Source organism: Rutidosis leptorrhynchoides, chromosome 5 (genome assembly GCF_046630445.1).
Source record: "Rutidosis leptorrhynchoides isolate AG116_Rl617_1_P2 chromosome 5, CSIRO_AGI_Rlap_v1, whole genome shotgun sequence".
Taxonomy (NCBI): domain Eukaryota; kingdom Viridiplantae; phylum Streptophyta; class Magnoliopsida; order Asterales; family Asteraceae; genus Rutidosis; species Rutidosis leptorrhynchoides.
In genome coordinates, this window is record NC_092337.1 from 36,384,994 (window position 1) to 36,529,172 (window position 144,179).

A 144,179-nucleotide genomic window follows, 5' to 3' on the forward strand; every position below is an offset into this window, starting at 1 on the left:
AGCACCTACCTGATAATGCTAAAAACGAACATATATTTCATAGCATTATTCCTCAAGAAAGACAAGCTTTTAGTTGCAATTGTTCTATTTACAAGAGATATTCGTTTAAATAATAAAAGGTGAAGACAAAAGACAGATTCGACGAATTGAAGACGCAAACGACCAAAAAGCTCAAAAGAACAAAAGATAATCAAAAAGGTTCCAATTATTGATAAGAAACGTCTCGAAATTACAAGAGTACAAGATTCAAAACGCAAAGTACAAAATATAAAATTGTACGCGAGGACGTTCGAAAATCCGGAACCGGGACCAGAGTCAACTCTTAACGCTCGACGCAACGGACTAAAAATTACAAGTTAACTATGTATATAAATATAATATAATATATAATTAATTATATTAATTATATATATATTATATATATATATTAAAAACCGTCGGCAGAGAAAACTCCAAGGACTGAGCTGTAATTTCTATCTCCGCGACTCGCGGAGTTTGGAGAGGCTTTTGCCGCGAGTCGCGGAGCCCCAAATTTCACTTCTGGCTATAAAGCAAACCGAATTCTGATCAAATTTCATATTCTATTTCAATCTCTCTCTCAATATATACGTAATATATATATATAATTTATATTTTAATTTTAATTTTAATTTTAAATCCTAATAATAAGGGTATGTTAGCGAATGTTGTAAGGGTGTAAGTCGAAATTCTGTCCGTGTAACGCTACGCTATTTTTAATCATTGTAAGTTATGTTCAACCTTTTTACATTAATGTCTCGTAGCTAAGTTATTATTATGCTTATTTAAAACGAAGTAATCATGATGTTGGGCTAATTACTAAAATTGGGTAATTGGGCTTTGTACCATAATTGGGGTTTGGACAAAAGAACGACACTTGTGGAAATTAGACTATGGGCTATTAATGGGCTTTATATTTGTTTAACTAAATGATAGTTTGTAATGTTAATATAAAGATTTACAATTAGGCGTCCCTATAATTTACCATATACACTCAATCGGACACGATGGGCGGGGTATTTATATGTACGAATAATCGTTCATTTAACCGGACACGGGAATGGATTAATAGCCACTAGAATAATTAAAACAGGGGTGAAATTACATTCAAGGGTAATTGGTGTAATTGTTAACAAAGTAGTAAAACCTTGGTTTACACGCAGTCGATAACCTGGTGTATTCATTAAACAAAGTATTAAAACCTTGTTACAATTTGAATCCCCAATTAGTTGGAATATTTAACTTCGGGTATAAGAATAATTTGATGAGGACACTCGCACTTTAAATTTATGACTGATGGACTGTTATGGACAAAAATCAGACGGACATATTAAATAATCCAGGACAAAGGACAATTAACCCATGGGCATAAAACTAAAATCAACACGTCAAACATCATGATTACGGAAGTTTAAATAAGCATAATTCTTTTATTTCATATTTAATTTCCTTTATTTTATATTTAATTGCACTTCTAATTATCGCACTTTTATTTATTGTTATCGTACTTTTTAATTATCGCAATTTTATTTTATCGCATTTTTATTATTCGCAATTTCATTATCGTTATTTACTTTACGCTTTAATTTAAGTCTTGTATTTATTTTATATTTTACATTAGGTTTTAACTGCGACTAAAGTCTTAAAATCGACAAACCGGTCATTAAACGGTAAAAACCCCCCTTTATAATAATAATATTACTTAAATATATATTTGTATTTTTATAAAAGTAAACTAATATAGCATTGAACTTTGTTTAAAGATTTCCCTGTGGAACGAACCGGACTTACTAAAAACTACACTACTGTACGATTAGGTACACTGCCTATAAGTGTTGTAGCAAGGTTTAAGTATATCCATTCTATAAATAAAAAAATATCTTGTGTAAAATTGTATCGTATTTAATAGTATTTTCTGCTAAAATTTAATAGTATTTTATACCCCTTAGCTTTAACATCAAGTATTTTTGGCGCCGCTGCCGGGGAACTCTCTTAAACGCCGGAAGCGCAACGCTAATATAATAAAAAAAAAAAAAAGGATTTTTATCTACTTTTATTAAAATTCGTTTTTGTAAAAATACGTTTTAATTATTCGAAAAATATAAAAAGAAAAACAAAAATATATGTATTTTTAAGATTTTGTTAAATATTTAAGTTTTATAAGTTTCTTTATTTCTATTTTAGTTTATAAAAATATAAGTTTTATTTTAAAATCTTTTATTTATTTTAAAAAAACAGAAAACATAAAATAAAAAAAAAATAAAGAAAAACGCGTAAAAATTGAAAGCTGTCAACAGAATTTCTGAACCCCGCGACTCGCGGGGTTTTCCTCATTAATCACCGCAACTCGCGGAGACCATCTGACACGCGAACAGAAACCCTAAAACTGCATTAATTACGGGTTATTATTATTAATTATAATTATTATTTAAACCTAATTATTATTATTATTATTATTAGTTTTAGTTTTATTTTTACTTTTTATTTATTTATGTATTTAGTATTAATTAGTTTTTATTAAATTGTAAAATTTGTAGTTTTATTAAAAAAATAATATAAAAATAATATTTTTATAAAAATTGTACTTTTTACAACTTTTTGTATATTTTTATATTTTGTACCTTTTTAATCGCTGTAGCGTAATATTTGTATTTTTAGCTCATATTTAATTTTAAACTTAGTTTTTGCTATAGTTATTTTTACTCCTAGATTTTTAGGCTTTGCCGTAGAATTCCTTAAGTGCTTTTTCTTTAGACTAAGATTTAGGTGCTTTAGAATTTTGCGACGCCTTTTTAAGTTTTAGTTTCTTTTTAAGTTATTTCCATTTGGGATTTAGTTTTTCCTGTAAGCTTTAATATTTTTAGACCTTTTACTATGTATCAATTATCATTCCAATTAGTAATTTCAATTTGCGATTATAATTTTAAGTTAGTTGTAGTAATAAGGTTAGGTTAGTTAAGTATTTTTAAGTTTTTATAAGTTTCTTTTATTTTTTCGTCACCTTTTATTTTTCAACCATTTTTCTTTTTCGACCTTTTGCGACGAACTCTTTTTCTCTCTTATTTCTCGCTATTCTAGTTTTAGGACATAGATTTTTATTCTACTTCTTATCTAAATTTCTTAAAATTACGAAAATTTATTTTAAGTGGTTAAATTGATAGACATCAAAATTTTCTGGTTCGTAGTAATAGTTGGATTTGTACGTGGACCGGGTTATTGGAGCCAAACAGTCCTCAATTATATTGAGACCAAACGAATCCTGCCCCTCTGCTGCATCTTTTGGCTATTCGAAACGTGGGCAAAATCAGAAAAGTCTATTGATTGGATAACTTATTATAATTTTTCTTTCCTTTTTAAAAACTAATAGGATATTCTGTGAATGCACCGAGCAAGACGTTCATCACCTTTTGTACGTTCACCACCTGTAACTCGATCAAGACATCGTTTAAAAAATATAACCGCCGTTGATTTTTCTTTAGAATCATCATCCAGTCAACCAAGTACTTCAGTTCAAATTTCCGATAATCCATTTTTTGAACCCAACCTCACAATTGAGAATCCAGAGAATATTCAGGAACGGTTCGTAGATCCTGAACCATTAAACTTTCCTCCGGAACCACCAATCATTCAAACAGAGATTGTTGAGGAACGAACCATTAAATCAGAATCATCTAGTGATACCGATTCAACAAATTCAATTATGGAGAATCTGGAACCTTTAAGTATGGAAGACCGAATGAGAGCTAAACGCACTGGCCAAGGTCACGCAATTACTCATCCAGACATTAATGCGCCAGATTATGAAATCAAAGGACAAATTCTACACATGGTGACTAATCAATGCCAATTTAGTGGTGCACCGAAGGAAGATCCAAATGAACATCTACGTACCTTTAATAGGATCTGCACACTATTTAAAATCCGAGAAGTGGAGGATGAACAGATATATCTCATGTTATTTCCCTGGACTTTAAAGGGAGAATCCAAAGATTGGTTGGAATCGTTACCTGAAGGGGCGATTGATACATGGGATGTTTTAATTGACAAATTTCTTAAACAATTCTTTCCTGCATCTAAAGCCGTAAGACTTCAAGCAGAAATTGTTACGTTCACACAGAAACCAAATGAAACTCTATATGAGGCGTGGACAAGATATGGAAAGTTATTAAGAGGATGTCCGCAACATGGTTTAGACACCTATCAAATAGTACAAATATTCTACCAAGGATGCGACATCACTACAAGAAAAGACATAGATATAGCAGCTGGTGGTTCTATTATGAAGAAAACCGAAACTGATGCTTACAAAATTATTGATAATACTGCTTCCCACTCACATGAGTGGCACCAAGAAAAAGATATCATTAGATCATCTAAAGCAGCTAGAGCCGATTCTAGCCATGACTTAGATTCCATTTTGGCAAAGATAGATGCTTTCGAGAGACGAATGGAAAAGATGACTAAAGATATTCATGCTATACGAATTAGTTGTGAGCAGTGTGGAGGACCACATTTGACAAAAGATTGTCTCAGTATTGAATTAACAATGGAACAAAGAGAGAATATTTCATACATAAACCAAAGGCCTGGAAATAATTATCAGAATAATTATCAACCGCCAAGACCGATTTACAATCAAAACCAGAATTATAACCGAAATATTCCATACAACAACCAACAAGGTCTTAGCAATCAACAAGTATCCAATAATACTTACAATCAGCAAAGACCAAATTTTCAAAACAAACCACCACAACAAACCGATGATAAAAAGCCGAATTTAGAAGATATGATGACAAAGCTAGTTGAAACTCAAACGCAGTTTTTCACATCTCAAAAACAAACCAATGAACAAAATGCTCAAGCATTTAGAAATCAACAAGCTTCTATTCAAAATCTGGAACAAGAAGTAAGTAACCTAGCAAGGTTAATAGGTGAAAGAAAACCGGGAAGTTTACCTAGTGATACAAATGCTAACCCCAGGAATGAAACAGCTAAAGCTATTACCACAAGAAGTGGTACAACACTTAAATCACCTGAAATACCTGTAACTTCTGATGAAACTATTCCTACTCCACAAGAACCACAACCTGATCAAGATAAGGAAAAAGAACCGGTAGTTGAAAAGGTTAATGAAGATAACACAGTTAAGGATAAACCTTATGTTAAACCATACCAACCACCACTTCCTTACCCGAGTAAAATGAAGAAAGAAAAACTTGAAGCCGAGTAATCCAAATTCTTGGATATGTTTAAACAGATAAATGTAAATCTTCCTTTCATTGATGTGATTTCAGGAATGCCTAGATATGCTAAATTCTTGAAAGATCTAATCTCAAATAGAAAGAAAATGGAAGAACTCTCGGCTGTTACTATGAATGCTAATTGTTCAGCAGTGCTGTTGAATAAGATACCAGAAAAACTATCTGATCCAGGAAGTTTCACAATTCCATGTTTTCTGGGTAGTCTTAGTTCAATAGAAGCATTGGCAGACTTAGGTGCTAGTATAAATCTAATGCCGTATTCACTATACGCTAAACTAGACCTTGGAGAATTGAAACCAACAAGAATAAGTATACAACTAGCCGACCGATCAATAAAATATCCTAGAGGGATAATGGAGAACATGCTAGTTAAAGTTGGTACTTTAGTATTTCCAGTAGATTTTGTTGTTTTGGACATGGAAGAAGATTCTCAAGTTCCTCTCATATTAGGAAGACCATTCTTAAACACGGCTAAAGCAATGATAGACGTGTTCGGTAAGAAACTGACCCTAAGTATAGAGGATGAGAGTGTTACCTTTTCAGTTGATAGAGCAATGCAACAACCACAATCTGCAGATGATACATGTTATTATATTTAAACTATAGATGCACATGCAGAATTGTTAGAAGAATTTCCAGAATTACAAGGAACAGGAGAATGTTCTTTAGGAGAAGGTAATGAACCAATTGATGAAGCTGAAATGTTAGCTACACTTATAGCTAATGGATATGAACCAACAACAGAAGAAATTCAAATGCTAAAAGAAGAAGACAGATATCGATATAAATCATCGATAGAAGAACCTCCGAAATTAGAGTTAAAGCCACTTCCAAACCATTTGGAATACGCTTATTTACATGGTGAATCTGAATTACCTGTAATAATATCGTCTTCTCTTACTAAAAATGAGAAATCACAACTCATTTCTGTGTTGAAAGCTCATAAACCAGCCATTGCATGGAAGATTCATGATATTAAAGGAATAAGTCCTTCGTATTGCACACATAAAATCCTTATGGAAGAAGGTCATAAAACGTATGTGCAACGCCAACGAAGACTAAATCCTAATATGCAAGATGTAGTTAAGAAAGAGATTATTAAACTGCTAGATGCAGGTTTGATATATCCAATTTCTGATAGTCCATGGGTAAGCCCAGTTCAATGCGTACCTAAGAAGGGTGGCATGACTGTCATTATAAATGAGAAAAATGAGCTTATTCCTACTAGGACTGTAACAGGATGGCGTGTATGTATTGATTATAGAAAATTAAATGACGCCACCAGAAAAGATCACTTTCCCTTACCTTTCATAGATCAAATGTTGGAAAGATTAGCCGGAAATAGTTACTATTGTTTTCTAGATGGATTTTCCGGATATTTTCAAATTCCAATAGCACCCGAGGATCAAGAGAAAACCACATTCACGTGCCCTTATGGTACTTTTGCTTACAAAAGAATGCCATTTGGACTTTGCAACGCCCCTGCAACCTTTCAAAGGTGCATGATGGCGATTTTTCATGACATGATAGAAGAATGCATGGAAGTATTCATGGATGACTTTTCAGTCTTCGGTGATACATTTAAATCATGTCTAGTTAATCTGGAACGAATGCTAATTAGATGCGAAAAATCAAATCTAGTACTTAATTGGGAGAAATGCCATTTCATGGTTAAAGAAGGCATCGTTCTTGGACATAAAATTTCAAAAGAAGGAATCGAAGTGGATAGAGCTAAAGTAGATGTAATTGCTAAACTTCCACATCCCACCAATGTTAGAGGAGTTAGGAGTTTTCTAGGGCATGCCGGTTTTTACCGACGTTTCATAAAAGATTTTTCAAAAATTGCCACTCCTATGAATAAACTCCTAGAAAAGGATGCTCCATTCATCTTTTCAGATGAGTGTATCAAATCTTTTAATATTCTTAAAGAGAAACTCACTAATGCACCGATCATGATAACACCAAATTGGAATCTATCATTTGAACTAATGTGCGATGCAAGTGATTTTGCAATGGGAGCCGTTTTAGAACAAAGGATTGAAAAACGATTTCAACCTATATATTATGCTAGTAAGACATTACAAGGAGCACAAACGAAATATACAACTACTGAAAAAGAACTCCTTGCTATTGTCTTTGCTTTTGACAAATTTCGATCATATCTCGTTCTAGCAAAAACGGTGGTCTATACCGACCATTCTGCTCTTAGATACCTATTTTCAAAACAAGATGCTAAACCAAGATTAATCCGTTGGATCTTACTCTTATAAGAGTTTGATATTGAAATCAGAGATAAAAGAGGAGCAGAAAATCTAGCCGCTGATCATCTTTCTCGTCTTGAAAATCCCGAATTAGAAGTTCTAAATGAATCAGCCATACAAGACAACTTTCCTGATGAATATCTATTGAAGATAGATTATAAAGAAATTCCATGGTTTGCAGACTATGCAAACTACTTAGTTTGTGGATTCCTTGAAAAAGGATTATCGTACCAAAGACGAAAGAAATTCTTCAGTGATATAAAACACTATTTCTGGGAAGATCCACATCTGTTTAAAAGTTGTCCCGATGGAATAATACGCCGATGTGTATTTGAAGATGAAGCTAGTAAAATATTAAACCATTGTCACACAGGACCAACAGGAGGGCATTATGGGCCTCAACTAACAGCAAGAAAAGTTTATGAAGCTGGATTCTATTGGCCTACAATTTACAAAGACGCACACCTTCTTTGCAAATCCTGTGATGCATGTCAAAGGGCCGGAAAAATAAGTCAACGTGATGAAATGCCACAAAATGTCATCCAAGTATGTGAAGTATTTGACATTTGGGGTATTGACTTTATGGGTCCATTTCCAAAATCTCATAATAATCTATATATACTCGTAGCCATTGATTATGTATCTAAATGGGCGGAAGCACAAGCTCTCCCAACTAACGATGCACAAGTTGTAGTCAACTTTTTAAAACATCTTTTTGCAAGGTTTGGAACACCGAAAGCTTTAATAAGTGATCGGGGAACTCATTTCTGTAATAATCAACTTGAGAAAGTTCTTAAAAGATATGGAGTAACTCATAAAATCTCCACCGCATATCATCCACAAACAAGTGGACAAGTTGAAAATACCAACCGAGCTTTAAAACGTATTCTAGAGAAAACCGTAGGATCAAATTCGAAGGAATGGTCCATTAAATTGGAGGATGCACTCTGGGCTTTTAGAACAGCCTACAAAACTCCAATTGGAACCACACCTTTTAGACTTGTTTATGGAAAAGCATGTCATCTTCCAGTAGAAATTGAACACAAAGCATTTTGGGCTTTGAAGACATGTAATCTTGATTTACATGAAGCCGGACGTCTACGATTAAGTCAACTAAATGAATTAGAAGAATTAAGACATGAAGCATACGAAAATTCGTTAATCTATAAAGAAAGAATGAAGAAATGGCATGATAAAAGAATCAGAAGTTCAAAAGAATTTAAAGAAGGAGACAGAGTTCTTCTTTTCAATTCACGATTCAAGCTATTTCCTGGAAAATTAAAATCAAGATGGTCTGGACCATTCATAGTCAAAAGAGTTTTCCCATACGGAACGATAGAATTGATAAATTCAAATGGAATTGAATTTAAAGTTAATGGTCACAGAGTTAAACATTACATACATGGTCCGATGGAAGTCGACAACGAAGTTAATCACAATTTCGACACCACAGCTAACTAAGTGTGGGGAGAATCAAGTCTTTAAAGGATAATATGTATTTCTGTTAGAGTTAGATTGTCTGTTTTCGTGTAGTTCTCGAAAATGGAACACGTATGGTCTTTCCCTAGCAGACCCTAAAGAACTAGTCTTCTCCCCCCATTCTGAATTTTTATTTTTTTAGGTTTTTACGAAATGAAGACTGCCTGTGAACTAAACCATGGTCTAATGCTACACGCTTTGATCACTAAAAGAAATAATGACATACTACCGAGCGAATTAGTATCAGTAATCAGAGAAAGAATGGACGGAGTTAGAAAAGGATCCAGATGCGAAGATAATAAGTTACAATTTGGTAAAGGAAAATCAAAATCCGCAGCGAAAAGAAGAGCACGACACCTAGAAAGATGTCACAAATGCGGAAAATGGTCACATGGAGGTAAATGTTCAAATAATCAAACCTATTCAAATACCGAATTTGTTACTTTATGCAGAGACGGACCGTTCATATGTTTAGAAGAAAAGACACTGAATGCTCGAGGTTACGCCTATGCAGCCATGGAAAATCAATTAAACCGACTATCTTATGAATGGAATAGATCATATAACTAAGAAATCTATTTCACAGGTATGTCTGTACAGTTTTTACTTTTATTTTTAACCTTTTGATAATAAACGCTAATTTGTTCGCTAAAAAGTATTAAATTGGTATTGAATAAAATTAGGTTTGGCGACCGAAATTATTGATATCATTCAAAAATTTATTACATCACCGCGAAATTTAACGTTTATTCTTAAGGTATAAATATCTTTAAACAATCAACCCAAAATATTTCAAAAATTCGTCATGAGTTAAATTAGGTCTTGGAACCGAAATTACTTTACCGAAAAGAGGGGCGCATATTTTTGATAATATTTGATTGATTAAAGTGGGATAAAAAGACAAAAAGATTTTTAATTTTATTTTTACCATATTTTTAAAATTAATATTTAAATCTTAAATTAATATTGTAAACTCTGTAAAAACAATATATTTAAAATTGTAAATATTTGAAAAATTAATATAAGTTTGATATGAATTTATAAATTTTTAAATTAAGTTTGGTGTGAATTTTTAATTTTTAAAATATTAATTTTTAATTTTATGCATTTTAAATTTTGAGTTTGGTGTGAATTTTTAATTTTAATTTTGAATTTTATATTTATGTTGTGTGAATTTAAAAACAAAAATTTACTTTATCTCATTAAGTTAAGAATATGATTTTTAAAATTCGTCGTAAGTTGAAGACTAGGTCTTTGAACCGAAATTGCTTTACCCGAGGGAGGGACGAGAACTTTTATTATCATTATTTTTAATCTTATTGATTTAAAGTATGCCAAAAACATTGAAAAAACTCAAAAATCTTAGCTTTTAAAACAATCGCTACAAAAAGACAAATTTTAAAATTTTGTCGAAGGACGGACTAGGACATCGATCCGAAACGACCTCGTCCTAAATAACAAGGGAAACAAAATTTTAAAATTAATTACTAAATTGTTTTAATAAGTTAAAGATTATAAAAAAATAAAAATAAAAAAAAAAAATACCAAACTCCGCGAGTCGCGGAGTTTGGAGGGTAAATCCCCGCGACTCGCGGAGAGACCGGATTACAGAAAAAAAAAATAAGAGCTGCAAACGATCAGTTCACTCACCCACACACAAAACAGAAATATACTGCGAAAAAAGAACCCGAAAAAACCCGAAAATCACCCCCAAAAATCCCAATTTTTAACCGTTAATCACCAAATTTTTTGCTAAAATCATGTTGAGAAGGATGCTATCTAAGAATTACTCAAGAAAAACGGTAAATTTCTACACCTAAACACCATTAATTCGAAATTAGGTGTTCTTGAGCTATTTTTTTCCCCAATTTGATTTTGATGCTTTTTAGTGTAATTAGACTTAAATTGTTTATGTATTATGCTTGTATAACCTAGATTGATGCTGTTTAACATGATTAGAAGCCTTAAACTTCAAATTTTGAATAATCTAGGGTTTGTGTTCTTGAGCAAATTTGGGGCTTTTTGATATAAACAGGTTATGGCCGATTTTTGTCATGAATTGTTGCTAAATTAAGTAGTGTAACATGTCTAGGTAGTTAAATGATCCAAACTTTGAGCCTAAACATGATTTTGAGAATTAAAGTGGACTTTTTCAAGTCCAAAATTCATGAACTTGATTTTTGAAAGATAATGCCATTTGAGACTTGTTTGATTGCTAGTAATGATTATTTTGACATGTTATTTGAGTTGAATGCTTATGAACTTGGCGAAAATTTTCGTATATGCTTATTTGAAAAAGTGTAGATTTGATAAAAATGTGAAAATAAGCTTAAGTTTGATATAAATTGATAATGTCATTGTAATTATTTTAATTGATGATTTTGCTGACACTAATGCATATTTGGATGCACAAAATTTGTGTTTGATGTGTTTTGCAGAATGAAAGGGGTGAATCTTCATCCCAAGCCCGCAATGCTCCTGCCGAGAATTTGGAACAACAGGAGGTAGATAACTACTACAAGCAGGATGTACCTCATCCAGTCATGACCTTTTCCGATATGCATTTGGAAGAGTTGCACCCGAACCTGCGATTTGACAGACTTTGGATAGATTATCCAAAATATCAACGGGGTTTGCATACTCTTCACTCTAAGGTTGTTGAGGTACCGAGGGTCATAGAATGGGGACCCTTAGAAGCTGTAGAATTGGCCGGGCCAATTAGGGAATTACTTGTACAGAGGTATGGTAATTCTTCTTTTAATGACTGGATATGTTTATTCACCATACGCAGACCTGTATATAAAGTATGGTGTGAAGAGTTGTTATGTAGTATAGAGTTGAATGATCGGGTAGCTAGTTTAACCGATCGTTCTTTTATTAGATTTTTGTTAGGCGGTTCGATGCGCCACATGTCTTTACTGGACATGGCTCAGGCTTTACGTATATATACGCCTGAGGAGTTAGCGTCTGCCGATTGTAGAGGATTGATACTAAACGGTAGAAAGATAGATGAGAATTTTGATACACACGGTGTGTGGAGTCAAATGACAAGCCATCACCGTTTCAAAGGGGGAAACTACTCTTATTTGGATATAGATAGGGCCGAATTAAGAGTGATACATAGGTTTTTAGCTAATTCGATTACACAAAGGGGTAAGAACAAAGAAAAAGTAAATGAACAAGATTTGTTTTACCATATGTGTATTCGAGACCCACAAAGCGCTGTAAGTATACCATATTGTGTGGGTTATTATTTATCAGCTATGGTTCGGGGGATGCGTCCACATAGCATAATAGGAGGTGGTATTTTTATTACTTTGATTGGTGAATATCTCGGTGTGGATATAAGTCGGGGGGGATTATTACTAGAAGAGCCGGAACCCCGCGATACTATAGGATTAAATGTATACCATGGTGCGAAAGTTTTGAAGAGGCGAAATAACGCCGCAGTACGATACCATGGTAGACATCCACAGGTGGAGAGAAACCAGCAACAAGGTAATGTAGGAGGGGGGAATGAGATGCAAGAAATGCATAGGTTTATAGCTTCTCAGGAATACGAAAATGCTAGACAGAGAGCATTTGAAGATTGGCAAGTTCATCAGAACCAGATCATAGCTCATTGCCAACACATAGGTAGAAACTATATTCCTACACCGAAACCCGTCTTCCCTCCTTGGTCGATAGAGATGCAGCCACCATATCCTACGTATGACCCTGCCGAAGCATTCTATAGCACTTATGGTTATGCCTGGAACCCCTATTGGTACCAATATCATCCTTAGTTTACTTATTATTTTTTTTTTTTATTTTGTAATTTGTAATTATTGATACATTTAATATTTTTGTTAATATTGTAATCATTTTTATAATTATCTAACTTTTATTCTTAGATTTTAATAATTTTTGAATGTGGGGTAATAAACCAAACTTCAAAAATATGTATATATGTTTGCAGTTTATCTTATGTACACAACAGGGTAAAACAACGCATTTTCAAAGACTGGCATTAAGTTCAGCAAAAGCAACTAATTTTGACGACAAGATGCAAAATATATGTGAAATAACAACAAGACGGAATGAACAAATGATGTGCACCATTTATCATTCAGCAAACAAACGCCAATATATTTGGAAACTTTGGTAAAAATTTAATCATTTTCACACAAATCACCCTCAATAATTTAAATTGTTACTGATTTCTTGCAAATGAGGGCATTGCAAGATCTTAAGTGTGGGAAAGGGTTAAATTCTTTCGGATTTTAAAATTTTTATATTAAACACTTGGTTACCATTAAAAATACTAGTAAAGCAGTAGTTGTATTAGAATCTAGTGCTCTCTGATAAAAAAGAACAGCCCTAGTCTTATATACTGACTACCCAATTCTAGTAAAATTTTTCAATTAAATGAATTTAAAATCATGTTTATACATATTTATGAACGATAAAACTAGGTTTTAACACCGAAATTATTGTTACCTCGGAAAGGACATAAATTGAGAAACAAACTAAAATGTTAAAATTCATTTAAAATGGAATAGAGGACGATAAAAAGAAAAATAAAAAGCCAAGTGTGGGAAAATTTACCAAATTATTTTAAACATATGTCACATATATCTATAACAAATAACTGAAAATACTTTTGCTTTGGACTAAACTAAACTGTTTTACCCGATGAAAGAAAAGAAGAGATGGATCTACACGATGAATCAATTCCATCATTAAAAGGAAGTAAAGTCTTCCTAAAAAGAAACGCGCTTCTTGATTTAGGTCATGAAGTTGTCGTCCAGACCAGCTGTAGGTTGACGAAAAATCTAGAAAAGTCATCACTAAAATCAGCAGGAAATCCACGGACCTCAGCATTAAACAGGGTCGCCAAGTGGTCAGATTTATCCTAACCATGAGAAGGATTTATCTCGTACAATGGGGGGGCACCATGCAAATTAGCTGGATAAGACTAATGAATCAGATCCCCAGAAAGGATAATCTCCTTAAAGATTAAAAATCAGCTTTTAAGACTGATATTACTCAATCCTAGAGATTGACCTTAAAGATTGAGAATTCAAACTCATGGAATTCAATGATATCTAAACTCGAGCTTAAACGAGAAAATATTTTGATCAAAATTACAAACCGATTTGTTTTCTGAAAACCCTATTTTCAATGCGTTCATTACCATTGAACGTAAAATCCTAGGAATTCACCTGGAATTCATTAGGTCACCTGAACTAAATCGGGTGTCAACCGTAAAAACGGTGGTTGCATAGCATGGTCAAAGACAGGACCTTGTGCCAGACCGAAAAATTATAAGGGTGAGCTTTACTATTGCTCCTACCAAGGATAGTAATTACGTCCGACACGTTATAGACCATAATCAAAAGCATGTCACGGGACATTGCCTTAACAGTTGCTTGTTCAACGCTTTCCTTTACAACCGGACGGTAGTTTGCCGAAAGGTAATATACGGAACAAGTAAACTGGACGTGTTGCTTTCCTAATACAAGGTTAGCAAGTGGGTGACACAAAACCGCAAGTTTTGAGCTAAAATTTTCAAATCTGAAACCCACCAAACCCACAAAAATATTTTGCAAACACCGGTAAAGGGTTATTCTGGAAAACTTATCTAGGGTAAAAACTAGATTTAATTTTCAAAAGATCAAATGTTTTCATAAAGATCCAATTTCCTTATTGGATCTAAATTTTTATAGTCATGTGGGACTGTAAACCATATCGTTACTACCATTGTTTATACCGCCGTATAGAGATCACTGATGTACAAAGTGTGAAGAATAAAGAAGTGATTCTAGTATTTCAAGACAATATTGCTTGAGGACAAGCAACGCTCAAGTGTGGGAATATTTGATAATGCTAAAAACGAACATATATTTCATAGCATTATTCCTCAAGAAAGACAAGCTTTTAGTTGCAATTGTTCTATTTACAAGAGATATTCGTTTAAATAATAAAAGGTGAAGACAAAAGACAGATTCGACGAATTGAAGACGCAAACGACCAAAAAGCTCAAAAGAACAAAAGATAATCAAAAAGGTTCCAATTATTGATAAGAAACGTCTCGAAATTACAAGAGTACAAGATTCAAAACGCAAAGTACAAAATATAAAATTGTACGCGAGGACGTTCGAAAATCCGGAACCGGGACCAGAGTCAACTCTTAACGCTCGACGCAACGGACTAAAAATTACAAGTTAACTATGTATATAAATATAATATAATATATAATTAATTATATTAATTATATATATATTATATATATATATTAAAAACCGTCGGCAGAGAAAACTCCAAGGACTGAGCTGTAATTTCTATCTCCGCGACTCGCGGAGTTTGGAGAGGCTTTTGCCGCGAGTCGCGGAGCCCCAAATTTCACTTCTGGCTATAAAGCAAACCGAATTCTGATCAAATTTCATATTCTATTTCAATCTCTCTCTCAATATATACGTAATATATATATATAATTTATATTTTAATTTTAATTTTAATTTTAAATCCTAATAATAAGGGTATGTTAGCGAATGTTGTAAGGGTGTAAGTCGAAATTCTGTCCGTGTAACGCTACGCTATTTTTAATCATTGTAAGTTATGTTCAACCTTTTTACATTAATGTCTCGTAGCTAAGTTATTATTATGCTTATTTAAAACGAAGTAATCATGATGTTGGGCTAATTACTAAAATTGGGTAATTGGGCTTTGTACCATAATTGGGGTTTGGACAAAAGAACGACACTTGTGGAAATTAGACTATGGGCTATTAATGGGCTTTATATTTGTTTAACTAAATGATAGTTTGTTAATGTTAATATAAAGATTTACAATTGGGCGTCCCTATAATTTACCATATACACTCAATCGGACACGATGGGCGGGGTATTTATATGTACGAATAATCGTTCATTTAACCGGACACGGGAATGGATTAATAGCCACTAGAATAATTAAAACAGGGGTGAAATTACATTCAAGGGTAATTGGTGTAATTGTTAACAAAGTAGTAAAACCTTGGTTTACACGCAGTCGATAACCTGGTGTATTCATTAAACAAAGTATTAAAACCTTGTTACAATTCGAATCCCCAATTAGTTGGAATATTTAACTTCGGGTATAAGAATAATTTGATGAGGACACTCGCACTTTAAATTTATGACTGATGGACTGTTATGGACAAAAACCAGACGGACATATTAAATAATCCAGGACAAAGGACAATTAACCCATGGGCATAAAACTAAAATCAACACGTCAAACATCATGATTACGGAAGTTTAAATAAGCATAATTCTTTTATTTCATATTTAATTTCCTTTATTTTATATTTAATTGCACTTCTAATTATCGCACTTTTATTTATTGTTATCGTACTTTTTAATTATCGCAATTTTATTTTATCGCATTTTTATTATTCGCAATTTCATTATCGTTATTTACTTTACGCTTTAATTTAAGTCTTGTATTTATTTTATATTTTACATTAGGTTTTAACTGCGACTAAAGTCTTAAAATCGACAAACCGGTCATTAAACGGTAAAAACCCCCCTTTATAATAATAATATTACTTAAATATATATTTGTATTTTTATAAAAGTAAACTAATATAGCGTTGAGCTTTGTTTAAAGATTTCCCTGTGGAACGAACCGGACTTACTAAAAACTACACTACTGTACGATTAGGTACACTGCCTATAAGTGTTGTAGCAAGGTTTAAGTATATCCATTCTATAAATAAAAAAATATCTTGTGTAAAATTGTATCGTATTTAATAGTATTTTCTGCTAAAATTTAATAGTATTTTATACCCCTTAGCTTTAACATCACTACCCGTTAAAGAAATTTCGTCCCCGAAATTTGATAGAGGTCGTCATGGATAACAATAAGAATGTTTTCATGACAAACATGATTTGATAACTAGAGTTTTATCATCATCAAGTGATATAGATAAAATGATTTGTTTATGTGAAGAGTACGAGTGGAGCTATCACATAAGAGTGAAAATGAATAAATGCATATTTGACTTAACCGGTGGCGTAGTCAAGATTGATTTCCGAAATTCAAGGAATTTAAAAGAAATCTTCATAATGAGATTTGATTCTTCGGTAATTAAGGAGATTTAAATCTTCTTTGGTTAAACGCAATAATCTGCTTTGATTGTCCTGTCGGATATTTCCCTATAAATCTACTTCCTTCGTTTCTTTGCAACTCACACCTTTCATTCTTTCACCTTTAATTCATATTTTAAAGCATTCATTAATATGCTTCATCCAGTTCTGATTCTTGTTTATCCCTAACCTTCATATTTATCCTTCTCCTTTCTCATCTGCCGCAGGAAGAATCTATTCACTTCTACTATTTCCTTGGTGTTATAGTGTTTCTAGTTCTCCCGTATCTCTATATTGTTATCTGCATCGATATACACGGTTTGAAATTTTGGGGTTATTATTGGGCTTTATATTCTTCATCATTTTTCGGAGCTTCATGCTTTCGTTTTCTCTTCCCGACTTCGAGTCAAGCGAGTAATGGTCCGGAATTCGTATGTATGAAATTCGAAATGAACATAGCTAATGCTCTAAGGAAGAAATGGTAATGGAACGATTTTGATTTGTCAAATTACCAGAATATCCTGGAAAAGACCGAATCATCAAGAAATATTTTCTTGATATATTTTTTTTTTTTAGAAATTAAATAGAAGGTAAGAGTCGTGTAAATAGCAAATACTGATGGTACTGTAAATCATCACATTCCATTAGAAACTCAACATGGATTACTGTAATATAATGATGTTGATCAAGTGTCATTATATTATACTAACTCATGCTTCAGTTTCCAACACTACTTCAAACATTCATATTCGAATTTTTCAGAATTTAGAAACTAACACAGTTTCTTTTATTTTGCAGATATTAAGGAGAGATGATCTCGGATAAAAATGGTTGTGAAAATATCTTCAGAAATATCGAGGATATGTATAATAAAAATACGATAATATCTTATAATATCCAAGATAAGATGATGATTAAGAATATCATCTAGAAAGGTTTAGAATAAGGCTAGTCGAAGTTGACTTGCTGGAGCTATGACAAAATTTGCTACTTTGAAAGGATTACCAAATTATTTTGGGTAATAATAACACTAAAGGAATTAGCACAGCTACGTGTTAAACGTTTACTCAGTTTTCGAGGGTTTTTCAGGAGCATAACTATATGCATCAATCTTTTCTTCCGTAGATGAAGTGCGGCTGGTTCATCCTCTCGATCGAGGTGTTTTCAAGAATCATGAAAGATTTGAACGTAGATTGGAATCTTCTAAATACAAATGAGGTTTAAGATGAAATCAAGTGGCAAACTTGAAGAAATGTTTAGTTTCATATGTTATATTCAATATTTTAATTCATTTTAATTGTCCAATGTTATTAGTCCACAGTTGACAGTCCAATAATTCATATATAATTTAATATATAATATTCGAATTAATTAATACGTATCGTGACCCGTGTACATGTCTCAGACTCGATCACAACTCAAATTATATATACTATTATAGAATCAACCTCAACCCTGTATAGCTAACTCCCGCATTACTGCATATAGAGTGTCTATGGTTATTCCAAATAATATATATAGATGCGTCGATATGATATGTCAAAACCTTGTATACGTGTCCCGATATTTAAAGTGCGTAAAAATAAATAACAGAAATTAAATGACGATAAATAAAGTGCGTAAAGTAAATAACAGAAGTTAAATGACAATAAATAAAATTGCGAGAATTAAATTACGATAAAATAAATTGCGATAATTAAATTGCGATAAATAGAATGTAATACGGAATTAACAGTTAGCTAGGAACAGTTAGCGTGGATTCTTAATAAAAATTTTCTCATAGTTAATTTGTTTGTTTCTAACAAATTTTATTTTGTCCAATGTTTTCTTCATTATGCCACTTGTTGAAATCTGATAGATCAAAATCCAAATATGAAATTGAATGGAAATGGTTATTCTGCGGTGAGCGGATACGTATATCTGTGAATGTAAGTAGGATAGTAAATGACCGTTGAATCAGATTCGAAGAATGTACAGTGTAACATGTTAATATGAAAGTTAAATATTTCCTCGGGTATTACCTACCCGTTAAAATATTTTTACCATTAACAGTTTATACAAAAGAATTTTTAATTACCATCCTTATGAAAACATATATACATGTATATTTTCTTCAGATGTAATTATGGATTAAATGAGTTAATATAATATTAATCTCATTTGATTTTCGTTTGGAACTAGAATGAATAATCTCTAAAACTTTAGAGATTACATAATCGCCGTGAAGAACGAAGATAATTAATGTACAACGATACGTAGAACGATGATCATATTCGAGGTATAGAATGAGATGTTGAGGCATGGATTGTTGATGGTATGGGTGCTATTGTTGGTGGTCCTGTTGATGTCGGTGATGTTGCTGAAGCTGGTAAGTTTTGCACCATATTTTCCAAAACTATTACTCGAGCACGAAGTTCGTTGACTTCTTATATTATTCCGGGATGATTGTCGGTCGGAACGAGCGGATGAATAAGGTTTAGAATTTTAGATAGAATATAATCGTGGCGAGATATTCTGGAAATGAGGGTGAAAATAGTATCTCGAACAGGTTCGCCGGTAAGTGCTTCAGGTTCTTCATCAAGAGGGAAATTTGGTTAGTGGAAAGGAATTGCCTTCTTCTCGTTTCCGTTGATTAAGTCGACTACAATCTTATCAGATGAAATGGGGATGGCTGATTGATTGATTCATTCTGGTGACACTGCTTTCGGAGCTTAGGTGAAACTCCATATCGGAATAGCTGTCGGAATCCGAGGAATTCGAACTGGTTGAGGAATTCATCTCGTATGATCAGATGAAGGATTTTCGATAAGAAATAGGTTATAGAATGTAGATTAGTACCCTGCAATACATAATTTATATATGCATATATAATACTAAAATCCCATAAGTTACGGAGAAATCTACGGAAGTTGTCAGGCAAAGGTAACAATAACAGATACGCTAAGATATGAATTTATCTATACACAGTCTATGCAATAGAGGTAGTAAGACGTGTCTAGACTAAGAATGATAAGCAAGTGATTCCCTAAGAACGATAAGCATGTAATTTTTGACACAAAATGATAAGCAAAACTTTTGACATGCAGACACGGTCGAAGTCCAGACTCTCTAATGCATCTAAACAACTACCAGTTAGACACACTAATGCAAGACCTGGTTCGCTAAGACCACCGCTCTGATACCACCTGAAAGGACCCGTCCTTATCCACCTGGACGAAGTCAACAACATTTGGTCCCATTGTGATGATTGACTCCAAGTAATGTCCTTAAAATGAGCTAATGCACAGCGGAAGACTTAATTCGTACCTGAGAATAAACATGCTTAAAAGTGTCAACCAAAAGGTTGGTGAGTTCATAGGTTTATCATAACAATCATTTCAATATTTTAATAGACCACAAGATTTCATAATCATAAACATAATACACTCGCAAGTGTATGTAAAGCATTCTAAGTGGTTGAGCACTTGGTAACCATACTTAACTATTAATCAACGTCGCATATTCCCTTTATTATGAAATCTCACTACACTGTACCAAGTGTAGCCTACAAAACGAAGTACTGTGCAACCGTTGAATACTGGTCGTCCAGTCCGGTTGGGGTTGTCAGGCCCGATAGATCTATCAACAGGATTCGCGTTTACAATACCACATGTAAATAGTAGTTACCAAGCTATTAGGGAAGATATGCAGGGTGGTACAACTCAACGTAGAATATATTTTTAGTACTTGTGTCTATTTCATAAACATTTATAAAAGCAGCGCATGTATTCTCAGCCCAAAAATATATATTACAAAAGCAATTAAAAAGGGAGCAAATGAAACTCACACTACTGTATTTTGTAGTAAAAATACATGTGACGATATTGAACAATGCAGGGTTGGCCTCGGATTCACGAACCTATATCATTTATATGTATATTAATACATATAATGGTAATCAAATAATTACAACTATTAATTATAATATATTTATGTATAAAATCTTTATTTATCATAATATGATAATAATGAAAATAATAATTTTTATAAAAATGGTAATTTTAATAATTATTAGAATTTTAATAGAAATGATACTATAAATAAATATGAAAATAAAATAATATTACTAATATCAATAATCTTAATCATAATACTAATAATTTCTTTATTCTAATACTAGTTATGATATTAATAACAATTAGGATGAGAATAATAATAATAATAATAATGAAAATGTAAATATTAGTGTGCATACCCCTTTGAAAGCGTTTGTAAAAAAAACATTGCCCATGTCGGGGCTTGAACCCAAGACCTCTCACTACCCCTATTAACACCCTCACCATCCATCTGACTTGCTGTTTCGGTTTTAATCCCATAACTGATTCATATAACCCGTTTTAACTTATGCATCTTCTTATACATAGACTACCCAAATCGTCTTAATCATACCCATATCAATTCTAACATCATTATTTCATTTAAGCTCGATGGTATCCCACTTGTGAGTTCACGTCGACAGAAAAAAAAATTAAAGTAGCCACAACAATTTCATTCCCTCATCATTCTTATCCAACTTCTATCCTTGTCATTATCAATTCTACGGACCCATTAGCAAACATCCGAATCGAAAATAAAATATCAATCGAATACGGTTTTAGAAAAGCAACATGGTGGCCCTATAACTTTTTTTTTACAGCTCGATTACATTCTAAATATAAAGATGGTGTTTTAGTTCTTGATAAGGCCTTATAAATATCAGTCAATCAAATATAAAGAGGTCGGCCACTAGTCCCACTTGATTAACTTGATAAGGCCTTATAAATATTCTATATTTATGTTGATAAGGGTTTAGCATATTCGATCATTCTCATTACGTAACATGCTCAACAGAAGACAACTAAACTACGGCTAGCAAGGATCATACAGCAGAAAGAGCAGCATGATTTAGGTGCTTGTATAAAATCAGGAAGAATATATGGGGGTTGTAGCGACGATATTGAACTTGCAGCAGCTTAGGACCTTCTTAGGAGGTTATAACTCGATTGATAAAGGTGTAGACTAGTGGTAGTTCGTTGTGGTTGTTCAAAGGTGATGGAGGCTTGAAACAGGATCATGAAAGTACAGTAGCTTTGGTGATTCACGAGCACGTTTAGGAGAGAGAGAGGAGAGAAAATTATGCAGCTTCACACGACATAAAGTATAGTTACAGGTTACATGATTTTCGATGGAGAAACAGAAGAAAAATAGAAGCTGCACAGCAGCAGTTTTTGTGAGTGATTTCGATGATCAGGGTGGTGATGATGAATTCACGAAGGAGAGTAGAGAGAGAGATGGTTGTCGTGGTGGTGCAAGGTGGGTTTTAAATAGTGTTCGAGAATGATAACCGTGATGATATGATTGGAACAGAAAATAGAAATACAAGGATGGTAATACTTTATCGAAGGTGTTTTTTTTTATGGTGAAGGTGTCTATGGGTTTGAAACAGAAACAATCAACAATGATATAATCGATTAGTTTTAAGTGGTGAGGGTGGTGGCTATGTTTTGATCAACAAAGATAAAAGTGGTGGTCATGATTGATAATGATGATGATGGTGATAAATTGATGATGGTGTTTTAGTTCTTGGTTTCTGTTCTACCACATCAAGTGGGTTTCGAATTGAGTAGCAACCAAGAAGGGAAACAGAAGTAAAAACAGAGGTATTGAAGTTGTTTTCTAAAGTTTTCTGAATATCTCTTTATTTACTTGACTGTAAATGATACTTGTAGTTGATAAAGAAGGAGGAAAATCAAATGAAGTCTTTCACAACTGGATTGTTCGACTGGTATATATATTCGGATGTTGGGCACGAGTGATTCACCCAGGAAAAGAGAAAAAAAAATAGTATAGATTAAGATTTGCAACAGAATTTGTTGTTTACCTAGATTTCGTTTTGTATCTAATTCAGAGAAGGAATCTTCAATTTGATACAGTTGATAGGTACATATAACAACTTTGTACGATTCATGATCAGAAACAGCAACTAGGAAGAAAAATTATTAAAAGTCGATGGGAAGAAAACAGATTATGTATGATTTGATGATCCAATTGTACTAATTTCAAATATAAAAATAAATTACCTTTAGTCTGCAAACAATAACAAACTGCATCCCTTTCAATCTTGTATTTACATACGCATAATATGTTTATATATTTATGTACTTATATATATATTTGAATCTGTATCTGTATATATATATAAATCTGTACGTCTCTGTATGCATATATATATATATATTGTATATCTGATTGTATATTAGTATTTATATATCTATGTATATATCTTTATTTGTATTTTATATATTTATGTATTTATATTTATAGATTATGATTACTCTTTTAATAAATATAAAAATAATAATATCTTTAATATTTATCTAGTTACTGTTAATTAACACATTGTCCACACTGGTAGATTAATTTACCCATTATTCCGAATACCGTTAAAATAAGGGTTTCCTAATTCAAAGTGAACCTCATAATAAGGACTCGTGATCAAAATATCTGATTATATTATCATTTAATCTCGTTAAAAAAAATACATTCCTGTAAAATTTTACATATCTAATACACATAATTGTTCGTGAATCGTCAGGCATGGTCAAAGGGTAATTGATTACATGAATATAGATTTCAAAACTTTCGAGACTCAACATTACAAATTTTGCTTATCGTGTCGGAATCATATAAAGATTATAGTTTAGATTTGGTTGGAAATTTCCGGGTCATTACACTAATTCATATGTGCATTCCACATTATTTCACTAAGTCAAGGTGACGTGTCAATCAAATTAAACAACGTGAGGTTAAGATGAATTAAGAGTAGATATGAGTAGAAACGTTCGAGTATAAATGAACAAGTAGTCAAGTAATTCCTACTTCAAGTCTATATGCCGGTTGTAGTCTAGACTCACTAATGTACCCTATGACTCAGGGTTGACACTAATGAACTCTAAATCCCTACAACCAACGCTCTGATACCATCTGTAGCGACCCGACCAAATCATGTTTGACGGCGTCGACTACTTAGGTCCCGTTACGTGGTCATAAGTCTTTAACGTGACGTTTGACCAAAATATGTCGCATTCATTTCATAAGTAAAAGGATGTTTCAAGTTTACAAAAGTAGTTCAATGACTAGTTACATTTCAATGTTTAACGTACAAATGAAACCTATGCGATACAATTTATAAAAGTAGTCAAAAGACGCTCCAACTATGCACGTATACTCGACATCCAAGCAAGTATCAAAAAGTAAGCGGAAGCATGTATCCTTAAGCATTCAAGGACCTGAGAAAATATATAGAAAACTGTCAACAAAAACATTGGTGAAATCATAGGTGTTTTAGTAAACGTTGCATTTGAACCACAAGATTTAATATAAGATGATTATCAAAATTATTTGCATTCCCAAGTTGTTATTTGTTTCGCGGGCACCCAATTATCAAACTTAACTGTTTTGTACCCTGTTACGTAGTGTTAGAACATACACTATACTCGAAAATATATTTCATCCGCTAACGGTAGCGAACCGTCCGAATGAGGCTCGTCAAGCCCATGTGATCACATAATATAAGTTCTCGTTTACACCCTGCAAGTGTAACTAATGATAATTGAATTGAGGATTTTTGTTCAAACCCGTACGTGGAATGTTCGTTTTCGTACTTGTGTTCAAAGTGTAAAAGTATGATACGTATATGTTTCTCATCCCATAGTTTAAAGCATAAAAGTTGTTTGAAAGATGGGACTATGATCTCACCTTGTGTGCAAGAGTAAGTAGTACTTCAACAAGTAACGTGTGCAAAGAACGAATGCTAGTCTTGACCTAAACAAATAGGTTTGTATCAATATCAGTAAACACGATCGGTCAAAGTGTTCAATTAGTCCTATGGCTCGTTACGACTCGATTACATAGCATGTGGATCAAATTGTCAAGTTTCATGCAAGATACAAGTATAGAAGCATGCTAGAACGATCGCATAAACATTTGGTTAAGTTTGACAAAAGTCAAACTTTGGTCAAAGTCAAAGTCAAAGTCAACGGGGTCGGGTCGGGCATCCGACAATTTTTCCATGATGAGAAAGTATATATAAGCATGTCGGCCAAGTTTCATGTTAATCGGAGTTACGAGTAAGCGGGGGTGAAAACGTGAAAATCAAAAGAATTTGGGATAGTCCAGAATGGCGCGCCGCGCGGGGTTTTGGCGCCCGCTCCATTTCTCGGTTCAGCAAGTCTGGCAGTTTTCAAGTGTTCCAAACGAGCCAAACTTCAAATAAACATAATTTACGAACCGTAAACACTTAAAATGCGTATCTTATATCGTTGGAAAGGTATTTTGACAAGGAATACAACTAACCACATTTCACCAATCGAAAACATCATTTGCAACAACCGACTTTCCAAATTAAATGCTCAATTAATGCTCATCATTAATGTTCAAGTTCATAAATGCACAATCATGATTCGAGAATTAAATGCACACATGTGATACGCCGTTTCGAAGATAATTAAACATACAATACAACTAAACACTTACTAATAACATCTCATGTCATTCAAAGCATCAAAGGTTCATTTCAAGTTCATCAAACCCTAACCTAAATCCACCAAATTCAATAATCAAGTTTATGAAGTTTTCTAAAGCAACCTACACATCAAATTGAAGCTAGTGATACTAGGAACACATTTAATACTTGCACTTTATCATAACAACAACATTTAAGCAATCAAATCATCAATCAAACACACCAAACTTTCAAGTTCATGCTAGTTACTAAAAATAACAAGATCGAACATATAAATCATATATTCATGTTAGACTTGAGCCATAGACACTAATTAACAACTTTATAAGTTAAAAACATCAAGAACACAAAATCTAGTGATTTTAGAAAATTACCCAAATGTAATGAAATTGGTATGGAATCGAAGAGGAAGATGAGAAGATTCCGAATATGCAATTTGTTTGGATGGGTGCTTGCACGATTTGATTTGGATGATGAATCTTTGTAATGGAGAATTGAAAGAAAATGTGGAAGTGTTAAAAGAAAATGGAAATGGAAAATAGAAATGAAAGGAGGTGGGTGTTAACTAGTCAAAAGCTATTCACATCTTTGCTCCCTTGACGAAACTAGTCCCTCGAGTTCGGTTGCAGGTGCGTGAATTACCTAAACGAGATATTTTAAATACGTGTATTAACGAAGGATGTTATAATCATATAATGGACTTTAAATAAATAAACGAAAAAGTAAACGTAAAAAGGCAGGATGTTACAAATCAGATGATAGAAATGCAAATTTTTATGGCTCAACATGAGTATGAAATGGCTAGACAACGAGCATTTCAAGATTGGCAGTATCATCAAAACCAAATCATAAGTCATTGTGCACACATAAATACAAACTACATTCCTACTCCAATGCCCGTATTTCCTCCCTGGACTATACAGACCCGACCACCGTACCCTACATATGACCCATCTCAAGCATTCTACAGCACATATGGCTATGAATGGAATCTCTACTGGCACCATCCTCATCAACCCTAATTTTCTTTTATGCCTATTTTTATTTATTTGGTAACTTGTAATTTTATAATTTTAATATTTCTTTTGATACTATAATAGTTTTTATAATTTTCTAACTTTTATTATTAGATTTTTAATAATTTTTGAATGTGGGGTGATATACCCAACTTCAAAAATATGTATATATATGTTTGTAGTTTATCTCATGTACAAAACAGGGTAAAACAGCGCATTTTCAAAGACTGACATTAAGTTCAGCAAAAGCAACTAATTTTGACGACAAGATGCAAAATATATGTGAAATAACAACTGCAGGAATGAACAAATGATGTGCACCATTTATCATTCAACATAAACAACAATATGTTTGGAAACTTTGGTAAAATTTAATCATTTTTCTATGCTAATCACCCTCAATAATTTAAATTGTTACTGATTTCTTGCAAATGAGGGCATTGCAAGATCTTAAGTGTGAGAAGGGGATAAATTCTTTCGGATTTTAAAAAAAAATTAATTTAAACACTTGGTTACCATTAAAAATACTAGTAACGCAGTAGTTGTATTAGAATCTAGTGCTCTCTGATAATAAAGAACATCTCTAGTCTTATATACTGACTACCCAATTCTAGTAAAAATTTTCAAAATTTTCAACTAAATGAACTCAAAATCATGTTTATACATATTTATGAACGATAAAACTAGATGTTAACACCAAAATTATTGTTACCTCGGAAAGGACATAAATTGAGAAACAACCCAAAATGATTGAATTCATTTAAAATGGAATAGAGGAAAATAAAAAGGCAAAGAAAGGAAAATAAAAGCCAAGTGTAGAAAAAATTTACCAAGTTATTTAAAACATATATCACATATTTGTGTATAAATAATTGAAGATACTTTTGTTTTGGACAATTTTATCAGTTTTACCCGATTTCTTATAATATATTTGAAAGAAATATGCCACTTGATTTAAAAGGAAGTAAAGTCTTCCGAGAAAAAGACACACGCTTCTTGATTTAGGTCAGAAAGTTGTCATCTAGACCAGTTGTAGAGTCTACGAAAAACCTTGAAAAGTTTTCTCGAAAATCAGCTGGAAATCCACGAACCTCAGCATCAAACAGGATCACCAAGTAGTTAGAATGATCTGTCTCGTAACCATGAGAGGATCTGTCTCGTACAATGGGGGGCACCGTGCAAATTAGCTTATAAGACTAATGAATCAGATCCCCAGAAAGGATAATCTCCTTAAAGATCAAAAATCAGCTTTTAAGACTGATATTACTCAATCCTTGAGATTGACCTTAAAGATTGAGAATTCAAACTCATGGAATTCAATGATATCTAAACTCGAGCTTGAACGAGAAAATATTTTGATCAAATTACAAACCGATTTGTTTTCTGAAAACCCATTTTTAATGCGTTCATTACCATTGAACGTAAAATCCTAGGAATTCACTTGGAATTCATTAGGTCACCTGAACCAAATCAGGTGTCAACCGTCAGAACGGTGGTTGCATAGCATGGTCAAAGACAGGACCTTGTGCCAGACTGAAAAACTATAGGGTGATCTTATACTATTGCTCCTACCAAGGATAGTAATTGCATCCGACACGACATAGACCATAATCAAAAGCATGTCACGGGACATTGCCTCAACAGTTGCTTGTTCAACACTTTTCTTTACAACCGGATGGTAGTTTACCGAAAGGTAATATACGGAGCAAGTATGTGATGACCCGGGAATTTCTGACCAAATTTAAACTTAATCTTATATGATTTCGACACGATAAGAAAAGTGTATTAAACTGAGTCTCATAATATTTGAACTATTTCCATGAATGCATTTGACTTTGACTATGCCCGACAGTTCACGAACAAATGTTTGTAAATAAATATATATATATATAATTAAATAAATAAAAGTATGTAGATTAAATATAAAAAAAATATATATATAAAGTACAATAGATCCGTAAGATTTATTATGAAAAATAATATACAAAATAATAAATGGTTATTAAAATAAAGTTACACATAAAAATGTATGAATTCTATAAATAACTTTTATGATATATATTCTGGATTATATATAAAAGATATAAATATTATATGTATTATAGATATAATTATGATACATAATTCATAATATGCTACAAGTTATAATATAAATTGTTATTGATATTACTACATTAATTAGTATTATCAACATGAGTATTAATATTTATATTAACATCAGTATTATTAATATTATTATTTTCAATATAAAATTCGATACATGTGACTTGTTGTATCTTAATTAATACTTGTATTATTATTAAATATTATTATTATCTCTATCAAAATATTTATCATTAATAACAATATAATTATCATTCTTATATAACATTATTATTATTACTTTATCATAATTCTTATTTATAACTAGTATTATTATTATTATGATTGTTATTGTTGTTATTATGTATTATTAATTACTGTTAGTAATTCAAGTATTATTGTTATTATTATTATTATTATTATTAGCATTATTATTTAGAATTTATTAGTAATAACATTTTTTTATTATATTAATTATTATTATTATTGTTAATATTATTGTTAATATTAGTTATTATTATTATTATCATTATTACTAATGAAAGTTATCATTTATACATTTAAAATTTTATTATCATTACTTTTATTACTTTTATCATTATTTTTATTAGTAGTAGTATTATGATATTAGTATTATTAATATTAATATAAATTCTATTACTATTATTATTTTTATTATTATTAATATTTATATTATATTTATTGATTAAGGATATCAGATAAAACAAAGCACAGCAAATTCTATTTAAGATCACTTTCAAACTTTTTTTTATTTTTTGTTTATGTCTGTTTAGTGGATTCTTCAAATCACCATATCGTACGAATCAGAGATCAGACATCAGCTAAATCCAAAATCTGTTAGGGATCCTTATCAACTTGCTATTTTATTTATTTATTTTTTTTCCTTTTCTGTTATTCCATTCGTGACTGTGATTGGATTCTGTCTACACTAATCCATCAAATAATTCGATTACTATAAGCTGTGAAAGACTTCATTCACTTATTATCAACTATATCTCACGTTTATCAGTTTTAAAAAAATTGTCAAAATTAATTAAACTTTAAGAAAACCTGCTAACTTCCCTGTTCTTGAGTCAATATACCAAAAGCTCAAATTCGATATGTATTTTAAATTGTGTAAATGTAGTTCTATTGGAAATCAGTCGTATAAACTTTCTGCAAATTATCAATCTTCAATTTTTGATATCAAGATCTAATTTAGGAGTCAAAGGTTTCGGTTTTAAAAGTCAACTGAGGTGTTCATTAAGAAATTTGATTTCACTATGTTGTTTTTGTTAAAATTGGTGGTTTGGAAAGTTTCTCGGTGTGTTTTGAAACACAATTCGTATTATAAGTTTTGTACAAAACGTTTTAAAAATCAAAGAACTAATTTTTTTTTTTTATTTTCAGTCGCGAACTGCATATGCAGTTTTCATTTTTTTTTATTTATTTCTTTATTTTATTTATGTAACACATCTGTTGCTAATTTATTAGTTGTTTACAAGTCTCTAAATGAAGCAACAAATTCGTTAAATTGGTTTGAGCTTAAATGGGTCTACTAGTCTAGGGTTGAAGAAGAAGATGAGAAAGGAAAACAGTTTTAATCGAGTTAAATACTTTTGGGTTCTGTTTAATTTCGAAATATGGGCAACAGCCCAACGGTTTGAGGTGTTAGCGGGTAGCGAAGGGTCGTGGGTTCGAGACTTGGCAGTGGCTATTCTTTTTAGAAAACCTTTACAATCTATTTAAAGGTAATATATTCATTATTATTATTATTGCAATTATTATTATTATTATTAATAAATAATGTTAGTATTAATTATGATTATGATTATGATTATGTTTATCACTATTATTATTAGGAAAGAAATAAAAATATATTATTATCATTATTATTATTATTATTATTATTATTGATATTAATGGTATTATAATTATTATTATTATCAAGTTTAGAATTATGGGTATTAGAAGAATTATTATCATTTGTAATTTTAGAAGTAGTATTATCTGTATGAACATAGTTACAAAAATTGAATATTATTATTATTAAGTATGATGAATCCCAAGTTTATTATTATTAATATCATTTTAACAAAAGTACCATTTTTTTTTAAAAACAAAATCATTATTATTATTAGTATTATCATCATCAAGGATGTTAATATTATTGGTAAATCTTTGTTATCCAAACTAACATATTTTTTTGAGATAAATATTTGTACCTAAAACATACTTATTATATATACTATAATCATAGTAGTACTTTATATACCTATATATCAAACTTATTAACCTTATTGATATATATACTTATATGTATCAAACTATGAAATGTTTTTTAAACTAATCATATATATATATATAGATATATTAAGATAACTAATTATATAGATATTGATCATTCTAATTCCATATACAACACAAATATATATATATATATATATATATATATAATATAATTTACGATATAATATAAGTAGTTAATGGAATTTGGTATAAAATATATATAACTAAAAACATATAAATAAAATATATTAATAAAGGAAATTATGTGAATTTCCTTATATGTTTTAACAAATATACAATTAATATAGGTTCGTGAATCCGAGGCCAACCCTACACTTGTTCAATGTCGTCGTATGTATTTTTACTACAAAATACATTAAGTGAGTTTCATTAATCCCTTTTTAAATGCTTTTGCAATATATATTTTTGGGACTGAGAATACATGCGCTGCTTTTATAAATGTTTTACGAAATAGACACAAGTAATTGAAACTACATTATATGGTTGAATAATCGAAAACGAATATGCCCCTTTTTATTAAGTCTGGTAATCTAAGAATTAGGGAACAGACACCCTAATTGACGCGAACTCTAAAGATAGATCTATCGGGCCCAACAAGCCCCATCCAAAGTACAGGATGCTTTAGTACTTCGAAATTTATATCATGTCCGAAGGAGGATCCCGGAATGATGGGGATATTCTTATATACATATTGTGAATGTCGGTTACTAGGTGTTCAATCCATATGAATGATATTTTTGTCTCTATGTATGGGACGTATGTTTATGAGAAATGGAAATATGAAATCTTGTGGTCTATTAAAAATTATGAAATGATTATTTATGTTAAACTAATGAACTCACCAACCTTTTGGTTGACACTTTAAGGCATGTTTATTCTCAGGTATGAAAGAAGTCTTCCGCTGTGCAATTGCTCATTTTAAAGATATTACTTGGAGTCATTTATGACATATTTCAAAAGAGGTTGCATTCGAGTCGTTGAGTTTATCAAGATTATTATTAAGTCAATTATAGTTAGTTATATTATAAAATGGTATGCATGCTGTAATCAACTGTATGAAAGAAGTCTTCCGCTGTGCAATTGCTCATTTTAAAGATATTACCTAACGATGTAATCAACTGTTGTGAATCGTTTATAATCGATATGGACTTCGTCCGGATGGATTAGGACGGGTCTTCATAGTTGGTATCAGAGCGGTGGTCGTAGCGAACCAGGTCTTGCATTAGTGTGTCTAACTGTTAAGTCGTTAGGAGGAATTAGTGAGTCTGGACTTCGACCGTGTCTGCATGTCAAAATTTTTGCTTATCATTTTTGTAGGAAATCATCTGTTTATCATCCTTAGGAAATTACCTGCTTATCATTCTTAGTCTAGACACATATTACTGCAATGATTGCATGAATAGTGTATAGACAAAATTCGTATCTTAGTGTATCTGCTAATTCATATCTTAGCATATCTGTTACTGTAGACTTTGCCTGACAACTTCCGTAGATTCCTCTGTAACTTATGGGATTTTAGTATTATATATACATATATAAATTATGTATTGCAGAGTACTAATCTATATCCTATAATCTATTTCTTATCGAAAATCCTTCATCTGATCATACGAGATGAATCCCTCAACAAGTTCGAGTCCCTCAGATTCGATAGCTATTCCGATAGTTATTCCGACAGCTATTCAGACATGGATGTTCACCTAAGCTCTGAAAGCAGTGTCACCAGAATGAATCAATCAATCATCCATCCCCAATTCATCTGATGAGTTTGTAGTCGACCTAATCAATGGAGACGCGAAAAAGGCGATCCCTTCCACCAACCGAATACACCTCTTGACAATGAACATGAAGCGTTTACCGGCGAACCTGTTCGAGACACCATTTTCAGTCTCATTTCCAGGGTAACTCGACAAGATTATATTCTATCCACAATTCTAAACCTTATTCATCCGCTCGTTCCGACCGACAATCATCCTGGAGTAATAAGTCAACGAACTTCGCGCTTGAATAATCAATTCGGAGAATATGGTTCAAAATGTACCAGCTTCAGCAACATCACCAACACCAACAGTACAATCAATAACAGCACCAGTACCATCAACAATCCATGCTTCAATATCATCATCCGTACTTTGAGTATGATCTTCGTTCTACGTATCGTTCAATCTCATTTATCTTCGTTCGACATGGCAAATATGTAATCTCTAAAGTTTTAGAGATTATTTATTTCAGTTCCAACCGAAAAGCAAATGAGTTTAATATCATATTAACTCATTAAATCCATGAATACATCTGAAGAAAATATATATGTATATATGTTCTCATAAAGATTGTAATTAAAAATTCTCTTGTACAAATTGTTAATGGTGAAAATATTTTAACGGGTAGGTAATACCCGAGGAATATTTAAATTTCACATTAATAAGTTACATTGTACATTCTTCGAATCTGATTCAACAATCATTTACTATCCTATTTACAATCACAGATATACGAATCCGTTCACCACAAAACAACCATTTTCATTCAATTTTATATTTGGATTTTGACCTATCAGAATCCAACAAGTGGCATAATAAAGAAATAATGGACACAATAAAAATTGATTAGAAACAGACTAATTGACAATATGAAATTTTGTTAAGAAACCACGCTAACAAAATCCTAGCTAACTGTTCCTAGCTAACTGTTAATTCCATATTACATTTTATTTATCGCAATTTAATTATCGCACTTTATTTTATCGTAATTTTAATTCTCGCAATTTTATTTAAATGTCATTTAATTTCTGTTATTTACTTTACGCACTTTAATATTCGTCATTTATTTTTATTTTTTTTACACACTTTAAATATCGGGACACGTATACAAGGTTTTGACATATCATATCGACGCATCTATATATATTATTTGGAATCACCATAGACACTCTATATGCAATAATGATCGAGTTCTCTATACAGAGTTGAGGTTGATCCTCAATTAATATATATACTTTGAGTTGTGATCGAGTCTGAGATGTATACGGGTCACGACACGTATTAAGTAATTCGAATATTGTATATTAAATTATATATGAATTATTGGGCTGTTACTGTGGACTATCGACTGTGGACTAATAACATTGGATAATTAAAAGGAATTAAAATATTGATTATAACATATGAAACTAAACATTCTTCAAGTTTGCCACTTGATTTCATCTTAAACCACATTTGTATCTTGACGATTACTGTAGTGACCCGAACTTTTCCATGTTTATATATATTAATTGAGATTTATATTTACATGATTAAATGTTTCCAACATGTTAAGCAATCAAACTTGTTAAGACTTGATTAATTGAAATATGTTTCATATAGACAATTGACCACCCAAGTTGACCGGTGATTCACGAACGTTAAAACTTGTAAAAACTATATGATGACATATATATGGATATATATATAGTTAACATGATACTATGATAAGTAAACATATCATTAAGTATATTAATAATGAACTACATATGTAAAAACAAGACTACTAACTTAATGATTTTTAAACGAGACATATATGTAACGATTATCGTTGTAAAGACATTTAATGTATATATATCATATTAAGAGATATTCATACATAATAATATCATGATAATATAATAATTTAAAATCTCATTTGATATTATAAACATTGGGTTAACAACATTTAACAAGATCGTTAACCTAAAGGTTTCAAAACAACACTTACATGTAACGACTAACGATGACTTAACGACTCAGTTAAAATGTATATACATGTAGTGTTTTAATATGTATTTATACACTTTTGAAAGACTTCAATACACTTATCAAAATACTTCTACTTAACAAAAATGCTTACAATTACATCCTCGTTCAGTTTCATCAACAATTCTACTCGTATGCACCTGTATTCGTACTCGTACAATACACAGCTTTTAGATGTATGTACTATTGGTATATACACTCCAATGATCAGCTCTTAGCAGCCCATGTGAGTCACCTAACACATTTGGGAACCATCATTTGGCAACTAGCATGAAATATCTCATAAAATTACAAAAATATGAGTAATCATTCATGACTTATTTACATGAAAACAAAATTACATATCCTTTATATCTAATCCATACACCAACGACCAAAAACACCTACAAACACTTTCATTCTTCAATTTTCTTCATCTAATTGATCTCTCTCAAGTTCTATCTTCAAGTTCTAAGTGTTCTTCATATATTCTACAAGTTCTAGTTACATAAAATCAAGAATACTTTCAAGTTTGCTAGCTCACTTCCAATCTTGTAAGGTGATCATCCAACCTCAAGAAATCTTTGTTTCTTACAGTAGGTTATCATTCTAATACAAGGTAATAATCATATTCAAACTTTGGTTCAATTTCTATAACTATAACAATCTTATTTCAAGTGATGATCTTACTTGAACTTGCTTTCGTGTCATGATTCTGCTTCAAGAACTTCGAGCCATCCAAGGATCCGTTGAAGCTAGATCCATTTTTCTCTTTTCCAGTAGGTTTATCCAAGGAAATTAAGGTAGTAATGATGTTCATAACATCATTCGATTCATACATATAAAGCTATCTTATTCGAAGGTTTAAACTTGTAATCACTAGAACATAGTTTAGTTAATTCTAAACTTGTTCGCAAACAAAAGTTAATCCTTCTAACTTGACTTTTAAAATCAACTAAACACATGTTCTATATCTATATGATATGCTAACTTAATGATTTAAAACCTGGAAACACGAAAAACACCGTAAAACCGGATTTACGCCGTCGTAGTAACACCGCGGGCTGTTTTGGGTTAGTTAATTAAAAACTATGATAAACTTTGATTTAAAAGTTGTTATTCTGAGAAAATGATTTTTATTATGAACATGAAACTATATCCAAAAATTATGGTTAAACTCAAAGTGGAAGTATGTTTTCTAAAATGGTCATCTAGACGTCGTTCTTTCGACTGAAATGACTACCTTTACAAAAACGACTTGTAACTTATTTTTCCGACTATAAACCTATACTTTTTCTGTTTAGATTCATAAAATAGAGTTCAATATGAAACCATAGCAATTTGATTCACTCAAAACGGATTTAAAATGAAGAAGTTATGGGTAAAACAAGATTGGATAATTTTTCTCATTTTAGCTACGTGAAAATTGGTAACAAATCTATTCCAACCATAACTTAATCAACTTGTATTGTATATTATGTAATCTTGAGATACCATAGACACGTATACAATGTTTCGACCTATCATGTCGACACATCTATATATATTTCGGAACAACCATAGACACTCTATATGTGAATGTTGGAGTTAGCTATACAGGGTTGAGGTTGATTCCAAAATATATATAGTTTGAGTTGTGATCAATACTGAGATACGTATACACTGGGTCGTGGATTGATTCAAGATAATATTTATCGATTTATTTCTGTACATCTAACTGTGGACAACTAGTTGTAAGTTACTAACGAGGACAGCTGACTTAATAAACTTAAAACATCAAAATATATTAAAAGTGTTGTAAATATATTTTGAACATACTTTGATATATATGTATATATTTTTATAGGTTCGTGAATCAACCAGTGGCCAAGTCTTACTTCCCGACGAAGTAAAAATCTGTGAAAGTGAGTTATAGTCCCACTTTTAAAATCTAATATTTTTGGGATGAGAATACATGCAGGTTTTATAAATGATTTACAAAATAGACACAAGTACGTGAAACTACATTCTATGGTTGAATTATCGAAATCGAATATGCCCCTTTTTATTAAGTCTGGTAATCTAAGAATTAGGGAACAGACACCCTAATTGACGCGAATCCTAAAGATAGATCTATTGGGCCTAACAAACCCCATCCAAAGTACCGGATGCTTTAGTACTTCGAAATTTATATCATATCCGAAGGGTGTCCCGGAATGATGGGGATATTCTTATATATGCATCTTGTTAATGTCGGTTACCAGGTGTTCACCATATGAATGATTTTTATCTCTATGTATGGGATGTGTATTGAAATATGAAATCTTGTGGTCTATTATTATGATTTGATATATATAGGTTAAACCTATAACTCACCAACATTTTTGTTGACGTTTTAAGCATGTTTATTCTCAGGTGATTATTAAGAGCTTCCGCTGTCGCATACTTAAATAAGGACGAGATTTGGAGTCCATGCTTGTATGATATTGTGTAAAAACTGCATTCAAGAAACTTATTTTGTTGTAACATATTTGTATTGTAAACCATTATGTAATGGTTGTGTGTAAACAGGATATTTTAGATTATCATTATTTGATAATCTACGTAAAGCTTTTTAAACCTTTATTGATGAAATAAAGGTTATGGTTTGTTTTAAAATGAATGCAGTCTTTGAAAAACGTCTCATATAGAGGTCAAAACCTCGCAACGAAATCAATTAATATGGAACGTTTTTAATCAATAAGAACGGGACATTTCAGTTGGTATCCGAGCGTTGGTCTTAGAGAACCAGAATTTTGCATTAGTGTGTCTTATCGAGCTTGTTAGGATGCATTAGTGAGTCTGGACTTCGACCGTGTTTACTTGAAAAATGATTGCTTAACAAATTTTGTTGGAAACTATATATTTTTAACATGTGAATATTATGTGATATATTAATCTCTTAACGTGTTTGATATTATGTGATAGATGTCTACCTCTAGAACAAGTCCCATTGACTCACCTAATAATAATGAAGAGTCAAATGTAAATTGGAATGATTCATGGACTGATTCACAAGTTCCCGAAGAGGAACCGGAAGAAGAGTCGGAACCGGAAGAAGAATCGGAACCGGAAGAAGAATCGGAACCGGATGAAGAAATAGAACCGGTGGGGGAAATAATAAAACGGTTAAGTGAAAGAAAATCCTCAATCAACCGACCAAGGTTAATTATGGTCAATGGTGTTTCCGCCAAGGAAGCAAAATATTGGGAGGATTACCAATTCTCCGATGAATCGGATTCCGACGAGAATTCCGATGATGTTATAGAAATTACCCCAACTGAATTTAAAAAGCCAAAAGAAAATAATAAGGGAAAGGGCATAAAAATAGAGAAATCTAATTCCAACCCCGATGAACTTTATATGTATCGTCAACCCCCGAAGTCCTTAAGTTGTAACAATGACCCGGGAACCTCTAAACCACCAGGTTTTTCTAAACCAATGTGGAAAATAACGGCTCGTATTAGGGGAACATCATATATCCCTAGAAACTTGGCAAAACAAACCAAAACCGAAGAAGAAGAAACAAGCGAGTCGGAATAAGATAGTTGTATTCATGTGGTGTAATATATGTAATATAGTGTGCTTATGCTTTATGATATATGTAAAAATTGCTTGTATTAATAAGTATTTTTTTATGAATCTAACTCTTGTCTATTTTACAGTTTAAAAACACAAAATGGATAGAAAACCCAATATTTTAAGAGACCTACCCGGAGACATGATTGATGAAATCTTGTCTAGAGTCGGTCAGAATTCCTCGGCACAACTATTTAAGGCGAGATCAGTTTGTAAGACATTCGAAGAACGTTCCAAGAATGCCTTGGTTTATAAAAGGCTTTTGTTCGAAAGATGGGGGATATCACATTGGGAAATCCATAAGTTACGATGTGTTTACTTTGACGCATATATTGCGGGGAACCCAAATGCTATTTTACGCAATGGGTTAAGAAATTATTTTGACTCAATATATTCGAATATTGGACTTCATGATTTAGAAAAAGTGGCTAACATGCAACATAAAGAAGCATGTTATGCTTACGGGTTAGTAATGTTCGCTTCTCACCAAAGTGAGAAAAAGAACATCGGGCTAAAGCTATTAAACAAAACGTTCCCACAAGTGACGGAGTCGGTAATTGGGGTAAGAAATGAGGTTTTTAGATTGTTACGGGACTGTTGGACATTACGTAACCCTCGTCCCTTTGACGACGTTACAACACGCTGTCTTATCAACGGTCATAACGATTATGTTCCACAAGACCAAGGATGGGAAGTAATCCTAGTAAAACCAGAATGCATGACTTGTTTCTGGACGTATGAATTACGTGTCTTTATTGCCTTTGCTGAACGACTTGTGTACTAGCTAGAATTATCTTCACAACTATCTTGTATCAAAGTTATTGTGTGCTATATTTCATGCTTTATGTAAAATAAGCGGTATTGTAAGTTTGTAAAATATTGTATAAAAGTTTGAACGCGAAATATTATTATAATCAGTTTTTCATATAGAATTGTAGTAGTTGAATTGTATATTAGCTACTAAGTATGAACTTAACGGGTAGGTACTACCCGAATTTAAACTTATAAAACGCTAATATGAAGAAAAAGCTTTTATAAATGAGTTCATATTATGCTACGAAATACTATTAACTACTCTTAATATTCTGTATGATTAACTTGTTCCATTTGACTATTTTGAAGGAAATGGCACCGACTACTCGACACACCGTGAATATGAATGAAGAGGAATTCCGTACTTTTCTAGCTTCAAACATAGTCGCAGTACAGGCTGCGCTACATACCAACAATAACATTGGATCTAGCAGTACATGAAATCGTGTAGGATGCACCTACAAAGAATTCACTGCCTGCAAACCTTTGGAATTTGATGGAACCGAAGGACCGATCGGATTGAAACGGTGGACCGAGAAGGTCGAATTGGTGTTTGCCATAAGTAAGTGTACTGAAGAGGACAAAGTGAAGTACGCTACACATACCTTTACAGGTTCTGCGTTAACATGGTGGAATACCTATCTAGAGCAAGTGGGACAAGATGATGCGTATGCACTACCGTGGTCAGCATTCAAGCACTTGATGAACGAGAAGTACCGTCCCAGAACCGAGGTCAATAAGCTCAAGACAGAACTTAGAGGGTTACGAATCCAAGGATTTGATATTACCACATACGAAAGACGATTCACAGAATTGTGCCTATTGTGTCCGGGAGCATTCGAAGATGAGGAAGAGAAGATCGACGCGTTTGTGAAAGGATTACCGGAAAGAATCCAAGAAGATATAAGTTCACACGAGCCCGCCTCCATACAACAGGCATGTAGAATGGCTCACAAACTAGTGAACCAGATTGAAGAAAGAATTAAAGAACAGACTGCTGAAGAGGCCAATGTGAAGCAAGTCAAAAGAAAGTGGGAGGAAAACGGTGATAAGAATCACCAATACAGCAACAACAGCAATTACAACAATAATCGCAACAATTATCCCAACAATCGCAACATCAATCGCAACTACAATAAACAGTCCAACAACAACAACAACTACAACAATCATCCCAACAACAATAATAACCGCAACAGCAACAACAATCAGAAGCAGCTATGCCAAAGGTGTGAAAAGTATCACTCGGGGTTCTGCACCAAATTTTGCAACAAGTGTAAAAGAAATGGTCATAGCGCGGCGAAGTGTGAGGTCTACGGACCAGGGGTTAATAGAACGAAAGGAACAAATGGTGTCGGAACGAGTAATGGCGGAGCAAGTAGTGTCGGAGCAAGTTATGCCAATGTAGTTTGTTATAAATGTGGAAAACCGAGCCACATTATTAGAAATTGCCCGAACCAAGAGAACACGAATGGACAAGGCCGCGGAAGAGTTTTCAATATTAATGCGGCAGAGGCACAGGAAGACCCGGAGCTTGTTACGGGTACGTTTCTTATTGACAATAAATCTGCTTACGTTTTATTTGATTCGGGTGCGGATAGAAGCTATATGAGTAGAGATTTTTGTGCTAAATTAAGTTGTCCATTGACGCCTTTGGATAATAAATTTTTACTCGAATTAGCAAATGGTAAATTAATTTCAGCAGATAATATATGTCGGAATCGAGAAATTAAACTGGTTAGCGAAACATTTAAGATTGATTTGATACCAGTAGAGTTAGGGAGTTTTGATGTAATAATCGGTATGGACTGGTTGAAAGAAGTGAAAGCAGAGATCGTTTGTTACAAAAATGCAATTCGCATTATACGAGAAAAAGGAAAACCCTTAATGGTGTACGGAGAAAAGGGCAACACGAAGCTACATCTTATTAGTAATTTGAAGGCACAAAAACTAATAAGAAAAGGTTGCTATGCTGTTCTAGCACACGTCGAGAAAGTACAAACTGAAGAAAAGAGCATCAATGATGTTCCCATTGCAAAAGAATTTCCCGATGTATTTCCGAAAGAATTACCGGGATTACCCCCACATCGATCCGTTGAATTTCAAATAGATCTTGTACCAGGAGCTGCACCAATAGCTCGTGCTCCTTACAGACTCGCACCCAGCGAGATGAAAGAACTACAAAGTCAATTACAAGAACTTTTAGAGCGTGGTTTCATTCGACCAAGCACATCACCGTGGGGAGCTCCTGTTTTGTTTGTCAAAAAGAAAGATGGTACATTCAGGTTGTGTATCGACTACCGAGAGTTGAACAAACTTACCATCAAGAACCGCTACCCACTACCGAGAATCGACGACTTATTTGATCAACTACAAGGCTCGTCTGTTTATTCAAAGATTGACTTACGTTCCGGGTATCATCAAATGCGGGTGAAAGAAGATGATATTCCAAAGACTGCTTTCAGAACACGTTACGGTCATTACGAGTTTATGGTCATGCCGTTTGGTTTAACTAATGCACCAGCTGTGTTCATGGACCTTATGAACCGAGTGTGTGGACCATACCTTGACAAGTTTGTCATTGCTTTCATTGATGACATACTTATTTACTCAAAGAATGACCAAGAACACGGTGAACAATTGAGAAAGGTGTTAGAAGTATTGAGGAAGGAAGAATTGTACGCTAAGTTTTCAAAGTGTGCATTTTGGTTGGAAGAAGTTCAATTACTCGGTCACATAGTGAACAAAGAAGGTATTAAGGTGGATCCGGCAAAGATAGAAACTGTTGAAAAGTGGGAAACCCCGAAAACTCCGAAACACATACGCTAGTTTTTAGGACTAGCTGGTTACTACAGAAGGTTCATCCAAGACTTTTCCAGAATAGCAAAACCCTTGACTGCATTAACGCATAAAGGGAAGAAATTTGAATGGAATGATGAACAAGAGAAAGCGTTTCAGTTATTGAAGAAAGAGCTAACTACGGCACCTATATTATCATTGCCTGAAGGGAATGATGATTTTATGATTTATTGTGACGCATCAAAGCAAGGTCTCGGTTGTGTATTAATGCAACGAACGAAGGTAATTGCTTATGCGTCTAGACAATTGAAGATTCATGAACAAAATTATACGACGCATGATTTGGAATTAGGCGCGGTTGTTTTTGCATTAAAGACTTGGAGGCACTACTTATATGGGGTCAAAAGTATTATATATACCGACCACAAAAGTCTTCAACACATATTTAATCAGAAACAACTGAATATGAGGCAGCGTAGGTGGATTGAATTGTTGAATGATTACGACTTTGAGATTCGTTACCACCCGGGGAAGGCAAATGTGGTAGCCGATGCCTTGAGCAGGAAGGACAGAGAACCCATTCGAGTAAAATCTATGAATATAATGATTCATAATAACCTTACTACTCAAATAAAGGAGGCGCAACAAGGAGTTTTAAAAGAGGGAAATTTAAAGGATGAAATACCCAAAGGATCGAAGAAGCATCTTAATATTCGGGAAGACGGAACCCGGTATAGGGCTGAAAGGATTTGGGTACCAAAATTTGGAGATATGAGAGAAATGGTACTTAGAGAAGCTCATAAAACCAGATACTCAATACATCCTGGAACGGGGAAGATGTACAAGGATCTCAAGAAACATTTTTGGTGGCCGGGTATGAAAGCCGATGTTGCTAAATACGTAGGAGAATGTTTGACGTGTTCTAAGGTCAAAGCTGAGCATCAGAAACCATCAGGTCTACTTCAACAACCCGAAATCTCGGAATGGAAATGGGAAAACATTACCATGGATTTCATCACTAAATTGCCAAGGACTGCAAGTGGTTTTGATACTATTTGGGTAATAGTTGATCGTCTCACCAAATCAGCACACTTCCTGCCAATAAGAGAAGATGACAAGATGGAGAAGTTAGCACGACTGTATTTGAAGGAAGTCATCCCCAGACATGGAATACCAATCTCTATTATCTCTGATAGGGATGGCAGATTTATTTCAAGATTCTGGCAGACATTACAGCAAGCATTAGGAACTCGTCTAGACATGAGTACTGCCTATCATCCACAAACTGATGGGCAGAGTAAAAGGACGATACAAACGCTTGAAGACATGCTACGAGCATGTGTTATTGATTTCGGAAACAGTTGGGATCGACATCTACCTTTAGCAGAATTTTCCTACAACAACAGCTACCATTCAAGCATTGAGATGGCGCCGTTTGAAGCACTTTATAGTAGAAAGTGCAGGTCTCCGATTTGTTGGATTGAAGTGGGGGATAGACAGATTACAGGTCCGGAGATTATACAAGAAACTACCGAGAAGATCATCCAAATTCAACAACGGTTGAAAACCGCCCAAAGTCGACAAAAGAGCTACGCTGACATTAAAAGAAAAGATATAGAATTTGAAATTGGAGAGATGGTCATGCTTAAAGTTGCACCTTGGAAAGGCGTTGTTCGATTTGGTAAACGAGGGAAATTAAATCCAAGGTATATTGGACCATTCAAGATTATTGATCATGTCGGACCAGTAGCTTACCAACTTGAGTTACCTCAACAACTCGCGGCTGTACATAACACTTTCCACGTCTCGAATTTGAAGAAATGTTTTGCTAAAGAAGATCTCACTATTCCGTTAGATGAAATCCAAATCAAAGAAAAACTTCAATTCATCGAAGAACCCGTTGAAATAATGGATCGTGAGGTTAAAAGACTTAAGCAAAACAAGATACCAATTGTTAAGGTTCGATGGAATGCTCGTAGAGGACCCGAGTTCACCTGGGAGCGTGAAGATCAGATGAAGAAGAAATACCCGCATCTATTTCCAGAAGATTCGTCAACACCTTCAACAGCTTAAAATTTCGGGACGAAATTTATTTAACGGGTAGGTACTGTAGTGACCCGAACTTTTCCATGTTTATATATATTAATTGAGATTGATATTTACATGATTAAATGTTTCCAACATGTTAAGCAATCAAACTTGTTAAGACTTGATTAATTGAAATATGTTTCATATAGACAATTGACCACCCAAGTTGACCGGTGATTCACGAACGTTAAAACTTGTAAAAACTATATGATGACATATATATGGATATATATATAGTTAACATGATACTATGATAAGTAAACATATCATTAAGTATATTAATAATGAACTACATATGTAAAAACAAGACTACTAACTTAATGATTTTTAAACGAGACATATATGTAACGATTATCGTTGTAAAGACATTTAATGTATATATATCATATTAAGAGATATTCATACATAATAATATCATGATAATATAATAATTTAAAATCTCATTTGATATTATAAACATTGGGTTAACAACATTTAACAAGATCGTTAACCTAAAGGTTTCAAAACAACACTTACATGTAACGACTAACGATGACTTAACGACTCAGTTAAAATGTATATACATGTAGTGTTTTAATATTTATTTATACACTTTTGAAAGACTTCAATACACTTATCAAAATACTTCTACTTAACAAAAATGCTTACAATTACATCCTCGTTCAGTTTCATCAACAATTCTACTCGTATGCACCCGTATTCGTACTCGTACAATACACAGCTTTTAGATGTATGTACTATTGGTATATACACTCCAATGATCAGCTTTTAGCAGCCCATGTGAGTCACCTAACACATGTGGGAACCATCATTTGGCAACTAGCATGAAATATCTCATAAAATTACAAAAATATGAGTAATCATTCATGACTTATTTACATGAAAACAAAATTACATATCCTTTATATCTAATCCATACACCAACGACCAAAAACACCTATAAACACTTTAATTCTTCAATTTTCTTCATCTAATTGATCTATCTCAAGTTCTATCTTCAAGTTCTAAGTGTTCTTCATATATTCTACAAGTTCTAGTTACATAAAATCAAGAATACTTTCAAGTTTGCTAGCTCACTTCCAATCTTGTAAGGTGATCATCCAACCTCAAGAAATCTTTGGTTCTTACAGTAGGTTATCATTCTAATACAAGGTAATAATCATATTCAAACTTTGGTTCAATTTCTATAACTATAACAATCTTATTTCAAGTGATGATCTTACTTGAACTTGCTTTCGTGTCATGATTCTGCTTCAAGAACTTCGAGCCATCCAAGGATCCGTTGAAGCTAGATCCATTTTTCTCTTTTCCAGTAGGTTTATCCAAGGAAATTAAGGTAGTAATGATGTTCATAACATCATTCGATTCATACATATAAAGCTATCTTATTCGAAGGTTTAAACTTGTAATCACTAGAACATAGTTTAGTTAATTCTAAACTTGTTCGCAAACAAAAGTTAATCCTTCTAACTTGACTTTTAAAATCAACTAAACACATGTTTTATATCTATATGATATGCTAACTTAATGATTTAAAACCTGGAAACACGAAAAACACCGTAAAACCGGATTTACGCCGTCGTAGTAACACCGCGGGCTGTTTTGGGTTAGTTAATTAAAAACTATGATAAACTTTGATTTAAAAGTTGTTATTCTGAGAAAATGATTTTTATTATGAACATGAAACTATATCCAAAAATTATGGTTAAACTCAAAGTGGAAGTATGTTTTCTAAAATGGTCATCTAGACGTCGTTCTTTCGACTGAAATGACTACCTTTACAAAAACGACTTGTAACTTATTTTTCCGACTATAAACCTATACTTTTTCTGTTTAGATTCATAAAATAGAGTTCAATATGAAACCATAGCAATTTGATTCACTCAAAACGGATTTAAAATGAAGAAGTTATGGGTAAAACAAGATTGGATAATTTTTCTCATTTTAGCTACGTGAAAATTGGTAACAAATCTATTCCAACCATAACTTAATCAACTTGTATTGTATATTATGTAATCTTGAGATACCATAGACACGTATACAATGTTTCGACCTATCATGTCGACACATCTATATATATTTCGGAACAACCATAGACACTCTATATGTGAATGTTGGAGTTAGCTATACAGGGTTGAGGTTGATTCCAAAATATATATAGTTTGAGTTATGATCAATACTGAGATACGTATACACTGGGTCGTGGATTGATTCAAGATAATATTTATCGATTTATTTCTGTACATCTAACTGTGGACAACTAGTTGTAAGTTACTAACGAGGACAGCTGACTTAATAAACTTAAAACATCAAAATATATTAAAAGTGTTGTAAATATATTTTGAACATACTTTGATATATATGTATATATTTTTATAGGTTCGTGAATCAACCAGTGGCCAAGTCTTACTTCCCGACGAAGTAAAAATCTGTGAAAGTGAGTTATAGTCCCACTTTTAAAATCTAATATTTTTGGGATGAGAATACATGCAGGTTTTATAAATGATTTACAAAATAGACACAAGTACGTGAAACTACATTCTATGGTTGAATTATCGAAATCGAATATGCCCCTTTTTATTAAGTCTGGTAATCTAAGAATTAGGGAACAGACACCCTAATTGACGCGAATCCTAAAGATAGATCTATTGGGCCTAACAAACCCCATCCAAAGTACCGGATGCTTTAGTACTTCGAAATTTATATCATATCCGAAGGGTGTCCCGGAATGATGGGGATATTCTTATATATGCATCTTGTTAATGTCGGTTACCAGGTGTTCACCATATGAATGATTTTTATCTCTATGTATGGGATGTGTATTGAAATATGAAATCTTGTGGTCTATTATTATGATTTGATATATATAGGTTAAACCTATAACTCACCAACATTTTTGTTGACGTTTTAAGCATGTTTATTCTCAGGTGATGATTAAGAGCTTCCGCTGTCGCATACTTAAATAAGGACGAGATTTGGAGTCCATGCTTGTATGATATTGTGTAAAAACTGCATTCAAGAAACTTATTTTGTTGTAACATATTTGTATTGTAAACCATTATGTAATGGTTGTGTGTAAACATGATATTTTAGATTATCATTATTTGATAATCTACGTAAAGCTTTTTAAACCTTTATTGATGAAATAAAGGCTATGGTTTGTTTTAAAATGAATGCAGTCTTTGAAAAATGTCTCATATAGAGGTCAAAACCTCGCAACGAAATCAATTAATATGGAACGTTTTTAATCAATAAGAACGGGACATTTCAATTACAATCTGCGTTCAAACCTTTCATGATTCTTGAAAGCACCTCAATCAAGAGGATGAATCAACCGCACTTCATCTATGGAAGAAAAGATTTATGCATCTAGTTATGCACCTGAGAAACTCTCAGCAACTGAGTTAAAGTTTAACACGTAGCCGCGTCAGATCCTTTGGCATTTATTAGCAAAAATAACTTTGCGATTCCTTTTCAAAGTAGCAAATTTTGTCACAGCTCCAGCTAGTACATCGACCTTTCATTCGAATAAGTCTTATTATAACTTTGATATATAAGTTTACCTTTCATCATCGTTACCGGGGAACTGTTTAAATTCCACCACATTAACAGTAAATGTACCAGCAACTTCACTACTATTTGACGAAAGTCACTTCGATAAATCAATATATTTGTTCATTAATACCGTATCATATACTCATCCATTCTGTAACGAGAACTGCCATACCAATTATTGGGATTCAGCAATCAGTACTTTGAAAACTCACAACATATCTACATCAACAGTTTTATGTATGACATTTATCTCTTAGAATTATGACCTCTCATTCTGAAATTCTGAAAAGCACTCAGTCACAAACCAATACTCTGAATGTTGAAAAAGCTGAATGAAGCAGCAGAACCCATAGACAACCGTAAACTACCTTAATCATTGGAAGTTTGATGATAAAGAATAGTATGTTGAAAAAGCTCAGAAAAGTTGGAACTGGAAAACGGATTGAGCTAACCACGAAGGAGATCAAGGACAAATACAAGGACCATACCCTATATTCAAAGAATTCGGGTAATTCTGAATCCGATGAAACCTTCAAAGAATATCTTGCTCCGAAGTCATGTTAAAATCTTGCGGAAAAACTTTCTCCATTAACCATCGAACTTAGAAATTCCAAAATATCATCATCAATATCTTCGATATTTCTGAGGATATTTTCATAAATATTCTCTTCCGAAATTATATACCTCTTCGTGCTTCCTGTGTATCATTATATTGGAAACATTCAATAGAAAATTTAGTACCGAAAAAGCAGATTATGCGAAACTATGAAGAAAGCCGTGGACAAATCACAAAGAATAAGTTTGACTTCAAAGAATCCAAATGATTCGATGTCTGCTAAAAAGTCTTTAGTGAATATCTTGCTCCTTACTCTAAACCCTTGCAGACAATAGTTTCTATCATCCTCTGATCTTAGATACTCCGAGATATTATCGTATCTTTCATTATAAATATCCTCCATATTTCTGAAGATATTTTTATAATTACACTTATCTGAAATCATTAATCTCTTCGTATTATCAGTGTTACATCATATAGAAACTGTTAGTTTCTATTTTCTGTAAACTTTCGAGCTTAAAAAAAATGAATGTTTTTGAAGTAGTGTTGGGAACTGATGCATGAGTTAGTATAATATAATGACACTTGATCCACGTGATTATATTACAGTAAGTCATGCTGAGTTTCTAAATGGAACATGATGATTCACAGATTATAACGTCATCATGTGTCATGTTACATAACTCTTTCATTCTGATTAACTTCAGAACATATCAAGAAAATACATTCTTGATAGTTCTATTCTCAGTGATTCTGGTATTTTGACAAATCAAATCGTGCTATCACGTTCCTTCCTGCTTAGAACATTATAATCATTCGAAACTCTATATCTACAAATTCTGGACCATTATTCGCTTGACTTGAAGTCGGGAAGAGAAAACAAAAGCATAGAGCTTTGAAAAATAAGAGAGAATATAAAGCCCGATAACAACACATAAATTACAAACCGTGTATATCAATGTTTACCACAACATAAAGACACTGGAGAATTAAAACCATTATAATCCCAAGGGTGAAGTAGAAGTAAACAGATTCCTCCGGTGGAAGTTGGAAAATGAGAATGATTGTTGCGATAGTAAGGATGAGGACAAGGATCAGAACTGGATTAAACATTTTCAGAATCTTTTGGATGTATGAAACAAGAAGGAAAGTATAGGAATGGTGAGAATAATGAAACGGAAGAGCTTAATTTATAATGGATATATCAGACAGAGTAATCGAGGCAGATCACCGTATTTAATTATAGAGATCTAAATTTCCTTATTCACCGAAGAATCAAATCTTTTAGATTTCGAAAATTTTCTTTAATCCCTTGAATTCCAGAATTCAACCCTCTACCTCAAAAGTTAAGACGCATCTTATTTTCTAAATTCAACCAAGATAACGTCAAAAGATAAAACGAAACTTCATTTATTCATTTCACTCCTTTGTGATAGCTTCACTCGTACTCTTCGAATAATCAAATTATTTTTATCCATATTACTCAATGATGATAAAACTCAATTTATCAACTCATATTCGTCATGAAAACATTTTTATTGTTAGCCATGACCACCTCACTCAAATTTCGGGACGAAATTTCTTTAACGGGTAGGTACTGTGATGACCCGGGAATTTCCGACCAAATTTAAACTTAATCTTATATGATTTCGACACGATAAGCAAAGTGTATTAAACTGAGTCTCATAATATTTGAACTATTTCCATGAATGCATTTGACTTTGACTATGCCCGACGGTTCACGAACAAATGTCTGTAAATAAATATATATATATATATATATATATATATATATATATATAATTAAATAAATAAAAGTATGTAGATTAAATATAAAAAAATATATATATAAAGTACAATAGATCCGTAAGATTTATTATGAAAAATAATATACAAAATAATAAATGGTTATTAAAATAAAGTTACACATAAAAATGTATGAATTCTATAAATAACTTTTATGATATATATTCTGGATTATATATAAAAGATATAAATATTATATGTATTATAGATATAATTATGATACATAATTCATAATATGCTACAAGTTATAATATAAATTGTTATTGATATTACTACATTAATTAGTATTATCAACATGAGTATTAATATTTATATTAACATCAGTATTATTAATATTATTATTTTCAATATAAAATTCGATACATGTGACTTGTTGTATCTTAATTAATACTTGTATTATTATTAAATATTATTATTATCTCTATCAAAATATTTATCATTAATAACAATATAATTATCATTCTTATATAACATTATTATTATTACTTTATCATAATTCTTATTTATAACTAGTATTATTATTATTATGATTGTTATTGTTGTTATTATGTATTATTAATTACTGTTAGTAATTCAAGTATTATTGTAATTATTATTATTATTAGCATTATTATTTAGAAATTATTAGTAATAATTTTTTTTTATTATATTAAGTATTATTATTATTGTTAATATTAGTTATTATTATTATTATCATTATTACTAATGAAAGTTATCATTTATACATTTAAAATTTTATTATCATTACTTTTATTACTTTTATCATTATTTTTATTAGTAGTAGTATAATATTAATATAAATTCTATTACTATTATTATTTTTATTATTATTAATATTTATTTTATATTTATTGATTAAGGATATCAGATAAAACAAAGCACAGCAAATTCTATTTAAGATCACTTTCAAACTTTTTTTTATTTTTTGTTTATGTCTGTTTAGTGGATTCTTCAAATCACCATATCGTACGAATCAGAGATCAGACATCAGCTAAATCTAAAATCTGTTAGGGATCCTTATCAACTTGCTATTTTTTTTTTTCCTTTTCTGTTATTCCATTCGTGACTGTGATTGGATTCTGTCTACACTAATCCATCAAATAATTCGATTACTATAAGCTGTGAAAGACTTCATTCACTTATTATCAACTATATCTCACGTTTATCAGTTTTAAAAAAATTGTCAAAATTAATTAAACTTTAAAAAAACTGCTAACTTCCCTGTTCTTGAGTCAATATACCAAAAGCTCAAATTCGATATGTATTTTAAATTGTGTAAATGTAGTTCTATTGGAAATCAGTCATATAAACTTTCTGCAAATTATCAATCTTCAATTTTTGATATCAAGATCTAATTTAGGTCAAAGGTTTCGGTTTTAAAAGTCAACTGAGGTGTTCATTAAGAAATTTGATTTCACTATGTTGTTTTTGTTAAAATTGATGGTTTGGAAAGTTTCCCGGTGTGTTTTGAAACACAATTCGTATTATAAGTTTTGTACAAAACGTTTTAAAAATCAAAGAACCAATTTTTTTTATTATTTTCAGTCGCGAACTGCATATGCAGTTTTCATTTTTTTTTTTTATTTCTTTATTTTATTTATGTAACACATCTGTTGCTAATTTATTAGTTGTTTACAAGTCTCTAAATGAAGCAACAAATTCGTTAAATTGGTTTGAGCTTAAATGGGTCGACTAGTCTAGGGTTGAAGAAGAAGATGAGAAAGGAAAACAGTTTTAATCGAGTTAAATACTTTTGGGTTCTGTTTAATTTCGAAATATGGGCAACAGCCCAACGGTTTAAGGTGTTAGCGGGTAGCGAAGGGTCGTGGGTTCAAGACTTGGCAGTGGCTATTCTTTTTAGAAAACCTTTACAATCTATTTAAAGGTAATATATTCATTATTATTATTATTGCAATTATTATTATTATTATTAATAAATAATGTTAGTATTAATTATGATTATGATTATGATTATGTTTATCACTATTATTATTAGGAAAGAAATAAAAATATATTATTATCATTATTATTATTATTATTATTATTATTATTATTATTATTATTATTGATATTAATGGTATTATAATTATTATTATTATCAAGTTTAGAATTATGGGTATTAGAAGAATTATTATCATTTGTAATTTTAAAAGTAGTATTATCTGTATGAACATAGTTACAAAAATTGAATATTATTATTATTAAGTATGATGAATCCCAAGTTTATTATTATTAATATCATTTTAACAAAAGTACCATTTTTTTAAAAAACAAAATCATTATTATTATTAGTATTATCATCATCAAGGATGTTAATATTATTGGTAAATCTTTGTTATCCAAACTAACATATTTTTTTGAGATAAATATTTGTACCTAAAACATACTTATTATATATACTATAATCATAGTAGTACTTTATATACCTATATATCAAACTTATTAACCTTATTGATATATATACTTATATGTATCAAACTATGAAATGTTTTTTAAACAAATCATATATATATATAGATATATTAAGATAACTAATTATATAGATATTGATCATTCTAATTCCATATACAACACAAATATATATATATATATATATATATATATATATATATATATATATATAATATAATTTACGATATAATATAAGTAGTTAATGGAATTTGGTATAAAATATATATAACTAAAAACATATAAATAAAATATATTAATAAAGGAAATTATGTGAATTTCCTTATATGTTTTAACATATATACAATTAATATAGGTTCGTGAATCCGAGGCCAACCCTACACTTGTTCAATGTCGTCGTATGTATTTTTACTACAAAATACATTAGGTGAGTTTCATTAATCCCTTTTTAAATGCTTTTGCAATATATATTTTTGGGACTGAGAATACATGCGCTGCTTTTATAAATGTTTTACGAAATAGACACAAGTAATTGAAACTACATTATATGGTTGAATGATCGAAAACGAATATGCCCCTTTTTATTAAGTCTGGTAATCTAAGAATTAGGGAACATACACCCTAATTGACGCGAACTCTAAAGATAGATCTATCGGGCCCAACAAGCCCCATCCAAAGTACAGGATGCTTTAGTACTTCGAAATTTATATCATGTCCGAAGGAGGATCCCGGAATGATGGGGATATTCTTATATACATATTGTGAATGTCGGTTACCAGGTGTTCAATCCATATGAATGATATTTTTGTCTCTATGTATGGGACGTATGTTTATGAGAAATGGAAATATGAAATCGTGTGGTCTATTAAAAATTATGAAATGATTATTTATGTTAAACTAATGAACTCACCAACCTTTTGGTTGATACTTTAAGGCATGTTTATTCTCAGGTACGAAAGAAGTCTTCCGCTGTGCAATTGCTCATTTTAAAGATATTACTTGGAGTCATTTATGACATATTTCAAAAGACGTTGCATTCGAGTCGTTGAGTTCATCAAGATTATTATTAAGTCAATTAAGTTTGTAAGTCGAAATTCTGTCCGTGTAACACTACGCGATTAATACTCATTGTAAGTTATGTTCAACCTTTTTAAATTAATGTCTCGTAGCTAAGTTATTATTATGCTTATTTAAGCCGAAGTAATCGTGATGTTGGGCTAAATATTAAGATTGGGTAATTGGGCTTTGTACCATAATTGGGGTTTGGACAAAAGAACGACACTTGTGGAAATTAGACTATGGACTATTAATGAGTTTTATATTAACTAAACGATACCTCGTTAATTTAATATTAAAGGTTACAATTCGACGTATCTATAAATAACCACATACGCTTAATCGGGTACAGTGGGTGGGATATCTATAAATACCAATAATTGTTCATTTTAACGGACACGGGAATGGATTAATAGTTAATGGACTCGTTGAAACAGGAGTAGATTACATTTAAGGGTAATTGGTGTAATTGTTAACAAAGTATTGAAACCTTGGATTACACGCAGTCGATTACCTGGTGTATTCATTAAACAAAGTATTAAGACCTTGTTACAGTTCAAGTCCCCAATTAGTTGGAATATTTGACTTCGGGTATAAGGATAATTTGACGAGGACTCTCACACTTTATATTTATGACTGATGGACTGTTATGGACAAAAATCGTATGGACATATTGAATAATCCAGGACAAAGGACAATTAACCCATGGTAATAAATTAAAATCAACACGTCAAACATCATGATTACGGAAGTTTAAATAAGCATAATTCCTTTATTTTATATCTTATCGCATTTTTATTTATCGTCATTTTATTTATCGCACTTTAAATTATCGCACTTTTATTATCGCTATTAACTTTACGTTTTAAATTAAGTTATTTGTATATTTAATATTTTACATTAGGTTTTAATTGTGACTAAAGTCTTAAAATCGACAAACCGGTCATTAAATGGTAAAACCCCCTTTTTATAATAATAATAATATTACTTACATATATATATATATATATATATATATATATATATATATATATATATATATATATATATATATATATATATATATATATATATATATATATATATATATTTATTCAAATATAGTTTTAAAATATAGCGTTAAACTTGGCTAGTTCCCTGTGGACGAACCGGACTTACTAAAAACTACACTACTGTACGATTAGGTACACTGCCTATAGTGTTGTAGCAAGGTTTAGGTATATCCACTCTATAAATAAATAAATAACTTGTGTAAAATTGTATCGTATTTAATAGTATTTCGCAATAAAAATATAACTATTTCGTATACGCTGCTGTATACACCAGCTCATATTAGAGATATTACTTGGAGTCATTCATGACATATTTCAAAAGACGTTGCATTCGAGTCGTCGAGTTCATCAAGATTATTATTAAGTCAATTATAGTTGGAGGTATTATGAAATAGTATGCTTGCCGTCAACTTTCGATGTAAAGAAAGTTTGTCTTTTAAAAACGAATGCAATGTTTGTAAAATGTATCATATAGAGGTCAATTACCTCGCGATGTAATCAACTATTGTGAATCGTTTATATTGTATATGAACGGGGCATTTCAGTTGGTATCAGAGCTGGTATAACGCCGTCCATGTGAGGCGGGTTAGTCGTAAAGGAGGTTCTCACAGTGTTACCTGTGACGAAGCATTGACTCTTACTCCTTGCGATCCCTTATGAGGGTTGGCAGTAGCCGAGAGGCAGGCCCTAAAATCAGTATCTGAGGTACACTCAGTGGTCACCAGGCGGTTAGCTGGGAAGGCACTAGGTGGGACGGTGGTTGTCCCCACTGTATATTTAAGTTGGTATCAGAGCGGTGGTCTTAGTGAACCAGGTATTGCATTAGTGTGTCTAACTGAGAGTTGCTTAGATGCATTAGTGAGTCTGGACTTCGACCGTGTCTGCATGTCAAAAGCTTTGCTTATCATATCGTGTCGAAAATTACCTACTTATCATTCTTAGGAAAGTACCTGCTTATCATTCTTAGTCTAGACACATCTTACTTCATTGATTGCATGAATAGTGTAACATCCCAGGTAATTCCCCGTAGCATGATATTGTCCGCTTTGCCCGTAGGCGCACGGATTTTTCTTGGCAACCAAACACGATGAGCACTTTCCCAGGAGGTCACCCATCCTGATAGTACTCTCTCCTGAGCACGCTTAACTGCAGAGTTCTCATGGGATCTGCTGCGCTTGTGGTTCCAAAACGCGTCATGCTAGGAAAGGTCTCCACACCCTTATAAGGCATGCTTCGTTCCCCTCTCCAAACGATGTGGGACAGATGTAACACGGATGTTATAATCCTCCCCCCTAATGGGACACAGCGTCCTCGCTGTGCACGTTTGGTCCGGGGCCTGGCTCTGATACCATCTGTAACATCCCAGGTAATTCCCCGTAGCATGATATTGTCCGCTTTGCTCGTAGGCGCACGGATTTTTCTTGGCAACCAAACACGACGAGCACTTTCCCAGGAGGTCACCCATCCTGGTAGTACTCTCGCCTAAGCACGCTTAACTGCAGAGCTCTCATGGGATCTGCTGTGCTTGTGGTTCCAAAACGCGTCATGCTAGGAAAGGTCTCCACACCCTTATAAGGCATGCTTCATTCCCCTCTCCAACCGATGTGGGATGGATGTAACACGGATGTTACAAATAGTGTATAGACAAAATTCATATCTTAGCATATCTGCTAATTCATACCTTAGCGTATCTGTTACTGTAAACTTTGCCTGACATATTCCGTAAATTCCTCCGTAATCTACGAAGTCTTTTGTTCTATATATACGGATATTCTATGTAATTAGAATACCAGTCGATAGCCGAAAATCATTTCATATCAAAAAATCCTTTATTCAATCGTTCGAAATGGAACTCGCCACTAGTTCAAGTTCTTTGGAATCCGACAGCTATTCCGACATGGATGATCACCTAAGCTCCGAAAGCAGCGTCACCAGAATGAATCAACCAATCATCCATCCCCAATTCATTTGATGGTTCGTAGTCGACTTAATCAATGGAGACGCGAAGAAGGCGATCCCTTCCACCAACTGAATTCACCTCTTGGTGAAGAACCTGAAGCACTTACCGGCGAACCTATCCGAAACACCATATTCACTCTCATTTCCAGAATAGCTCGCAACAATTATATAATATCTTCAATTTAAAACCTTATTCATCAGTTTGTCCCAACCGACAATCATCCCGGTGTGATAGAAGAAGTCAACGAGCTTCGCGCTTTAATAATCAATTTGGAGAATATAGTGCAAAACGTACCAGCTTCTGCAACATCACCAGCATCAATAGTACCACCAACAACCCAAGTTTCAACATCACATGCCTCAACATCACAACCTAGACCTCGAACCTAATCATCGTTCTACGTCATTTATCTTCGTTCTACCTGGCGATTATGTAATTTCTAATAGCTTGGAAATTATGTACTCTAGTTCTAAACGTAAATAAGATAAGTTTAATATCATATTAACTCATTTAATCCGATTACATCTGAAGAAAATATATATATAAGTATATTTTCATTAAGATTGTAATTAAAAATTCTTTTGTACAAACTGTTAATGGTGAAAATATTTTAACGGGTAGGTAATACCCGAAGAATATTTAGATTTCACATTAATGTGTTACACTGTACATTCTTCAAATCTGATTCAAAAGTCATCTACTATCCTACACACAACCACAGATACATGTATTCGTTCATCAAAGAATAACCATTTTTTTTCCAATTCAATTTCATATACGAGTTTCTGCCAATCAAAATCCAAGTCAAGATTTAACAGAAGACATCACTTTTAGATTCCTACATCTTTCAAAGCCATACTTTGAATTCAAAACTGTGACAGATCCATTGGCGTGTTATTACCGAAAATAACTTTACAATACCTTTTCAAAATTAGTCAATTTTGTCACAGCTCCAGCAAATCAACTTCGACTTTCATTCGGATTAGCCTTATTATAACTTTGATATATAAGTTTGCCACTAGATTTCATCCTAAACAATCAATCGTATCTTAATGATTACAATCAGCGTTTAATCATCTAAAAACACAATTCTCCTTAAACCACCTCGGATTGATAACCGACGAATCAGATATGGCTGCATTAAATGCAAAGGAAACAGTAAAATTGTAGATGGCCTAAATGGCCAAGAGTTTGATGATAAAGAATGGAGTGTTGGGAACGCTCGATAGAAAATTTGGTACTAAAAACGGATTGAGCTAACCATGAAGGAGACCAAGGAAAAATACAAGGACCAAACCCTATATTCAAAGAATCCAGGTAATTCTGGATCCGATGAAATCTTTAGAGAATATCTTGCTCCGAAGTCATGTTAAAATCTTGCGGAAAATTTTTCTTCATCAACCTTCGAACTTAGAAATTCTAAAATATCATCATAAATATCTTCGATATTTCTGAGGATATTTTCATAAATATTCTTGTCCGAAATTATCTACCTCTTCGTGTTTTCTGTATTCCATTATATTGGAAACTTCTGTAAAATCTAAGTATAAATTATGAATGAATTGTGGAGAAGTGTTGGGAATTGAAGCATGAGTTAGTATAATATAATGACGCTTGGCCAACGTGATTATATTACAGTAAGTCATGCTGAGTTTCTAATGGAATGTGATGATGGTTCACAGATCTTACTCTCATCATGTGCCATGTTACATAACTCTTTCATTTATTTTCTTGATAGTTATATCCTTACCGTGATTCCAACAGTCTGCTAATTAATCATGCTATTACATTTTCCTTCTGATTAGAAGATTTCTTTAAAATTCCTTAAATTCTAGAAGTCAACTATGACTACGTCAAAAGTTAAGACGAAACTTTATTACCTCATTTCATTCTTTTGTGACAGCTTCATCCATACGCTTCAAGTAACCGAATCGTTTTTTCTACATTACTCATTAATGATAAAACTCTATTTATTAATTCATATTCGTCATCAAAACATTTTTATGGTTAATCATGACAACCTTACTCAAATTTCGGGACGAAATTTCTTTAACGGGTAGGTACTGTGACGACCCGGAAATTTCTGACCAAATTTAAACTTAATCTTTATATGATTTCGACACGATAAGCAAAGTCTGTTAGGTTAAGTCTCAAAAATTTTGAACTGTTTCATTTATGCAATTGACTTTCGACCAACCCCGACGATTCATGAACAACTACTCGTAAAAAGATGTATATCTATTTAAATATAAAAATAAATGTATATATATATATATATATATATATATATATATATATATAATAAATTGAAATATAAATTGAAATAATATATAGATATGATTGATATACATATATATGAATTCTATACATTAGTAATATTATATATATATATATATATATATATACATATATATATATATATATATATATATATATATATATATATATATATATATATTGTAATATATATAATTAATAAATTAAAGATTCAATATATTATATAATTAGTTAATATGATATAATTAATAAATGGTAATATATTAAAATATAAAATTACAAGTTTGAATATAATTGTTATATTAATATTATTATCATTACTTTCATTATTATTATTGTTAATATTAAAATTAATATTTGTATTGTTGATATTATTATTTCTAATGTAAAATATATATAAAATGGATATGTATAAGTTATTACATTATTAATATTATTATTATCATTAATAATATTAACATTATTATAACTAGTATTATTATCAGTATCATTGATAAGATTATTATTATCATTTGTATTATCATTATTAATTAAATCTATTAAAATTATAATATTATTAATAGTATTAGTATATTTGTAAACTACCAAAATTTATGAATCACATATATACATACTAATTTATATATACAAATACATATAGAAATCAGTAGTATTGTATATACGAATTCAGAATCCAGATATGTTTCACGTTACAATCCTACTTTATGTAATTTGTCTTTCTGGCTCTAATCGAGTACAAATCAAGATTTAATCACAAGAACAAAACCAAACTTGGATAGGAATCAGTAACAGAAGAATGTACGAATTTGTTACATCTGACTTATAATTTCTTGTTTTATTCTTCTTGTTCGAAGAACCCTGTCTTCGTTCTGTTACACGTCGACTTCACAATCGTCCTTCAAATCTTGTTACTGTATAATCCTGTCTGAATTTTGTTACCCGTCGACCTCAATAAGTACTACACAATCAAATTTTATTCAACTTGTATATATATATATTTTTTTATGTGTACCCGATTGATTCTCCTGTCGACCCAATCAAAGCTACGAAACAAACTGTAATCGAATCTTGTGCTCTGTATATATCATACGAATCTGTTACACATCACTTTCTGCTTTATTTTTCTTGTTGTTTCTTCCATGGCTCGAATATTACTATCGACAGTAGCTGCACTACAAACCAAATCGATAGTACAATCGAGATCAATTACAATCACTCAAATGCATCATATATTGTATATATCCGCCACTACATTTGTGGAAATGAAAACATAGATATTTAAGATACATATACATATTACTTACACATATATAAACACCCACTTGCTTTGCAAAAGTATTTGAACCATTTATTGCATCATTTATACTTCGGTTCACCGTCACCTAGATCTTCCACCACCTTTGATCTACAACACACCATCCTCCACCTCCTACAAACGCCATAGCTCCACAATCTTTAGAACCACAACAGCTACTCAAACCATCACCCTTGTTCTATTTAATACGATGCAGCTGGTGTTCGTTTACTTGTCCTCTGTTTTGTTTCCTTCGTTGGTCACCAACATAACCACCTTTACCCTAAATCACCATCATACCCATTGTTATTATCATCATCAAACACCACTGGCTAGTACTGTAACTGTCCAACTATTTTTCTTGTTTCATTTCAACCAACACAAGCTGCTGTTGCAGCGTTGCTTATTTATTATCTTCCTGCTCCTGTACGAATGATAATGATAATAGCCGATGTTATATGATGGTAATTGAGGAAATTAATATGATATGATAGTATAATGATATATGATATAGTAAAAATGGTGATATCAATAGGATAACGAACATGATGATTATTTATGAACGTTTCTTTTATGGGTGCATTTTATAATCATCTTTCCTTGAAAGTCGGTATTGATAACAACTTAAAGGGGATCCAGTGTATTATTTATTACCAACATGTTGATCAAAGGGACCACAAAAGAATTTAAATCAATCCTTACCTTATACAAATATTACTTCCACGTATTATAATCTTGGTGGGGTTTTGTGAACCGTGGAACAAGACCAAGTCCGAAACTTTAATCATAACATGATGGTGATCGATGTTGATGGATTAATGATGACTAGGATCGTGATTGTAGGTTATGATTAAGATAAAACAATATTAGAATGTCAGATGAAATGTGATGTCGATGAAGACAATTAGGGTAGGGACGTATGTATTTTTTTAATGATGGTTAAGTGATGATGGGGATATCCATAAGACTCCAGCAGGTTTTGTTATATACAGCGATATTTTCTTATTTATATAATGGAAATGAGATAGCCACTTGGGGATTTGAATGAATTGAAAGCCGTTAGAATTTCTTCAAGTGATACGGGCCTTGTTACATTCTTTTTTGTGGGTTTAGGAATGAAGATTGTTGGGACGAAATATATTGTTGTTTCTGTTAAGGCACGAGGCCTGTTTTGGCTTCCTGTTTTTGTTGGGTCGATGTAGTTAATGGGCCGTAATTGTTTTCCTACTTGGGCCGAACTAATAACAAACTACCATAAGTAAACGAGTTTTATGACTTATGCAATGTACGAGGTGATCACGATGATAAACGTAATCCATTGATGATGATGATGATTTTTCGATGATTGAGTAGATTAGGATGATAGATGATGATATAGAACGATGATGATGATAAATAGTTGCATGATAATGGTGCGAATGTTATATGTTGACATGAATTGTTGAAAAAGAAGTAGAAAACGAAATAAGGGTTATATAGAATGTGGTTGTTAATTAAATCAGAAAAACAAACTAGCTCAGAATGGTTAGGGATGTTATCGGTTTAGCGGGAGGTCACGGTTCGAGCCCGGGCTGCGACACCTTTTTAGGAAGCTATTCTTTAAGGTAGTATACTTATTATTCATATTATTATTATTATTATTATTATTATTATTATTATTATTATTATTATTATTATTATTATTATTATTATTATTATTATTATTATTATTATTATTATTATTATTATTATTATTATTATTATTACTAATATCAATATTATTATCATTATCATTATTATTTTACTACTAATATCATTATTATTATTATTATTATTATTATTATTATTATTATTATTACTAACTATAACTTTAGTTCTAAATGTATCTTGTATATAAAATATAACTATATTTTATGATCTCAAACTAAAAAGATAGATATTATAAGTTATATACAAACATTAGATATATAGAAGTATATATATAATAAGTATACTACTTTTACTAATAAAATACTTTTAGTTCATTTACATTTTAATATAACTCGAATTTATTAAAAATATTATCATATTAAAAATTATGAGTATTTAAAAATATTGATACTAAGTATTTATTCTAAATATATTAATAAAGTATATAATATATTATTATCATAACCTAATGAAATATATAAAATAGAAATATTTAAGTAACTATAAATATTACATTAAATATCACAAGTATATTACTAATATAAAAATATATATTTATTTGAATATTATTATATGTGTTAATATGCATACTTGATATAGGTTTGTGAATCCGAGGCCAACCCTGCATTGTTCAGTTCCGTCGTATGCATATTTTTACTACAAAATATCGTACAGTGAGTTCATTTGCTCCCTTTTACTCTTTACATTTTTGGGACTGAGAATACATGCGCTACTTTTACAACTGATTTATTAAATGCTTTTGAAATACATTTTGAACTGCGAATACATGAAATGCTTTTATAAATGTTTGATGAGATAGACACAAGCAAAACATTCCTCGAATGAATTATGTGAACGTGATAATTGCCACCATTGAATTATGTGGACGTGATAATTGCCACAATTGATATGAATATTTTTCCCCTGATTATAATTGATTGGTAACCTAAGAATTAGAATCGGGTATGGCCATAATTCACGCGAATCCTAAAAGTAGCTACCGGGTTTAACACCCCCACCCAGAATGTTCACTAGACGGAAGAGCTAGTGGGCGTGGTGTTTAGTACTTCGAAGTTTATATGATTATTATACAGACGAGATGTTCTGTTTTGGGGATATTATTTATGCGCATTATATGTTAAGGTCGGTTACCAAGCCAAGCTATGAAAGCAATGAAAAGTGAATGTTATGTATCGAGAGAATGATTTTATACACAGGTTATGTGTATGTTATTTTTGTGCACAAGATATGTGTACGGTTACTAAGATTTATGAAAGATGATTTCGTACACGAGAAAGGTGTACTGTATTTAAAAGATATCGCATGTACATTATAGGTGGGTATAGGATTCGGGCCCATTTGTACCATGCAGGATTTAAATCTTGTGGTCTATCAAAATGATGAATTTTATTGTTTTATGATAAACCTATGAACTCACCAACCTTTTGGTTGACACTTGAAAGCATGTTTATTATCATGTATGAAAGAAATCTTCCGCTGTGCATTTGCTCATATTAGAGATATTACTTGGAGTCATTCATGACATATTTCAAAAGACGTTGTATTCGAGTCATCGAGTTCATCAAGATTATTATTAAGTCAATTATAGTTGGAGGTATTATGAAATAGTATGCTTGCCGTCAACTTTCAATGTAAAGAAAGTTTGTCTTTTAAAAACGAATGCAATGTTTGTAAAATGTATCATATAGAGGTCAATTACCTCGTGATGTAATCAACTATTGTGAATCGTTTATATTGTATATGAACGGGGCATTTCACACCACCTATACCACTTAGAGTCACCACCACCTCATGTCATCTTCGATTTCTGTTTGCAACCACCTCACTACCTTGACCACCGTCGGCAGCCATCACCACCTTTAACCATTGCAGTTCGCCACCATACCCAACCACTACCATGAAACCTACTTAAACCGCCACCCAACCTCACATAACTATTGCTGCTGCACTTCTACTGCCTGGTTTCTTTTTGTTTCTGATGATAACCGAACAACCGTCCATTACGGCTGTTGCTGCACCTGGGTTTCTATTTTAATTCACACGAGCATCCACCATTACTAACCACTTCGCAAAACAATCACCAACACTTGCAACAAAACCCCAACGAAACCCATTACTGTTATTTCTTTTCCTGTTTGCTGTTGCTGCAAAATGAAGACTTGATGATGATGACGAGCTGCTAATATTTCTGTTATGATCAAGTCGTGATGATGTAATGATGGCACCATAGGAGTTCGATTGATAATGATGTTTAGAAGAACGATGATGATGAATCGAAGTCTGGTTGATGGTCGCCTGCTACGCGTATCTGTTATGACTTATAAACCTAGCGAACCTGTTGGGTCTCGGTTGCAAGTCAATGATTGATATTCGATGGAATCCAGCTAGATAATCCGATCAATTTTTTTTCCTGTGTTTAACTAGGCTGAAATCGGGTTCCACACTTATTAAGTTGTTGGGCCGTGTAAGAGTGTGCAGTTGGGCCGAATATTATGTTGGGCCAATGACGGACTAAACACAGAAACGGGTTAAATAAATTAAAGTTTGGTATTAACCTGTAAAACAGAAACGGAGTAACGGTTTAGGGGTGTGGTTTCTAAGCGAGAGGTCTTGGGTTCGAGCCCTGGCAAGTGCAGTTATTTTTCGCTAATTCTTGTGAGGTAGCATTCCTTTTATTATTTATTTATTTATTTTTATTATTATTAGTATTATTATTATTATTATTATTATTATTATTATTATTATTATTATTATTATTATTATTATTATTATTATTATTATTATTATTATTATTATTATTATAGTTATGAATAACTGAAAATAGTTATTAGTTAAATTTATGATTATATATATATATATATATATATATATATATATATATATATATATATAAAGATGATTAAACTTATAATTAAGTGATAACTTAAAATAAAATATTATTATTATTAATATCATTATATTATTATTATTAATTATTATTATTATTGTTAGGTTAATTATTATTATTACTATCATTAAATATCATTTATATTATTATCAGTATTATTATTACTATTATCAGTATTACTAAAAGTATCAATACTGTTAAATTTATTATTTTTATTAAAATTAGTATTTTTATTAAAATTAACATTTTTATTAAAATTAACATTTTTATTAAAATTAACATTTTTGTTATTAAAATTATCATTAGTATTATCATTAGAATTATCATTAAAAGTATCATTTTAATAATAATATTATTATTATTATTAGTTTTATCATTATTGTCATTATTATTACTATTATTATTATTATTATTATTATTATTATTATTATTATTATTATTATTATTATTATTATTATTATTATTATCACTATTTTATTATTATTATTATAATTATTATTTTTACAAACAAAAGACATGTATATAAAAATATATATTTATTATATATATCATAAGTATAATAATATTAGATTTTTAAACTAATATAATATTATTTATATTAATATAACATCTATTAAAGTGTATAATTATATATAAGGATATGCATCTATATATATTATAAAAATATATATAAACTTAGTTGATTAATATTACAATGTGTTAATATATATATATATATATATATATATATATATATATATATATATATATATATATATATATATATATATATATATATATATATATATATATATATATAAATGATATAGGGTCGTGAATCCGAGGTCAACCCTGCATTATTCAGTATCGTCGTATGAATATTTTTACTACAAAATATTATACCGTGAGTTTCATTTGCTCCCTTTTTAAATGCTTTTGCAATATATATTTTTGGGACTGGGAATACATGCGCTGCTTTTATAACTATTTTACGAAATAGACATAAGTACTTGAAACTACATTCTATGGTTGGATTATTATACCGGATATCACCCTTTTTAGCTTGGTAGCCTAAGAATTTGGGAACAGACCCCCCAAATTGACGCGAATCCTAAAGATAGATCTATTGGGCCTAACAAACTCCATCCAGGTTATGGATGCTTTAGTACTTCGATTTTATATACAGATGAGTGTACCTGTATATTTGGGGATATTCTAGATGCATTTGTTAATGTCGGTTACCAGGTGTTCACCATATGAATGAATTTTAATTCGCAGGTTATGCGTACTATTTTATTACACAGGTTATGTGTAATATAAAAATGAAATCTTATGGTCTATTAAAATTATGGAAATGATTGATTACGATAAACCTATGAACTCACCAACCTTTTGGTTGACACTTTAAAGCATGTTTATTCTCAGGTTTGAAAGAAATCTTTCGCTGTGCATTTGCTCATTTTAGAGATATTACTGGGAGTCATTCATGGCATATTTCAAAAGACGTTGCATTCGAGTCGTTGAGTTCAACAAGATTATTATTAAGTCATTTATAGTTTGGATATATTATAGAATGGAATGCATGCCTGTCAACTTTTGAGGATATAAAAGTTTGTCTTTTAAAAACGAATGCAATGTTTGTAAAATGTATCATTTAGAGGTCAAATACCTCGCAATGTAATCATATGTTATTGTATTCGTCCTTATGGATTAGGACGGGTCGTCTCATCTAGCTCGCCAATGTTTGTCACCATTGGTATCATCAAGCCATTCATCCACCAATTTGATTTCGTTCTTCAGTTCGCCAATTTCTGCCAAACATACACCTTTTGACATAAAATCATACTTAACGAAGCTTGACTAACGTTTTTTAGGTACAAATACCAAATGTGTAACAAACTCAAACATTAGGGGTATTCAGGTCAAAGAAAAGAATTCAAGGCTCATCGGTACAATATGCACCAAATTTTAGGTACCAATCGGCGTAATTTTGTCAATTCTGTAAGAGAACAAGTTTTGATGATTTCAGTCATTTTCTCAACATATATTATATTGATATCGAATCATGTCCCACATGATGTTGAACCCCACTAAAGCAATAGATTCCATACCAGGTCACGAGCTCAGTTCAGGGGCAGGTCATATCCCATCTCACACTAACTACAAATAATAACTTAAAAACTTGTTATATACTGAGGAAGGCTTTTTGCTCATCATCATCATATCATTCATCATATAAATACATTCGAGTAACAAACAATAATTTCTATTCAATTTCAATTTCAACCCAATTTCAGTGGATAATTTCCAAGGTAAACTACACATAACTTACTTTTAATTCAAATTCAAATATATATCATACTGTTTTAATTCACCAACGAAGCATTGCTTCAATGGTACCGCGGTTACACTTGTGTACTCGCAGGGCTAGAGGTCTCGGGTTCAAACCTCGTCACCCGCTCTAGGAATTGAAACATTATTCTTTGAAGGTGGCCCAAAGGGAAGGTTTTACCGACCCGCTCCAGGACTAAGATCCGGCCCGCCTGCCCCTCGGATGGTTTAAGGGTCGGATCCTCAGAGTGTGGTTCAGGTGTGGTTCGGGTTTCCTGCCCGAAAGCGCGCGTGTGTGCAAATGATACTAGGGCTTCGGTCCGGACTGATGCAAGCTTGCCTTCCAAAAAAAAATACTGTTTTAATTCAAACTTGTGATGTTTTTAGTTTCATGATCGTAAATTTTAGTTTTGTCATTTCATCGAACAGATGGTGCGCGTGAACACTTGTTATCACTAAACGGTGAAATTAATGGATCAGAAACCAAAATTGAAGTAAAGGGTTTGACTAGATCTTTAGATAAAGGAATCACGATTCTTGAAAATGTGAGTTTGGAGATACCCAAAGGTCAAATTATGGGGATCATTGGTCCAAGTGGTAGCGGTAAGTCAACGCTGTTAAGATCACTGAATCGGTTATGGGAACCACCTTCTGGCACCGTGTTTTTAGACGGTGAAGATATTACCGGAATTGATGTTCTTGAGCTACGTCGAAAAGTGGGAATGCTGTTTCAGCTTCCAGTTTTGTTTGAAGGTAAATAATGAATCAAAACTTTTCAAGTTAGCAAGTAAAAAAGATCATTTTCTAAGTTAATTTTTATAAACAATTTGTGGGTTTTGCAATTTTTTTTTAAACAGCAGTAAAGGATCACCAGCCCACGCATTCATCTCCCACAGTTGCATAACCCGCCCAACTGCGGTTCAGGAAGAAACCCGGCCCAATCCGAGGGCATGGCCGGTAAAACCCCCTCCCCCACTGCCCCGCTACGCGATGTGCGGAAGACACCCTGGGTGGAATTCAGGGTAAAGGGGCAACCTTGTGTGCAATACTGCACCTCACGGGAGTCGAACTCCTGACCTCTCGCTAAGAGAGGCAGACCACTCCCACTACCAGATGAATTTTGAAAGGATAGAAACAGGGCAGATAACATTTTGAGTAATCTTTTGATGTTGTGAAACATTTGGTACCAGGTACAGTTGCAGACAACATAAGATATGGGCCGCAATTGAAAGGAAAGAAACTAAGAGATGAAGAAGTGCACAAGTTGCTTACCTTTGCTGATCTTGATTCCTCATTTTTTAATAAACAGGGAAGTGAACTTTCAGTTGGTCAAGCTCAAAGAGTTGCACTTGCTAGAACATTAGCCAATGAGCCCGAGGTAAACCAATGTATTATGTATTATATATACTTTAACATTATAAAATTATAAAAGAATGAAGACCAATTTCTGAATTAACTTCGTCTTATTTACAGGTTTTGCTCTTAGATGAGCCAACAAGTGCATTGGATCCAATATCGACACAGAACATAGAAGATGTGTTGGTGAAGTTAAAAAGCAGAGGGATGACAGTTGCTATGGTTTCTCACAGCATCAAACAAATTCAAAGGATTGCAGATGTTGTTTGTCTTCTTGTTGGTGGTGAAATTGTTGAAGTTTTAAGGGCCGAACAGCTCTCTGAAGCTAAGCATCCTATGGCAAGAAGGTTTCTTGAACTCGGCTCTTAAATATGTTTTCAATTTTTTGTTTTTCTGAATTGGGATATAAAACTAATATCCGCGTAACTGTGTTAATCAGAATATGTATACCTCTTTAAGCGTATAATCAGTGGTTGTTTGTATGCATCTGTATTTGTTCTCATACCCACAAATTTAGTCGTTGCATGTTAACACGAAAATCAAGGTTGTAAAAGTCGCGAATCAGGGACGAGTCGGTCGGGACCTTGGAGGGATGAGTCGTTCGAGTCGGGGACACGATGGGCATTGACCAACGTTGATTTTTAGTCGGGGAAGCACTGTGATGAATGATAATCGTGTCATTCAGCAGATATGTGGGTGATGAATGATAATCGTGTCATTCATCAGAGGTGTGTGATTGATTCTATTTTGCCTCTTCCTCAGAGAAAGACGATGATAATCAGTCGATTTTTGAGCACTTGGCGCACGGAATTAAGATCCGACTCCGGCAATGCGTAATTCAAAGCCGGTCGGGGGTTAGTTACAATCCCCATCCCGCCTAAAATTGGAAGAATTCGTTGATAGTTAGAATAGATTAGTAGACCGGGTTGACTAATCCGTTTTCAAGTTTGAAAAGTTCTGTTAGGTTCTTAGTAGCAATCGGTGATGAATGATATTACGTTGCTTCCCCCCATTTTTACTTTCCCGGATCACTGCACGATATAAATATATGGGCACAAAATCTAACTAAAAAATTATAAATTTTTTTACCTAACTTTGACCGATTCATACCCGACTCAGCCGACTCAGCTCGACTTTGACCAATTTTAACCTGTCTTTTTAGTATTGACCGACTTTTAAGGCAATTTTATGCGAGTCGGGACGGGCTAGTCCCCAAACTGACATGTCAGCTGAATCGGTCAAGGACGAAAATCAACATTAAACAACTGCATAGGTAACTATACATAAAGATATATATGTGTAAACAAGAAACTTTGGAATTAGAAGGCAACATTTAGCATTAATGTAGTAAATAGGGATCCTTCTCTTATAATACATCAATTATTGAAGTAGAAGTCAAGAAATGGTGGCTAACAATTTTATATAATTCACAAAAGTCAAATATGTAACACTATTTGTAGTATAAATATGCATCAATATGTACAAGATAAATACACCATTCTTGAATAAGAATTTAATCTCTTCTTTCTTCCTTCATATTAGTATCTTCTTTCATAATTAGTAAAATATATGCCATATAAAGTATTAAAATTATAACACGTTATCAGCACGAAGAGCTCTCGTCGGTCACCATCCTCCATAATTGAAACTGCCGGAAGATCTTGAAAACTCTGATGTGTCTTCTGATCAAGAATTTATCAGCTTGTGTTCTTCCACTACTGAGTTATACTCATCAGGTATTCCAAAAGGTTGTTGACTTCATTTAATTTACATTTGACTTAATTAATTAATAAGAAAATCATTTTATATACGAATCAAAAGAATATAAGATTGAAGCAAGAATCCGTACCTGGAATATTAATTGTATGTAGTGTTCTTGCGATTTGTTAAATTATTACTCCATACTAGTTTGTAACTACCTTCGAAGTCAAAGAAAAAGCCTTCGACTATAAAAATTTTTTCAAAACAAGATATCCACAATAATTGTTATATATTTAAAATCAAAATAATTATATATTCAGTAACTTGTCTTTTTCGCTTACATGTTACTGCCGACAGTCTTGTGCTTTGTTAGGCTTGTACCTTTTGCATTATAATTTGTACATTAAGCGATTTGACTGTATTTGCATTTCCATGATCTTCAAATGGTTGAAACTTGAATTAGAAATTCCTGTGCAATACTTGTTTACGATATAATTTTACTAAATGAACTAAGAAATAAAAATAGAAACAGGACGTAAGTGTTTTGTGTGTGAGAGTATCTTCTATCCTCTCCTTTTACATACATATGTGTGTCTATATATATATAATATGAATACATATTTGTAGTAGGCCTCAATTATTTTTCTCACTCTATAATGCAATTTTTATTTTTCTGATTAGTACTTGGTAGGGTCCATTGCTAGCACCATCATACTAGTGTAGATTATTATTGAAACTAATTTGAAAAATGATATGATACTAAAGTAACGAAAATTACGGGATTGTGTTGATTTTTGGTTAACCGTTGGGTTCCACAACTTTGCAAAGTGATAATAATTGGTTGGCATGTGCAAATCCACGTACAACATGTGGTCAAGACCATATGCTAGCATCATTTGTTATTGATGATTATCATTATTAATAATTCCCTATAAAATATAAGGTATTGATAACTAATATACTCCGTAGTAGATGATTAAGATATATAGAGATTTATTTAAAGGTATCAATCACTTTTACTTTTGATCATCTTTAGTTAGCTTTTAAGATAATTTGTAACGTGTGTTCAATAATGTTATTGGTTGGAGATAACTTTTTCAAAATTAATATTCCGATCAAAACACATTTAACTTAATTAATTTTAGTCCTTATTTACTTTATATCTTGGTTGAAAAAGCTTAAAAATTACTGTAATAACAATAAGGAATTAGTTAATGTTAATAGTTACTGTATAATTTATAATCATTATATAACATATAATATATGATATAATATAATATATTTCAATAAAACTCTTTGCTAGAACGTACATAGTTTATATATAAATTTCAATTATAATATCCATATAATCTGATAGAGAATGGTTTCGGTAATGGTATAAGAGTATAAGACACACTAATAAAGAAAAAATTACTCTGTATATCGTCTTAGAATTTTTTTTTAATAAAAGGTGACGTTTTGACGTGAATATCTTGGTAGAGTGGTACTTTATTCTTGAGTAATAATTTACGAGTATATAAATTGGCCAGAAAAGTTAAGATTAGACGGCATGTTGTTGCTGTTTGTTAGATATTAGGTTCGGGTTTTCGTCCGAAAATGTGTATTACTAGTATTCTAGTCTAAGAACTATAGTTTTTGATTGGCTATTACCTAGATAACCATTTAACTATGGTGTCTAGATTAGAAACTAACTCTATATATATGCTTCAAAGGACTGGAGTTTATATAGTTGGAAAAATAAAGACCATGTATGTTATTAAGTCTTATATAGTACTCCGTAACCTTTATTAAAAAAAAAAAATTATGCAAATAATAGAGGTTAACTAATACAACTAAAACTCCATCCAAATATATGTTTATTAGGTGTTATCATTTATGTAGTGCGGATTGTAACTTGTTTGCAGCTAATAATATTTGATTATCTTGATGAAATATTTACTCATTATTTACTTATCTTATTTGAAGTTTTAATCTTGCTGAAATACAATATCAATTAGATGATAGAGATCTATGTATTGCGGATAGTGGTAACATACACACTATGATCAAATCTAAGAAATATTTCATTGATTTAAATCAAATGAAGGAATTATAAATGCTATATCAGGTCTTGCAAACTTGATACAAGGAACGGAAAGAGCAAAAATTCATATTACCAAATGGTACGAATTTTCTGATAAACAATGTCTTGTTTTTCTCCTAAATCAAAGAGAAATTTGTTAAGTTTCTCTGATATATATTATAATGAATATGATTATCAGTCAATGATAGTCGGAAATGAGAAATATCTATGTAGCACCGCAACGCATATGATGAAAAGCACATATGGTGACTAATAAAAAGTATATATGGTGATTAATGAAAAGTACATATGGTGATTAATGAAAAGTACATATGGTGATTAATGAAAAGCACATATAGTGATTAATGAAAAGAATATCGAGAAAGAATCACCAATGTTTCTTGAATGAATTCAAGGTTATATATATGGACCAATTCATCCATCATGTGGACCATTTTGATATTTCATGGTTCTAATAGACGCATCTAGCGGATGGTCTCATGTTTGTGTGTTATCAAGCCGTAATATGGCATTTGCAAAGTTTCTTGCACAAATTATTAAATTGAGAACACATTATTCTGATTACACCATTAAAAAGGATGAGACTTGATAATGTTGGTGAGTTAACATCTCAAGCATTTAATGATTATTATATGTCTACAGGGATTGTTGTTGAACATCCAGTTGCTCATGTGCATACACAAAATTGGTTTAGCTGAATCAATAGATAAACGCTTGCAGCTAATAATTAGACAATTGGAAATGAGTACAAAACTCTCAATATTTATATGGGGACATGTAAATTTACATGATGCGACATTAATTCGCATTAAACCAAGTGCAAGTCATAAATATTCTCCATTACCAACTTAATTTTGGTCAAGAGCCAAATATTTTCCATCTTAGAACATTTAGTTGTGCAGTGTATTTTTAATTACACCACCACAACAAATGGTTTCTCAAAGAAGGATGGAAATATATGTTGGATATGAAACATCTTCAATCATAAGATATATTGAACCCATGACGGGTGATGTTTTTACAGCACGTTTTACTGATTATTATTTTAATGAAAAATTGTTCCCTAGATTAGGGGGAGAAATGAAAAAAAAAAAAAAATAAAATGATGTTTCATGATGTGAACATCAATCAAGGTATCTTGATACTCGCACAAAAGAATGCGAAACGAAAGTTCAAAAATAATGCATATGCAATAACTTGCAAATCGATTACGTGATGCATTTAAAGATACAAAAAGAGTGACTAAATCATATATAATAGCAGTAAATGCTCCAGCTCGAATTGAAATTCCAAAAGCTGGCAATAATGTCACTCTTGAGTCTTTGCCACGCATGAAACGTGGAAGATCAATTGGTTCCGAAGATAAAAATTCTCTAAAAGAAAATCAGCTGATAATGAGGTAAAATAAAGTGTTCAATAAGAACCAAATATCAATACTCCTTCTGCAGAGGATATTGATATTTGGTTCTTATTGAACACTTTATTTTACCTCATTATCAGCTGATTTTCTTTTAGAATAAATACAGAAATTGCAATAAACTATGCAATATTATAGAACTGAAACGGAATAAAAAATATTGATGAGAATTTTTCATATAATGACATCATGTTTAAAGATGATGATCTAGAACCAAATTTGTCATTGAGTGTCAAAATAGACATGACTGAGCTCAATGGAAAGGAGCAATACGAGCTGAATTAGAATCGCTCGATAAAAGAAAAGTTTTCGGATCAATCGTTATCACTTTTAAAGAATATTGATGAGAATTTTTCATATAATGACATCATGAATAAAGATGATGATCTAGAACCAAATTTGTCATTGAGTGTCAAAATAGACATGACTGAGCTCAATGGAAAGGAGCAATACGAGCTGAATTAGAATCGCTCGATAAAAGAAAAGTTTTCGGATCAATCGTTATCACTTTTAAAGATGTGAAACGTATGAGATACAAATGAATTTTTATCCGAAAAAGAAATGTGCAAATGAAGTTACAAGACAAAACTAGACTTGTAACTCAAGATTTCCCACAAAGACCGGAAATGAATTATGAGGAAAACTTATCCTCCTATGGATACAATTAGTTATTAGATACTTAATCAACCTGGTAGTTACTTAAATGCATCTCATGGATGTTGTAACTACTTATCTGTATGGATCACTTGATAGTGATATACATGAATATACCTGAAGGGTTTAAGGTATCATAAGCATCTAATGCAAAACCCAAGGGAATGTATTCTATTAAATTACAAAGATTTTTATGGGTCTATACAATCGGGAAGTATGTGGTATAACCGATTAAATGACTACTTGATAAGAAAAGTGTATACAAATAATCTTATTTGCACATGTGTTCTTACTTAGAAAACAATGTCTGGATATGTGATTGTAAGTTGTTTATGTCAATGATCATAACATCATATAAACAAATAAAGAGATCAGTATTACCTTGGATTACAAATTGAGCATATGCCTAATGTTTTACTTGTACATCAAACAACTTACACCGAAAAGTTTTTAAAACGTTTTAATATGGACAAGACAAAAACCATTAAGTATTTCTATGGTTGTTAGATCTCAATATTGATACTGATCCATTTCATCCTCTAGAAGATCATGAAGATCTTCTTGGTTGAGAAGTTCCATATTTTAGTAAAATTGGGGCTCTTATGTATCTTACAAATTGTACAAGACCTGACATTTCTTTTGCAGTTAATTTGTTGGCAAGGTTCAGCTCAGTTCCCACCAAAAGATACTGGAATGAGATCAAACACATATCTCGATACCTTCGAGGAACTACTGATTTAGGATTATTTTATTCTAACGAATCAAAACAAGATTTGGTTGATTATGCAGATACAGGTCATTCATCAAATCCTCATAAAGATAAATCTCAAACTCGATATGTATTCCTAAATGGAGTTACCACAAAATCATGGCGTTCTCAAAAACAAACACTTATTGCAACATCATCAAATTATGCCGAAGTGATTGCATTACATGAAGCCACTCGGGAATGTTTTTTTTTTTTTGGTTGAGATCAATGACACAACTCATTAATGATTCTTGTGGACTAGAACGCAATAAAAGTCCAACAACTATCTATGAAGATAATGCAGCTTGCATAGCACAGATGAAAGAAGGGTATATCAAAAGTGACCGAACAAAACACATACCTCCTAGATTCTTCTCATACACTCAAAATCTCATTAAGGCCAACCAGATTGAAATGAGATACGTTCAATCAACAACTCTGCTGATCTTTATACCAAAACACTGTCAACTGCTATTTCCAGAACACACGTTCACAATATTGGCATGAGTCAAGTTCAAAAGATGTGAGGACTCAATGATGTCTACTTGAGGGGGAGTCAACCTTATACTGCACTCTTTTTCCCTTAGCTAAAGTTTTTATCCCACTGGGTTTTTCTTTAGCAAGGTTTTTAACGAGGCAGTACAAGTTGTTCGCTACTAAAATTGTCATCCAAGGGGGAGTGTTATAATACATCAATTATTGAAGTAGAAGTCAAGAAATGGTGGCTAACAATTTTATATAATTCACAAAAGTCAAATATGTAACACTATTTGTAGTATAAATATGCATCAATATGTACAAGATAAATACACCATTCTTGAATAAGAATTTAATCTCTTCTTTCTTCCTTCATATTAGTATCTTCTTTCATAATTAGTAAAATATATGCCATATAAAGTATTAAAATTATAACACCTTCATGGAAGTCAAGAAATCTATTAATTATACTCCAACTCGATACTGCATGTACAAGTCACAATAATTTATGCACAATGAAGTTAAACAATACAGTATAAAGTAAAGATCATGTTTACTAGAGACAAATTATGAATAAATTAATTAAAACCACAACCCTCAATGGTAAATTACTAAGGACATATAAACACCTATATAAGTTGATCTTTTGATTCGGGAGACGATCTTGGGGAAAAGAACTTCTCAGTTTCTGAACAGGGAGTTACCTGAAGGTATAATAAAATTTATACCTGAAAATGACATATTACAACTTGACAATTTGCAAGCATATAACTGTATTCAAGAATAGGCAATGCTAGAGCTGGCAAGAATTACAGGTCACTAGGTCATTTTTTTTGTTTCTTATAACTCTTTGAAGTTCTACAAAGTTTTTGTGATTTGTAAAAAAATCAAGTGGCTTTAAGCATATTGGACTCATTTCACATGTTCATGTTTTAGCTAAATTTTGATGTTTGTCCCATTTGAGATCTAAAACATCCCAAATCGACCTATTCATAAGTCAATGTATCAAATGGCCACCTCTAGGTATTGCGGAGTTGAAAATAACCTGGGAATTTTCTGTTCGAAATTTCTGGAGCTCCTCTTGTGCACATGCAAGCCTATATTAGATAACCGAACGTTATATTATATATCATATTAAATTGCAATAACTGTATAGTCAGGTGGTGATCAACAGGTTCATACCTCCACCGTAAATAAGTTATTTCATTAAGTAATTCATTTTCCCTGTTGTTTGTATCTATCTGCAAATGAGAAAACAACACATTAATTAACATTATTAGAGCAACTTCATTTTTTATAAAATGGATTTGCATGTGTACATACCATGGATTTATCTAGAGCAGGTAGGTTTGTTGATGTGCATAATCCATCTGTATTGAAGTCAGATGAAGCACCCAAGTTATACATACATGAAACATAAAATCAGCTATAAGTTGCTAATGTATATTATGGAAGTGACAATTTTAGCCCACTTATATAAAAACGAGTAAAATAAACATGGTTTGGTGAAATAAAAGAAGTAAAATAGGTCAATCATGTTAACCCAACCCGTTTTGGCGATAAAATTACCCATCTTGGCCATTTACCCAACCCATTTGACCCGCTTAATTTGTCATTTTTAATACATAATGATCCTTCCAACCTGTAGAACCATTGGCCGAGTTTCCCCTCATTAGATTCAAAATGCAATCCTGTAAGATTAAATATAAACTCTCTTACATTTGAGTAAATTATTAACCCGAAGACATCAAATAAACGTATATCTGCAACGTACGTACCCTCTGAAGAGTATTTGTCTGCAAAATAAACTGCAGGGCTGGCAAAGGAAGATTGCTATTCTGATTATGTGGCATGACATCAGCGTGTGATGCTTGATGACCAATCAAACTTTGACTGATTACCTACACAGACCATAACATAGTTGTAGAAGCTAATAAAAATGTGTTATAATTGTAAAAAATCCAAGTGCATAGTAAATTTTCCCTAATACAGAAATATAGCACCTCTTTGTTAATTATTATTATTACTCAATTTAATACAAACCTGCATACTCCGACTCTTCTGTAACAGGGAAGGTGCGGGTGGCTGCAAGGAAACAGTAATTTTGAATATAAATCTGTAAGCAAATGAAAACCTAAAAAATAAAAAAAAAATAAAAAAATAAACTAAAGCTACCTTGTCTAAGTCGACACTCTCGGAGGTAACCTTAAAACGCCCTTTCTGTTGAATGACCGGTGGTTCATCACCATTTGCTGTTTCAGTTAAGTAATTCTATTGCTATCAGAAGAACATAAATATGACACATAGCAACTATCCCCTAACAATAAAATAAGACAAAACTAGAGCTTTTGAAATAAAAAAGTAACAGTGTTTATCACTCACCAAAATCATCTATTTGAAATGATTGGGATCCATTGCAGCTCTGGATTCTAGAAAGTGTTCCTTGTATCTTCTCACTGAAATTTCATAAAATCAAATACGAACATGTGATAAAAGGTGTTTGGGGAGTTTTAACCCAACTGGCCACCTGTTCTGTTCTTGCAAACCTCAAAGTACTTTGAGTATCATTTTAAAAAATCATTTATGTGAGTTCATACCTATCTAATAAAGGTATACAGCCCGAAGAACCTGCTCTGTGGTGAGAACGAAAAGGGAAGCCGTCAAAAGGTTCAGCACGAGGAGAAGAATTCTGCCCATTGGCAGAACTAGCAATGCTTAATTCATCTTCAGATTTCTCAAATTTTCCTCTGAACATCAAAATTAAGTTATAGGATTAGTAATAATAATTACTGATATTGACTCAGTATTATCATTATTATTAATTTATTTTGATTATAACAAAAAGCATACTAGCTAATTATATGTGATAACTTCAGCCCATACAAAACATAATAATAACAAAAACACTCGTACAAGAAGTGTAAGTAGGAAAAAAAAAAAAAACGTTAAGGGTGGCAAATTGGGTGGGCCATGTGGATTGGGCAATGAATCAATAGGGGTTCAAGTTGAAACGTGCTGCTATCAGTACATAGCGAGTCAGATAGGCTCGCAAACATTTTATTGTCCATTTTCTAAAAATAGTTACCAAGTTAATTATAATAAAAGAACGATGTGAATACAATAACAATTCAATATCTAAAACAAAACAATATATCAACTTTCAACCAATCCAACTCAATGTGACATGTTTCTTTAATTTTACTCATTTGACACAGTAATCAGCCCAATTTGCCACCTCTAATACACATCATGGTCTTGTAGTAAATGATGCAAATCATGCAATTATACTGAAATAGACGTACATGGAGAACCCTGTATTAGAGTAGCCATAGGGAACAGATCCTTCCTACAACGCAATTAAACATTACTTTATAACCACAACGTAAATCATATAGATATAGATAACCTTTAAAGCATATTGACATACAAGTTCAGCAGTTTCGGAAGCCTCACTCAAAGATGACAACTGATGTTGAAGCTTCCTTTCAACAAGACCACCGTCCTCATCCGGGATCTTAAGTTACATAAATAATAGTGTCACTGACGAAACTTAGTGCCTAAAATAACTATTTCAAATTTTAAAGAGGAACATTTTTGTAAAGTAAATCTCAAGTATCATACCAAGGAAGCCTGTGCCTTCACATCTTCAAGGTCAAAATTCCATCCACTGATACCTCTTTTATATTCATTCTGAAAGCAAAGTATATATATAAAACATTTGTGAATATAAAATATAAAATTAGGTAAAATTAATATTCATTACATTTGCAAAGCCCAACCTGTGATATTTCCTCTTTTTGTCCATCTGGAATTTTCTTTTGAGCAACCATATCTTCCTCCTTTTTCTGTGATTACAGTATTAAACAAATAACTCAAAAATGTAGATGAAATAATGTATAACGATGTATAAGAACACACAATTGTTTTGGAGAAGACATATAGACCAACCTTGATTGCGTCTAGGCGATCACCGATTGTTGGGAGGCCTTCCAAAAGCTTACGTGCTATATAATCATTTGATCTAGCTTGTTTGAAAAAATAATGTTTCAAAAGCTTCTGTGCAGAAGGACGCTTTGAAGGATCTTTCACCAGACAACTCGCAATCATCTGCTTAAAAGACTAGAAAACATACCAATACAAGTCTGCTTATTAACTATAGTCAGAAAACAAACCAATACAGCTATCATATGACTTATTTACCAAATATTCAAAAAAAAAATGTAAAAAACTGGTTACCTTGGAAAATTTCCTGTCCCTCTCATAATCAAGGCCAGGAGGTGCGTTTTGCAAGGTCATTAACAAAACCTACAAAGTGAAAAGTAATTTAATTCGTGAGATATAAGTACAACTAGAAGCAATTCGTACTAATCGACGTAATTAACAAATAGTATATGTATGAAAAGAATGAACCTTCATTGGTGGATACTTAGAAAAAGGAGCATGCCCATGAGCAAGTTCCAGAGCTGTTATACCGAAAGACCATATATCAGCCCTGCATGAAATTTCAAAAAGAATTAAGAAAAAAATTCAAAAAATTAAGAAAAAACTTTACGCGGTACAGAAAATTACTGACTTGAAATCATATCCATGCAATTGCTCCATAACCTCAGGCGCCATCCTATAAAAACTCGAAGACTAAGTGAGTCAAATATTATCAATTAATTGATGTAACACCTTTAATCAATATATGAAAAACTATTTATAAAAAGAAATAATACCAGCATGGTGTCCCAACAAATGTATTCCTCACACGCTGCCTGTCACCGGAGTCAAATAAGCATGCGGAAACACCTAAATCACCCAGCTTTATTGCACCTTGGTCACTTATAAGAATGTTTCCAGCCTATGCAAACAAACAACGATGACCCGTTATTAACATAACATTCATACAAAAAAAGGACACAAAACAATCAAAAGTTTTTTAAATTTTATAAATCAAACTTACTTTGACGTCTCGATGGATGTGGCCATGATGGTGAAGATACTCCAATGCCTTTAACGTTTCTCGTAGTATAGTTGCAATAATAGCTTCTTCAAAACCCTCAGGGTGAGAAGCCTTCAATATATGGAGGCATGAACCACCAGCCATAAAAGGCATAATAACCCATAGGTTATGGTCGTTTACGAATGAACAGTGTGATTTAAGAACATTCGGATGGTCCACCAGGATCATCGTCTGAGCCTCACGTGATACATTGTTCTGGAACCAAATAAACACAAAGGGGAAACAAATAACGGATCAAACAATTTACCGGTACATCATCAATCAAATGCTGTCAATCTAAAAACCAATTAGTTGATGGTTGAAATCAAACGAAGATAAACTCGGTAAATATAACTTTAGGTTAAACGTATGCTTCGATACGTGACCAGAATTTATTTCAAATGGTTCAATATAAGTTCCTTAGTTTATGATTCTATACATATTTAAGAGCCATACCTTCCAGCGAGATAAAGTAGAAACACAATGATCCAGAAATGTAAACAAGCGTAAAAGTAAGTTTATAAAAGAAAAATCATACAAAACATGACTTATGGAAATACAGTAATTGAAGAACATAATTACATAAACCATTGACAGAGCAGCATTAAACCTAACCCTTTGAACTCTCCATTTGGCCAACTTAATGTATTATCATTGATTATTAACAGAAGACATAAAATTATATTCTTATAGATTCTTGATACCAACATGTTAGTAAGTTCTTATGATGAAATAAATCTATTTATCCTTCGAGTTGCAGCTGTTACTGCATACTACATCATCAAAGTACTAACGTATACCATGGTTAACAGATTAAATATGTAGGAACAAAATCGTGTAAAATTTAAAATCTCCATGCACATTGGAGCAAGTCAATCAATCTATCTATCTAACAAAGTATAAAGAAGGGTAAAAAACAATATAATGTCTGAATATACCAAATCACAGTTTCCTCGTTCGAAATCGAGAACTTTGATAGCCACAATATCATCATTAGCAAGACATTTGGCTCGATAAACAGATGCGCTAACACCTTGCCCTATCTCCTCATACAGCACATAATGCTCTGCTCCAATCGGATATTTCTTCATTTCATTCACTAAAAATCATATCAATCATCATCAATAACACATAAATGCAGCTCAATTAAACAAATATACACACGTATATGAATTTATGCGTACATGTATAAACATAAATTTTCAAAGCTTATAAATGAATGAAACGTTGTGAATCGAATTATACCCATAAATACCAGAAAACTCACGGAGTCGAATTCAGATTCATCGATTAAAGATGTATGTATTAATTAAATGATAATGATAATGAGGATGACGTCAGCGAGAGAGGGATGGTGATATCTGGTTTCTCGTGACAGAGGGAGGGAGAGAAAGGAGGGAAGAATGAAAGCGAGCGCGTATCGGATCGGATAGCCGTTCGAAAAACGGGGAAATATTAATACGGAGTTACAATATTTTGGGAAAAGATTACATATGCAATTTTGAAATTTATATACATTCAGATTGGTTCAAGTATTAATTTTGGATTATGATTATGATGTCTATCTACAATCAATCATTTAAATTTTTAACAGTTTATTTGGTAATTAATAATACTTATATTTAAATTTATTTATTAATTATTAATATTAATTTTATGAAGTGCGTGTTATAAACTAATTTTACAATTACAATCTATCTAAGAAAAGCATATATACAATATATACAAAAAAAAAAAAAATGAGGAGAAGGGTGTGCAAGTGTTGATGATTATACATATATCTATAAAGTTTGTATTTTTCTTTTATAATAGGTAAAATATTTCACATCGTAGTTATTAATTATTGATTAGAGATCTTTTCTATGATCACGATCCTTTCATAATTATAATGTTAGTTCTACGAGTAGCATTTAGACGATGTGTCAAGATTCTCCCCTCTTGTACACGTTTTTCAAGAATTCAAAACTTTTTATTTTCACAGTTTATATCTTTCTAGCCACTGATATCTCGTCGACGGTCCATTGACTTGTTTATGTTATCATTCTTTGTGTTTTTCTCTCTTTTGGCTTCGTGTATGCCTCTTTCCTTTCTCCGACGAGTTTGTGGAGTAGTTGACCGACTTTTGTTTTTGCGGCACTCATTCTTAGGCGTCGAGAACACTAGTTCTTTGGAGAGAGAGAGAGAGAGAGAGAGAGAGTGTGTGTGTGTGTGGGGGGGGGGGGTACTTCTTTCTTCGCTGGGTAGTCAGGTCACGGGGTCTTATTTTTCTATATTTTTTTTTTTGTGGTTGACCATCGTGTTTCCAGTCTTAAGGCGAACTCGTACATGCGCTGAGTATGGTGGGTGCCCACCGTACTCAGTGTGGGTGCTTTTGCTTTTGGTTTGGAGATATGATTTAGTTTGGTGAATGTCCCTGGATTTTTCTTTTTCGGCATTTGTTCGTTTTTTCCAGCATGCCAACGCTCATTTTCGTGCTCCACGGCTTCTCTGTCACTTTGAGGGAGCAATGGTGGTTGTTTGTGTAGATGGCCGACTAGTATTTTTGTAACATCCTCAATCGGGTCTAGCTGTAAGATTTCTAAATTGCCCTTAAGTTGGTGTTGTGTTATTATATGCTTTTATTTTTATTTAATGTTTATTATTATTTAATGATGTGGTTAGGACCAGTTTGTGACAAGGGTCACAGAACAGGTTTGTTTATTTAATTTGGAATTCGTTTGGGTTACCAAATGATGTACGAAAGATATCAGATAACTGATAAATACCCGTGTGTTGTACAGTGTAGGAATTAAACCTAAATTAAGTGACTTGTGGCTGTCACTCTTTGGCACTTTCCAGAATTCACACACACACACATTTGTTCTTACTTCCTTTACCTAACAAAACCCTAAGTCTTAATCCTTGTTCTAGAGCTCAAATCGTTCATATCTTTGTGTTCTCTGCGATTTACTGATTCTTTTAAGGTAAGATTTGTAACATTTCGTGATTTAATCTTTGAGAAGTTAAGAATTTTGTGTTCGTTTTTATAAAAGTGTAAATTGGGTCAAAATGGGTTGATTTAGTGTTGTTTGTGTCAAAACATTGTGGGTTTGTGTTTCTAAATGATCATTGTATCAGATTTGGTAAGTTTTGTGGTTAATAACGAGCTCTAGATCGAGAATTGGTGAGTTTGGTGTGAAACCCGTCACTTTGGTAGTTGTTGCTGCAGATGAACTACCCTCGGCCGATGGTCCCTGACCATCGACCGAAGGTGTCTGGCGATCGGCCGATGGACTAGACCGTCGATCAATGGTGTGAGTCCTTCGACCAATGGTTATAGTTTTACCGATCGACCGATAGTGAAGTCCATCGACCGATGGTGTAGTGACGATTGACCGACCGTCTCTGACGATCGACCGATGGTCTTTGTAGTGAAATATTTTACTAAGTGTTGATTTTTAGCCGTTATGCTGCCCGTTTGTATATTGATGATCCGGATGTAAATTTTGAAAATACATAAGTGTTAAGTAGAAATTTTTAGCGAACGCTTATTGAGACAAAAATTTATGTACTATGTTATTTGGTGTTAACGGACAGTAACTAACTTGATTTGCCTTATGTTCAGGTGATAAGGATAAGGAAGCCGCTCAGTAGTAGATTATCTGAGCTGGTTGCTGGTATTTGGTGAGTGGGACTAACTGGAGTATATAGTATAGAGTAGCATGTTATATTATGATTGCCATGCTTGTTAGATATACTTGCTACTATGGTTAGTTAGTATGTTGTGATGACTGCATGTTAGTTGATGCTTGTCTGCTGGAGCCCAGTGCGTCCCTATTGTGTGGTAGCCTCGGTAGGAGAGATCAACTTGCGGGTTGGGTTCCTCATGTGGTAGCCTAGACAATCGAGGTGTATATATATGTGAATGACGCGTCCGTCGCGTGTGGATTATATATATACATACGGTGGTGGAGGAACTTCTGGTAAGCCCCAGTCCGATCAACTGGTGGTTAATGGTTTGGCCGAGTCGCCAGAGTCTCTGTAGACGGCACTTGGGTGATGTTTATGTGTTAGACTTTGTGACATGATTAGTATGACGGTTCCTGTATACTATCGCATGTAGTTAGTCGTACTCACTTAGCTTCGTGCTAATTTACCTCCATCTCCTCCCTGCAGGTTGTTAGCTTTTGTAAGTGTTGCATTTTGGGGAGAAGACGGGCATGGTGATGTTATGTTTGACAGGATTAACTCTGATGTAGTTTTGCTTTTTTTTAAAACAGTGATCTTTTGTAAATATATTGTAAATACGTCTTTTCCAGTTAAATATGTATTTTGTTGAAACGACACGTGACACTGGTTGTACTATATTAACAATAGTAACAATAGTTAATGTTTATTTTGTAATTAATTAATAAATGCTTCCGCCACGTAAATAAAAAAAAAATTTAGCAGTGTCACAATTTTCGAGTTTAGTTTTGAGGTTTTTTTATGGCGACGCTGGTCACTGAATTTCGGTGTTATTCTGTTGTCGAAATTTTCTTGTTCTTGGCCATGGCTCCCTTTGTTTCATATCTTCCCGTTCAATTTTCCAGCAGTGCATCTTCTTCTTCCTTTTATTTCCCATCTTCCTCCGGTTGTTGTTTCCACTTCAATCAAGCTGTTCTATCTTTCTGGACATCGATCTCCTCTTGGCGGATATCAACGGTGTTTCTACCCGATCTTATTGTGCTCTTGGATCCACCATTTTTTAGGAAGGTTTGCTACCATCAAGTGGCAGTTAGTGGTTTTAATGAGTGTTGGTTTTGATTTCAAGGTATTAGGTTCCCAACGTAGCTATTTACAGTTGGTGGCAATGTAGAATGATTCATTTAGGTAAAACAATCAAAACTATTAGAAGTGATAATGGCACTGAATTTCTGAATAATAAAATGAGTAAGTTTATTAAAAACAAATGAATTATACATCAAACTTCTTGTACTTACACACCCTAACAAAATGGTATAGCTGAAAGGAAACATATGCATCTTCTTAATGTAGCTAGATCCCTTATATTTCAGGGGGGTTACCTTTTTATTTGTGGTCTGAATGTATTCTAACTGCTACTTATATTATTAACAGGCTTCATTCTTCTGTCTTAAATGGCAAATGTCCCTATGAATTAATTTATGAAAAATGTCCTAATCTCTCCCGGACTTTTGGTTGTCTTTGTTTTGCTACTATTTTAAATAATCATGACAAGTTTTCTAGTAGAGCTTTAAAATGTGTTTTCATAGGTTATTCTAATTTTCAAAAAGGATATAAATTGTTTTGCTTGGATGATAAAAGTTTTGTTTTTTCAAGAGAAGTTAAGTTTTATGAAAACATTTTTCCTTTTAAATTAGATTCTATTTTTAAAACTGGTTTTACTGAAGATAATGTGAATTATCAAAACTTTTTTTACTGTTATGATGAGGTTACTGATATTTCTAAACAAAATACTTTTACTGATAATCTTGAGTCTACTGATTTTGTAAGTCCCAATGATGAAGGGAGAGACAGTACTAAGGATGATGGCAATCATACCTTATTTATCGGTTCATCTGAATCATCAAGTAAAGGTGTACCTGCAACTTCCAATGATGATGGTATTGAGACATAAACTGTCCCTGAGGGCAATCCAAATGATAATATAAATAACCGTATACCTCAATTAAGAAGGTCAAGTAGACAAACTAAAACTCCTTCTAAATTTAAAGATTATATACTTAACCATAATGTTAAGTATAGTCTTAACAACTACTTGAACTATTCTAAATTGGGATCTGAAAATTACTATTTTGTAACAAGTTTAAATAAAGGTCATGAACCAAATTCATTCATAGAGGCTTGTCAAGACTAAAACTGGGTAAATGCAATGACTGAGAAAATTGAGGCTTTAAATAGAAACAACACTTGGATCCTAACTGATTTACCTAAAGATAGAAAGCCAATAGGATGTAAGTGGGTTTACATAATCAAATACAAGTCAACAGGTGAAATTGATAGGTATAAGGCTAGATTAGTAGCTAAAGGATATAATCAAAGAGAAAGTTTAGATTTTGATGAAATTTTTTCTCCTGTTGTTAAAATGGTAACTGTTAGAATCATTTTATCTGTTGCTTGTAAAAATTGTTGGCCTTTATACCAAATCGATATCAATAATGCTTTTCTTTATGGTGACTTAACTGAAGATGTTTACATGTCATTACCTGAAGGTTACTTTGATAAAACTGACACTAGGGTTTGCAAGCTTGTTAAGTCATTATATGGTTTAAAACAAGCTCCTAAGAAATGGAATGAAAAATTTTGTGATGTTTTGTTTGAGTTTGGTTTTAAACAAAGTGTGAATGACTATTCTTTATTTGTCAAGATAAATGATAGTGTTTATGTTTACTTGCTTGTGTATGTTGATGATATATTTATTACTGGTAATTCTGAAGCTGCTATTAATGAGTGTAAAAGTTTTCTTGAAACTAAGTTTAAAATTAAGGATTTAGGAAAACTTAAGTATTTTCTTGGACTTGAACTTAGTGAAAATGATAACTGCTTTGTTCTTTGTCAAAGGAAATATTGTTTAGAAGTCATTTCTGAATTTGGAATGCTTGCTTGTAAACCTGATATTACTCCAATTAAGTCTGGTATTGTTTTTTCTAATATAGATGATTATTCTAGAACTGATTTTCCTCTTGATAAGATTAGTGTATATCAAAAATTAATTGGAAAATTAATATATATAACATTAACAAGACCAGACATTGCTTATTCTGTTCATTGTCTTAGTCAGTTTATGCATGCTCCTTTAAATTCTCACATGAAAGCTGCTTTAAGGGTTTTAAGATATTTAAAAGGATCACCAGGTAATGGTATTACAATTAAAAGCTTTAGTGATTTTACCTTATCTGCTTTTATCGACTCAGATTATGCTAAAAGTAACATGTTGAGAAAATCTGTCACTAGTTTCTGTGTTTTCTTTGGAAACAACTTAATATCTTGGAAAGTAAAAAACAGTCTACTGTTTCAAGATCGTCAGCAGAGGCAGAAGTTATATGGATCTTAAAAATTTTAAATGATCTAAATATTAAGTATAATTTACCTGTTAATGTTTACTGTGATAGCAAATCTGCTTTATAAATTGCTAAAAATCCTGTTTTCCATGAAAGAAGAAAACATTTTGAAATTGATTTACATTTTGTAAAGGAAAAAATAAGTTCTGGGATTTTGAAAACGCATTTGATCACATCTAGTGATAATGTTGCTGATATATTCACAAAAGGTTTAAATGGAACTCAACACAATGTGTTGTGTGATCTGCTTACACTTTCAAACTTTTTTAATAATGTTTAGATTAAGGGGGGATATTGAATTATATACATTTCTAATCTAAACATTTTTTTTTTATCATATTTGTATTTATTTATGGGTTAAGCATGTGCAGAGACTGAAGCTGTTACTTTCTTATTCTTGAAGTTTGGTGGCTGAAGTGTGAAAAAGAAAAGATTGGTGCAGCTGATGCAAACATGACTTCAAGGGGCTAAACTGCAAATTGCTTATTTTTAAATATCAGATTAATTTATTTTAATTTAATTCATTCCATTATTTTTCTGTATTTTTGGTTTTCTCTCTCGTTCGATTCTCTCTAACCTTAGTTAGGGTTTTCATTCTGTAATACTGTGATTCCTGCTACTGTGAGTGCAATCAAGTTCAAATCTGTTGAACTTGGTAGTGAATTGTGTGATCATACCGTTTAGTTGCAATCGTTGATTGCAGTTATGGTTTTTTGTTTTTGTAATTTTTAACTTCCTGTGATTGGAAGTTTTACTTCACGTGATTGAAAGATTATTTCTGTGTGTTTGTTCAGTTTGCTTTGACGATGAGGACGGATTTCTTGTGTTTTTCATCTTCTCTCGGGTCTTATTATGGTCTCGGGGATTATCGGGAGTTTCATATGGTTTTCGCCTTCAACAGTTTCTGCAAGGATTTGTATTCTAGATGTCGTGATTCGCAATGGCTTCATTGTGATTAATGTGTTGTTTGTGTATTGTTTTGTTGCTATGACGTTTTATTTACAATTGTTAAATGGTTGTATATTTGACACACCAAATTAACTAGTTAAGTGAACATCAATTATAACTTAACTCTTATGATCATTTAATCAGTTTAATTTTAATTTATATATTTAATATTTAATATTTAATATTTATATTTATATTTCTATTCTTAAAAAATAATTGTATGTTAGTGTGTTACCCATTTATTACTCATAGAAGTAAACAATTGAAAGATCGATCATCGATCATGTATATCAAACTACAAATAATCGTATGTTACACAAGCATCGTTCACTTTGAATTGAAGTACGAATAATTTTTCTTCGAGAGCTAAACTGAAAAATAGGGCACGAAACATATTTATACTTCGTGATTTTACAAATTAAAAGTTGCAACTCGTATGCAACAACTTAAAAGAGGAACACTAGTAGATATACAAACAATTGATTCAAGAGGTTGTTATTTGGGGACACCAGCAGCAAGCTTTGCTCGTAAATCCTTACGTAGAATTTTCCCAGATGGAGATTTCGGGATCGAGTCAGCAAAGAACACGCGGTTCAATCTCTTGTAGAACACCACCTGGAAATCATAAAAAGATGATTATACATCAAAATAGTTCTACAAATCAATATCATTAACGAAGTTGTGGTTTGTTGTATTCCTAAAAATCAAGTTAAGTCACTATCTAACCATTTGTTTTGGTTGTTTCTATTTTTGTTATGTTAGCTTGTTTACAAGTATATGAGAAATTACGGCTAACTTACAAACTCCCACATTAAAAGCATTACAGCGACAACACAACTCAATTCTACCCCGTACGAAGATGTAAGATATAGACAATTATAACCAGTGACGAATTTCGGATGAAAACTTAGAAGAGTCTATAATTCTTTTCAAAGACAACTATATTTGAAGAGTACTTTAGTAGTTGTTTACCTCGAAAAAATTATAAATCTTAAAAAATATATAGTCATATAGCTAAATTTAGTATTGTTCTACACAATTTAAAGTATATTTAAATTAAAAAAAAAAAAAAAATAAGGGGTGTCAGGGGACACCACTAGATAAGGGGTAGGTTCGGAACTGGTAATAACTCTGCCCGAAAGTAAATAGACTGCTTTGGACTGACAGACCTATGTTAATAGAATGTATCATATTCTTTAGACCATATACAACCCAGCGTTAGAGGCTGGGCGTATGCTGAGGTGGAGGAAAGTGACGCATGGTGAAGCCCATAGTGCAGCGTGTCCCACAAACGCCTTGAGGCGTAAGTCACAAATTCAACGAAATGTTAATGAGGCGTGAGGTTAACTACAACCAATCAAAATTTTCTTTTTTTTCCTTTTGTTATTAATTTATTTCTTTTCCACTCAACCCCTAATCAGATTTTACCACATCATACCTTCAAAATATTTGACACAAAACTTGACATTTTGGGTTAACTAGTGTCAAACATAGTCACAGTCAAAAATCCACTTTTTCACTAAAAAGTACACCATCTGCCTGTGACGTCACAGGCAGGGTTAAAAATGGTCTAAAAAGCTCAAGCTTAGCAACTTTAATTACCTGTTTTGAAATAAATTGTTTAACTTCAGCTTCAGTAACATTTGATCCATTTGATCTCACAACAAAAGCAACAGGTACTTCTCCAGCACCTTCATCCATCATTCTGAAATACCAAAATGGCAATATTATATTTTTAATTTTATATTAAAATAGAATCTTAACTATAAATATACTGTAAACTTAATTCAACCAACTTACGGGACAACGGCAGCATCAGATATATCAGGATGTGTGAGTAACATGGCTTCAAGCTCAGCAGGGGCAACTTGAAAACCTTTGTACTTGATCAATTCCTTTAATCGATCAACGATGAAAAGCTCATCGTCATCATCAATGTATCCAATGTCCCCGGTGTGCAACCAACCGTTTTCGATTGTTCTTTTTGTTGATTCAGGATCGTTAAGGTAACCTATTGGTTTTCAGTTTGGTTATATATCAAGTAATTAAGTCATTGTAACAAGTTAGAATTCGGATATATGAGGTTCGAGATGTACGCTACTCACCTTTCATGATTTGATCACCACGAATGCATATCTCGCCGCTTTGATTTTGAGGAAGAGAAGCACCAGTGTCTGGATCGACAATTTTCATCTCGGCATTACGAACGACCGTGCCACAAGCTCCAGATTTGATCTCAAATGGCTCTTTTGCGAAAGCCAAACACATTGCTAGCACGGGCCCTGCTTCTGTCATCCCGTAACCCTGCAACCGTGCAAGAATACATAATCACTACATACCACTAGGACACAAGAAAAGAAGTGATTGATGAAGTTATAATTTCCTTTTTTACTCGGTAATACACATTAATTCATTGAAATATTTCCATATTTAGTTTGATATTAAATTGAATAATGATAATGATACATGTACTTCAGCATCGAGGGTCTGTGTGTATCACGTGTAGAATGTATGCCTCGCACGCCCATTATAAACAATTATGAATGGGCATCACACAGTACGCACGTCGCGTCACACATTTGTTGTGTGCACACGGTTAAGATCATTTCCTATTATGATTCTCTCCTACTTTGTAGTTCGGTAGTTATGGAAAGTATACAAATCATGGATTGATAAGGACATCTAGGGTTACGGTTTCAAAAAAATACAAATCCTAGTCCACATTATTCGATATACGTTTTTGGATACTTGATAAGCCAACAAATCTAATAACTATGAATTCAGTCTTACGGTTATAGGTATGTTCTTCGAACATTGGACCCTATGAATCCGATGGCCATCGTACCGACTTGTCCGATGATGGTGGACACATTTAACCACCCAATCGAGATCATCATCTCAATTAGAATTAGTCACGGTATCCGGACCGGAGATTTAAATTTGAAAAGTGCTTAAACATTCATACATCGCAATCTAACGCATACTTATCCATGAGCTCAATACATGTTCAGTCATTTAAGATGACAAGTTTGAGTTTGATAATAAATGTTATTTTGTTAGAGCACAAGATAGCAAAATTCTTACCATATTATATTTATAAACTGATAAAAAAACTATCCTGTCAATCTACTCGGAAAGGGGAGTATGGCGACACCAATATATATTTTGCTGTTTAGATCATTTGTGAAAATATCAGGACCTAAATAATTTGGCTATTTTTTTTTTTTTTTTTTTTACGATTTCTGATGTTAATTAATGTGTATTGTCTAAAATTAATTTATTAAATTCTGATTAAATAGATAAGCACCTAAAAACAAGCAGACAATATATTCAAATTCAAACTACTTGTCGAAACGCAATAAACAAGTTAATTACCTGTCCGAGCTTAGCATTAGGGAACTTGGTCCTGACCGTGTCTTCAAGCTCTTTTCCTAACGGTGCAGCGCCAGACATCACGGTTCGAATAGACGATAAATCGTACTTATTAACCACCTCTTCATTTTTCGCAATCGTTAAAACAATAGGCGGCACAAACGGCCCAACCGTCACTTTATACTTTTGAATCAGCTCCAAAAACGGAACAATTTCAAATTTCTGCATAATTAAAATAGCAGCTCCGGCTCTTAATCCACACAACAAGATCGAATTCAACGAGTAGATATGAAACAACGGCAACACACAAATCAACACATCTTCACAATGAATCCAAAAATTCGGATTATCACCATCCACTTGTTGAGCCACACTTGTCACGAGCCCTTTGTGAGTCAGCATCACTCCTTTTGGTAGACCGGTTGTCCCTGACGAATAAGGTAACGCCACGACATCATCCGACGAGATCTCGACTTCTGGAAGCTTCGATTCGTCACCGGAAACTAATTCAGAAAAGTGTAAGCATCCTTCTGGAGCTGAATCAATACACACGACCTTAATCGAATTCTCAATCGCGTAATCCTTCACTTTTGCCACGTGTGCAGATTGTGTAATTATAATTTTCGCGGCAGATGCTTTCGCTTGTTTGATGATCTCAGCAGATGTGAAGAACGGATTCGCCATGGTTGAAACGGCACCTATAAACGACGCGCCGAGGAAAGAGAAAACGTATTCCGATGAATTCGGAAGGAGGATCATGATGACGTCACCTTTGTTGATGCCGTGTTTGTGAAGTGCGGAGCCCACTTTTCGTGAGGTGAGCTCCACGTCAGCATAGGTGTACTCTTGACCAGTTGCACCATCAATCAAACACGGTCTCCCGCTGAAATTTGAAATGTTTTCAAAGCAATACGAATGTAAAGAAAGGTGTTTTGGTATGTAAATGTCCGGCAGCTTTGACCGGAAAATGATCTCAGATTTTGACTCCATAAGAATATAATGATATAATATAAAACTTGTTTGAAGAAGAGATTATTTAGTGTAGTTATGAAACATGTGTTATTTGGGGTGCCTGGATATTTGTTGTTTATAAGGGTGCAGTGGTGGTGGTAGTTGGTGATGGCTTTTGGTCGTTGGCGGGGGTTGGTAAAGATTCAAGGAGGGCAAGATGGATATTAATTGATAATTGAAGGGGTGAAATTGTAAATTTGGATATGTGGTTGGTGAGATAAGGGAGTAGGTGTTTTTGGTGATGTAGGGTTCACCACAAGTTGCTTGGGGTGCCAAAATGATCATGTTGACTTGAGAAAATTAGATCACGCGGTCCGATCCATATGTTTCTTCCTTTAGCCTACCTACCACACTAATGTTACTTTCATTATTCATGTGGCTACGTTTAATTACACATGACTATTTATTTTGAGTATATATTAGAATATTTAAAAGACTAAGATTTGGAATTGTATTTAAAATTTAGCAATGGCCGGTGGCATAACTTCAACCGAATTTTTTTGGCGAAAATTATTTAACAGTGAAGTACAGATAATGAATACTGTTTCCTAATTTATTTAGAATATTCGGATGTGTGGAGTATTTTAGACAGATGAACGTTGCATAACCGAGTAATTTGATAACCGTTTCTGACCTTCTTCCCTCGCACCCCAAGATATCATGCTAGTGAGATCTTAACGTTATAACTCTTCTAAAGTAAATTAATGATAATGCAAATTCTGCGAGCCTTCATTCTGACCATAACTTTTTCACATGAACTCGGATTTACTTGAACTTTAAAGCCCAGTGAAGATAATTCAAAAGGCTACAAATATCACTGATTCATCGAATGGGGGGTTGGGACCCCACCCTCCTAGCGAACCATGTTAAACACCCTTTATGGCGAATTATGACTAAATGGGTCTTGAAAGGTCTTGACCAAATATATTTTGATTGCTAAATTTGATTTGATCATCTGTTAAACAAAGATGTAAGACCACAAATGTTCAATTCCTGGTATCATGTAAATGTAAAGAACTTTACAAAATGTAATATAAACTCCCAAGTATTTTCATAGTGTGGTATAACAATACCACAACATTAGTAATAAAAACTACATTTCCCATTGTGACCTGATACCGTTTTAATTTCAAAAACTCGAATCCTCGGTTGATGGTCGCCTTAAAAAGTACCTTAAACTATTGGTTACAACCTGCAACAGAATTTGCATTAAAACCAAAACATCTGAAGAACAATCTGTAAATGTGTTTCATTTATATGGATTCGGGTTTACCTGTTGAAGTGGTTTGATAAGAGCTTTGCCCTTGTAATTTACATGAAACTTGGCCTTAGCCAACAACCCCTGAATCACAATATCACAAAGCCATTTGTACATAGAAGTTTCATAAAATTAATAATAAATAAATAAAAATTTAGAATGCAGGGTTTTTAAATAAAGTATTAATATTAATTAATGTTACCTCGGTATCAAACTCTCCCGATTCTACCGCAACATTTATATCAGTCACGATTTTCACAAGATCAACCAGTAATCCGGGTCGATCTGCTGTTTCCACTGATAGCAAACTGCAGGATATAAAATCAAATATTTATAAATTCTTACTAAAAAGGGTTTTGCTTTAATACTTCAAAATTTACTGTAAATATTAAGGTCCAGGGAAAAAAGCAAAAGTAGCCTAATTCAAAACATTGAATGTGTTGGATGATTACCTTCGATCAGTTCCATCATCGTTTATACGGATGCGGGTTGCAATGTCGACGTCAAGCTAAAACAGTTCAACACTCGTTGGATAAGTTTAAACTAAACAATAAAGTAGAACCCAAAAGCTTATTCAATCCGTTCATAAGTAAATGAACAGGAATTGGTACCTTTTGCTTTGGTGCCTCAATTCCAAAAGCTTCTCCCATTGCTAATTGGGCGCTTGATTCCTGTACCATTAATCGGGTCAGTTTAAAAACAGTTGACCCTACATAGTAAAGTCAAAGGTGTCTTTTAGCACAGACGGTAAGTTGACTTTATACCGGGTGATATTCAAGGAGATTGCTAATAATTGTTAGGCGGATCGCCTCAAGCAACTCTGGCTCATCAACTTTACGGCCAGTCGAGCTGTAAAAAATAATTTGAAAATGGTTAAATAAAATAACTTTAGATTATTCAGTATTTTCAAACGCAATGATTAGAATAACAATTTTAATTTTTCAATGTTCATGTATTATGTAATCACTTGTTGAAATGGACTTCCAGCATTCGATCGGTATAAAGGGGCTAAAGAAAACAAACAATTGCCGTATAAAAACTTAGGGCCCATTCAAGATGAATATCAAACATGTTAACAGATTAAACAAAAATATCAAAACGACTAAATAAAGTTCATTCCCAAGCTCAATACTTACGCTTTAGTGATTGAAAATGTGTTATGCCTTCCGGAAGAATCCAGAACAACGTTTGCTTTTACGACATTTAATCCAAGATTTGTAAGAGCACTCATCTGCACATACATTTCCAAGATTCAATCCAAGATTCTTAAGGTCAATGCCAACCGGGTTGAGTTGACCAAAAACACTATGTCTAAACAATAATACAGTTTACATACATAATTAGTGTGTCAAGTACTCAAGTGTATTTCCGGATAATTATTAAGAAGATTTCATAATCATAGAAAAATATATTGTCGACAATGGCGAATATAGGATCAAAAATCAAAGGTTCCCATTTTTCTTTTCAAAACTAATTATATTTAAAAGGTACTTTAGTGATTGTTTACCTGTATAAACCATAAAAATCCCAAAATATATGAGGTCCAATAGTTAAATTTAATGGTATCCTATACAATTTGAAGGGTACTTGATAAAAAATCCAAACTAGTGATGTCACGGGACACCACTCGTTATAAGGTAGATACGCCCTTGATGGCCGGCGACTTTTGACCCATTTGACCTACGTCCTTTTAAGCAAGTTTTTTTTAACCCATTTGACTCGTCATGGTTAAAACTTAATCCAAACCGAGCCCCATACATAGGTATGGGTCAAAATTTGCCACCTCATTAACTGGCAAAGCATACATGTTAGAATTATAATACATGAAAGGCTTCATACGGTGTCGAGAAGAGCTCCAAGGCGATCCCCAAAGGTAATCTCTACGACAGTTGCATTCGGGTCGGAATCTTGGTCGATTATAACTTTGGGTGTGGGAACCATATCAGTTTCTTGATGACTTCCATCCTGCAAATTAAAAACCAGAAATTGATTAATTAAGATATAAATAGAAATAAAAACAAATCTACAAGGAACAATACCAAATCCCTTGTTTGATACCTCAATAGCTGTAGCTGATGCTTTTGGAATCATAGTACTGAATGAATATGACAATCTGGGTAAAATCCCAAATCAAGAATTAGAACAAGAACCCTAATTCTACATACATCATAATCTTCAATCCTTCAAATTTAATATGACCCAAAACACAAAGTTCTTTACTTTCACAACTTCAAGGTGTCTCAAGATATGTGCTTTAGAAGTGATTATTTATTCAATAAAATCAATACTTTTACAACTGAATTTGATGATTTTAATAACACTGAAAATTATAATCATAATCACTTGAAATCAGCTCCTGCTTAGTTAAGTATATATTGAAATAACTACCAATCAATCAATTAATCAATGCCCAATAGCTACATAAAACTTCAACTACAACAAATTAATATTCCCCAACTTCATATACACACATTAACAACAATTCTTGAATGCAATCTCATAAACATAAACATTAGCAATTATTATACAAAAAAAACATAAAAAACAAAATAATTAAAATAAAGCAGAGAAATTTGAGGGGGTTACCTTGATTTTGTTGAAATACAGAGATGTTTAACAGGATCTGAACTGAAAAATGGAGTCTTGGAAATGGGTTGTTTTTCAAATGCAACTAATTTGGTGTAAAGACCAAGAGTACAACCACATGAAGCCATAGCTGCAGCCATGATAAAGTTACCAAAAGAAAGAAAGAATAAAAATGGGATTGAAACTAAAAGAAGAAGGAGAAGAAGATGAGCATGGATATTGTGGGGACAAAAATGGAGGAGTGTAAATTCAAGTTAAAGGATAGATGTAGTTTTTAGAATCTAGTGGTATCCGCCATTTGTAAATCACACTATTTTTATGGGCCGAATATTTTTATACGGAGTAATATTTTTTAAAGTTTTATCGTCTTTATACATTGGTTAGGTCAAAAATTAAAGTTGTACGGTTTTAGAAGTTATCCAATATAATAATAACTAGTGAAATGATCATGGAATCACGGGTTTCTTTAAACGAAACAGTTTAATATATGTTTTAGGTATTAAGTGAATGTAAATGGTAAAATCATTTAGTTTAATAACCCGTGAGACCACAAATTTCTACTAAGAAACTTGTCGCTGTTAACTTGTTCAAGATAAATGAACAACATTCATTCTCCCACCACCATCTTCCATTTTTCATTACAATTACTATCTTCCTTGTCATAAATGGTACTTATTTAACATTAAAATAAAGATTGAAAATAATGTTTCATCATCGCGAAACTATAGATTAGGTGTTCTAGATTTTTTTGTTTTTCTTTTTGAATTTTTTTAAGGAAAGATTAGACATATTAATAATATCATACATTTTTAATAGAAACTATAGATAAGTGGAATTGATGTGGTAAATCTTTTTTTATTTTAATAGTTTTTTGTTACAACAATAACTCTAAATATTGATGATTCATATTAAATTTATTGATATTAAATTAATTAATTATTAATAAGCTAACTTGTGAATACCATCATGTCTAATAAACTGCGCAACTCACATCGATGCAGGCCCCGCAACCCGCGCAACCCGTAATAGATATTGTCCACTTTGACCTCCATCTTACCTATCATTCAGCAATTTACAGTCTCACGGTTTTGTTTTTCAAAACGCGTCTACCATGAAAAGTATCCACACCATCCCTTATAAAGGGTGTTTCGTTCTTCTCATTCACCGATGTGGGACGAGTCTTACATCATAGTTAGCTTCATTTAGTGTGAGAATTTTCTTTTATAATTACTGGATTGGTATATAACTCTCGATAACTAAATACGGAGTATAAGACTACAAAAGAGGAGTATGGGTGAATTCAAGATAAGGTGTAACGAGTCAACTTGAATATATACTCAGTAATTTTGACACTTTTATCCTTCTCTTTTGTTTTTTCGTCTCATACCTCTTTCATCTACATAAATTGAATCAATAAGAAAATTAATCTTTTTGCTTCTTCTGCCCTTTTACCATTTATAATTTATAAAACTCTTGAAATTAATTGTATCAGATTACCACCTAAAGCATCGGTCTTTAACTGTACGATTATTTCTTAATAGTTCTCTTCCTTTATAATTAAACTTTTGTTTCTTCACTATAAACCCTTTAACATTTTGTTTCTAAAGATTTACAGCAGCAATCGTAATCAAACTCCAAAACATATATGTGAATAATTTATCCAGCAACATTTAATTAAACAACGAATCAATTTGTTTCTAAAAGATCATCTAACCAAGACGCAATCAAATCAAACTCCAAAATATACATGTAAATCATTAATCCATAACCAGTTAAGTAAAAAACGGATCCATTTGTTTCGAAAAGATCATCTAACTAATTCTTAGGAGATCTCTGGTTTTTGATAATCTTGGTGTAATACGAACATCAATATTCAAAACGATCTCCGGTTAGTTTTTCTTTGATTATTGAATATATATATTTGAAGATGATTTGTGTATTAATATGGGTATTCAATTTAGCAACAGAATATATTAAACATGTGCAGGCGTAGGTTTTTATCGTACTGATTTAAGTTGAAAAAAGGCTTGTTATTAGATAAATAATAGAAGGGTAAAACAGTCCAAAATAAGTATTTGGTGGTGTATGGAAAAATGAAGGTGGTGAACGGATCACCTCCATAATTTTTTACTTGTAGTAATTAGAGTTAAACATTCATCCATTTAAGTGTTTTATACTCTTTAAGTTCATATAAAGTAGATTATATCATCATTAATTAAACACTTATTTACTTGATTTTAAATTTATTATTACCATTTATTATCAATTTTCAATGTCTGGTGTATACTGATTTATATAATAGTATTTTAACGGTTCGAAAGTTAAATAGTGTTTGGCAAACTAAAGATTAAAATGAAGACCTCAAAACGTGAAAATGAAGAAACATGTCATCTCTTACTGCAACAAAACGTGATTATTTGATTATCTGATTCTTTCCTTTTCTGCTTTATTTTCCCCTAGTACTTAATTTAACAAATAATCTGATTTTCCAAACACCTAAGAGACTAATTATTAGATTATTACGTTATGAAATAGAATAATTAAATCCAAACATCAATAATAATATATGTTTTGCTACAGCTGATTATAGAATTATGATTATCTAAATCGCATAATCAATTTTCAAAACGCAAATCCAAACACCCCCTTAATGTTTAATGATATACAGTAATACTTACCCGTATATTCTATTGTTTTAATTTAATTTCAAATCCATTTATCATTATTTAAATATTTAGTAAAAATTTACTTCATAAGAGACTACATTTTAAATTAGTTGAAATATCTTCTAGATTTTTTCTATTGACTACTTGTCTTTCAAAAAAATTCTCTACTGGTGCATGTTATATTTGCGCACGGCCCATTAAGACATTATATAATATAATGGGCCAAATAATCAGTTATAAAAATAATATACACAGGCCCGGTCCACGAATACCAAAACCGGAACCGGTAGCAAAAGGGTTTAACGAAAATGGCGAAATCTTGCAAGGGACTGGCTATGGAGCTTGTCAAGTGTCTCAGCGAATCTGATTGTGTCAAGGTACACTCACCTTCGATTCCATGTTTAAACTCAGTGATTGATTGAATTCACGATTACTTATTTCTTAGGTTTCATTTTTAGGTTAAATTGAGTGTTACATATATATGTTTCTCATTACAACTGAAAATTTGATGTCATAGATTTAGGTCACAAACTACCATAGATGAACAACTTGTTCTCATATTACACCATTTGATCTTCATTTTTCTACGGAGGTGATAATTTTTTTTCATATTTTATAATAGTAATAGTAATGGTATGCTTTAAACATTGTGTTGTAGCTCAAGTTGTAGGGCGCCTAACACTCTTTGTTAGAGGGTCAGTACTTCGACTCCCTGGGACTACACCATTGCACACAAGTTTATCCCCTAACTTTGAAATCCACCCAAGGCCGCCTTTCGTACATTACGTTGCGGGGGCAGCGGGGAGGGGATTTTACCGGTCATGCCCTCGGATTAGTCCGGGTTTCCTCCAGGGCAGCAGTTGTGGGCGGGTTATGCAACTTTAGGAGATGATGATCGTGTGGGTGGTTTATTCCCCCTGGGTGATCCCAAACAGATGTTCAATATATATATAGCATGCTTCATTTAGTTGGAGATAGAGTGTCTATTTTTTTCAAATTGACGTATCAGTCATCTAATGAGCAATATCGGTAATTTGTTTTGCAGGTCGAAAATCGGTCTTTTAGAGAGTGTGCGAAAGAGAAGAGCCCTCTCATTTCTAGTGAGTGTGTTGGACTCCGAGAAACATATTTCAATTGCAAGAGAGGCCAAGTATGATCTTCCCCTTATAACTCATTGCACATATCGTTTATCATTTTTATTAGAAAAAGCAATAACATCGAAAATATTTAATTTACAAAAAGGCTGTTGTAAGCATGTTTCGTCATTTGTTTCTAAGTACACTCGTAATTAAGCAATTTGATTAGTAGCTTAGTCACCAAAAAATAGTTTGATTTTGGATATAATTTGCTTTTTAGGTAATTCAAACGAGCTTGTCTCATTAGTGTAGGGCCTTATGCCGTTTCTTTCTATGTCATAATTGTTAGATAATAAGTAGGCCCAAGCCCAATATGTGAGCTTGGGTCCGTTAGGTTTAGGTTTTGTACTCTATATATCGTGTTCTAATAAAGTTATATTTACGGGTTATATTTTGTGACATGGTATTAGAGGGGTAGAATCTTGAGTGAACCGCCTCCGGTCACCACCCCCAATTTTCCCTCTCGTCAAGTCTCCTCTATTCTCAACCCTATCAATTCTTCTATCTAAAAACAAAATACCTAAAAAAAAAACGTCCAAAAAAAGAGGCCAGTACTTCGGCCGCAATTTTACTCTTGTTTCTTTTTTTCTTTTTTCTTTTATTATGCCTCTTATCTTATTATATGTTGACTTCCTTTTTGTGTATGTGGGCATTCATGTGCATCAACGGAACCACCCACGTGGAAACGTTTGAGAAATAACAACCGGTGGTGTTCTTATCATTATTTTAATTTTTCGTCAAATTTATTGGTCCTATTATGTATTATTTGTTAGCCGCTTGCATAGAAAGCAAATCGCAGTTCTTTTTTGTTATCTATTTATTTTTCTAGCCAACTTCTTTCAAACTTAATCGGCGTGGGGCTGAGCCGCCTAGCATGACTAGGTTCCAAACTCCGAAAAAAAAGAGGAATATATGAAGAAAAAAAAAAAAGAAAAATCTCTTTTGCAGCGTTAAAGATGACTGTTATCGTCGACAAAAGTTCTATGCCCAAATCATGCTCAATCCTTAGGCAAAGCAAGCCACGGCGTAAAAGAAAAAAAAAACGCTACGAAAAAGGAATACGCAGTCAAGCAATATGCAACCACATCCGCGAATATCTGTCTATTTGGCGCATCAAACAAGAGAATAAAAAAAAGAAGTTACTTTATTTGTTTATTTTGTATTTAGCGTTTTCTTCCAGTCCGAGCTTTCGCGATTTCGTCGCTCGAACTGCGGGGGAGTCTTAGATAATAAGTAGGCCCAAGTCCAATATGTGGGCTTGGGTCCGTTAGGTTTAGGTTTTGTACTCTATATATATCGTGTTCTAATAAAGTTATATTTACGGGTTATATTTTGTAACAATAATCTTCAACAAAAGACGTTGCAGCTATAGATCAAATCAGACACGTTGAGAGATAGTTTAATGGGCGGGTTTGGGGTTAATTAGCAGGTCGAACAAGTTTGAGTGAAAGTGTATAATTTAAGTACATATGAAAACCTTTTTGGTCTACTCCGGTTGACCCACCAACATTTTTCAGTTAATATTATAAATCGGTAGCATATTAAGTCAGATTACAAGTACTATTATGAAACTTTCGGTTAAGACTTGAGAGGATGTGGACGTTTGAGCAGATTTTAGAAGGCTAGCAAACCCTTTGATTTCCTTCAGGTTTAGCTAAGTTTTTAGACTTTAACCCATTGGAGATAGACAGTTAATAACTGAATACTTGACCCTTTCTAGCCAAACGGGTTGAGATTGATATTTTTCATGCCAGTTTTGGCTTTAAAGATCAGGATCATGTCCATTCAGGTGGTTTCAAAAAATACCATATTTTAATGTAGTTAGTTCTTGATGCCAACTCAAGCTGTTCTTTCATATGACAGGTTGATATGAGAGCGAGGATCCGGGGAAATAAAGGCTATTAGTTCACAGATTTTGTAGTTTGACTTTTTACAATTCATGTTCTTGACGCTTTTGCTAGAAATTTCATGCGATGTGTGATTGCCACATATAATCGGATTTTTACGACTAACAATGATGTTGGCTTTTTCTTGACAACAATTGTAGGTTGATTAACTCGTCTACTAGTTTTGTGATTCATGTAATGTGATTTGTTTCTTATGATAAATAAATACATATGGCTATCTATTTTAAATGTAAACAAAGTTAACTGGAACAACATTCGTGGGTTGATAAATATTTGATGTTTCCTTCGGGCCATAGTTTATTCGTTGCTGATTAAATAAAGTTATATAAGGTTACTAATAACCGAGTGACTCTATCAATGTAGCCGATTCCATCAGTTTGGGTTGATTCTTCTAAACACAATATGATTGATGAGACTCAAACTTGAACCTTCTAACCCAAGCACAAATATGCAAGCTTACAAGCTTAAAGTAAACAATCAAGAAAAAAGTTGCAAGACTGAGTATTAAAATTGTAACTATTTTAAATCATGAGTATTACTCATTTCATATTTTCTCAGTGAGGTTTCAGTTCCGATTTCAGTTCAATTCAACTTTTCATATGACCTAGATGCAGATTAAGTGGTTGTCCTTTTATTTTGCTTCTGTTTAGTATAAATTGTATAATATGTAATTATAAGATTATGAATGTATTCTGTATTATTGAATAATCATGCTTCTGTGTGTTTTACATCATATACGGCTCAATATATACACAAGAGATGAAACAACCCAACCCGTACTCCGTACGATAATTTTTTTTTTTTTTTTTTGATACACATTTACGCGCCAATTAAATATGTAGACCAAATCACAAGTTCCATTAAACCATACAACCATTACCAATGTTTACAAAAGGGCACAAAGGCCATTAGTTAAGTAAATATAAGTTTGACCGAATACAATGATAGTTTATAAACCAAACGACCCGACGAGCATGGTTTGGGACTAAACTACCCAAAAGGTGGCCAACTTCCAAAAGCTCCTAAGCACATCATCAAGGACATCTAGTGTCCGACAATCCCCTTCCCTTTATCCTCGCCTGCAACTAAAAAGATAAACAACGAGAGGGGTAAACTAACGCTTAGTGAATGCAATAATTATACATGATCATATATAACCTACTTACTTGCATACACTTACACAATACCACATACGAGCTAGCAATTCAACAAACATGCAATCCATCATGCATAAACTACTATCCACGTTCTACATTACGCTAGCAACAATAATAGCATATAGTTCACAATATAATATGCTAAGTACAATTCGCACAACCATGGTTAACCAAGTATACAAGAGAACGGTACATGTAAGTCCGTTGGAGTTCATAACATCCACTAGTGTTACTTATACACCGCGTAATCACTAGTCCCCCGGGTGATGTCTTAAACACCGCGACTAACTCACCCTTACAACAATGTGGCGTCTTAAACACCGCGACGAATCCACACTTCATTCAATACAATGAGTGGTGTCTTGAACACCGCGACACTTCCACTCTCACGACATTGTGGTGTCTTAAACACCGCGACAATCCCACAAGTCAATTACACAAGGAGTAGTGTCTTAAGCACCGCGACAATACTACTCGTTACTTAGAATGTGGTGTCTTGAACACCGCGACACTTCCACATTCATACCACACAAATAAATACATTATATACGTTCACGCATAATTATTCCACTCACCTTGACACAAGGATGATTGATTCGCACTTCCAACTTCAAGCCAAGTACCTAATACATTAAGTACCAATTCAATACATAACTAGTGGAATTAACCACATTACACTTACTTGGGCATTTAATAATTCAACTCGCATTAAATGACCCAACCACACCACAACCGCCCTCTTAATGGCCAAGACTCGACTTTAATTACCAACATTAGTGCATTGAAGTCTACTAGCCTCAATTGACATCCACCTAGGGTAATTTACACCCATTTTACCCAAACTAGGTCAACTAGCACATTCTTGACCCAAATGACATCTCTTTCAATTCTAACAAGTGTTTAATGCTTACAATACCATTAACACTTTCAAACTCACAATTACAAGACCAAAACCCTAGGTTATGGCCATTAGGGTTTCATTACAACAACCTAACCCAAATTCACCCATTTTACTCCCAAATGGGTCATACAAGCTTCTATTAACCAAAACCCTAGCCATAATCAATTAAAACTCGAAACTTAGAGTTAGAACTTACCGAGACTATCACCACGTAGCTAGAGTCACAAGGAACAACTTTAACACTTGCTCCAAAGATCAACCCTCAATCCTTCCTCTCCCAATCTCACTTTGAATCCAAATGGGTGTTAGAGTTTTGGGAGGGAAATTGAAAGAAAATGAAAAAGGAAAATGAATAAATGAACTAGTGGACCAGATTTAATGCACCCATCTGATCTATACATCCATTTACTATTTTGCCCCTCAAAATCCTTTAATTTAAATAAAATCCGGAACCTGACCTGCAGGTCTGCCGCGGCGCGGCACTACTCGTCGCGGCGCGACGATGCACTAGGAAAATCATCCTGTTTAAGTTGATTTCTGATCTGGAGTTGCTTTGTGGGCCGCGGTGCGGACCCACTTGTCGCGGCGCGACATTGGGCTGCAACAGGCCCCTTCGACTAGTTAACACAATTCCGAGGTTTCCACAACTATACAACCCAAACGCTCACTCTAATACACGCCTAAACTCCAACCTTAAGTCTCGCACGACCCTATGCCATCTTGACACGTAAGTAAACACGTTCACGCATGCATTCAACATTTATAAATATACACATTCACACGTAACTAACATATTAGCTAACTTAGCCACATAACGAGCAAGTTATTGACGTACAATTGATTAGGTGCGTACCTTTAAGCGTGTACGGAAAAGCGGGGTGTTACAAGAGATCTAACCAACTATCCTGTAAACTAGGACTATATTAAACTGTGCTACATACATGCTAAGTTACTTATATCCCGGTTGACTAATACTAAGTTACATATATTTTCGGTTGACTAATACTCCCCCGCACTCGATACGGGAGGTGGACGGACGTTGAGAGTGTCTCGAAAATCGTTGAACAAAACTAACGGGAGTCCTTTGGTAAATATGTCCACTACTTGATACCGAGAAGGGACATGAAACACACGAACTTCACCACGGGCAATGCATTCACGAACAAAGTGAATATCTAGCTCAATATGCTTGGTCCTTTGATGTTGAATGGGATTACTCGAGAGAAAAATAGCACTAACATTATCACAATAAACAATGGTTGCTTTGTGGATCGGTTGGTGAAGTTCAAGTAGAAGATTACGAAGCCAACACGATTCAGAAACAACATTTGCTACTCCACGATATTCAGCTTCGACGCTTGATCGAGATAAAGTGGGTTGTGAAATGTCCCGTTCTTATTGATTAAAAACGTTCCATATTAATTGATTTCGTTGCGAGGTTTTGACCTCTATATGAGACATTTTTCAAAGACTGCATTCATTTTTAAACAAACCATAACCTTTATTTCATCAATAAAGGTTTAAAAAGCTTTACGTAGATTATCAAATAATGATAATCTAAAATATCCTGTTTACACACGACCATTATATAATGGTTTACAATACAAATATGTTACAAAAAAATAAGTTTCTTGAATGCAGTTTTTACACAATATCATACAAGCATGGACTCCAAATCTTGTCCTTATTTAAGTATGCAACAGCGGAAGCTCTTAATAATCACCTGAGAATAAACATGCTTAAAACGTCAACAAAAATGTTGGTGAGTTATAGGTTTAACCTATATATATCAAATCATAATAATAGACCACAAGATTTCATATTTCAATACACATCCCATACATAGAGATAAAAATCATTCATATGGTGAACACCTGGTAACCGACATTAACAAGATGCATATATAAGAATATCCCCATCATTCCGGGACACCCTTCGGATATGATATAAATTTCGAAGTACTAAAGCATCCGGTACTTTGGATGGGGTTTGTTAAGCCCAATAGATCTATCTTTAGGATTCGCGTCAATTAGGGTGTCTGTTCCCTAATTCTTAGATTACCAGACTTAATAACAAGGGGCATATTCGATTTCGATAATTCAACCATAGAATGTAGTTTCACGTACTTGTGTCTATTTTGTAAATCATTTATAAAACCTGCATGTATTCTCATCCCAAAAATATTAGATTTTAAAAGTGGGACTATAACTCACTTTCACAGATTTTTACTTCGTCGAGAAGTAAGACTTGGCCACTGTTGATTCACGAACCTATAACAATATATACATATATATTAAAGTATGTTCAAAATATATTTACAACACTTTTAATATATTTTGATGTTTTAAGTTTATTAAGTCAGCTGTCCTCGTTAGTAACCTACAACTAGTTGTCCACAGTTAGATGTACGGAAATAAATTAATAAATATTATCTTGAATCAATCCACGACCCAGTGTATACGTATCTCAGTATTGATCACAACTCAAACTATATATATTTTGGAATCAACCTCAACCCTGTATAGCTAACTCCAACATTCACATATAGAGTGTCTATGGTTGTTCCGAAATATATATAGATGTGTCGACATGATAGGTCGAAACATTGTATACGTGTCTATGGTATCTCAAGATTACATAATATACAATACAAGTTGATTAAGTTATGGTTGGAATAGATTTGTTACCAATTTTCACGTAGCTAAAATGAGAAAAATTATCCAATCTTGTTTTACCCATAACTTCTTCATTTTAAATCCGTTTTGAATGAATCAAATTGCTATGGTTTCATATTGAACTGTATTTTATGAATCTAAACAGAAAAAGTATAGGTTTATAGTCGGAAAAATAAGTTACAAGTCGTTTTTGTAAAGGTAGTCATTTTAGTCGAAAGAACGACGTCTAGATGACCATTTTAGAAAACATACTTCCACTTTGAGTTTAACCATAATTTTTGGATATAGTTTCATGTTCATAATAAAAATCATTTTCTCAGAATAACAACTTTTAAATCAAAGTTTATCATAGTTTTTAATTAACTAACCCAAAACAGCCCGCGGTGTTACTACGACGGCGTAAATCCGGTTTTACGGTGTTTTTCGTGTTTCCAGGTTTTAAATCATTAAGTTAGCATATCATATAGATATAGAACATGTGTTTAGTTAATTTTAAAAGTCAAGTTAGAAGGATTAACTTTTGTTTGCGAACAAGTTTAGAATTAACTAAACTATGTTCTAGTGATTACGAGTTTAAACCTTCGAATAAGATAGTTTTATATATATGAATCGAATGATGTTATGAACATCATTACTACCTCAAGTTTAGTAGGTAAACCTACTGGAAGTGACAAGAAATGATCTAGCTTCAAAGGATCTTGGATGGCTTGAAAGTTCTTGAAGTAGGATCATGACACAAAAACAAGTTCAAGTAAGATTTTTGCTCGAATTAAGATAGTTTATAGTTATAGAAATTGAATCAAAGTTTGAATATGAATATTACCTTGAATAAGAAAGATAACTTACTGTATATAACAAAGGTTTCTTGATCTTAGATGATTACTTGGAATGGATTAGGAAGCTTGGAAGTAAATTAGTAAACTTGAAGGGATTTTTGAAGTATTCTTGAAGTGTTCTTCCTATGATGATTATAGCTTGATTCTTGAAGTGATTTTTGATGAAGATGATGATTAACTACTGGAAAAATACGTTCATAATAGTGTGGGTGTGTTGAGAGAGAATTAGAAAGAGATTTGGAAGTGAAATGGAGTGAATGATGAGTGTTAATTGGTGAGTGGTGAGTGGGGTTAAAAGGAGTTCTAGTTAGTTGACTAGCTCATGGTAGAAGTTAAAATTGATTAGTCATACATGACATAATCAAGAGTAGAATCCCATGCTAGTTCCTATTGGTATATACCCATAGTAAGTACGTTTTGAAGCTGTGTATAATACGGGTAAGAATACGACTAGAATTCTTGATGAAAGAAAAGAATGGGAAAGTAACTGTAACCATTTTCGTTAAGTATGAGTGTTTTGATATATGTCTTGAAGTCTTCCAAAAGTATTTTAATACATATAAATACACTACATGTATATACATTTTAACGGAGTCGTTAAGTCATCGTTAGTCGTTACATGTAAGTGTTGTTTTGAAACCTTTAAGTTAACGATCTCAATTAATGTTGTTAACCCATTGTTTATTATATCTAATGAGATGTTAAATTATTATATTATCATGATATTATGATATATTAATATATCTTAATATGATATATATACATTTAAATGTCGTTACAACGATAATCGTTACATATATGTCTCGTTTCGAAATCCTTAAGTTAGTAGTCTTGTTTATATGTATATAACTCATTGTTAATATACTTATGGAGATACTTACTTATCATAATCTCATGTTAACCATATGTATATCCATATATATATCGTCAAGTCGTTTTTACAAGTTTTAACGTTCGTGAATCGCCGGTCAACTTGGGTGGTCAATTGTCTATATGAAACATATTTCAATTAATCAAGTCTTAACAAGTTTGATTGCTTAACATGTTGGAAACATTTAATCATGTAAATATCAATCTCAATTAATATATATAAACATGGAAAAGTTCGGGTCACTACAGTACCTACCCGTTAAATAAATTTCGTCCCGAAATTTTAAGCTGTTGAAGGTGTTGATGAATCTTCTGGAAATAGATGCGGGTATTTCTTCTTCATCTGATCTTCACGCTCCCAGGTGAACTCGGGTCCTCTACGAGCATTCCATCGAACCTTAACAATTGGTATCTTGTTTTGCTTAAGTCTTTTAACCTCACGATCCATTATTTCGACGGGTTCTTCGATGAATTGGAGTTTTTCATTGATTTGGATTTCATCTAACGGAATAGTGAGATCTTCTTTAGCAAAACATTTCTTCAAATTCGAGACGTGGAAAGTGTTATGTACAGCCGCGAGTTGTTGAGGTAACTCAAGTCGGTAAGCTACTGGTCCGACACGATCAATAATCTTGAATGGTCCAATATACCTTGGATTTAATTTCCCTCGTTTACCAAATCGAACAACGCCTTTCCAAGGTGCAACTTTAAGCATGACCATCTCTCCAATTTCAAATTCTATATCTTTTCTTTTAATGTCAGCGTAGCTCTTTTGTCGACTTTGGGCGGTTTTCAACCGTTGTTGAATTTGGATGATCTTCTCGGTAGTTTCTTGTATAATCTCCGGACCCGTAATCTGTCTATCCCCCACTTCACTCCAACAAATCGGAGACCTGCACTTTCTACCATAAAGTGCTTCAAACGGCGCCATCTCAATGCTTGAATGGTAGCTGTTGTTGTAGGAAAATTCTGCTAACGGTAGATGTCGATCCCAACTGTTTCCGAAATCAATAACACATGCTCGTAGCATGTCTTCAAACGTTTGTATCGTCCTTTCGCTCTGCCCATCAGTTTGTGGATGATAGGCAGTACTCATGTCTAGACGAGTTCCTAATGCTTGCTGTAATGTCTGCCAGAATCTTGAAATAAATCTGCCATCCCTATCAGAGATAATAGAGATTGGTATTCCATGTCTGGAGACGACTTCCTTCAAATACAGTCGTGCTAACTTCTCCATCTTGTCATCTTCTCTTATTGGCAGAAAGTGTGCTGATTTGGTGAGACGATCAACTATTACCCAAATAGTATCAAAACCACTTGCAGTCCTTGGCAATTTAGTGATGAAATCCATGGTAATGTTTTCCCATTTCCATTCCGGGATTTCGGGTTGTTGAAGTAGACCTGATGGTTTCTGATGCTCAGCTTTGACCTTAGAACACGTCAAACATTCTCCTACATATTTAGCAACATCGGCTTTCATACCCGGCCACCAAAAATGTTTCTTGAGATCCTTGTACATCTTCCCCGTTCCAGGATGTATTGAGTATCTGGTTTTATGAGCTTCTCTAAGTACCATTTCTCTCATATCTCCAAATCTTGGTACCCAAATCCTTTCAGCCCTATACCGGGTTCCGTCTTCCCGAATATTAAGATGCTTCTCCGATCCTTTGGGTATTTCATCCTTTAAATTTCCTTCTTTTAAAACTCCTTGTTGCGCCTCCTTTATTTGAGTAGTAAGGTTATTATGAATCATTATATTCATAGATTTTACTCGAATGGGTTCTCTGTCCTTCCTGCTCAAGGCATCGGCTACCACATTTGCCTTTCCCGGGTGGTAACGAATCTCAAAGTCGTAATCATTCAATAATTCAATCCACCTACGCTGCCTCATATTCAGTTGTTTCTGATTAAATATGTGTTGAAGACTTTTGTGGTCGGTATATATAATACTTTTGACCCCATATAAGTAGTGCCTCCAAGTCTTTAATGCAAAAACAACCGCGCCTAATTCCAAATCATGCGTCGTATAATTTTGTTCGTGAATCTTCAATTGTCTAGACGCATAAGCAATCACCTTCGTTCGTTGCATTAATACACAACCGAGACCTTGCTTTGAAGCGTCACAATAAATCACAAAATCATCATTCCCTTCAGGCAATGACAATATAGGTGCCGTAGTTAGCTTTTTCTTCAATAATTGAAACGCTTTCTCTTGTTCATCATTCCATTCAAATTTCTTCCCTTTATGCGTTAATGCAGTCAAGGGTTTTGCTATTCTGGAAAAGTCTTGGATGAACCTTCTGTAGTAACCAGCTAGTCCTAAAAACTGGCGTATGTGTTTCGGAGTTTTCGGGGTTTCCCACTTTTCAACAGTTTCTATCTTTGCCGGATCCACCTTAATACCTTCTTTGTTCACTATGTGACCGAGGAATTGAACTTCTTCCAACCAAAATGCACACTTTGAAAACTTAGCGTACAATTCTTCCTTCCTCAATACTTCTAACACCTTTCTCAAATGTTCACCGTGTTCTTGGTCATTCTTTGAGTAAATAAGTATGTCATCAATGAAAACAATGACAAACTTGTCAAGGTATGGTCCACACACTCGGTTCATAAGGTCCATGAACACAGCTGGTGCATTAGTTAAACCAAACGGCATGACCATAAACTCGTAATGACCATAACGTGTTCTGAAAGCAGTCTTTGGAATATCATCTTCTTTCACCCGCATTTGATGATACCCGGAACGTAAGTCAATCTTTGAATAAACAGACGAGCCTTGTAGTTGATCAAATAAGTCGTCGATTCTCGGTAGTGGGTAGCGGTTCTTGATGGTAAGTTTGTTCAACTCTCGGTAGTCGATACACAACCTGAATGTACCATCTTTCTTCTTAACAAACAAAACAGGAGCTCCCCACGGTGATGTGCTTGGTCGAATGAAACCACGCTCTAAAAGTTCTTGTAATTGGCTTTGCAGTTCTTTCATCTCGCTGGGTGCGAGTCTGTAAGGAGCACGAGCTATTGGTGCAGCTCCTGGTACAAGATCTATTTGAAATTCAACGGATCGCTGTGGGGGTAATCCCGGTAATTCTTTCGGAAATACATCGGGAAATTCTTTTGCAATGGGAACATCATTGATGCTCTTTTCTTCAGTTTGTACTTTCTCGACGTGTGCTAGAACAGCATAGCAACCTTTTCTTATTAGTTTTTGTGCCTTCAAATTACTAATAAGATGTAGCTTCGTGTTGCCCTTTTCTCCGTACACCATTAAGGGTTTTCCTTTTTCTCGTATAATGCGAATTGCATTTTTGTAACAAACGATCTCTGCTTTCACTTCTTTCAACCAGTCCATACCGATTATCACATCAAAACTCCCTAACTCTACTGGTATCAAATCAATCTTAAATGTTTCGCTAACCAGTTTAATTTCTCGATTCCGACATATATTATCTGCTGAAATTAATTTACCATTTGCTAATTCGAGTAAAAATTTACTATCCAAAGGCGTCAATGGACAACTTAATTTAGCACAAAAATCTCTACTCATATAGCTTCTATCCGCACCCGAATCAAATAAAACGTAAGCAGATTTATTGTCAATAAGAAACGTACCCGTAACAAGCTCCGGGTCTTCCTGTGCCTCTGCCGCATTAATATTGAAAACTCTTCCGCGGCCTTGTCCATTCGTGTTCTCCTGGTTCGGGCAATTTCTAATAATGTGGCCCGGTTTTCCACATTTATAACAAACTACATTGGCATAGCTTGCTCCGACACTACTTGTTCCGCCATTACTCGTTCCGACACCATTTGTTCCTTTTGTTCTATTAACCCCTGGTCCGTAGACCTCACACTTCGCCGCGCTATGACCATTTCTTTTACACTTGTTGCAAAATTTGGTGCAGAACCCCGAGTGATACTTTTCACACCTTTGGCATAGCTGTTTCTGATTGTTGTTGTTGTTGCGGTTATTATTGTTGTTGGGATGATTGTTGTAGTTGCTGTTGCTGTTGTTGTTGTTGTTGTTGTTATTGTTGTTGTTGAGCCGTTTATTGTAGTTGCGATTGATGTTGCGATTGTTGTTGTTGTTGTATTGGTGATTCTTATCACCATTTTCCTCCCACTTTCTTTTGACTTGCTTCACATTGGCCTCTTCAGCAGTCTGTTCTTTAATTCTTTCTTCAATCTGGTTCACTAGTTTGTGAGCCATTCTACATGCCTGTTGTATGGAGGCGGGCTCGTGCGAACTTATATCTTCTTGGATTCTTTCTGGTAATCCTTTCACAAACGCGTCGATCTTCTCTTCCTCATCTTCGAATGCTCCCGGACACAATAGGCACAATTCTGTGAATCGTCTTTCATACGTGGTAATATCAAATCCTTGGGTTCGTAACCCTCTAAGTTCTGTCTTGAGCTTATTGACCTCGGTTCTGGGACGGTACTTCTCGTTCATCAAGTGCTTGAATGCTGACCACGGTAGTGCGTACGCATCATCTTGTCCCACTTGCTCTAGATAGGTATTCCACCATGTTAACGCAGAACCTGTAAAGGTATGTGTAGCGTACTTCACTTTGTCCTCTTCAGTACACTTACTTATGGCAAACACCGATTCGACCTTCTCGGTCCACCGTTTCAATCCGATCGGTCCTTCGGTTCCATCAAATTCCAAAGGTTTGCAGGCAGTGAATTCTTTGTAGGTGCATCCTACACGATTTCCTGTACTGCCAGATCCAAGGTTATTGTTGGTATATAGCGCAGCCTGTACTGCGGCTATGTTTGAAGCTAGAAAAGTACGGAATTCCTCTTCATTCATATTCACGGTGTGTCGAGTAGTCGGTGCCATTTCCTTCAAAATAGTTAAATGGAACAAGTTAATCATACAGAATATTAAGAGTAGTTAATAGTATTTCGTAGCATAATATGAACTCATTTATAAAAGCTTTTTCTTCATATTAGCGTTTTATAAGTTTAAATTCGGGTAGTACCTACCCGTTAAGTTCATACTTAGTAGCTAATATACAATTCAACTACTACAATTCTATATGAAAAACTGATTGTAATAATATTTCGCGTTCAAACTTTTACACAATATTTTACAAACTTACAATACCGCTTATTTTACATATAGCATGAAATATAGCACACAATAAATTTGATACAAGATGGTTGTGAAGATAATTCTAGCTAGTACACAAGTCGTTCAGCAAAGGCAATAAAGACACGTAATTCATACGTCCAGAAACAAGTCATGCATTCTGGTTTTACTAGGATTACTTCCCATCCTTGGTCTTGTGGAACATAACCGTTATGGCCGTTGATAAGACAGCGTGTTGTAACGTCGTCAAAGGGACGAGGGTTACGTAATGACCAACAGTCTCGTAATAACCTAAAAACCTCATTTCTTACCCCAATTACCGACTCCGTCACTTGAGGGAACGTTTTGTTTAATAGTTGTAGCCCGATGTTCTTGTTCTCACTTTGGTGAGAAGCGAACATTACTAACCCGTAAGCATAACATGCTTCTTTATGTTGCATGTTAGCCGCTTTTTCTAAATCACGAAGTCCTATATTTGGATATACTGAGTCAAAATAATTTCTTAACCCGTTGCGTAAAATAGCATTTGGGTTCCCCGCAATATATGCGTCAAAGTAAACACATCGTAACTTATGGATTTCCCAATGTGATATCCCCCATCTTCCGAACGAAAGCCTTTTATAAACCAAATCATTCTTGGAACGTTCTTCGAATGTCTTACAAACTGATCTCGCCTTAAATAGTTGTGCCGAGGAATTCTGGCCGACTCTAGACAAGATTTCATCAATCATGTCTCCGGGTAGGTCTCTTAAAATATTGGGTTGTCTATCCATTTTGTGTTTTTATACTGTAAAATAGACAAGAGTTAGATTCATAAAAAAATACTTATTAATACAAGCAATTTTTACATATATCATAAAGCATAAGCACACTATATTACATATATTACACCACACGAATACAACTATCTTATTCCGACTCGCTTGTTTCTTCTTCTTTGGTTTTGGTTCGTTTTCCCAAGTTTCTAGGGATATATGATGTTCCCCTAATACGAGCCGTTATTTTCCACATTGGTTTAGAAAAACCTGGTGGTTTAGAGGTTCCCGGGTCATTGTTACAACTTAAGGACTTCGGGGGTTGACGATACATATAAAGTTCATCGGGGTTGGAATTAGATTTCTCTATTTTTGTGCCCTTTCCCTTATTATTTTCTTTTGCCTTTTTAAATTCAGTTGGGGTAATTTCTATAACATCATCGGAATTCTCGTCAGAATCCGATTCATCGGAGAATTGGTAATCCTCCCAATATTTTGCTTCCTTAGCGGAAACACCATTGACCATAATTAACCTTGGTCGGTTGGTTGAGGATTTTATTTTACTTAACCGTTTTATTATTTCCCCCACCGGTTCTATTTCTTCATCCGGTTCCGATTCTTCTTCCGATTCCGATTCTTCTTCTGGTTCCGACTCTTCTTCCGGTTCCTCTTCGGGAACTTGTGAATCAGTCCACGAATCATTCCAATTTACATTTAACTCTTCATTATTATTAGGTGAGTCAATGGGACTTGTTCTAGAGGTAGACATCTATCACATAATATCAAACGCGTTAAGAGATTAATATATCACATAATATTCACATGTTAAAAATATATAGTTTCCAACAAAATTTGTTAAGCAATCATTTTTCAAGTAAACACGGTCGAAGTCCAGACTCACTAATGCATCCTAACAAACTAGATAAGACACACTAATGCAAAATTCTGGTTCTCTAAGACCATCGCTCGGATACCAACTGAAATGTCCCGTTCTTATTGATTAAAAACGTTCCATATTAATTGATTTCGTTGCGAGGTTTTGACCTCTATATGAGACATTTTTCAAAGACTGCATTCATTTTTAAACAAACCATAACCTTTATTTCATCAATAAAGGTTTAAAAAGCTTTACGTAGATTATCAAATAATGATAATCTAAAATATCCTGTTTACACACGACCATTATATAATGGTTTACAATACAAATATGTTACAAAAAAATAAGTTTCTTGAATGCAGTTTTTACACAATATCATACAAGCATGGACTCCAAATCTTGTCCTTATTTAAGTATGCAACAGCGGAAGCTCTTAATAATCACCTGAGAATAAACATGCTTAAAACGTCAACAAAAATGTTGGTGAGTTATAGGTTTAACCTATATATATCAAATCATAATAATAGACCACAAGATTTCATATTTCAATACACATCCCATACATAGAGATAAAAATCATTCATATGGTGAACACCTGGTAACCGACATTAACAAGATGCATATATAAGAATATCCCCATCATTCCGGGACACCCTTCGGATATGATATAAATTTCGAAGTACTAAAGCATCCGGTACTTTGGATGGGGTTTGTTAAGCCCAATAGATCTATCTTTAGGATTCGCGTCAATTAGGGTGTCTGTTCCCTAATTCTTAGATTACCAGACTTAATAACAAGGGGCATATTCGATTTCGATAATTCAACCATAGAATGTAGTTTCACGTACTTGTGTCTATTTTGTAAATCATTTATAAAACCTGCATGTATTCTCATCCCAAAAATATTAGATTTTAAAAGTGGGACTATAACTCACTTTCACAGATTTTTACTTCGTCGAGAAGTAAGACTTGGCCACTGTTGATTCACGAACCTATAACAATATATACATATATATTAAAGTATGTTCAAAATATATTTACAACACTTTTAATATATTTTGATGTTTTAAGTTTATTAAGTCAGCTGTCCTCGTTAGTAACCTACAACTAGTTGTCCACAGTTAGATGTACGGAAATAAATTAATAAATATTATCTTGAATCAATCCACGACCCAGTGTATACGTATCTCAGTATTGATCACAACTCAAACTATATATATTTTGGAATCAACCTCAACCCTGTATAGCTAACTCCAACATTCACATATAGAGTGTCTATGGTTGTTCCGAAATATATATAGATGTGTCGACATGATAGGTCGAAACATTGTATACGTGTCTATGGTATCTCAAGATTACATAATATACAATACAAGTTGATTAAGTTATGGTTGGAATAGATTTGTTACCAATTTTCACGTAGCTAAAATGAGAAAAATTATCCAATCTTGTTTTACCCATAACTTCTTCATTTTAAATCCGTTTTGAATGAATCAAATTGCTATGGTTTCATATTGAACTGTATTTTATGAATCTAAACAGAAAAAGTATAGGTTTATAGTCGGAAAAATAAGTTACAAGTCGTTTTTGTAAAGGTAGTCATTTTAGTCGAAAGAACGACGTCTAGATGACCATTTTAGAAAACATACTTCCACTTTGAGTTTAACCATAATTTTTGGATATAGTTTCATGTTCATAATAAAAATCATTTTCTCAGAATAACAACTTTTAAATCAAAGTTTATCATAGTTTTTAATTAACTAACCCAAAACAGCCCGCGGTGTTACTACGACGGCGTAAATCCGGTTTTACGGTGTTTTTCGTGTTTCCAGGTTTTAAATCATTAAGTTAGCATATCATATAGATATAGAACATGTGTTTAGTTAATTTTAAAAGTCAAGTTAGAAGGATTAACTTTTGTTTGCGAACAAGTTTAGAATTAACTAAACTATGTTCTAGTGATTACGAGTTTAAACCTTCGAATAAGATAGTTTTATATATATGAATCGAATGATGTTATGAACATCATTACTACCTCAAGTTTAGTAGGTAAACCTACTGGAAGTGACAAGAAATGATCTAGCTTCAAAGGATCTTGGATGGCTTGAAAGTTCTTGAAGTAGGATCATGACACAAAAACAAGTTCAAGTAAGATTTTTGCTCGAATTAAGATAGTTTATAGTTATAGAAATTGAATCAAAGTTTGAATATGAATATTACCTTGAATAAGAAAGATAAATTACTGTATATAACAAAGGTTTCTTGATCTTAGATGATTACTTGGAATGGATTAGGAAGCTTGGAAGTAAATTAGTAAACTTGAAGGGATTTTTGAAGTATTCTTGAAGTGTTCTTCCTATGATGATTATAGCTTGATTCTTGAAGTGATTTTTGATGAAGATGATGATTAACTACTGGAAAAATACGTTCATAATAGTGTGGGTGTGTTGAGAGAGAATTAGAAAGAGATTTGGAAGTGAAATGGAGTGAATGATGAGTGTTAATTGGTGAGTGGTGAGTGGGGTTAAAAGGAGTTCTAGTTAGTTGACTAGCTCATGGTAGAAGTTAAAATTGATTAGTCATACATGACATAATCAAGAGTAGAATCCCATGCTAGTTCCTATTGGTATATACCCATAGTAAGTACGTTTTGAAGCTGTGTATAATACGGGTAAGAATACGACTAGAATTCTTGATGAAAGAAAAGAATGGGAAAGTAACTGTAACCATTTTCGTTAAGTATGAGTGTTTTGATATATGTCTTGAAGTCTTCCAAAAGTATTTTAATACATATAAATACACTACATGTATATACATTTTAACGGAGTCGTTAAGTCATCGTTAGTCGTTACATGTAAGTGTTGTTTTGAAACCTTTAAGTTAACGATCTCAATTAATGTTGTTAACCCATTGTTTATTATATCTAATGAGATGTTAAATTATTATATTATCATGATATTATGATATATTAATATATCTTAATATGATATATATACATTTAAATGTCGTTACAACGATAATCGTTACATATATGTCTCGTTTCGAAATCCTTAAGTTAGTAGTCTTGTTTATATGTATATAACTCATTGTTAATATACTTATGGAGATACTTACTTATCATAATCTCATGTTAACCATATGTATATCCATATATATATCGTCAAGTCGTTTTTACAAGTTTTAACGTTCGTGAATCGCCGGTCAACTTGGGTGGTCAATTGTCTATATGAAACATATTTCAATTAATCAAGTCTTAACAAGTTTGATTGCTTAACATGTTGGAAACATTTAATCATGTAAATATCAATCTCAATTAATATATATAAACATGGAAAAGTTCGGGTCACTACAGGTTGGCGTTTGGATGACCAAGAAATTAGATTATCACCTAAGTAGACACAATAGCCGGAAGTAGAGCGCCTCGTATCGGGGCACCCAGCCCAATCCGCATCAGTATATGCAACAAGAGTACGGGAAAGAGGATTTGCTAAGATGAATACCATGATCGATTGTCCCTTAAATATATCATACAATGCGTTTCAGAGCACCCATGTGACCGTCGTGAGGTGCGTGCATATGAAGACATATTTGTTGCACCGCGTAAGAAATATCGGGACGAGTGAATGTTAAATACTGAAGTGCACCGGCCATGCTACGAAAAAATGATGGATCATGGAAGACGGGTCCAGCTCGTGAGCTGAGCTTCGATTTCGTATCAACTAGTGTTTTCGCAGGCTTAGCATGTCAGCGCGTTCAAGAATGTCTCGAGCATAATTAGCTTGATTGAGAAACAAGCCCGTTGGCGTGTGAGTTACTGAAATGCCGAGAAAAGAACTAAGTAGCCCGAGATCAGTCATCGAAAATTCAGCATCAAAATGTTGCATGATCCTTTCTTTGAGGGACTTTGAAGATGTTGTCAATATTATATCATCCACGTATAACAAAATATATGCTGTTTCATGGCCATGTTTGTAGATAAATAAAGAGTGATCGCATTTGCTATGAATAAACCCGAGGGAGAAAAATATTTGGCAAAACGTTGGTAACATGCGCGTGGAGAGCCTGTTTTAAACCATAAAGTGATTTCTTCAAATAACACACATGATTCGGATACCATTGGTCACGAAACCCGGCAGGTTGATGCATGTACACAGTTTCAGAGAGTGTACCATGTAAAAATGCATTCTTAACATCTAATTGATGAATGGACCAAGAGTTCTGAAGTGCTAAACAGAGAACCGTGTGTATCGTGGCCGGTTTGACTACCGGGCTGAACGTCTCTGTACAATCAATACCAACCTGTTGTGACCTGCCATCACCAATTAAACGAGCTTTATATCGCTCAAATGAACCGTTAGCACGAAATTTATGTTTAAAAATCCAAATAGAACGAATAATATGCATGTCAGGTGTACGAGGGACTAATTCCCAAGTCCCATTTTTAATAAGAGCATGAAACTCTTCTGTCATGGCACACTTCCAGTGAGGATCATTAAGAGTCTCGAATGGGTTTCGTGGAATAGGAGAATGAGAAGGGGGTGAGGTGACAGATAAATTGTATTTTGTTTTGGGTTTGCGAATGCCAGACATGGCGCGAGTGTGCATGGTGCGTGTAGGCTGCGGTGGGGGTATGGGTGGTGTGGCCATGGTCTGTGATGGTGGTACAGTTAACGGAGGTGGTGATTGCTCGTGGACAGTGGATAAAGATGGTGAACTAGAGTTTGCATGGGGCACAGAAGGTGGCGTGAGAGAAGTGGGAGAAGTGGATGGATGTATAGATTGGGTTGTATTGCGTTGGTGGGCTTGGTGGGCCGTAGGATGAATAGGATAGATGGGTTTATTGTAGGTGGTTGGGCTGTGGAAGTAGTGTCTGTAGTGGGTACGGGATTGTTTAGGTGGGCTATGGAAGTAACTGGAGTAGGTGGAGTGTGGGCCGGATCTGGAATGGGTGGAGATGGGCCGAATCTGGTAGTGGCCCAGTGATATCAGGTTGTGAAAGTTGATCAGCGAGATTGGGTTGTGGGAGATGAAATATATTTTGATGAATGAAATCATAGGATTCGTGGGTAAGGCTTGTGTGGGAGGAGAAAGGGAAACATTGCTCTTTAAATAGAACATGGCGTGATATAATAATTCGTCGGGTTGAGGGATCATAGCATTTGTATCCGCGATGGGCAAGTGGATATCCTAGGAAGATACATGGTTTGGATCTCGGTTGTAGTTTGTGGATTGTGGTGGATGGAATGAGAGGGAAGCATTGGCAACCAAAGATACGAAGATGATCATAGGTGGGTTGGCGATGATATAAGCGATGGGTCGGTGTGAGATTGTTTAGGACTTTAATAGGTAGTATGTTGAGTAAATAGGTAGCCATATCAAGTGCGTGGTGCCAAAAGGAGGGAGGAAAGACACTATGGGATATAAGAGTTCTAATAACATTGTTAATGGCACGTATTTTTCTTTCGGCTTTGCCATTTTGTGGTGAAGTGTGAGGGCAAGATAAGCGAAATAAGATGCCATTTTCTTTGTAAAACGTGTGAAATAAGTTGTTATTATATTCGGTGCCATTATCACATTGTAACGATTTAATTGGTAATGCAAATTGAGTTTGTACGTATTGGTGAAATTGGACAAAAGTATTATAGACTTGTGACTTGTTGCCAATGGGAAAAGTCCAAAGATAGTTGTGTAATCATCAAGGAAAAACACATAATATTTGTGTCCTGACGAGCTAATTAGTGGTGAGGTCCATACATCGCTATGCACAATTTCAAAAGGCGATTTAGTATTGGAAGATGAATTAATAATAGGCAATTTTATATGTTTCCCTAAAACACAAGATTCGGAAAAACTAGACTTTATATTATTGGAACTAACAATAGACTTATTATTTTGAAGTAAACGAAGAATGTTGGCGCCGGGGTGTCCAAGACGGTGGTGCCAAATATCTTGAGACAAAGCAAGGAAAGTAGATGGTGAGTTGAGTTGTTGAGCAGCAGAGTGGGTGAGTGGATATAGGTCGTCGGTGCTATCACATCTCATAAGTGTGATCCCTGTCCTAAAATCCTTCACAGTAAAACCAAAGGGGTCAAAGGTAAGTGCAAGATTATTATTCGTGGTTAAACGTCTAACAGAGAGTAGATTTTTAATTATGTGTGGGACATGTAGGACATTTTTTAAATGGAAAGGTGGATAAGGGTGAGGTAAGGTCGTTTGTCCTATGCCACGAATGGAAAGTGTATTGCCATTACCAACAAGAATAAGTTTCGGAATGCTCAAATTAAAATAGGGAGAGAGAGTACCTCGATTACCTGACATGTGTGAAGAAGCACCCGAGTCCATGTACCAATTATTATCGGGTGGATTGAGTGACATGGTGTACATAGCTTGCTCAATATCCGTGGATGAAATCGAAGGTGTTGGGTTGGGAGAAGCTAAATGAGCCTGTGGACACGGACCAAGTAAACCGGGATTATTTTGATCGGGTCCAGTTGGTTGTCGGGTATGGGCAGGGTGAATTGTTAACAGCCCAAGGTGAAAAGTTGTTGTTGGTATTTGGGCCGTTGGAACCTGGAGTCCAATTATTGTTGCCATAAGTGTTGGGCCTGTACCAACCATTTGACTGAGCCCAATTGGTGTTATTATTCCAACCATTACCATAACTACTTCCGTAACCATTCCAACCGGCATCGGAATTCCTTCCACCTCTACCCCTACCGTTGCTCCGACCACCTCTGTTACTATTGCGACCACGACCACGAGTATTGGACTGTCGAAAGTAATTGTTACTGTCACGCTGACCAGGAGTGAGGTTCGTATTTTTCCTTCGGTTCGTTGGTAGCAATTAGGGCAGAATTGGGGGCAGAGTGATTCATAGCTGCTTGACGGTTCTTCATGGTTTCTTCAAGGATCAATTTAGATCTCGCATCATAAAAGGACTGTAAGTAACTAGGGGGGGGGGGTGAATAGTTACTTAATACGTTTTTAACATTTTTTCGATTGATCACCAAATTCGATTAACTATGATCAACCAATTCAACTCAAACTTGATGTGTGTAGTGTATATGTTCAAAATGATGAATAAAGTAATGTAAAGAACATAGACACAAGGATTTATAGTGGTTCGGGTGGATGTTAACTAATCCACCTTAATCCACTCCCCGATTACACTAATCGGGATTTGTTGCTTCACTAAGCACTTTTCTCTAAACCCGGTGGATATCCGATTTATAAGTCTTCAACTTCTTCGGTAGACAACAAACCTAATCTTTCTATCCCTTTGAAAGATCAACTCCAACCTAGATCAACTTGTCTTCACCTTGGACAAGTATTAATCTCCAAATAAGATTAATCAACTTCCTAAGTCCCTTTAAGGAAGTAGATCACTAAGCTAGCCTATGCTTCCACTAATTGAAGTTATAAGACTTATACACTTTGCAATGATGATCCTAAGACAATACTAGGACATACATTACACTAAGTAAACTCACAAGATTAATGATTTTGATTAGTAAGTTTACAACAACCAAATTCTATATCTATAAGATCATAGAATCTTCTCTTGCTTGATCACATTTGAGTAGTAATTAGAGCCCTTGTGATCTCTGGAAATAAGCCTTTGAAATATGCAAGAGGGTCTACTTCAAATGCTCTTCAATGCTTGCCTTTTATAGTAGGATTCAAAAAATAGCCGTTGACACACGGTTGCCAGCACGGTCGACCGTGGTTCGACCATGCGTGCTCCAGTCCAAAATTGGTATCCGTTGTATAGCCGTTTGACTCAAATTTGAACACCACATTTTGGCACCTTTACTCCTTCTCGCACCTGCAAAAGAAACCAAACATCCTATACAATTACTATATGCATTAAGTGTGAGATTTGGTCTTATTGTGTGAAAGTGACATAACACTCAATAGTGGTAAACCCAACATTCTTGAAGAAGTGTCTTGATTGATATTTTGGGAAATCTTAGTTTGGTCAAGACTTAGTCACTTTAATGCATTTGGTTCAATTCTAAAGACTAGTCAATATGTCATTAACTTTCTAGTTCCAATTAATCACAAGTCATGTTCATTGTAAGTTTAGGTAGAGATTAACTGAATGATGTCTTTCTAAGATAATCATTAAGTATGTAGAGACATTAAAGTTAAGTCATACTTGAACAAGCAATCACAATTTGTTACTTAGACAAGACCAAATAAACAATTGACCATAATTTCATTGTGAACCATTTTACACTTAATTTATTGATGTAGGCTAGTTACTTGAATCCTAACTAGTAAGCACACAGCAAGCATATTAATCAAGTTGACAAATTTATGAGTATTAAACATATTAGCAAGTAGCAAGTAATACTCACACATAGCAAGAGATAGTTACACTAAGATCAATCATATAGATATTTGCACAAATTATAATTTAAGCTTTTAGCAAGCTTACTTGCAATATAACATATTGCATGATTAATGTGTAACCACACATTAATGTCCAACACATGCACAAGGGAAGAGCAATCTCTAGTTGGGACTTGGTAACCATCCTAAATGTATCTAAGTGTATTTTAGGATTACAAGTCTTTACTAGTTACACTTGAAAGCATTGTTCTTCATTTAGCCTTAATTAATCACTAAGTCATCTTTAATAGAAATTATTGTTCTAGTGATATTAGCTTAAGTGTGTTGGTACTTGATGATCTTACTAAGGATGTCTAGATAAGATTTATGATCACAAGTTATTGTTTAACACTTATGTGTTATGTCTAATATTGGTTAATTTGTCATTAAGACGTCAATAGGTGTAATTAACCACGATTAGTGTTTTTATGACCAAAACTCGATTGAGTATGGAGAGGGCATCTATTCTAAGCATGTTGAGAAAGGTTTCATGAATTATAGATGTCGAGAACTAGTCAAACTTAATTTGGTCAAAATTTGTGACAGAGAAAACTGCGGTCGCACTACGGTTGACCGTGGTGGCGACCGTGCAACTTGTTTTCATAAAACTGCGTTGCAATTCAGTTTGGGGTTCTACGCTAGGTGTACGGTCAACCATACCTTGACTGTGTATTTTGCTGATCTTTAATCTCATTCTTTGAGCAATGTTTGGCTTGGTCATTTGCAAGATAAAGTATGGATTAGTGACATTGCGTGTTTTATGTTAAGATGTCAGTCATCACTTATGCATATGTATGTGTCATCATCAAAACATATTCTTTGGTTAATCATCATGCTTAACTTTGTCGTTTAGTTCATTAACCAACATTCAACCAACATTCTCCCCCCTTTTTGATGATGACAAACATACAAGTGATGAGGGACATTTTGCTACAAATACGCAAGTGTTAACAATCACTTGTATCCATCTTTCTCCCCCTTTTGTCGAAGCAAAAAGGTTAGCTCCCCCTAGAACTAAGCTCGCCCTTTGAGCAAAGCTCCCCCTTAAATTGTGCACGTTGGAAAATATTTATTAAAATATAACAAGCACATATTTTATTCAGAGTAAGCACGAAACATAGTTATGCATACATTAAAATATGCATGGAAAATACAACAAGTCATTTATCCTAATATGCTTTTAAGCAACTCTTTATGGAATTAAGCATGGGTGATGATGCATTTGTTTCCTGAAGAAGATATGAAGGTCAGTATGTTGAGATGCTTGAACAAGAGCGTCAAGCGGCGACCATAGGGATAAGGTTGCGTAAGATCTTGTTTGAGATCTTGCATCCTTGAAGCCATTATAAAGGCAAGATTTACTGGTATGGACTTGGTTAGGCACCACATGAGTCTAAGTTCAGTCATGGACATTTGATCGTCACCTTCTTTTCTGAAGAAAATGTTGTGACTTATGATCGTTTTACATGTCCCATATGCCGCTCGAATATTTCCGTCAAAGACACATTTTTGACGGAGAGTGCTTAGCTTGAGTTCAGGATCAATGTATAGTGAAGTTAGTGCTCTTCTTGGAATGAACTTGGGAAGGAGTTGTATATGATTCTTGGTATCATAAAACTCAACTCCTTTTGTTGGCACTATAAGGATATAGCCAAATCGCTTGAGCGTCATCACATGCTCTTGGTCAAACAGAGTGAATTTTACCTTCCGGTCAGTGGTAAATTCAAACTTTGAATAGAATTGTTTGACAAGTGAGGGAAATGTGTAGGTTTTGAGTGAGAGAAATGATCCCCATCCAATTTTGTCAAACTCTCTTTGAAGAGTAGGATAATCATAGAACACTTCATGTTCTTCTTGGATGTGTCTTGAATCATCTTGAGAGTTTTTCTTTTCATCACATGGAAGTTTGTTGAGAACTTTTGACATTTTGAGATTTGAGTGATGTTTGGAGTTTAAGAAGACAAAGGGTTTTGAAGAACTCATAGCTTTGGGGTGCAAGATGTTCTTTGGGATTTCTCAAATTAAGGAATCTTGAGTGAAGGTTTTCCATCCATTTTGAGTAATTGTTTTGTTCAAGAATTTTAAAGTTGAAGTTAAATTTGATTGCTTTTGGATATTGTTTGTAAGATAGTGATATTGATTTGCTATTGGTGTGCATTTAATGAAACTTGAATGAATTGCAGTTAATCTGCGGTCAAGCTCACGGTCAACCGTGCCTACGACCGCATGTTATCTGCAACATCATTTCAAGTTATTTAACCTCTTATATTTTTGAGTAAGTTATTTTGAACGGATTAAGGCTTACAATATTCAAATGCATCATGTCTACATTCAACCATAGAGTCATAGCATAATCGTCTTACACTTTCCACAACATAATTATCCTACTTCAAGGATTTCTTAGATTGACGCACTTGAATTTTCATCCTCCGTATCACTTGTCTTGCAGGTTAACTTCTTCATTACCCCCTTCATCATCTTCACAATTTTTGACTCCTTTTTGAGATTCTTGATTTGTTCCTTGTAGATTTTGTCCATCTTTGCCATCATTCTTAGTTCTTGAATTTGTTCCTCAACCTCTTCGTCTTTGCTGTCAGGCATCACAGTATTTTCTCTACTGGTTCTTGCTTCACTGGTAGTTCTTTTTCGTTTGCGAGTGGTTACTTCTGAAGTTTTTGGTCCTTTGAATATGGCAAGAGTGGGTTGACGAAGGTTATCACTTGTGACACCCAAATAGTCAAACACTTTATTGAGATGCAGTCCGCAGGGTAATGCACGAGTGGTTTCCGTGACAATTCCATTCATCCTTGATGCCATGAGATAGGCCATGTTTACTTTAATGTCATTTTCTAAACACCACATCAGAGCGAATTGAGTGGCATGGACATTTGAGTGATTACCGGATTTGCAATAGATGTTGTAGATGATGATTTTTTTCCAAATGTCATACTCATGACGAAGGTGTTTTCCTTGTACACCAGATTTCTTAATTCCAGCTCTAGGAGCATCATCTTTGCAAAGTGTATCAATCAGAGGAGTATTGTCTGAAATTAAGTCAGGAAGATTTGAGAGATCATGTTGCCTATTGTAGAATTTGTCACCATCGGTGGGAACATCCAGCATAATCCCGAAATCCTTGAGTGGATAGCGATTATTAATTCCCAGAAGGTTGAAGAATACTTCGTCATTCACAAAGTTGAAGTTAGCGTAGAATTCTCGAATGAGTGAAGGATAAATAGGACCGTTCAGAGTAAGAAAGGACTTCCATTTGAGTTTTTCAAATTGCCTTGCAAGTTCAGGCAATTGAGTGTGAGCAACTCTTCTTCCTCCAGCGATTTTTCTGCCTGACAGGAATTCAATGTTGTAAGCAATTCTCTCTTCAGGATCCGATGGTGGATCGTATGAGTCTTTTCTTTTTGTGACAACGGTGTAGTGACCCGTCCTAATCCACCTGGACGAAGTCTTCAACAGATGGTCCCATTGCAAGGTACTGACCTCTATATGCCATGAACGACTCCATGTAATATCTTTAAAATGAGCAAATGCACAGCGGAAGATTTCTTTCATACCTGAGAATAAACGTGCTTTAAAGTGTCAACCAAAAGGTTGGTGAGTTCATAGGTTTATCATAAACAATAAAATTCATCATTTTGATAGACCACAAGATTTAAATACAGTACACCTATCTCGTGTACGAAACCATTTTTCATAATGCTTAGCAGAGTAGGTTAGTATCATTTTCTTCCCAGTAGGTTGCCTCGCGATTTTTACATAACCGTACACATATCTCGTGTACAAAATATAATACACATAACCTGTGTATAAAAATCATTCTCTCGATACATAACATTCACTTTGCTTTCATAGCTTGGCTTAGTAACCAACCTTAACATATAATGCGCATCAATAATATCCCCAAAACAGAACATCTCGTCTATATAATATATATAAACTTCGAAGTACTAAACACCACGCCCACTAGCTCTTTCCTCTAGTGAACATTCTGGGTGGGGGTGTTAAACCCGGTAGCTACCTTTAGGATTCGCGTGAATTAGGGCCATACCCGTTTTCTAATTCTTAGGTTACCAAGCAATAATAATCAGGGGAAATATTCACATCAATTAGGGGCAATTATCACGTCCAACTAATTCAATCATAATCAACAAAACTTCTGTCTGCATAATAATTCATTCGAGGAATGTTTTGCTTGTGTCATATCGCGTCAAACATTTATAAAAGCATTTCATGTATTCTCAGTTCAAAATATATTTCAAAAGCATTTGGTAAAGCAGTTATAAAAACAGCGCATGTATTCTCAGTCCCAAAAATGTAAAGAGTAAAAGGGAGCAAATAAACTCACAATACTGTACTTTGTAGTAAAAATACATATGACGAAACTGAACAATGCAGGGTTGGCCTCGGATTCACGAACCTATATCATTTATATATATATTAATACCTATAATCGTAATTGAACAATTTCACATATTATAACTTATTTTATAAATTATATATACTTAATTTGTGTATATATATTTATAATGACAAATATTAAGAAATTTTTGGTTAATATTATATTAAAATACTTAATTTGTTCTATATGCGTATCTATAAAAATGTTAATGTGATTAATACTTACTTATAGGTAATATTACTAAAAGTATATTTTTATATATGAAATGTTTATTTGATAACATAATATCAATGATAGTAATAAAAGTTATTTTTGATTATCATGATAATACTACTAATAATAATAACTATAAAAATAATGATTTTACAAATAATAATAATACTAATATTTATTTTTATTATCTACAATGATAATAATAATACTACAGATAATAATACTAGTACTTATGATAATAATAATAATAATGATGATGATGATAATAATAATAATAATAATAATAATAATAATAATAATAATAATAATAATAATAATAATAATAATAATAATAATAATAATAATAATAGTAATACTACCTCAAAGAAGTATCCCAAAAAAAATGCCCAAGTCCGAGTTTGAACCCGCGACGTCCCGCTAACCCGATAATAACCTAAACCATTTCGCCGTCATTGATATTCTGAATAAATAGGATATTAAATCCTTATAACCCGATTTCCGTTTCCTTTTCAAAAATCAGATTTATGTATTCTTTCTTCTTCTTCTCATCCACATAATCATCACCTAATTCTCATCTAATTATTATTTAATCATTACTATCATGATTCATATCATCATTATCATTTTTATCTAGCCCCTGTAATATCAACATTCCTCGTGTCATCTATTACCATACATCCTATCATGCATCTCGCCTCACTTTAACATCGTTTCATCTTCATTCGCCAAAACAGAAACAGAACCAAGTAATTATCATCTTCCTCCTTATCATTGATATCATTATTATCACTATCCTTTCTCATCCTCATAACCTATCACTAATCTAAGTCATCATCATTTATCATAATAATAACCGTATTATCATCATATTGATAATACCCATAACCGTATCGTCTTTATTATCATCCTAATCATTATTAACTAATTGTTATCTACTTATCCTTCATAAGATTCATACCGTACTACCATCATCTTTATCGAATGGTCCAACAGAAACACTAACAGGCCCTCAGCCCAACAGATAGTTTAAACAGACCATGGCCCAACAGCAGTTCGGCACAACAAATCGGTAAAGCCCAGCTTGAAAAAAAATAGCGTGGCCCAAGATATATCAACTTAAAAGGTTTCGGTCCCTCCTAATCTTATAAAAATCTCATCATCCGATAAGTTTAAACAAAAGGTGTGGAATCTCAATTAGTTGTTGTCTTCCAATATTATTATTTAATTATTATTATTTTTTTAAACACCGAACCATGATAGTGGAATTATTGATGTGATGAGTTTGGCTTTTGGTAAAAGAAAATGGAACTAATCATAGAAAGTGGGCAAGTGGGAAGCTTTAAAAAAAAAAATTCGATATTGAGGATTCTTTTATTCGAACGTGATCACTAACCAACTGAGGTGTAACATACTTTATCTTAAAGTCGAAAGTGGAGAAAAAGAGAAAAAAAATATCAAACTGTGGGTTGCTCAACCGAAAGAAAACAGGAACAGTTTATTTGACAATCCTAATCATGTATTAATCCACCTCATGTTTCCATAATTCCATAATCATCATTGTTAGAAAATCGGCTCCCCATTACTAATTAAATAAAACTCCATACCCTATACTTTTAACAAGAAAAAAAATCGAGTGGGTGAGGTGGTTTGTCTGCCACAAGAGAATAAAGGGAAAAAAGGGAGGTTAGAAGCTTTACGTTATTGTGTTCATAATATAAGGAAAATATATCTCGCTCATCATCTTTACATATATCACCATTGTCTTCATCATTAATGAAACAGAAATATATTTACAATTGTGGCATCGTTAAGGAAAAATATAGGAAGCGGGTAGCAGCTGCAGAAGTGACTATGGATGTGGTGGTTCAAGGTTGTAAACAAAAAAATATATGAGGAAGGTGATCGTGATTTGCAGAAAGAAGTGAGAGAGAAGGTGGCGGTATAGTTATGGTTTTTAATGAAGATGATCGTGTGGTGATGATGGTTGCTTAAAGTTGATTCTCAGATGGTGATAGTTTAAGATCATAGTGTGGTGGTTCTAATGAAGAGATGAGCAAAAACGAAACTAGTTTTCATGTGATGAGAAGTTGAAGGTGACGGTTGGTGATTAACCGAAGCAAGAATATGAGGTTAGTTAATATATTTTGTGCATGCTTGATTATATGTATATATATAAATCAAATGGTTTGTGTTTCTCCCTCTCGGTTTTACAGGAGTGATGGGTTGTTTTATAATAGTGAAGAGTTCGATAAACATATTCGAACCAGGAAGAAACAACAAGAAAAATAAAGCAGAAAGTGATGTGTAACAGATTCGTACGATTACTATTGGTCTCTGACAACTTGATTTGATCAACTTGTTTGTATTGAGAAGTTAATTTGAACGGGTAACAAGTTGAAGACAGGAAGGACGAGTAAAATAAAATATCAAGAAGATTGATGTGGATGCCTAACTGCATTCGATTCTTCATTTATTTAATATCTAGTAATCTTTGTATCTTATAGAATCATTATATCTGATTTTGATTCTATCAATTTTTGTTTGTAATGGTAATGAGAATCTTTTCTCAATTCGAGCGGACCACCAGGATAGAAAAATATATAAAAGAATTAAAAAGATCGATGTTGATTTCTAACAGAATGGTACGATCGATTTGGTTGTTTAACTCTTTCAGAGACATGACCAAAAATTGAATAAAGATGATAGGAACGTGAAACAGATTTTGATTCTGTGTTTGCATAATTATGTATTTAATTAATCTAAATACAATAATACTGATTCATATAGTGTATATATATATATATATATATCTGTTTTTATATATCTGTATATACATATATCTGTATTTATATTTCATTACTATATATAATTTGTATTAACAAATAATTAGGTATATTAATAATAATATTATTATTATTATCCAAATAATACTAATAATAATAAGAATAATGACTACAAGTAATAGAAATAATAATAATAATAATTTTGGAATAAAAATGATAATTTTTAGTAATAATAATGATATAACAAATTACATGTGTTAACTTTCATATGTTTTATATTGAAATTAATAAAATAGCTAATACTGATTTTTATATTAATAATGATAGTAATAATAATATTAGTATAACAATTATATTTTAATTTGTAACTACATTTAATATATTAATATTACAATCTATTAATTATGTAATTATATCATTCATTATATGATAACATTATTTAAATATTTGATACTTATACATTATATATATGTATATATATATATATATATATATATATATATATATATATATATATATATATATATATATATATATATATATATATATATATATATATATATATATATATATATTTACAAGTACAAGTTCGTGAATCGTCTAGAATGGTCGAAGATCAATTGAATATATGAAACAGTTCAAAATTTTTGAGACTCAACATTACAGACTTTTCTTATCGTGTCGAAATCATATAAAGATTAAGTTTAAATTTGGTCGAAAATTTCTGGGTCGTCACAGTACCTACCCGTTAAAGAAATTTCGTCCCGAAATTTGAGTGGGGTCGTCAAGGTTAACCATAAAAATGTTTTCATGACGAATATGAGTTGACGGATAGAATTTTATCACTGTTGAGAAATATGATAAGACAATTCGATTACTCGAAGCGTACGAGTGAAGCTATCACAAAAGAGTGAAAAGTTTTGTCTTAACTTATGACGTAGTCATGGTTGAATTCCGGAATTCAAGAAATTTTGAAGAAATCTTCTGATCAGAAGGAAAATGTAATAGCATGATTAATTAGCAGACTGTTGGAATCACGGTAATAATAGAACTATCAAGAAAATAAATGAAAGAGTTGTGTAACATGACACATGATGAGACTAATATCTGTGAACCATCATCACGTTCCATTAGAAACTCAGCATGACTTACTGTAATATAATCACGTTGGCCAAGCACATTATATTATACTAACTCATGCTTCAATTTCCAACACTTCTCCAGAATTCATTCATAATTTAAAACTTGAATAGAGAAACTAAAACAGTTTTCTTTATGATGTAATACGGATAGCACGAAGAGATAACTAATTTCGGATAAGAAGAGTTATGAAAATATCCTCAGAAATATCGAAGATATTTATGATGATATTTTCAGAATTTCTAAGATCGAAGGTTGATGAAGAAAGATTTTCCACAAGATTTAACCTGGGTACAGAGCAAGATATTCTCTAAAGATTTCATCGGATCCAGAATTACATGGATTCTTTGAATATAGGGTTTGGTCCTTGTATTTGTCCTTGGTCTCCTTCATGGTTAACTTAATCCATTTTTCAGTACTAAATTTTCTATTGAGCGTTCCCAACATTTCATTCTTTATTATCAAACTTTTGGCCATTTAGACCATCTATAATTTTACTGTTTCCTCTGCATTTAATGCTACCATATATGAATCATCGGTTATCAATCCGAGGTAGTTTCAAGAGAATTTGTGTTTTTAGATGATTAAACGCTGATGGTAATCGTCAAGATACGAATGATTGTTTAGGATGAAATCAAGTGGCAAACTTATATATCAAAGTTATAATAAGGCTAATCCGAATGAAAGTCGAAGTTGATTTGCTAGAGCTGTGACAAAATTGACTAATTTTGGAAAGGTATTGTAAAGTTATTTTCGATAATAACACGCCAATGGATATGTCACAGTTTTGAATTCAAAGTATGGCTTTGAAAGATGTAGGAATCTAAAAGTGATGTCTTTCGTTAAATCTTGACTTGGATTTTGATCGGTCAAAATCCGAATATGAAATTAAATTTGAATGGAAATAGTTGTTCTTTGGTGAACGGATACGTATATGTGCGGATTTGGGCAGTATTACTATTGACAGCTGAATCTGAATTGAAGAATGTACAGTGTAATTTTAATGTGAAAACTAAATATTCCTCGGGTATTACCTACCCGTTAAAATATTTTTACCATTAACAGTTTGTACAAAAGAACTTTTAATTACAATCTTTATATGTATATATATATTAGATGTAATCATGGATTTAATGAGTCAATATAATATTAAACTCATTTGATTTACCATTAGAACTAGAATATATAATCTCTAAAATATTAGAGATTACATAATCGCCATGTAGAACGAAGATAAAATAGATAGAACGATACGTAGAACGATGATTATACTCGAGGTACAGAATGAGATATTGAGACATGTGATGTTGAAACTTAGGTTGTTGGTGGTACTGGTGTGGTTGTTGGTGCTGGTGATGTTGCTGAAGCTGGTAAGTTTTGCACCATATTCTCCAAATTGATTATTCAAGCGCGAAGCTCGTTGACTTTTTTCCATTATTCCGGGATGATTGTTGGTCGGAACTAGCAGATGAATAAGGTTTAGAATTGTAGATAGAATATAATCATGACGAGCTACCCTGTAAATGAGGCTGAAAATGGTGTCTCGAACAGGTTCGCCGGTATGTGCTTTAGGTTCTTCACCAAGAGGTGAATTCCGTTAGTGGAAATGATCGCCTTCTTCTATTCTTCATTGATTAAGTCGATTACGAACCCATCCCCAATTCATCCAGAATAGATGATGACTGATTGGTTGATTCATTCCGGTGACGCTGCTTCGGAGCTTAGGTGAACAACCATGTCGGAATAGCTGTCGGATTCCGAAGAACTTGAACTAGTGGCGAGTTCCATTTCGTACGATTGAGTAAAGGGTTTATCGATATGAAATGATTTCCGGCTATCGGGTGGTATCCTAATTATATAGAATATCAATATATATAGAACAAAAGATTTCGTAGATTACAGAGGAATTTACGGAATATGCTAGGCAAAGTTTACAGTAACAGATACGCTAAGATATGAATTAGCAGATACGCTAAGATATGAATTTTGTCTATACACTTTTCATGCAATCAATGCAGTAAGATGTGTCTAGACTAAGAATGATAAGCAAGTGATTCCCTAAGAATGATAAGCAGGTAATTTTCGACACGAAATGATAAGCAAAACTTTTGACATGCAGACACGGTCGAAGTCCAGACTCACTAATGCATCTAAAAAACTATCAGTTAGACACACTAATGCAAGACCTGGTTCGCTAAGACCACCGCTCTGATACCACCTGTAGTGACCCGTCCTAATCCACCTGGACGAAGTCTTCAGCAGATGGTCTCATTGCGAGGTACTGACCTCTATATGCCATGAACGACTCCATGTAATATCTTTAAAATGAACAAATACACAGCGAAAGATTTCTTTCATACCTGAGAATAACATGCTTTAAAGTGTCAACCAAAAGGTTGGTGAGTTCATAGGTTTATCATAAACAATAAAATTCATCATTTTGATAGACCACAAGATTTAAATACAGTACACATATCTCGTGTATGAAACCATTTTTCATAATGCTTAGCAGAGTAGGTTCGTATCATTTTCTCCTCCGTAGGTTGCCTCGCGATTTTTACATAACCGTACACATATCTCGTGTACAAAATATAATACACATAACTTGTGCATAAAAATCATTCTCTCTATACATAACATTCACTTTACTTTCATAGCTTGGCTTGGTAACCGACCTTAACATATAATGCGCATCAATAATATCCCCAAAACAGAACATCTCGTCTATATAATATATAAACTTCGAAGTACTAAACACCACACCCACTAGCTCTTCCGTCTAGTGAACATTCTGGGTGGGGGTGTTAAACCCAGTAGCTACCTTTAGGATTCGCGTGAATTAGGGCCATACCCGTTTTCTAATTCTTAGGTTACCAAGCAATAATAATCAGGGGAAATATTCACATCAATTAGGGGCAATTATCACGTCCAACTAATTCAATCATAATCAACAGAACTTTTGTCTGCATAATAATTCATTCGAGGAATGTTTTGCTTGTGTCATATCGCGTCAAACATTTATAAAAGCATTTCATGTATTCTCAGTTCAAAATATATTTCAAAAGCATTTAGTAAAGCAGTTATAAAAACAGCGCATATATTCTCAGTCCCAAAAATGTAAAGAGTAAAAGGGAGCAAATGAACTCACAATACTGTACTTTGTAGTAAAAATACATATGACGAAACTCAACAATGCAGGGTTGGCCTCGAATTCACGAACCTATATCATTTATATATATATATTAATACCTATAATCGTAATTGAACAATTTCACATATTATAACTTATTTTATATATTATATATACTTAATTTGTGTATATATATTTATAATAACAAATATTAAGAAATTTTTGGTTAATATTATATTAAAATACTTAATTTGTTCTATATGCGTATCTATAAAAATGTTAATGATTAATACTTACTTATAGGTAATATTACTAAAAGTAAATTTTTATATACGAAATGTTTATTTGATAACATAATATCAATAATAGTAATAAAAGTTATTTTTGATTATCATGATAATACTACTAATAATAATAACTATAAAAATAATGATTTTACAAATAATAATAATACTAATATTTATTTTTAATATCTACAATGATAATAATAATACTACAAATAATAATACTAGTACTTATGATAATAATAATAATAATAATGATGATGATAATAATAATAATAATAATAATAGTAATAATAATAATAATAATAATAATAATAATAATAATGGTAATAGTAATACTACCTCAAAGAAGTATCCCAAAAAAAATGCCCAAGTCCGGGTTTGAACCCGCGACGTCCCGCTAACTCGATAATAACCTAAACCATTTCGCCGTCATTGATATTCTGAATAAATAGGATATTAAATCCTTATAACCCGATTTCCGTTTCCTTTTCAAAAATCAGATTTATGTATTCTTTCTTCTTCTTCTCATCCACATAATCATCACCTAATTCTCATCTAATTATTATTTAATTATTACTATCATGATTCATATCATCATTATCATTTTTATCTAGCCCCTGTAATATCAACATTCCTCGTGTCATCTATTACCATACATCCTATCATGCATCTCGCCTCACTTTAACATCGTTTCATCTTCATTCGCCAAAACAGAAACAGAACCAAGTAATTATCATCTTCCTCCTTATCATTGATATCATTATTATCACTATCCTTTCTCATCTTCATAACCTATCACTAATCTAAGTCATCATCATTTATCATCATAATAACCATATTATCATCATATTGATAATACCCATAACCGTATCGTCTTTATTATCATCCTAATCATTATTAACTAATTGTTATCTACTTATCCTTCTTAAGATTCATACCGTACTACCATCATCTTTATCAAATGGTCCAACAAAAACGCTAACAGGCCCTCGGCCCAACAGATAGTTTAAACAGACCATGGCCCAACAGCAGTTCGGCCCAACAAATCGGTAAAGCCCAGCTTGAAAAAAAATAGCGCGGCCCAAGATATATCAACTTAAAAGGTTTCGGTCCCTCCTAATCTTATAAAAATCTCATCATCCGATAACTTTAAACAAAAGGTGTGGAATCTCAGTTAGTTGTTGTCTTCCAATATTATTATTTAATTATTATTATTATTTTTTTAAAACACCGAACCAGGATAGTGGAATTATTGATGTGATGAGTTTGGCTTTTGGTAAAAGAAAATGGAACTAATCATAGAAAGTGGGCAAGTGGGAAGCTTTTAAAAAGAAAAAATTCGATATTGAGGATTCTTTTATTCGAACGTGATCACTAACCAACTGAGGTGTAACATACTTTATCTTAAAGTCGAAAGTGGAGAAAAAGAGAAAAAAAAAATATCAAACTGTGGGTTGCTCAACCGAAAGAAAACAGGAACAGTTTATTTGACAATCCTAATCATTTATTAATCCACCTCAGGTTTCCATAATTCCATAATCATCATTGTTAGAAAATCGGCTCCCCATTACTAATTAAATAAAACTCCATACCCTATACTTTTAACAAGAAAAAAAATTGAGTAGGTGAGGTGGTTTGTCTGCCACAAGAGTATAAAGGGGAAAAAAGGGAGGTTAGAAGCTTTACGTTATTGTGTTCATAATATAAGGAAAATATATCTCGCTCATCATCTTTACATATATCACCATTGTCTTCATCATTACTGAAACAGAAATATATTTACAATTGTGGTTAAGCAAAAATATAGGAAGCGGGTAGCAGCTGCAGAAGTAACTATGGATGTGGTGGTTCAAGGTTGTAAACAAAAAAATATATGAGGAAGGTGATAGTGATTTGCAGAAAGAAGTGAGAAAGAAGGTGGCGGTATAGTTATGGGTTTTAATGAAGATGATCGTGTGGTGATGATGGTTGCTTAAAGTTGATTCTCGGATGGTGATGGTTTAAGATCATAGTGTGGTGGTTCTAATGTAGAGATGAGCAAAAACGAAACTAGTTTGCATGTGATGAGAAGTTGAAGGTGACGGTTGGTGATGAAACGAAGCAAGAATATGAGGTTAGTTAATATATTTTGTGTATGCTTGATTATATGTATATACATAAATCAAATGGTTTGTGTTTCTCCCTCTCAGTTTTACAGGAGTGATGGGTTGTTTTATAATAGTGAAGAGTTCGATAAACATATTCGAGCCAGGAAGAAACAACAAGAAAAATAAAGCAGAAAGTGATGTGTAACAGATTCATACGATTACTATTGGTCTCTGACAACTTGATTTGACCAGCTTGTTTGTATTAAGAAGTTAATTTGAACGGGTAACAAGTTGAAGACAGGAAGGACGAGTAAAATAAAATATCAAGAAGATTGATGTGGATGCCTAACTTCATTCGATTCTTCATTTATTTAATATCTAGTAATCTTTGTATCTTACAGAATCATTATATCTGATTTTGATTCTATCAATTTTTGTTTGTAATGATAATGGGAATCTTTTCTCAATTCGAGCGGATAACCAGGACAGAAAAATATATAAAAGAATTAAAAAGATCGATGTTGATTTCTAACAGAATGGTACGATCGATTTGGTTGTTTAACTCTTTCAGAGACATGAACAAAAATTGAATAAAGATGATAGGAACGTGAAACAGATTTTGATTGTATGTTTGCATAATTCTGTATTTAATTAATCTAAATACAATAATACTGATTCATATAGTGTATCTGTATATATCAGTAATATATATATATATATATATATATATATATATATATATATATATATATATATATATATATATATATATATATATATATCTGTATTTATATTTTATTACTATATATAATTTGTATTAACAAATAATTAGGTATATTAATAATAATAATATTATTAATATCCAAATAATACTAATAATAATAAGAATAACGACTACAAGTAATAGAAATAATAAAAATGATAATTTTGGAATAAAAATGATAATTTTTAGTAATAATAATGATATAACAAATTACATGTGTTAACTTTCATATGTTTTATATTAAAAATAATAAAATAGCTAATACTGATTTTTATATTAATAATGAAAGTAATAATAATATTAGTATAACAATTATATTTTAATTTGTAACTACATTTAATATATTAATATTACAATCTATTAATTATGTAATTATATCATTCATTATATGATAACATTATTTAAATATTTGATACTTATACATTTTATATATATGACATATATATATATATATATATATATATATATATATACATATTTATTTACAAGTACAAGTTCGTGAATCGTCGGGAATGGTCGAAGAGCAATTGAATATATGAAACAGTTCAAAATTTTTTGGACTCAACATTACAGACTTTGCTTATAATGTCGAAATCATATAAAGATTAATTTTAAATTTGGTCGGAAATTTTCGGGTCGTCACAAACGATCTTGCCTTTTCCTCTTGCCATTTTCTACACAATGATACTTCAAATTAATTCAAAGTGTATAGTTCAATTGTAGGCAACCAGTTTTGTTAACTTTAATTATCATCAATACTTAGATGTTTTGATGTTAATGTTCTTCACATTTTCACTCTTCATTAGTGTTAATGAGTTTGCAAATATATTAAGATTTTCACAAAGTTCATATGTATTCTAGATTTTTGAGATCATCATCAACACATGTTTTGACATCTAACATTATTACACTCAATTTGCAACAATGTCATTTATATCATATGAACAATGATTCTATGAAAATCTAACCTAGATGTATAATGAACCCTAGAATTGATCAAGGTTAAATTATGCATAGATAGACTACTACTAGTTAGGGTATCTTCATGCCCTAATTCATCATACAAACACAATTGAATGCTAGGAAAGCAAGGATTAATCATACCAAGAGTAGGAATTGAGATGGAAGGAATGAGTGTTCTTCTTCGTGTGGTCGATCTCATCAGCAGTGTGCAAGGAGTGTGTGTTTTGAAGTGAGTTTGAATGAAATAAAAGTGAGGGTTTTATTTAATTTAAAACGAAATCAGACCACACACGGTCAAAGCACGGTCGACCGTGGTGTTAGCCGTGAAGAAATTTCCAGACGTACAAAACATGAATCTGCGGTCGTGTATACGGTCAGCCGTGATTCAGCCGTGAATTCTTCTGATCACCAATTTCTTCACTTCTTCTTCTTTTGAGCGCATTTTGACGATTCTTAGGTTCTATAGAATACTTGAGGACAATTTTTCTTTTCCTAACATTGAATGATCACATCCTCTCGATGTTTAATCATCAGTGACATGTAATATATATATATATATATATATATATATATATATATATATATATATATATATATATATATATATATATATATATATATATTCAATTACACACATAGTATATACAAAACGCATCAATCTGGTACTTAGCATGCAATTCATAGTTTCACACAAACACACAATCCTAATACAAGTAATCTTCCTTCAATAATCTTTTAAAATCATTTTTCAAAAACAATTTTTCATTTGTAAGAAAAACCTGTCATTAATTCAAAGTCTTTTTGAGAAGGTTATTCTCATTAGCATTTTGATCATTGGTTTTGATTGATTTTAAGATTACCCAATCCTTGACTTATCCCTACCATTGAATTGCTAGTTTGATCCATTTTCCCCATGTTCTTAATTCTTCTAATAATAGACAATGGACTTTGATTACATGATTTGTGTTTGCTAGAGTCGTGACACACATTCATTTCAAGTTTATCTTTTGATGAATCATAAATAGTTATCCTTTCAAGTTTTCTTTTCAAAGTGTTATTTTCATCAATTAAAACTTTGTTAAGTTGTCTAACTTGTAATTCTTTCTCCAAAAGTTTTACTTTGTCACGACTACTATCATACACAAATTTAATAGTCTTGTAATCATCTAACAATTCTTCATAATTAGAAGGATAGAATACATGTACCTCATTGCAATCCATGCTTGAGACATCATCTTCCTTGAAGGGAGATTCAACCTCTTCTTCACTTTGATTTAGATCATCCCAAGAAATCATGAGGCAAAAATCTTTATTTCCATCCAAACCTTTTTCTTGAAAATCTAAGCTTCTCCAAATTCTTCCTTACTCCTTTACCCTTTAAACTCCTAGAGTTTTCTTCTTCTTGAGAGCATAGTGAATCCCAACATTCCTTTGCACTTTCACATGAAATTATATTTATTCTTTCTTCATTAGGAAGAACTCCATGAAGTAGTGAAATTGCATCAAATTGTTTCAAAACATCATTGTTTTGAAGTGTTGACTTCACTAGTCTTGAACTTGCTTGTGGAACAAAGTCTCCTACTTTGATTATTCTCCACAAGTAGTAACCTTTGGATTTGAGATAAGTCTCAAATCTCAATTTCCACACATCAATATCTACCTTATCAAAGATTGGTGCTTCTTTCACCAATTCTTCCAAGTATCCCATCGTTTGAGTTGATCTGAGAATCGTTGAATCAAGTTTTTGCACAAAATGAATTTTGACACTTTCAAAAACGTTTATAGAGCAATGATTTGAGCAACCGCTCTGATAGTAATTGTAAGTAACTAGAGGGGGTGAATAGTTACTTAATACGTTTTAACACTTTTTCGATTGATCACCAAATTCGATTAACTATGATCAACCAGTTTAACTCAAACTTGATGTGTGTAGTGTATATGTTCAAAATGATGAATAAAGTAATGTAAAAACATAGACACAAGGATTTATAGTGGTTCGGGTGGATGTTAACTAATCCACTCCCCGATTACACTAATCGAGATTTGTTGCTTCACTAAGCACTTTTCTCCAAACCCGGTGGAGATCCGATTTACAAGTCTTCAACTTCTTTGATAGACAACAAACCTAATCTTTCTATCCCTTTGAAAGATCAACTCCAACCTAGATCAACTTGTTCACCTTGGACAAGTATTAATCTCCAAATAAGATTAATCAACTTTCTAAGTCCCTTTAAGGAAGTAGATCACTAAGCTAGCCTATGCTTCCACTAATTGAAGTTATAAGACTTATACATTTTGCAATGATGATCCTAAGACAATACTAGGACATACATTACACTAAGTAAACTCACAAGATTAATGATTTTGATTAGTAAGTTTACAACAACCAAATTCTATATCTATAAGATCATAGAATCTTCTCTTGCTTGATCACATTTGAGTAGTAATTAGAGCCCTTGTGATCTCTGGAAATAAGCCTTTGAAATATGCAAGAGGGTCTACTTCAAATGCTCTTCAATGCTTGCCTTTTATAGTAGGATTCAAAAAATAGCCGTTGACACACGGTTGCCAGCACGGTCGACCGTGGTTCGACCATGCGTGCTCCAGTCCAAAATTGGTATCCGTTGTATAGCCGTTTGACTCAAATTTGAAGACCACATTTTGGCACCTTTACTCCTTCTCGCACCTGCAAAAGAAACCAAACATCCTATACAATTACTATATGCATTAAGTATGTGAGATTTGGTCTTATTGTGTGAAAGTGACATAACACTCAATAGTGGTAAACCCAACATTCTTGAAGAAGTGTCTTTATTGATATTGTGGGAAATCTTAGTTTGGTCAAGACTTAGTTAGTCACTTTAATGCATTTGGTTCAATTCTAAAGACTAGTCAATATGTCATTAACTTTCTAGTTCCAATTAATCACAAGTCATGTTCATTGTAAGTTTAGGTAGAGATTAATTGAATGATGTCTTTCTAAGATAATCATTAAGTATGTAGAGACATTAAAGTTAAGTCATACTTGAACAAGCAATCACAATTTGTTACTTAGACAAGACCAAATAAACAATTGACCATAATTTCATTGTGAACCATTTTACACTTAATTTATTGATGTAGGCTAGTTACTTGAATCCTAACTAGTAAGCACACAGCAAGCATATTAATCAAGTTGACAAATTTATGAGTATTAAACATATTAGCAAGTAGCAAGTAATACTCACACATAGCAAGAGATAGATACACTAAGATCAGTCATATAGATATTTGCACAACTTATAATTTAAGCTTTTAGCAAGCTTACTTGCAATATAACATATTGCATGATTAATGTGTAAGCACACATTAATGTTCAACACATGAACAAGGGAAGAGCAATCTCTAGTTGGGACGTGGTGACCATCCTAAATGTATCTAAGTGTATTTTAGTTTTACAAGTCTTTACTAGTTACACTTAGCATTGTTCTTCATTTAGCCTTAATTAATCACTAAGTCATCTTTAATAATAATTATTGTTCTAGTGATATTTGAAGCAACACGTCCTAATTCATCTGGACGAAGTCATCAACATTTGGTCCCATTACGAGGTACTGTCCTAAATATGCCATGAACGACTCCATGTAATATCCTTAAAACGAGCAAATGCACAGCGAAAGATTTCTTTCATACCTGAGAATAAACATGCTTTAAAGTGTCAACCAAAAGGTTGGTGAGTTCATAGGTTTATTGTAATCAATCATTTCCATAATTTTAATAGACCACAAGATTTCATTTTTCATAAATAACATTACACTCGCAAGTGTATAAAAATCATTCGTATGATGAACACCTGGTAACCGACATTAACATAATGCATATAGAATATCCCCCACATACTCGCAAGTATGCCATATACTGGCAATCGCAATCACCATTTAATCGAAGTACTAAAGCATTCCAAATTCCAGAATGGGATTTATTAGGCCCATAGATCTATCTTTATGATTCGCGTCAATTAGAGGCTATTTCCCTAATTCTTAGGTTACCAGACTTGAAGGGGCGATATTCGGATTAATAATCCAACCATAGAATGTAGTTTCAAGTATTTGTGTCTATTTCGTCAAACATTTATAAAAGCAGTGCATGTATTCTCAGTCCTAAAAAAAATATATTGCAAAAGCATTTAAAAAGGGAGCAAATGAAACTCACACTATTGTATTTTGTAGTAAAAATACATATGACGGCATTGAACAACTGAACAATGCAGGGTTGACCTCGGATTCACGAACCTATATATATATATATATATATATATATATATATATATATATATATATATATATATATATATATATATATATATATATATATATATATATATATATATATATATATATATATATATATATATATATATATATATATATATATATATATTAACACCTATAATTGAAATCGAATAAATTTATGTATTATTCTTAGTAACATAATTATTATATTTAATACTTTATAGGTTGCA

The 144,179-nt window shown here is 32.9% G+C and overlaps 5 protein-coding genes and 2 long non-coding RNA genes across 7 annotated transcripts; 2 read left to right on the forward strand and 5 right to left on the reverse strand.

Annotated features, from left to right (window-relative positions):
- Nucleotides 1-66,817: 66,817 nt before the first annotated feature.
- LOC139848139 (ABC transporter I family member 17-like) lies at nucleotides 66,818-68,821 on the forward strand. Its single transcript, XM_071837869.1, has 4 exons — nucleotides 66,818-66,958; nucleotides 67,407-67,730; nucleotides 68,168-68,355; nucleotides 68,451-68,821. Exons 2-4 carry the CDS (start codon nucleotides 67,553-67,555, stop codon nucleotides 68,700-68,702), a joined length of 618 nt encoding a protein of 205 aa, XP_071693970.1. The 5' UTR covers nucleotides 66,818-66,958; nucleotides 67,407-67,552; the 3' UTR covers nucleotides 68,703-68,821.
- A 975-nt stretch (nucleotides 68,822-69,796) lies between these two features.
- Nucleotides 69,797-70,608, reverse strand: LOC139846513 (uncharacterized). The gene is made up of 3 exons (XR_011759082.1): nucleotides 70,376-70,608; nucleotides 70,183-70,279; nucleotides 69,797-70,089 (listed from the first exon to the last, which is right to left on the reverse strand). It is a non-coding gene; the product is annotated as an uncharacterized lncRNA (long non-coding RNA).
- A 5,321-nt stretch (nucleotides 70,609-75,929) lies between these two features.
- On the reverse strand, nucleotides 75,930-76,655 carry LOC139847984 (uncharacterized). Its single transcript, XR_011759771.1, has 3 exons — nucleotides 76,596-76,655; nucleotides 76,459-76,510; nucleotides 75,930-76,141 (listed from the first exon to the last, which is right to left on the reverse strand). It is a non-coding gene; the product is annotated as an uncharacterized lncRNA (long non-coding RNA).
- Nucleotides 76,656-77,423: 768 nt separating this feature from the next.
- On the reverse strand, nucleotides 77,424-80,600 carry LOC139848528 (uncharacterized). The gene is made up of 14 exons (XM_071838256.1): nucleotides 80,359-80,600; nucleotides 80,132-80,256; nucleotides 79,987-80,031; nucleotides 79,824-79,905; nucleotides 79,650-79,718; nucleotides 79,362-79,532; nucleotides 79,193-79,258; nucleotides 79,035-79,103; nucleotides 78,841-78,927; nucleotides 78,716-78,759; nucleotides 78,011-78,160; nucleotides 77,796-77,869; nucleotides 77,589-77,665; nucleotides 77,424-77,498 (listed from the first exon to the last, which is right to left on the reverse strand). Exons 1-14 carry the CDS (start codon nucleotides 80,584-80,586, stop codon nucleotides 77,424-77,426), a joined length of 1,362 nt encoding a protein of 453 aa, XP_071694357.1. The 5' UTR covers nucleotides 80,587-80,600.
- An 8,076-nt stretch (nucleotides 80,601-88,676) lies between these two features.
- On the reverse strand, nucleotides 88,677-92,904 carry LOC139847322 (4-coumarate--CoA ligase 2-like). Its single transcript, XM_071836993.1, has 5 exons — nucleotides 91,782-92,904; nucleotides 90,512-90,710; nucleotides 90,207-90,417; nucleotides 90,009-90,111; nucleotides 88,677-89,021 (listed from the first exon to the last, which is right to left on the reverse strand). Exons 1-5 carry the CDS (start codon nucleotides 92,766-92,768, stop codon nucleotides 88,902-88,904), a joined length of 1,620 nt encoding a protein of 539 aa, XP_071693094.1. The 5' UTR covers nucleotides 92,769-92,904; the 3' UTR covers nucleotides 88,677-88,901.
- Nucleotides 92,905-93,760: 856 nt separating this feature from the next.
- On the reverse strand, nucleotides 93,761-96,907 carry LOC139847323 (ACT domain-containing protein ACR11-like). The gene is made up of 10 exons (XM_071836994.1): nucleotides 96,634-96,907; nucleotides 96,106-96,160; nucleotides 95,887-96,012; nucleotides 95,184-95,278; nucleotides 94,812-94,896; nucleotides 94,659-94,718; nucleotides 94,500-94,555; nucleotides 94,250-94,355; nucleotides 94,063-94,131; nucleotides 93,761-93,981 (listed from the first exon to the last, which is right to left on the reverse strand). Exons 1-10 carry the CDS (start codon nucleotides 96,771-96,773, stop codon nucleotides 93,919-93,921), a joined length of 855 nt encoding a protein of 284 aa, XP_071693095.1. The 5' UTR covers nucleotides 96,774-96,907; the 3' UTR covers nucleotides 93,761-93,918.
- Nucleotides 96,908-99,563: 2,656 nt separating this feature from the next.
- LOC139847324 (uncharacterized) lies at nucleotides 99,564-102,540 on the forward strand. The gene is made up of 3 exons (XM_071836995.1): nucleotides 99,564-99,676; nucleotides 100,345-100,449; nucleotides 102,299-102,540. Exons 1-3 carry the CDS (start codon nucleotides 99,608-99,610, stop codon nucleotides 102,338-102,340), a joined length of 216 nt encoding a protein of 71 aa, XP_071693096.1. The 5' UTR covers nucleotides 99,564-99,607; the 3' UTR covers nucleotides 102,341-102,540.
- The last annotated feature ends 41,639 nt before the right edge of the window (nucleotides 102,541-144,179 follow it).

Bases quoted from the DNA above. Each gene is read 5' to 3' on its own strand.
- LOC139848139 (XM_071837869.1), top strand. From the start codon at position 67,553: ATGGGGATCATTGGTCCAAGTGGTAGCGGTAAGTCAACGCTGTTAAGA. The intron at 67,731-68,167 runs GTAAATAATGAA...ATTTGGTACCAG, and splicing joins GCTTCCAGTTTTGTTTGAAG to GTACAGTTGCAGACAACATA. The intron at 68,356-68,450 runs GTAAACCAATGT...TCTTATTTACAG, and splicing joins CATTAGCCAATGAGCCCGAG to GTTTTGCTCTTAGATGAGCC.
- LOC139848528 (XM_071838256.1), bottom strand. From the start codon at position 80,586: ATGATCCTGGTGGACCATCCGAATGTTCTTAAATCACACTGTTCATTC. The intron at 79,719-79,823 runs GTTCATTCTTTT...TTCACTTTGTAG, and splicing joins CTAAGTATCCACCAATGAAG to GTTTTGTTAATGACCTTGCA. The intron at 79,259-79,361 runs GTTGGTCTATAT...CTGTAATCACAG, and splicing joins ATCGCCTAGACGCAATCAAG to AAAAAGGAGGAAGATATGGT.
- LOC139847322 (XM_071836993.1), bottom strand. From the start codon at position 92,768: ATGGAGTCAAAATCTGAGATCATTTTCCGGTCAAAGCTGCCGGACATT. The intron at 90,418-90,511 runs GTGAGTAGCGTA...GAAAACCAATAG, and splicing joins TGGTGATCAAATCATGAAAG to GTTACCTTAACGATCCTGAA. The intron at 89,022-90,008 runs GTAATTAAAGTT...TATGATTTCCAG, and splicing joins AACAATTTATTTCAAAACAG to GTGGTGTTCTACAAGAGATT.
- LOC139847323 (XM_071836994.1), bottom strand. From the start codon at position 96,773: ATGGCTGCAGCTATGGCTTCATGTGGTTGTACTCTTGGTCTTTACACC. The intron at 94,719-94,811 runs GTATAAAGTCAA...TTAATGGTACAG, and splicing joins ATCTCCTTGAATATCACCCG to GAATCAAGCGCCCAATTAGC. The intron at 93,982-94,062 runs GTAAACCCGAAT...ATTCTGTTGCAG, and splicing joins TTATCAAACCACTTCAACAG to GTTGTAACCAATAGTTTAAG.
- LOC139847324 (XM_071836995.1), top strand. From the start codon at position 99,608: ATGGCGAAATCTTGCAAGGGACTGGCTATGGAGCTTGTCAAGTGTCTC. The intron at 99,677-100,344 runs GTACACTCACCT...TTTGTTTTGCAG, and splicing joins GCGAATCTGATTGTGTCAAG to GTCGAAAATCGGTCTTTTAG. The intron at 100,450-102,298 runs GTATGATCTTCC...TTCATATGACAG, and splicing joins TCAATTGCAAGAGAGGCCAA to GTTGATATGAGAGCGAGGAT.